This window comes from Orbicella faveolata, unplaced genomic scaffold (assembly GCF_042242905.1).
Source record: "Orbicella faveolata isolate gen_17 unplaced genomic scaffold, um_ofav_v1 contig_46, whole genome shotgun sequence".
Taxonomy (NCBI): Eukaryota; Metazoa; Cnidaria; class Anthozoa; order Scleractinia; family Merulinidae; genus Orbicella; species Orbicella faveolata.
Genome location: NW_028301576.1, coordinates 14,735,143 through 14,855,214, shown reverse-complemented (window position 1 = coordinate 14,855,214; position 120,072 = coordinate 14,735,143). Strand labels below are relative to the sequence as shown.

The 120,072-nt window shown below is 41.3% G+C and overlaps 8 protein-coding genes, 1 long non-coding RNA gene, 2 other non-coding genes and 6 pseudogenes across 11 annotated transcripts; 12 read left to right on the top strand and 5 right to left on the bottom strand.

Moving 5' to 3' along the window:
- Positions 1-2,317: 2,317 nt before the first annotated feature.
- Positions 2,318-16,372, bottom strand: LOC149098569 (uncharacterized; annotated as a pseudogene).
- A 1,229-nt stretch (positions 16,373-17,601) lies between these two features.
- Positions 17,602-102,434, bottom strand: LOC149098555 (uncharacterized). The gene is made up of 3 exons (XR_016203558.1): positions 102,360-102,434; positions 101,912-102,060; positions 17,602-30,082 (listed from the first exon to the last, which is right to left on the bottom strand). It is a non-coding gene; the product is annotated as an uncharacterized LOC149098555 (long non-coding RNA).
- On the top strand, positions 38,194-38,916 carry LOC149098568 (uncharacterized; annotated as a pseudogene).
- LOC149098567 (uncharacterized) lies at positions 41,961-47,250 on the top strand (annotated as a pseudogene).
- LOC149098566 (uncharacterized) lies at positions 48,275-50,490 on the top strand (annotated as a pseudogene).
- On the top strand, positions 63,396-63,857 carry LOC149098565 (uncharacterized; annotated as a pseudogene).
- Trnah-gug (transfer RNA histidin (anticodon GUG)) lies at positions 64,146-64,217 on the bottom strand. Its single transcript has one exon. It is a non-coding gene; the product is annotated as a tRNA-His (tRNA).
- On the top strand, positions 67,365-68,469 carry LOC149098563 (uncharacterized). Its single transcript, XM_089277202.1, has one exon. It carries the CDS (start codon positions 67,648-67,650, stop codon positions 68,467-68,469), a length of 822 nt encoding a protein of 273 aa, XP_089133328.1. The 5' UTR covers positions 67,365-67,647.
- On the top strand, positions 72,512-73,909 carry LOC149098562 (uncharacterized protein F54H12.2-like). The gene has a single exon (XM_089277201.1). It carries the CDS (start codon positions 72,512-72,514, stop codon positions 73,889-73,891), a length of 1,380 nt encoding a protein of 459 aa, XP_089133327.1. The 3' UTR covers positions 73,892-73,909.
- On the top strand, positions 74,853-75,941 carry LOC149098561 (uncharacterized). Its single transcript, XM_089277207.1, has one exon. The coding sequence runs from the start codon at positions 75,191-75,193 to the stop codon at positions 75,848-75,850; it is 660 nt and encodes a 219-aa protein (XP_089133333.1). The 5' UTR covers positions 74,853-75,190; the 3' UTR covers positions 75,851-75,941.
- Positions 76,080-76,901, top strand: LOC149098560 (uncharacterized). Its single transcript, XM_089277204.1, has one exon. It carries the CDS (start codon positions 76,088-76,090, stop codon positions 76,835-76,837), a length of 750 nt encoding a protein of 249 aa, XP_089133330.1. The 5' UTR covers positions 76,080-76,087; the 3' UTR covers positions 76,838-76,901.
- LOC149098559 (uncharacterized) lies at positions 76,898-77,613 on the top strand. Its single transcript, XM_089277208.1, has one exon. It carries the CDS (start codon positions 77,116-77,118, stop codon positions 77,611-77,613), a length of 498 nt encoding a protein of 165 aa, XP_089133334.1. The 5' UTR covers positions 76,898-77,115.
- Positions 79,573-82,274, bottom strand: LOC149098558 (uncharacterized). Its single transcript, XM_089277205.1, has 2 exons — positions 80,547-82,274; positions 79,573-80,094 (listed from the first exon to the last, which is right to left on the bottom strand). The coding sequence occupies exons 1-2, from the start codon at positions 80,845-80,847 to the stop codon at positions 79,658-79,660; spliced, it is 738 nt and encodes a 245-aa protein (XP_089133331.1). The 5' UTR covers positions 80,848-82,274; the 3' UTR covers positions 79,573-79,657.
- Positions 82,826-90,804, top strand: LOC149098557 (uncharacterized). Its single transcript, XM_089277899.1, has 5 exons — positions 82,826-85,801; positions 86,522-86,644; positions 87,462-87,755; positions 89,894-90,018; positions 90,673-90,804. The coding sequence occupies exons 1-5, from the start codon at positions 82,852-82,854 to the stop codon at positions 90,802-90,804; spliced, it is 3,624 nt and encodes a 1,207-aa protein (XP_089134025.1). The 5' UTR covers positions 82,826-82,851.
- On the top strand, positions 93,728-97,143 carry LOC149098556 (uncharacterized; annotated as a pseudogene).
- Positions 102,435-106,815: 4,381 nt separating the features above from the next.
- LOC149098554 (U6 spliceosomal RNA) lies at positions 106,816-106,919 on the top strand. The gene has a single exon (XR_016204013.1). It is a non-coding gene; the product is annotated as a U6 spliceosomal RNA (small nuclear RNA).
- Positions 106,920-110,784: 3,865 nt separating this feature from the next.
- On the bottom strand, positions 110,785-113,963 carry LOC149098553 (cystatin-A1-like). Its single transcript, XM_089277723.1, has 3 exons — positions 113,801-113,963; positions 113,255-113,356; positions 110,785-111,046 (listed from the first exon to the last, which is right to left on the bottom strand). Exons 1-3 carry the CDS (start codon positions 113,864-113,866, stop codon positions 110,909-110,911), a joined length of 306 nt encoding a protein of 101 aa, XP_089133849.1. The 5' UTR covers positions 113,867-113,963; the 3' UTR covers positions 110,785-110,908.
- Between the last annotated feature and the right edge of the window lie 6,109 nt (positions 113,964-120,072).

Here is a 120,072-nt window from a genome sequence, read left to right as displayed (position 1 = left end):
AATAACAACAGTCCTCAAAACACTTTAAAAATATATTCTTGAGATTGCATTCCGATACCAGGCTGATCACATGGTGCAATGCACCCCATAAGGTATCATACTCAACTTTGTTGATTCAATCAAAAATTAGAGAATAAATACAATAGAGAAGTTGAAATAGAAAAGCTGGTCACTTCACAGACAACAAAAATTATGGAATTCTACTACTCCTTTTTAGCACCCTGTACTCCCGGAGTGATAAGATAGGTTTTAAAATTAATTTACCTAATTGCATGAAAATTCAAGTGCTCAGCTGGCTCCCAGCTACATGTCCACATAAGCCAACCTATTTTATCAAGTACTCAGTTCCCTGCCATTAGAAATAAGTAACCGAAACTCAGTCTGAATTTTTCTGTCTTTCAAGGACAAAACTATATGTATTTTCGTAACACAAAAAATCTCACAAAAAAAATTAACGCACCTTTTTCCCCTTCCTTTCACTGATCACTCTTTTGACTGCGTAGACCTTAGATTTCGTTTTTCTTCATAGCTGAAGTGGCTCATACAAAATATCTGAACAACACAACTTGTTCAATATTTTGTAGTTTACCACTGCTCGTGGTCTTACTCGTGAAGCAGCCATATTGAAAACTTGACAGCAATGAGCATGTCAATTAGACTTTGCAAGCAACCACATGCCCTCTAATTTGCGGGGGCAGAATGTCGCCAGTTTCTGGTAATGATGTAATGATATAAAAAGTTACCTGAAATAACACCAGAAACAATTTCCCATGGGAACTAGACCAAATAAATTGCAAAAAGTTCAGAGAAATTATGCGAACACAAGTAAAATTTCATCATCAGTTTCATTTTACCAGTACTTTCAAGTGTTTCAAATGAACTTCAAAATTCGTTTTCGATATTTGGTGTTGTTAGAAATGATTTCCTTTGGGAAGATATTTAACAATTGCACAGAAGTTTGCAATACGATGTAAATAATCTTGGTACAAAGTTATTGTCCATTGTGTCCAACCGATGTGGTGCAGAGGCAATTTTTCCAACTAGTTTCACTGCAACTCAACAACCCCAGTTAAACATTCAACAACCCCAAAGGCAGCTTTTCAGTTTCCCTCGCCCACAGCAAGTCAACAGCCTTTGCCAACCAATCAGCCTTATTAGCTTTACGTCCCATGTTTCCATTCTCCTAGTAAATGACAGTTTATTGTTTACCAACTGTAATACTATCCTACTTAAACCAGTGTATGCTTTGGTTGTGGAAATACACTGATGCCAAAGGTAACCATCCCTGCTTCACTAGAAGACCTAGTGATGTTCTCTAAAATGATAAGGGAGTGGTCATTCCAAGGCCGTCTGTACAGAAAGCCTTGCAATGTACACTTCCATTGCAACGTTCCATGCATACAACAAAAGCAACCTGACTTGGATGGAAGGGCTTGTTTCTTCTAACATACATCCACAAGCAATACATCAGAAATCACCTGGGAATTTTGACATTCCTTGACTACAAGTTATCGAAAACCCAAAAGGAAAATCAGTGTTTCATAGGTGTGACACAAAAAAGCAGTAATGTAAGGATAACAACCGGAATATTCTCCTTCTTTCCGTAAGACGCACATTTTAACTGGAAAAGAAATCAAGCCACACACACAAAATGACTGCCACACCCCCATTGGCTATATTAGAATGGTTTCTTGTCCACAATCCTGTCTTGTTTATGTTGTCAAGCTTGCATGCGTCTACATTTGTGTCACATTTGTGAAGCAGCCTTAATTAATTAACATTCACCACTGTAGAGCATCCAGAACGTTTTTCTTTCAAAATCCAGCCAAACACCTCTCATTCAGAGTCCTTACTTAGTCTGGATTCGCCTTTACTTTTGTTATCTTAACTACACTTTAAAGATTGTTTTGCGTAGCATCTTTAACCATGAAAAAGCCTTTCCATACAAATGCTAATTATCACTTTCGACATCACACCTGAGCATTCAGCATGCAAATAATGTATAAAACAGCTACCATATTTACTCATGTAGAAATCGACCTTTTATGACCAAAAAATCATCCCAAAAAATCGCCCTCAACTTATACACGAGTCATACACAAGACCTGACCAAGCAATACAGGAAATTAGCATAACAATTACCTAAAGTCCGTTAGGAAAACCGAGTTTACAAAACCAGTTCTAATTGTGCTCGAGTTTTGTCAGTTTTCAGCACATTTTTCATCAACAAAAAAGTGTGAAATTATAAATGTTAAGTGGTTTAAATGCAGACCTACTGGAGATGATTTCTATTGTCTTTTGATCTGTAGAGCAGACATTTTTCTTAAACCTTAGTTGGTGTTTACGGTGCTCAACTTTCGTTTTCATCGATTGATTACAGTAGCTTAGTGACCTGGCAAATGCTGTTGTTCATGTGGTCTTGTTAGCAACCAGAAATGGACCAATTACATTGCAACTACAGGTTAAAAGGAAAGACAAACAAAGCCTCCTTGTAAGTGTTTTAAGTTACATTGTTAACAAGACCTCGACCACGTTACTTCTCAGCTGTTTCCGAGTTTACGAAGACGTCTTCAAAACGTATGAAATATTCCGCTAAGTTTAAGTTGCAAGTCGTCAAGTTCGCACAGGAGTCAAACAACTGTGCAGCAGGCCGTGAATTCTGCATCAACAAAAAGTTGGTTCGCGACTGGCAAAAGCAAGTCGAGAAACTAAAGTGCTTGCCGAAGAACAAATGCAGCAACCGCGGGAAACCATCCCAGTGGCCTGAGTTAGAAGAGAAGCTTCTCCATTGGTTTGAAGTGCAAAGGCAGAGTGGCTATATTGTCACTCGCAACATGGTAGTCATCAAGGCGAAGGCAGTGGCCGCTGAATTGCAGATAACTGGGTTCCTGGCTTCCAACTGCTGGTGTACGAAGTTACTTCTACGGAAGAATCTTGCTCTTCAACAGAAGACAAAGATTGCCCAAAAGCATCCAGAAGATCTTGACCAGAAGATCACAAGCTTCCACAGCTTTGTAATTAAGAGCAGGAAGGAAGGAAAATTACCAACTTGTTCACATTGGGAACATGGACGAAACGCCTGTTTGGTTTGACATGCCATCAGCCAGAACCGTGAATGCAAAAGGTGCGAAAACTGTGTTGGTCAACACAACTGGTCACGAGAAATTGCAGTTCACTGTGGTACTCGCGTGCGCGGCAGACGGAACGAAGCTGAAGACCATGGTGATGTTCAAATTAAAGACTTTGCTGAAAGAGAACTTTCCACCTGGAGTCTTCGTACACTGTCTTCCAAAGGGGTGGATGGACGAAGCTGGATTGAAGCTGTGGGTAGAGAAAGTATGGGGTCATGACCCGGCGGTCTTCTGAGAAAGAAAAGTCTTCTTGTTTGGGACTCCTTCCAAGCTCATCTTGTCGACTCAGTGAAACGAGCAGTAAGCCAAACGAACACTGACATCGCTGTAATTCCAGGTGGTTTAACAAGCATTCTTCAACCACTAGACGTTTCCCTAAACAAGCCTTTTAAGGATCATCTCTGGGAGCGATGGAACAACTAGATGATTGAAGGCCAAAATAGTTTCACTCCTGCTGGAAACATGAGAGCAGCATCGCTTAAACACTGTATGTTTGAGGGTCCTGGATGCCTGGCATAGTCTTTCGGCCGAGATGGTTGCCTGATCCTTCAAGAAGTGTAGCATTTACAATTCGATGGATGGCACAGAGGACAAAATTCTCTGGGAGGAAACTGAAGATGTACCTACCACTCCAGTTGATGATGACGATGAAGATGGAGTGTATGCAGACCACCTAACATCAAGAGAGTTGCAGAACTTGTTTGGCGACAGTGATGATGAAGAATTCACTGGCTTCGAGTGAGCAGGGTCCTTGCTTACTCTACAAACGGCTCCTTTAGGAGCCACCAAGTTAACAAAAGTCAATGACCAACAACGAATTAAATGTGTCTTTATTTATTCTCTTTATTTTCTTCCCTGCCCTGCCCTGTTCTTTCTTTATTTTTTTCTCTATTGCCTTGCACACGCAAACTGCGGAAAGCATGTGCAGTTATGTTAGTTTCCAGTACTCCTCAAATTCATAGTCTTGTTATCAAGTTTTCCAAGATGGCGGTATTTTCATCAAGTGATCCTTCGAAGCTCTTCGGCATTCCTCTGGTCTTCTAAATCTCCTTTCAAACTCAACATTCAGATAAAGGTTAGTTAAATGCAATGCGATTTACCGGCACTTCCAAATATCGTAAAATACTTCTATGGTAAATCGAAGTGCTTGTGTGTTTAAATCATGATGATATAAACAAGTCCTAATAAACTTCACAGCACATGATTACATTTTGCTCTGCATTTTTTAACTTACCGTGTTTTCAGTATATTCTTAGGAAGAAAAGATTAACTCTTTTGAGAAATTTCTATTGGACTGAATTTCACTACTTTAATCAGAAATGATGAAAAATCCGATTTTTGACCTTGAGAATAGGGGGTCGACTTATCCATGAGTAAATACGGTACATCATTGCCAGAAATTTGGGACAAGATGGTGGTTGTGCATGTGCACTAAGGCCATAATGGCTGCAAAATCACATAAGAAAATGTATGGAGATAAGGAAACGTTCAAATACACCGATTGCAAATATGGCGACGATCGCTCCAAAGCGAGGCTATTCGGTAGCAACCGTTGCTAAGGGCCAATCGCGTTTGTTTTCAAATATTAGTTTCCCGTATATTAGAGTTTCTTAAGGCCAATTCCCAGTGTTTTTCTCTTCTGAGTTGAGAAATTTGAAAGAACTCTGATAAAAGTAAGGCAATTCTTAACTTTCAAAGAGTTTACAGTTTCGAAATTACACATTAAATCCTGTTTTGTTGCGCCAGTGGCAAACGCTCCATTTCGTTGAAACGGTTGCATACAGAATACATTCAGTATATAAACACAAGCGTTATTTTTCAATTCTTTGCATTCACAACTCTATTAAAGCTTTAAATTTGAAAACCGCATTCTTCAATATCTAAAATTTGGGCTGAATAAGTGTCATTAAGTTTTTTCCAGCATTAGAACATGCCTGATAACTGTTGCGTGCCACTGTGTTGTAAGAGTGGATATTGAGTAGGCTCGGACGGAGAAAAGATCACATACCACAGCCTTCCAACAACAGATCCAGAAAGGCTTAAGGTATTTTTTCGATCTCTATTGATTTGATACACTTGCTGTTACATAAATTGTGGCAATTTTGTTTCACTTGTCTTATTTCATAGACTTGGCTTGTAAAGATTAAATGAGATGTATCCACAACATTCCAGATCACGAAGCGAACTAAGATCTGTTCATTGCATTTCAAGGCAACTGATTTTTGGAAAGGCTTAGCAGGTCGCCGAGGTTTAACACATGATGCCGTTCCCTCAATTTTTCAATGGTCTGCACCATCTCCTAAGAGGAAATCGCCACATAAGCAGTCACAACCTCCATCTTCATCAGCTGAAATGCCATCCTTCAGTAGCGTGAGTGAAGCAGACAGTGATTCTTCTGGTCTAGATGAAATCGACAATTTATGCCAGCACATTGTGAAGTTAGAACAAGTCAATTCACTTGAGCTCTAAAATAAACAACTTTTGAAGAACGTCGACAAACTTCTCGAAAGCCAGTTTGGCATAGCATGATTTATACACTCAGATTCTGATATCAATTTTTACACGGGATTTCCTAATTTCCAAACCCTTCTGGCTCGCTACAATTTTTTAAACCCAGGTTAGAATGGTTCTAACATTGTCTATGTTAACAGTGCGAAGGAGGACCTAGAGTTTTCATCATCAATTAATGCAGATGGCTTTTTGGGAAATAAACCCTGCCCACGTCAAAAACTTAGTACCCTGGACGAATTTTTCCTGGTGCTTGTGAGAATGAGACTTGGGTTATTTGAACTTGATTTACCCACAGATTCAGGATACATGTTTCTACAGTAAACAGGATTTGTATTTCCTGGATCAGTTTTTTGTACTTAAAATTTGGCTTCTTTAACATCTGGCCAAACAGAGAGGCAATAGATAAAGCAATGCCCCAGTCATTCAGGGATAAGTATCCTAAAACAATGATCAGTATTGATGGAACAGAGATCAAATGTCACACCCCTTCTTCCCTAGTTTTACACAGTGAAACCTATTCTTCGTACAAGAGCCATATAACATTTAAAAGTCTGATTGGCATCGCACCCAGTGGCCACAACATTTATTTCCCAACTCTATGCAGGAAGCATTTCAGACAGGGAGCTCACAGCAAGGTCAGGGTTACTCAACTTGCCTTTTGATCAAGGTAATGTGGTGATGGCTGACAAGAGGTTTACCATTTCTGACCTGCTTAAACCTATTGGTGTTGGCCTCAATATCCCCCCATTTCTTAGTTCGTGAAGTCAACAGACCCCTTCAGAAATTATTGCCACTCAAGAAATAGCTTCACAAAGAACTCACGTGGAAAGAGCTATAAGCAAAGTGAAAAACTTTCACATTTTTAATCAAGTCATTCCATTGTCTTTAGCTGGTAGTCTAAATCAAATGTGGACTGTTTGTGCCATGCAAAAACATGTAAAAATCCCATTATTACTTCGCCATCAATTTTAACATTAGTATATACCACACAAGTGAATAGCGCTTTTCACGTGCGCTGATTGGTTCACTGAGGTGATTAACAAAGTACTATACACCTCTGAGCAACTAAAGACAAACAAACTGTCTTCGCCCGTCGCTGTGTTTACCAAAAGTGACGTTTTGGTCCAGTAGTTATTCAACTTGTGTGATATACACTAAAGCACTGATTATTCCCCTCAGTGTCAGTGAATGTGGTAGATATCCCCCACTGTTCACCTCCACTTCAGTAAATAATTGTTAATTAACAAAACTATTTTGAGTAACGACAAAAAGAAAACTGTAAAAAAAACCTTGTAAATTATGTTAATGTGTGATTTCATAAAATATAAATACCCACTCCATTGATTTTAAGGAAGTCAGCTGGCAGGGGTGGGGAGAGGGGGAAAAAGGCTCAAAAGTCAAATGTTTCAAGTGAAAGTGACAATTCCAGAGAATTTCAGGGCAAGGGGTTTTACCCCAAAAGCCTTCTATAGGGAGGTATCATGTTTTCTGGAACAACACAATAAATAATTGGTGGCTTATTACAGTGCATACTAGGTTTCATGTAAAAAGTTTAACATGATAATTTCTACTTAATTGCCACTGATACTACTTGATGATGTTGCCACAACATTAACTGTGCCAAATGTGCTTGCAGAACACGCTTCAGGTGGCACTGGCAGTGCCTTAAAGAATTTAGCAAAGTGCTTAAAAAAGAATTTTAATTTTAACAACATGGCAGCAAAAAACTCAGCATCAAAATAGATACGTTTGATGACCATCCCCTGAAAGGTGTAGGTGACAAAGTCACACCACTTTGCCCCTGTTATCCCCATCTGCCCTTGGACCTGACAGTAGTATTTGTGGTTTTCCTTTAAAACCGGGAAATCATCTTTCATTTCCAAATGAAATTGACCATCACCAGCACATGCTGTCTCGGGTGCGACATTTCTGTTTGTAGGGACATTTAATTTCAAGGATCCCATATGGGTTGTCCTCTGTCACATCAATAACTTTTGCATCTGGTGAGCAACCAAGGAATGGAAAAGCAGGGTTTACCACAAATCCCAATGGAAATGTTTTTACAGGATGCCCACTGTGCTTTAGATAGTTCTCATATTGCTCTAGGGCTTTACTTTCATACTCAATCCCATGTCTCAAGGGTTCAGGTAAATTTCTTGAGTTGCTAGAGGTATTTCCATCCCCAACAAGGCCCTTGAGAAAAGCATTACCAACAGATTTTCGACTTAAAATGTCTCCAAATGTTGAAGCTGTCAATCTGGGTCTCCTTTCACTCCACCATGGACTGTTATTTCACTGTGACTGTGTTTTAGATTCGAGTGAATTAGCATCCTGTTCACTGATTCTTAGAGAATCATAAAATTGCTGATGTTCTGAAGTGCATTGTGTGACAATAAACAGGGGAAGATATAAAGATACTGCGAATGAACGATAATTTGTGATAGGTACAGTGTTGCTGTTACATTGCTTAGACAAATCAACATTGCATGTAGCTTTGAAATTTCCTTTAGTGGGTGCTATTTGATAGCTACGATATCCTCCCAAGGGTGCAGGCCCAGCTCTAGTGGGTACACTTTTACCCCCAGTCTTCATGTACAAACTAAGCCCAAAGTTCTTGTTGATGTTTTGCAAATGGGCTATGAAACTTTTAATCTCTATGTCACTTGGGGCTGCCTTAACTCCAGTATACAATGAACAGGCAATATCAGGTGAGGACTGTACAGAAGTGCTTCCTGATGCTGTTGTCCCTAGTTTGGGTTTTTTAAAGACCATATTCCTCAATGGTTCTGATGAGATGCTCTTTCCTCTAAGCTTGTGCCACCGCTGGGGAAGGGAGGTGCACACCAAATCATCTGGGACTGATTTAGTTTTAGTCAAGTAATAGTGTGAAACAAGATACATTAGGCCTACCACGTGATTACAAAACCCAAGAGATCCAGCCACACAGGTGCACAATGATGCCAGGACATCAAAAGGTTGTTCAGTAGAAATTGCTATCTTGATTTTATGCGGGGATTAACTTTTCTGAAGGTTTCGATAGCAACGGGCCCTGAAGTAAAAGGTTTTGCTTTCTTTGTGGTGCTTGACCAAAACATTATGGAGATACCCTTCAATAAAAAAATTGACACCATGCTCAAATGGTTTCATGACCATGTAGTCAGGGGAATGCTGAATATTTTTACTAGAGTTTCTAATATACTTGACTATAGAATTGAAAGTGAAGGGGGGAAGGTTGTTCAGCATTTTGTCCATATTGTTCTCTTGGGGACAGAACCGAAATTTTTCTTCGTTCTCTCTAACAAGATCTGAATCACTCTTGCTGATTTGAAAAGGTGAAACAGCTTTCGCTTGGTCACCATTATTGTTTTCCCGATCGCCTGTTGCCACTGCAGGGGAATTTTTTAAGACTCCTTTTACTCTACAAAAGGAAGTGAATAAAGGACGCTTAACTTAAACTAGTAATCAGATGGACAGAGACAATGAAACGAACGTAAAATAAATGAGTTGAAATTTATTGATTATCAACAGTCTCAATAATGCTTACTTTGCAACTAGCTGGGCCTTTACTTTTAATCCTTTGAGGCTCACATTTCTGCTGCGAAGAAGCTCTTTAAGTTCGTTTACATGCAAGTTCTCCACTGGTCTCTCCATGCTTATTTAGAAAACAAAAAACATACAGTAAAAGCCAATGAGGCATTTCAATAAACATTGCCATTGTGTTGTCGCCGCGAACTCAAATATGCATAACAATACAAATGCAAACCCTGCTTTTATAATAGCACTAAACTTTACAACTCCTCTCAGATGTAACTTGGTAATATTTCTTCGAATATCTCTTTCAGAATGGAATTTTCTTTCTGTGTAGAAGCTGTAAAGATTTCTAACACCTTTATAAATTGACTTGCCTCTGCAAAGGAAACGCAGAGCGGAGCCGCCTTAGCAATGGTTACTACCGAAAAGCCTTGCTTTGGGGCGATTGTCGCCATATTTGCAATCGGAGTATATATCAATTATGAGCTTACGGTTCTTCCCTGCCCAACTCAAGACACGTTAAGTACTGTGTAACCTTTGCATCTGAGTTAAAAATGGCTAATTAGAAGTAGGTTTACTTACTTCCCAAAGTGGCCACTTTCATCCCTCGTTGTACACTCCATTTCTCCATGCATTGACTTAAAATCTTGCCAAAGTCGTGCAAAATACTCATCCATTAGAGGATAAACCCTTCAATGAAGTAAATTTGCCTGACTCGATATTACTTTTGCGACGTAAGATGTTTCCCAAACAATCGTAAAAAGGATGATTTTTGCACTACAAAATAGTTCCAAAGGTGCAGTATTTCCCTTGGTGTTCCATCTGTAGTCCAGTAATCGATGCCATATGACTCATTTCGGTCGGACGCAGACAAGGAAAAGCTTCACAACTCCAAACTTCACCCAGTTGCCATTTTGCTTATTGCTATAAATCCACAGATGTTTCACGGGATATAAACTAGGTTCCAGGCTTGTAAAACTCCTCGATTAGCATACCAGGCTTGGTTTTAATAGAAGTAAATATGCAGGAAAATTAAAAACAAACCCACAAAGTATAACTTTGCTTACACCAAATAAAAATTAAAAAATTTCTGAAATTCTTACGAGTTACAAACAAAAAAAGATAGAATGGGCACCAAAGATAGGAACAGAATTTTCTCTTCATTATCTCAAACAGCAGGCTTCTCAGCAGTATGAATTCCTGTTTTGTGTGGAGATCCCTTGGCCACTATTACGTTTGTAGAGTGAGCTCTTAGAGGGTACCTCCGTCAGAACAAGCTACATAGATCTTCTTAATGCTACTGTTGTGGATGGTTGGTTGACTATAAGGAGAGGGTGCTTACCTTTAGATGACCTTCTACACAAAAAAGCAAGCATGGCTAAGCAAGCCTTCAAGCAAACCACAGGGAAGAAGCGTCAGGAACTTGACAACAAAGTGTACAAGCTGACTGTCAGAAGAATGGAGACAGAATCAGTGGATGCACTTATGGCAGAAGATGAGAGATGTCAAAATGAGGTTCAAGAATGGAAAAGAAAGTATGCTGATTTGGAAAATGAGAAAGAAAAATTACATGATGAGATGAAAAATGAAATAAATAAGCTGGGAGAAGAAATTAGACTTGGAATGGGTAAATAAAGATTTGGCTGCATATGTTGAAGCCCTTGAACAGAAGGAGACACTGAAGTGCCAAGGAAAAAAATTGAACCAGTTAGGTGCAAAACAAGTGGGAAGGAAACTTCATCTCCAAAACAAGGCCCAGTGTGCTTTATAGTTTTGTAAAAGCTATGGTCTCGAACTAAAAAGCATTGAATTTCAAAATCAAGATGGGAGCAGCCACACTATAGATTACTGTAAATCGATTACCAGGGGATCATATGACAAATTATCACAAGTTGACAAAAATAACATTGAACAAGTTTTATCTTTCATGTACAAATTTTGTGTGGGGGATGAAGTTCACCATGAACTCTCAAAGATCATAGAAGGATTACCAAAATCCTATCTTGTCAAACAGTCAAGAACTAATCAAAACAAAACATATCATATTGAGAAAACAGCTGGAGAGTATCCTGGTGCAAGCATCAGCTTCACTTCTACCCCAGAGAGCACATAAAGGAACTCTGCGAGAATTCAGCAGAACTTAAAGATAGCACAATTCCAGTAAAACTGAGTAGAGACAGGGCCCGCATGTCAAGAACTACAAACTTCATGAAGATGTCCTTTACATTCCTACAACTGAATGAAAGTGTTACGTCGCCCAAACACAACAGAACAGTTGCAATCATAAATGGGCCCGAAAAGTATGCAACACTAAGAGCATCACTCTCCCAATTTTTTCATGAGGTGAATGAACGCATCAGCAAAGGTACAATATCTGTTAATGGCAGGATGTGCAGCTAGAATTTTTTTTAGGGGGTGACATGAAATTTCTTCTGATGATTATGGGTACAAACTCTGCCACTGCTGATTATGCTTGCTTATGGTGTAAAGTTCACAAAGATAATTGTTGGGATACCAGCAAGCCATTCAGCCAGTGCAATGAAGCTCCCCAATGGAGGACTCTGGAGGAGTTTAAAAAAAATGTGCCACTCTAAAGACAACTTTGGAGGTGTAAATGAACCCCTAATTAACATTCCACTCACCAATGTTATCCCAGATGAGCTACATTTACTTTTACAAATCACAGACAAATTGCTGCAAAATGTTATTGACAAAGTGTTAGAGAGGGATGCAGTGGAAGATTTCTCAAAAACCAGGGGACAAACAAAAGGAATGAATCTTTCAAAACTTGTTAAGGCAATTAATTCTTTGGGCATTTTATTTTCAATATGGAGCACAAAAAATGCAGATGGCTCCGAAAGCCAAGTGAAAGAATTTACTAGTCTTCTTGGTTCTCAAAAGAAGAAACTACTGAATGGACTTCCCTCAAAATTAAATGAAGTTCTCTGTGCTGATACTTGTGAAACAGTGAAGCAAATCTCAACTGATTCTGAGCATTCGTATAATCAGATTTCTGATTTTAATTTGTCCAAAACTGCTGCAAATGTCATTTCTGTACAAGCCAAAGCATAGGTTGAGCTGTCTTGCTCATAAAGGGGATAAGGCCTGGGTATACCAGACCCAGGGTAGCCCCTTACATGCACACTCTGCTGTACCACATCCCCTTCTTTGTTAAAATGCAAGGCTGCTTTAAAAAATTCACCAATCAAGGTGTGGAAAAAAGTAACGATGAAGCAAAAAGGGTACTCTTCAACATGTCCAACAAATGGGATGCAGCGAAGGACATACTCTCTACAGAAAGCAGGGAATGGGATTTCAAACACCATGAGAGAATGAAAGGTCAGCATACAAAAAAAAGCTGGAGTATTGGAATACTGAAATCAGTGAAATTAGGACACAGAAAATGGCCTGCTGTGAGGATTTCCCTGATACAATCCACGATGATGAAATTCCCACTTCTGAGGTGAATTCAAAAAACCTCTCAGTCAAGCAGTCAAGAGAACTCATCAAAGAAAAAGGTCTTAGGTCAAAAGGTGTGTCAAAACTTAAAAAAGGAACTTATCGAAGTCACTAAAAAAATCTAAACTTGATTTAATCTTAACTTAACATTGGCTATGAGATTTATAACTAACATGAGGATAGTACTTTAATTTGATACTTTTTCTATGTATACCCTTAGTTTCTCCACCACTTTGTCCCCCAATTTTATATGACTTTTGGGAGAAAGACCAAGTAGTGCCCTCATCCTAACAGGAAACTGCATCCTGTACCCATCACTGTGTTTCTCAAACACACAATTCCACTGCTTGGAAAGTTGGCATTTACTGAAATCTCCATCCTCATATAGGGTCTAGTTTTTTTCAGGCGATTTCCTTCCTTTACTATGAAATAGATATTTGAAAACACCATGTCTGAACTCCATGGTAATTCTTTGCTCTGGAGATTAGTGCATGAGACACTCTAGTATGCTGTGTCTAGGCCAGTCCACATTCTCCTGAATAATTGCAAGTTTAGGTTTGGGGGCTGCAAAGGACTTAGAAAAAGTGTGATATGGATTAATTTTTAACCACTGTGAACCAAAATAAAAAAACACGTCTTCCTCATTTAAGACTAAGACTACTGGTTTTTCTTTTACTGAGACTTTCATCTATGTGACTAACAACCAAATTAAAATTAAACACTGAAAGCTCTGGAAGACAATCTGGCAAGCTTAAAGAAGGACCCGTGCTAATAAAAGGCATAGCTCCTCCCCCTCTTTGTCACACAATCTTTGTTTCCTAGTCCTAATCAAAGATGGCGGACTCAGTGAGGAAGATGCGGTAGACCCATACTGCAATGAAACAAATAAAAACCTATAAATTAAGAACTTAATGCGAGTAAAACAACCCAAATTAAGAACTTAACTTACAAATGTACTAAAATTGTGTTCCTTCTAATGCTAATTGAAGAATTTAGCAAAGGAAATTTGAATTTCCCGCCTGTAACTGTCTCTGTCAATCGCTGAATATACGCACCCGCTCAGACTCCTCACAGACAATTTGTTACTTTGTTGAGCCTTTAATACATCTATGTCATTGCCTATGCAATATTTGACATGCTCAAAAGAAGGGCATGATGAAATTTATTCGTTTTTGGGAATAACAGTTGAGGTTGAAGCGGGTATGGAGGAGCGTTTGGAGAGATTGAAATCTAAAATTCAAGGGGTTAAAAGTGCCTTAAGTATACCCAGTTGCACACCAATGGGCAACCTTTTGATGATGGAATGATTGGTGAGCTCATTCGAAGAGTTCAAATGAAGTCAGATGAAAATCACAGCCAGTGAATCTTTGTTTTTGTCAACGATGCAACAACATTTTCCTTCGTGTTCAAAAAAGATAGATGCCTAAATGCAAATGGATATCTCTGATCCGTATATTTTGGCTCATGGTAAAAATACAACTGGAAAGTTCGATATTCACACTCAAGTACGGAAAATGAAGATTATTTTATTTCGTCAAACGACGTGGTACAAAGCCTCATATCTACAATCGCACAATATGGCGGCATGTGTCCTTTATGTGGGTATCCTCTAGAGTTGCCATCATTTGATACGGTAAAGCATGGACATGTGGCACTTGTCAGCGTGGACTACATGGCTGGTCATTCCCTTCAATGGAATTCCAGTAGCATCATCAGCAGAAAGTACACAGCCAATTTGGGGTAAAAGTATAAGTAATTTTTTAAATTTTTGATATTCCGAAATTTCTGAAGCTCACTTTTGTGTAAGCTAACACTGCTGTCATTCTTGTTTAGGGTTTTACATGGATTTATCAGTTCGGGTCTTACTGAGACCCAGTATGTCAATGCTTGTAAGGCAGCTGACATTGGAAATGTGGACGAGAGATGCATTACTACCAGTATGAAAATATCTGTGATATAATTCCTCTCAGACAATAACAGTGTTGTAATATTGTACTTGGTGTACTACACCAAATTTCAATAATACTCTTCAGTGATCATGGAATATATAGAAAGCGTGTCTTAGAGGTTATTTATTTTCATTGCCTTTTTCCTTGCCATGCAGCATACCGTTTATGCAGCATACTTTTCTCTTGTAAACATTCAACTTTCAGTTCCTCTTTTCCCCCTTTCCAGAAAACACTTCTTTAGGATACAAGAATGCTGTGAAAGCCTGGTATGAAATAAAGTTACAGGAAGCTAGGTTGGACGCACAGCAGGATGCTCAATATCTTCTCCAAGGGGATGTATGTTTCCATTGCATGAAGCAGTTTTTCAGGGAAATTCTACATGTCTTTTGCTTTGTTTGCAAACTATTGATTCTTCAAATTAAATTTCCTGCATTTTTTTTCCTTCTTCATAAATTTAGATTATCATAAAAGACGCTAGACATGATTCCAGCCGAGCTGCACAGGAACTTTGAACTATGGCCATCTCTACTTGAATGCAACCCAACATGTGGCATTGTTAATAATTCTCTGACATTTCTTTTTCAGAAACAAGAAAGTATTGCCTGAATTGGGATAAAGAAGATCTGCCTTGTGCAGCATCTCAAGAAGTACCCATGACTCAAGCAGTGGTAGACGCTCTCACAGCTCTTGCTTAGTTGTAATGTAGTTTTGACGGTGCACCCTACCCAGAAATTGTAAGCACTTCATAGTTTGAAGTAGCATATTTTTGGCTTCCCTAAAAGAACACAATACCGACATTTCTTCCCAGGATTTATCCCAAAAATATTGTTGGAGGACTACATCTTTTTGAACATGCCTTTGTCACACACAGAAAGGAGAATTTCTCGTGCTGATTTCTTATAATGTAATGTTTCAAGAGTATTATGCAAATGCAACTTGTTCCACACAATTATGGTCTAGGTGTTCTGTGAAGCCCAAAACCCTATGTTTCTTGGCACAACTTATGTTTTGATCTTCGAACACCTGCAGGTCATCACTTTGGTGGAGTTGCACATGACTATGTACCAGCACTGAGGCAGTGGCTAGCAACCAAAGGGATCAGAAACTCGTATGAAAGTTGGCATGGTAGGCCACCTACCAAATTACTAGATTTACCTGATATTGATTAACTTGTAATCTACATCAAGCTAGTAGCCACGGTCTGCTTTAGTCTGTGATAATGAATGGTAGTTCTTTTTTTCCTTCCCTCAACAAAGGTGAGAAGGGTGTCAAGAAGGCCATCAAAAAGGTTGCCAGTGGACTTGTTAGGGACGCAGAGAGGTCTTGGTTTGCAGAGTTGTCAGACAAAGGTAATTTTCCATTTTAGGATACAAACTGAAATTGACATAAGCTCTGCAAAGGCCTTCCTTATATGTGATGTGGCTTGTTAATATTTAATTATCATCTATGAGTAACTATTGTAGTGCAAGTCTTATGAATTACAGTATTATTACTTGAAGTTAAAAAAACCATCTAAAAATTTCATTGTTTCAACAGTGAAGTGCACCAAGACACATTTTCAAAATTGTTGATTTTCATGTTGTTCAAGTTACTGAAGTAAACAGCACCAATGCCATGGAAAGGAAGGGATTTAAGCGCTGCATGAACCACATACAAGATCATGGGGGGCAAATTACAGTTGTTGCCACTGATCGCCATGTTGGTATCAGGCAGACATGAAGCAAAATTTCCCTGAAATTGATCATCAGTTTGATGTTTGGCATCTGGCCAAAAGTTTTACTAAAAAACTGACAGAAAATTCAAAGAAGAAAGACTGTGGCAACCTATCACCTTGGATCAAATCCATTTCAAATCATCTTTGGTGGTGTGCAGAAACATGTGAGGGGAACAAGGAGCTCCTGAGGGAGAAGTGGATATCCATTGTGCACCATACTGCTGACATCCACTCCTGGGACTTCGCAGACATCTATCATGATAGTCCTCATCCACCCATCCCTCAAGATGAAGCAAGAAAAAAGAGGTGGTTGCGACCAGGCTCCGCAGCTCACGATGCACTAGGGGAGGTTGTTCTTCATAAAAACCTCTTGAAGGATATTCAGCTATTGTCATTGTGCTGTCACACTGGAAATTTGGAGGTGTACCACTGTGTCTAAACTAGGTACGTCCCCAAACTTCAACATCTCTCATACAAGGGTATGGTTGCACGCACCCAGCTGGCAGCCCTGGATCACAATGCAAACACTGGAAGACAGCAGGCCACTGTGCCAAGGGGTGCCAACCAAGGTGAGCTTCAGTACAACCTTGTCTTTCCAAAACACACAAAAGAGCAGGTGGCAAAACCAATTATGGACAAGCAGAGATTATCTGAACCCTATTCTGGATACCATTGTTGACAAAAAAAGGCAAAAGGACAGTGTCTAAGAGTGCACCTACCACTACATGCTCTTTTCCAAACTGAACTGCAACAAGACAGTTTGCCTCTCCTCATACCAGAAAAAATGCAAGAGGTCGCAATCACTTTCATTGAAGTCTACATACAATTTGTTGGAATTACGGCAGGACAGGAAACCAGAATGGTCAAGTAGCTGACTGTCACTAAGCAGTTAACCAACCAAAACTCCATCACCTAGACAATGACAATGAAAGGCTACAACAGTTTGCAGCAGCCCAACCCGGACGAATCACAAGTACCACAAGTTCAACTATATCACAGTAAATGTCAGGGAGTTATTTAATTTAACTCCAAAATTGGAGTTAAAATTCTAGGCACAGGATAACTCCTTTTTGAAAGTTATTTTAACTCCAAATGTGGGGTTAAAATAACTATGAGGCTGGGGTTATTTTTACTCTTCATGGAATTATTTTTACCCAATAACTGGAGTTAAAATACTTCCTGACAGCGTTTGAGTATTTTAATCTTTGGTCAGAAATGCAAAACAATTTTATACAATGTTGTGGGTTTCCAATTCACAAATTGGCCTGATTACTGATATTTTTGTAATTTCTTCTCTTGCACGATGTTTTTTGTGACATCCTGATTCCTTCTTTATTTGCTATTTTCAGGAAGGTGGTCATGAATTCTTGCCTTTACATGGCAATCATTTTACCATTTTTGTACGTGGAAATACACAACATGGTGCAGTTGGCCACCAGGGTCACTTACATTACCTGTGATCACCCTGCAGTTTCACACCTGTGAGCATGTCACAAAAGTTACTGAATCTGAGGAAGGAATGGAATATGAAATGCCTGATTTCCTAGCGGATTTTTTGCTGCAAGAAATTTTCGAGAATGCACATACTTGCAGCAAACACCTTTGCAAGCAATGGAAACTAAGACCAGTATCTTGGAACAAAATTCCATTTCCACTATCAACAACCCAGAATGAAATATTCTTCACTTTGGAAAATGTCTTAAGTAGTGTGCTATGCTAAAAATTAAGCCTCATTTCTCCTTCCCCTTGCCTTCCCCTTGCCTTCCTGCATACTAATTTGGATTTCCTGCATATTAATAAGTGTCTAGGTTTACTAATAAGCATCACTCCTGTACAATGAAAACAAAAGGCTTGCCCAGACATGCCCGCCAATAGTTAACACAAATTGGTGTATTCCAAACTCTATTACGTTTTCAAAATAAAAACGCACTTTCCGTTGGTAGCATCACTCTTGCAATTTGTTTGCTGGGAAAAAAAATTTTTTGCTATCTGCCATATTCTTTAAAACACTGCTTAAATCATGCAAGTTGAATCAAACACCACGCCTTTCTTGACAGTACAAAGTGGAACAAGTGCATCAACAACGGGCAGTCTGTCTTATCGGCCATGTTTTTCAGCTAACGCATGCCACCATACCAGATGCACTGATCCAAGAAAAAGTACCTCACTGCAATGGCTGCACCATTCAACATCCCAGTCAAAGACAGTACTCATGCCTATTGATGGATAGTGAAGATGCTTGGTTTTATTTCCAAGATATTGCGGTGGAGAAAATGAACCTCAATGATGACCTGAAGATCGCTGGTAGTGTGTGTAATACTCTTGGATTTAAGTTAGGCAAATCCTTGGAAGCATATGCGAGTGATCTCGCAAAGATGCCTTGGACCAGTCTATATCTTACCTCCCCTGAAATGAATAGCTTTGGTGAGATTGCTGAAGCGAAGCAACTGCAAGATCTAATTTTGCATTTTGGCAAGAGCAAAACATTGATATGTTTGAGGATGGTATCTCGGTTCCTGGCCTCACCCTCAACTACCTGTTCTTGTTCTTGGATGAGCAAACTTATTTCAGTCTCTTTGATCAGGCTAGCAGTGACCAGTATCACTCAATCAAAGACAACAACACTGGAGGAACTTCAATTATCCTCCATCGCCATCACGAAGCCAGCAAAACAAGAAAAAGGGAGGCTCAGAGGGCAGACTGTCAAGTTGTGTGAGAAAATCGTGGGATATGATGCCAATACCTTGTACCTTTGGGCCATCATGCAAGATATTCCCACCGGTAGTTATACAAGATGCCAGGCAGGGAACGAGTTCAAACCGAAAAGTTCCATACAGATGGTGATCGAGTGATTGGAATGGCTCTCTTACAAAGAGAGAATCCATATTCGTCACCAACTCAACAACACTGAAAAACGTATTGGTGATCAAAAACTCCCTGTGGACAGGTTCAACACCCAGATGCAAATGGTCTATCAGTTTCACACTTGTTACTGGCACGGTCATGACTGCGAACTTACCCATGGAAAAGAATTAAACGAAAAACAAAAGAAACCCAAGGCAGAGTTGTTAGAGGAAACCAGAGCCACCACCAGTAGTATAGGAGTTGGTGGTACCAGCTCAGTCTGAGACTGACCCATTACCAGCCCAACTCTATACTACTCTCATCATGTGTAACCCATGCAGTGTTGATTATTTTTGTAAAACTGTTTTTATTTCGATTCTACACTACTCTAATAGTGTAAATTATTTTTTGTGAACTTTTACCCGTCTGTGTTTGCATTTGTCTTTGTCATTTCTCGGAAAGACGGGAAGTCTATGATCTCATACCGCCGGGACTTTCCCTCGGAAATGAGTCATGAGACAGTTATATGATTTTTTTTCTAATAATCAGAATTATACCCATAAAATTTCCCAACTGATAATTTTTCTGATAAAAAAGTGGTTTTTGATAAAACCCCATCTTATTATCACAATGCCCTCAAACAGAATTGATTGATTGATTGATCAATCGATAAGTTGACAATGCATTTTCAAAATGTTTGTGACAAGATACAAGATTCTATTGTTACATCGAAAGCAGATGGATCAACTCAGGAATTCAGTTTTGACATCAACAGAGAAATTTATGGTTTGAATTCCATGAAGCTACATTCTACTTCTCAAGCTGTTGATCGCTATTCACTTGTCCTACAAGAATACGAGAAGATGCTTGGTTATGACAAATCAAGATGTAATCTTGTTGAAAAGATTAAGAAAACCAATGAGATGAAAAAGATGAAAGACAGCTTGAAGAATATACGACATGCAAGCAACTCAAAGAGTAATCCTTACCAAAAGGACCCTGATGGTGATGAACATTGAACTTTTGTGAGTAAGACTTTGAACTCTTCATATTTTATAATGCCCGTAAGCATATGATTCTGTACCATTGTTCAATATGTATCGTTTATCATCGAAGCATGATAGACACTTTGTTGAGCTCATAACTACCAAGTTGATGATTGTCACTCCTAATGGTTTTCACTGTGTGATGCATTTGCTTATTATTGAACAGTGTTTTTTTTATAGTCTTCATGTTTGATATCTTTTTTGATTACAATCTTTTTTATACCTTTTGCAGTTTTACAATTTTCATTATTATCTTTGATCTACGAGTACATTTTACTTCTCAAACCAATAAATTCTTTTATCACTGAACCAGCTGCTTCATCTTTGAATTTATTTGTTTTGTAGTGGAATTTATTATTTTCAGGGTAATCGCTGTTATCGAATTTGTCTGTCATTCCAAAAGTCTTCATGCACATCTTTTGTTTCGATTTCATATGTCAGGCTGTCTGTGTTGGTGAATAGTAGCTTAACTTTGTCATTATATTTATCTACCATGTAATTATAATGGAAAATGTACATCAATGTCTTACTGAGATCTAAAATGCACATACCAACATATGCTGGCTTATTCAAAGTTAGTGTTTAATCTTGTGTACGGCTACCAGATTTGCGTTGAAAATTTTTGATGAGACATAAGTTGGTGTCAATGTCATTTTTAACAATTTCTCCTTGCTTGTCACCAGTCTGACATCAACTCTTTTACGGATATTTTCCCTTGTCTTTCCGAATACCAAATTATTCACTAGTTTGAAGAAGTCTTTTCAAAGTGAATTTTTCACCTGTTTTCTTTTCTGCTTATTGAAATCGATGTATTTTTTTCAAACAAGGAGATTGATTGAATTCTAATGCTCTGTGTACTTTTTCAGTTTCAGTCCGAGATCTATATACAACTGTAGATTCTAGTAGTGCAGAACATATTCGTGTTTATCATTCAAAGTTGGAATTAATTTATACTCAACCTCGATTGATATATTGTATTTATTCTTGATTTTTTTGACAATACTCTGGAGCATATTCATCAGTCACTGTTACTTTTTCAGGTCCAAGAGGGTAATCATTGTGGAGATCGTGTAGTTCTTTTGGATATTCTAAATCGACTTCTAAAATTAATCCTTTTTTACTATCGTCTTTGCACTCAGCTAAGTTGATGTTGTTGATTTCTATTTTCAGTTAACCATCTGAAACCGCCAGTTGGTAAGTACTGACTCACTGCCCAACCGTATAAATTATTAGTGTCAAGATACCTGATAAACTTTGACGGCTTCTTTTTAACATATGTCTTCATATATTTATTATATGCTTGCCCATATTGGTTTGCAATATACGAAGTACCACCATGCTTACTTTTCTCGATGAATTGGTACATATCAACATCAATCATACCCTCTAATATGATGTTCATCATTTTCAGCATTGCATCTCAAGATAATCCAGGGCTTGTGAAGTAGTGAATGGGATCTAATTTAAAGTATTGTAGACAAAACTGTCTAAAATTTTCAAACACATCAGCTAATATGTCTGTTATCAGATACCATTGCATTGTATTGTGGGTGGCCAGAAACACATTTGCAAGTGTTGTTGTTGTTTATTTGGGCCCAGTTGTTTAAAACTGCGATTAGCGCTAATCCACACATAAAAAAATTACAACAAAATGCCTGACTTGTTGTTTGACAGTGTTGGTGTTGATGGGCAAAGAAAAAGGAAGCAAAGACAGTTTGGGAGCATTGGGTTCATGATAGATGGATATACAGACGAGGAATTAAGAGCAAGGTATCGCTTTGGAAAGGAGTCTATACAGTATACTACCGACCTTTTAGCAGATAATTTTCATCGTAAAACCAACCGAAATTACCCTCTCTCCGCTCTCCAACAAGTCCTTATTGCTTTGAGCTTCTACATAAGTGGTAGCTTCCTTCAAGTGGTGGGAGACACTGTTGGTGTTAAAGTGCCTATGAACCCAAAAATTATTTTTGGCTTAAACAAATTTTTGTATAATTCTGAGCAAAATGGCGCAAAAATTTTTGCTTTTGGTTAAAACCGGAATTTTCTATGAATTTTTAAAGTGGCGGAAAATCTAAATTTTATAACTCATTGCCAAGCCACAGAACTTGTAGAAAGGGAATGGGTCGAGTGTAATTTGTGACGTAAAACCTGGACTATGATTTTCGCATGTTGCAGCATGTTGTGATTTTGATCGTAGCTGACCAGTACCGAAGCAATATGCCTGAGAGATGTGTTGTTTTTGGTTGTAGCAATGTTCGAAACAAAGAGAAAGGGATACTGCTTCATCCCATACCTTTTTACGGTAAAGCCGACTCCGAAAAGCAGGGGCGAAGGAGAAAGTGGATTGATTTTGTAAAATCAAAACGCGCGCATTGGGAACTCAGCGAACATTTGGCGGTGTGCTCTGAGCACTTCTCAGAGGAAGCATACACAAACTGATTTGCCAATGATCTGGTTGGGAGGCTCAAGAGGGACGAAATCAGCGTTTGCGTTTTTCCAACAAAGCATGCTCGTTGTGTTTCAAGCAACAAAGCTGCAGATGAATCCGAAAGCGAAAGAAGCAAACGAAAGGTGACATAGTTTTCAGTATCAGTCAGTCTACCTGTCAAAACGACCTGAGGTTTTTTATCATTGATTGAGATTGTTTCTTTCATTTTCCTTTTCATTAACGTTTGCGCAGAGTACTGTATGTTCAAGTACAAATACTAACTGCGACCTGTCTACATCATTTCAGAGACGGAAAGATGCAATGGAAAGTGCCAGTACAAGTGCTTATCAGCCTAAGTCTAAGCGTCAGAGAAAGAGCAAGAAATTAACCCCTTCTCCACTGCTGTCCACTCAGGAAGAACCAGAGCACGTTGTTGAGGCAATGGACGTTTCTGGTCCTGTAGACAGGCAGACAGGGTTAAAGCCTGGATGCTGAGTAATGCACGTAAGCTTGGCGTCTTCAGGAAGGTCTTAAAGCACCAGGTCGCTAGTCAGAGTTTTCACGCATCCCTCCAGCTCACAACAGCAGTAACACTCGCTGATATTTTGCAAAAACTGAAGGTCACAATTTCCACACTGACACCTGCAAATGAAATTCACATGGAAACAATATTTAGGGCATGAAAATGTAGATGTAACAATTTGGATGTTGACAACAACAAACCCACACTTGTTGACTGCAACAACGGGAGTGCGATTATCGTAGCAACTTATCAATTTCGCACTTTTCCTGTACCATTAAGGCACTTTTGGAGCATCTTCTCTAGCGCCTCTTCCTCCTTTCTGTCCTTTCGAACAACGCTAACCATTCTTCGTCCGCTAGCGGATCGTCGGCATATGCCTCTCACATGCCTTCCTCGTCACTAGTCATGTAGCTCGAGTTTGGCGAACCTTTGACTTCCAACTCGTAATCTTCCATTTCTGTGACTTCAGAATCCGAACTAGAGGACAAACTGAAGTCATTCGAAGCCATTTCTTGATCAACGTGAATGCTAATTACAAATGTTGGCCGAATAAAAATTGTTTTCCCCCACATACAACGAAAACTACGTCTCCGCTTTTGTTGTTTTGTCTCTGTTATTGCTTTCTTTTCCCTGTTGCTAATGTCCGGGTTTTACGTCACTTGTCCCAGTCTCCCTTTTACCCGGTCGTGGGGCAGACAAACCCGGAATTCAAAAATTCATAAAAAAATTCCGGTTTTGACCAAAAACAAAATTTTTTTGCCATTTTACTCAGAAATATACAAAGATTTATATGAGCCAAAAATAATTTTTGGGTTTATTGGCACTTTAACAAGTTGACAGTGTCAAGAGTGGTGGAACTTGTCGCTAGACAACAAGCACATATCGAGTGGCCAAGACAACAGCAAGAGCTAGGCAATTTAAAAATGGCCTTCTACCAGCGAGGAGGATTTCCTTGCGTGATCAGATGCATCAATGGCATGCATATCTGAATCCAAGCGCCTAACAAAGACGAGAAAAGCTATGTGAACAGTGAAGGTTTCCACTCCATCAATGTCCAAGGCATTTGTAACCACGAAGGTAATCAATGTTTTTAAAATAATTTCTTACAACTTGGTTGACTGTTGTATTTGCAGATAAAAACGACTTTTGTAACATTCATGTAACACAATCTACTATACCTACCTGTTCAAGTAAGATTACCCAGTAGCAACAGGATGTAGACAAAGTGATCTATTACTGGATAGACTTCAAAATTTTGTCTCATTCACACTGATTGGCTGCAGTGAGTGCTTCACCAAAATAAAATGCCTTAGCAGCTTACCTTACATGATACTATTGCTTGCCTTCATTTCAGGTTTGTTTACTAACATTGTAGCTCAAGTGAGTTGACATTTTGAGCATTAAGACTTGACTTTTGCAATTAAGTTTTCATGGTCAGGTTAAATTATTGTTGTAATCTACATGGCTTCAAAATACAATAAGATTACATTTATGTTTTATGTTCAACACAACCAAGGGACAGGGGGTTATTCCAGCTTCAAAGTGACAGTGGAGGACAAAAAAGCTCTTCAATTTGAGTTCAAGACAAGTGCTATGACTTAGGTTATAGAAATCATTTTTGTTCACTATATAGCCAAAGCAAGAGTTATTATCATACACAAATACTGCTCACTGCTGTTTGTGAAAAGTTTGCATTTTATTATTCTGTAAAGACGTAGAATATTAATAAATAACTTAACCACTCTTATGTTGTTTTATTTATATAATTCACTGACTAATAAAGGCATCTTAAGTATTTCAATACATTTTATCTAGATCTGGGGGTACTCCGAGGAAAATTGGGAGAGGGTGTGCAGTTTACTTCCCAAAACCCTTATCCTATTTATGACCAAAATCTGTGATTTTCAATACCCTATTTATGACCTGACCCTAAATCAATACCCTGTTTCAGACCTCCCTTATACTTAGTTCCTAGTTCAGACCGATGTTAAAGGCATCGTGAAGGGTTTTCATTGATTGGTCTTATCCATAATGATGAAAAAGTAGTTTCTTCTAAAAAAAACATGTCAAATTCAAGACTAGAGTCTCATCAGGTTCATCACATCCAAAGAATAATAGGGTTCAAGGAGACCAAGTGCTCATCCATATCCACCTTCACCTCCTCCATGAGCTATATCCACTTCCACCCAAGGTTTTCCTCCTCAGAGCCACTTTCCCCCTATCCAGAGTTCCCTTGTTCTCCACAAATGGCTACATACAGCAGAAAGGAAGATGAGGACAGCCAAAGTGGTAGTGAATGTCAAATTTTAAACAGTCCAATTAAATGTCATATAAACAAACATGTTTGGCCACCTATGGACTAAGTTACACTATTTTAGGGTTCTTCCCTGTTTATCAAATAGGAATTCCAATTTGAAATCTGAACTGGTGTGCTACATGTATCTTGTTTCTTGATAGTCTTGATAACTTACTAGATTAATTCCCTACAATTTCTCAGCCAAATGCTTGACCTTGTAACTGGGAAGCTGCATAAACATGGGCACAAAGCAAAATTAATGGTGTTTCCCCATTACACCTGGGATAAATTTGAAGATCTCCTGGCACAAATTATGGTTGAGGAAGATGCCTAGACCTATTTGATGAAACGATGCCATTTTTTGCCACCAAGAATATGTACTCGTCAACAAAACTGCAAATATTTGAAAACGACTATCAGCATTTCCTTCAAATGGTCTCTGGCAAAGCAAAATCGCGTGAAACAGGTATTAGCCGTTTTTGTGCTAGGGACGTTAATGTCGTCTTGGACATTAAAGGGCATGTAAACCCAAAAAATGCTATTTTGGAGACCACATAGTCTTTTAGTACATAAATGACATCTGCCAAATCTGAAGATCTTTTGTTCACTTTAACCCATTTTTATGTTGAAAATCCCTAAACATCCGCCATCTTGAATTGCACAATTTTGCAAATGACGTCATGGGTGGACTAAGTTTACAGGAAGTCAAAGGTCTCTCTTGAACATGTTGTGAAATATACAAATGTTTACATAGTTTCTTTTGGAAAATACCACATCTCCATATGGTAAAACACTGTGTCGTTCAGTTTTGCAGTAATTTGAACAAAACAGGCCATACTATTCATAAGTTTCCAAGGGGCAGCAGTGTTCAAGTGAAAAGGGCCGATTTCGTAGAGCCAACAGAGCATTTAGTTATTTGCAACATTCATTTTTCTCTGGATTGTCACGAAAAAAGTTTCAAGGTGGAAATGGGGCTGACAAAGCAAAGTCTGTTACTTTCTGGTGCTGTATGAACAACACAGTCTCCAGCAGCAACAAATTCTTGTGACACAAGATCCTTGTGTCATTCTTTGAACAACAGTTTATACACCACTGTGGTAGAAATAATTTAACCAGAGATATTGCTAGCAAAGTGCAGTTGGTAAATATAGCATACACTTTAATCATTGTCAAGTATGCAAGAAATATAAAGACTTAAAGCGAAATTATGAGGCAATAAAACACTTAAAAGTAGAACTGCTGTAGTAAGCAGTTAGAGCGGGACTATGATATAATAAACAGAGGTTGAAACTTAGATCTGGAGACCCATTTCATTCATTTCAAAAAGAATGTTCAAACCTCTTGCCGATCTTCTCAAAAAACTTTAGACCCCATTGTGGAGAACTTTAGACGCCATTGTCTCCAAAAATGTGCGATACATTAGTCGAGGGGTTGTTGAAGCTGAAGCAGCAAAAGACAGACTCAGCTGTGTAGAACAGTTGCTCAGTGCCATCATGCAGCATGCTTCATGCTTGGGCAAACAACCTCGAATTTGCATATCCACACTTGTGTTGTGAACTGTGGCTAAAAGCCGAGATTCCAACCCACACAAGTGTTCTTCAGCAAATTATTTACCTGACTCTTAGATCTGATATTCGAGAAAAATAGTTTCTGCAAGAACTTGGCACAATTTTTTTTCTAGAATCTCTACTGTTAGAGTCAAGTAAATAATTTTCTCCAGAACCCTCATTATAAATTTTGGCCCAATATTGTTACTGCCCTTTCTCCACTGAGCCAAGTCATACGAGAGGGTCAGGTATTTGTTTGTAGCAACATTCCTCAAATTTGCCAAATACCTAAAAATTATGTTTGGTGAAGGAAGTCTTCATTGCTATATTCTCAATTCATCATTTTGCAGTTGAGGTATTTTAAATGAATTGTTAATTTCTGCTACAATCACCAAGTATCCAGATAACTTTAAAGGATTGTCTCAGTTTTATATTACAGTGAAAGTAAAGACAACAGAGGAGGTGATGAACAACAGGCCTCCACCTGGATTACTTGATCCTTCCTTGGCTGCAGAATACAAGGCAATAATCTTGGCTCTTGTCATTTTGGACCTTTGTGGTTCCTTTAATTTGACTATTTGTAACAATTTGAACTGTTGTAATGTAATATTTAATGATGATCACTGGGATCTTAGGAGTGGCATTTTATGTGACTGTTCATGGCCCATTACCTCCTGGGGACATTGGATAAAGTCAAATTCAGGTTCATAGGTCAAGTTCCCATGACCAAATAAAAATAAACCAATCACAAATCCAGATAATACCTTCCTGTAATTTCCTATCATGAGTCTAGACAATTTTGATGTTCAAAAAGGAAATAGTGTAGTTAATAATGTATGGAGTATTCTACTAGTTCTCCGATCACTAGACGTGAAAGAGGTTAATATCTAAAAGCTGCAGGAGGATTGTGTTTAAACACGAAGGTGTGCTTTATAAGGAAGTCTTCCCTGGGAAGACTGAGGCTCATTTGTCAGTCACCGTTGACCTGTGTGGGTCAAATTCAAAATGGCGGGTGATTTGAATACACAAAAGGTAAGCTGTAAGAGAATTAATGTGTCTTTGCTGTCTTTACTTGCCATAAAATGAAATATCTTTATCTATAACAAAGTAGTACTTCACAGATTCCTATTTTATTGGATGAATCTCTAATCGAGGAGCTTACCGATTGGCCTACCAAGAACAACAGGGAGATTGTCCATGTAGAGAAACCACGAAAGAAAAAATCAACGCCAGGTTAGTTTGCTCTTCAAGGATTCATATTAACAACAGGATTGCAAAGTGATATTGTTCCACTCCGGCCCTATCCCCCACTCGGGGGCAAGGAACTAAGCGTTGTTCCACTACTCGCAATGCTATGCGAATAATTGTTCTATTGGTAATGTCAAGTCCGATCTGAGTGGGTATTGTAGAATACTGTCAAAGCGTGTAGCATGTATATTCTTTGTCCCCGTTAGCAATAATCCGGAACTTCCAAAGCAGCAGATAAATATTTCTGGACCATCTTTTGGGTCAGACTTTCTAATCTAACTTGTATGCCATTTTCTTCTAGCTACAAAATCTTTTCTTGGCCTGTTTAGTTTGCTTAAACATACTTTCACCCACCTTTTTTAACGTTCTCTGACAATGTCCTCTAGTAGCGCTTTACCAGTTCAAAATGGGTTATGTTCTCACTCATCAACATACTCTTGCTTTCTTTGACAGTTTCCGAAGAAAACGAAGCCAAGAAAAATACAGCAGCAACATGTGTCAAGCTGAAGCGCGAGCTCATTAGACAAGAGATTGAGACTAGTCAAACACAAAATCCTCCTCACATCAATGAAGCTCACCCAACTGTCACGCATGAGATGTGCATCAACTGTCGTTCTTCCCCATGTGTTTTCTTTAGTGAAACCCTGCCAGCATGTTTGAGAACATTTGGCCAGCCTTGAATGACAAACCACATGAAGCAGAAGGGTGACTATATGTCCTTTTATACCATTCTAAACCACTGCGGTTTACGGCGTGATCCTATTTCATAGCCCACAAGGAAGCAATGGGATGTTACATGGAAGATGTTCGGGAGGTCATGCCAGTTTGTGTTGTGGAAGATGTCAGGAGACAGTGGCCAAATCCTAACAGAGTGCCCTACTGTGATCACCGTCGTTCATAAGACCAGCATTACACTGCTTCATCAGCATTTCGCTCCTTACCAATAACACTCATGAAGAGAAAACTCAAAAGATGAATAAAAATAGTCTACATTTATTTCCATAATGGCAATCCACAAGGTACAACTAAGCTACATTTTAACACAATACACTGCAAGCCCTAATTCTGTACTCCACTCTGCAACATCTTGAGGGATTGATCAGCATTTTTCATGTTATTCTTCCACTGCTTTAACTTATACTGTAATCCTACTAGTAGAAAAAGGAATTGGGGTGCAGTTTATTTCCTCTCAATATAGATAATCAGGTGCTATTTACGATAACAAATTGTCAGTCACTTGGGAATATTTCTGGGCAAAGGAAAGTTGAGGTCATCAGTCAAGAGAATTGAATGAACATCAACTGAAATAATACTCTTTTCAAAAGAAAATAAAAAAGCAACTGAAATAATACTTAGCCTCAAAATCTCTTTGATCATCAATGAACTCATTCCAAGACCTAAGCTACATCATGTCTGAAAAGGAATGTCAACAAATAGTAGCCTTATTTCCTGACACTTCAATAGGTTCTGCAAACAACGTAGAAGCTGCCAAATACATACTAGGCGAGCGAGGCACATGGCAACACCTAAAAGCATAGAAAACTGCAAAGAGTGGAGTTGGAAACAAAAATATGTATCATCACCTCCATTATTGTTAGCACAACTTTTATCATTACTATTATTCTTTTCTGCCCTCGCCGAGAGTCTGTTCGCAGGCTTGTCAAACACCTACTAGTGATTGCATGCACACTCTACTTTTTTTCCTTTTTTATTCTTTCTTCATCATATAGGATAGAGAGAGCTTTTTTAACTGAAGAAAATGTCAGCAGCAGCACTGACATATCCAGACCAATTTTTTTGTACCATGTTGAGAGTACCAGTATACATCTGATCCTTCCACTAGTTCCACCATCTGTTGTTTCATAAAGAGAAAAAAAAACATTCTCACATAAAACCTGTTGCTGCATTAAAATGGTAATATTTTTCCCTAACTGTTTTACCTTAGACCTATGGTCACTAACTGAGACTTTGAGTAATACATCCCTCTATTGTAAGCTGCCTATCTGGGACATACATAATTATACTTTTAAACACAAAGGACGATGAGGACAATAGCAAACACTTCGTATTTGTTATACTCATCAAAAGCAACAAAACTTAACAAGAAACCGTCAGAAAATATCATTGATTACTTTTCTGTAAGTTGTTTTGTTTTGAGTATACTATGTCCTCATTTGTTGTGAAAAACTTGCATTCTTGCGGTCAAATTCAAATCGCCCGTCATTTTGACCTAATCCAAACCCCAACAGGCCATCTGTGGGGCTTCCTTTGTCTATTGTGAGTCTTCAGTTCATCAGTAAAGTGGCAAGCAGTTTTCTAGTGGATTCATGCGTTAATATGCAAGGTATTTGAGCCCGAATCAACACATAGGGACGCGAATAAAATAACCGTCATTTTACTTTGACGTTCTTGGAGAGAATTTCACTTAGTCTGAGACCTTTTGTTGAGATTTTTTGACGATTCGACTTGGAAAATGGAAAGCTTCCCCCCTCCAGATAAAAAGAAATGTACAAAAACCAACAAATATAGAAATGCACAGTGAGATCCAGCAGTAAAGGTAAAGAATCCGATCCCACCGGATGCGTTGGTCAACACATCACCGACACACTACCGATGCGTCGGTCGACACACTATCAATGCATCAGCCGACACACTACCGACACATCAGCCAACACTCGGTTAAAACTCTACCAACGCATTGGTCGAAATATTTTCCCTTTCAAACTATTATTTTGTTATTTCTTTCAGTTGGAAGCAAGAACAACTTCATAAGAAAGGACGAAAACATGATAGCTAAATAGCCGCCATTTTTAAAATGAAACACTAGTACCAACTCAGCGCACGGATCACAAGAGGCTTTGAAAGGCTGGTAAGTCATGCGATTTTGCTTCCCAAAATCTGCATAGCCCAGAGGAACATCAGATGCAGCCAGATACTTAATGGAATATTAGATCCCTCGAGTAGTAAAGGAGATGGGGGTACGAGGCCCATTGTTGAAAATGGCTTATTACCACCCATCTCAAACTATATGCTTTTATTTTTTGGTGAAACTATAGGTACAAGACCATTGCGTGACATTTCTCAAAAATACTGGACATCACATTTCTTGGAATCAAGCCATGAGACAGTTGTATGATTTTTTCCACCAATCAAAAACTTCCCCATAAATTTACCATCTGATATTTTTTCTGATAAAACGGCTGTGTTTGATAAAATATCGTTGCAATGCCTTTATCAATCGAGGAGTTAACAAGCCGTTATCAAAACACTTGTGATAAAATAAAAGACTCCATACCAATAATTGTAAGTCTGATGGGTTCTTCTCAAGAGTTTTCTTTCAATATTAACCGTGAAATCTATGGCCTGAATACAATGGATTTACATTCGACCAGAACTGCCATGGATCGATACATAAGAGTTATGCAAGAGTACAAGATGCTAAATTATGAAAAATCTAGATGGCATCTGGAGGAGCAAATACAGACAACACAAATTAAAAAAATGAAAGAAGAATTGAAGAATAAGCGTTATAATACCAAGTCAAAGTATCATCCATATAAAAGAGATGCAGATGTAGATAAACATTGAACCTTATTATTTACTGATGATTGATACTTTTCAAGCAAGAGATTTAAACACATATCTTCTATAAATATTGTATACAAATATAATGTTCTATAATTGAATAATTTTATGATGTCCACATGCATAACTGGTTATTCCATTATTATGGATGAATCTCTTGTATCGAAGCAAGACAATAATACTTTTACTCAGCTCATAGCTCCCAAGTTCATGATTGCTGCTTCTGATCGTTTTCATAGTGTGATACATTTGCTTGTTATTGAATAGTATTTCTTTATAGTCTTCATGTTTGATGTCTTTTTTGATAACAATCTATTTGATCCCTTTTGCTGTTTTACTGTTGTCGTCATTGTCTTTCATAGATGAATACATTTTACTTCTTAGACCAATAAACTCTTTTATAAGTGCACCAGCTGCTTTGTCTTTGAACGTACCAATAACCTTCTTGTTTGTTTCATCATAGAATTTACTATTTTGGGGGTAATTACTGTTGTCGAATTTATCTTTGTTCTTTTGAAAGTCTTCGTACACATCTTCTGTTTCGATTTCATATGTCAAACTGTCAGTATCTGTGAATAGCAGCTTGGCCGTGTCTCTGTATAAGGTTAAAAAGTGGCCAAAGCGTCGGCTGACTGTTGGCCGACTGTTGGCTGCTGTCGGCCAACTGTTGACCGACGCGTCAGCCAACACGTTGGCCGATGCATTGGTGGGATTGGATTCTCTACCTTTACCGGTCCAGCAGAACAAAACCTACATTTCAGTCTGACAATTGAGGTCAAAAAGGATCAGCAAAGTCGTTTGGAAGTTATCAAACAGTGAATAAACAACGCTAAATCGGCTGTTGGTATAGACAGAAAGACCTGTAGTTCATATAGAGTGATTGTCCGGGTGAGTGTAGTTCTGAAAAGAACTGCTGTTGGTGATCAACACCAACAACAGTTCTTTTCAGAACTACACTCATCCGGACAATCACTCTATACGAACTACTGATACTCCTGGGTTCAAACCATTTACTACAGAAAGACCTGTACCACACAGAATGCTGATTTAATGGAAAGACTTCTTTTGTATTTTGAAATGATTCGTCTATCAGCTGTCGAAAGTAGCTCTTCATCCAGGGCCAAGACTGATGTGCTCGAAGGGCCAATAACAGCTCCCTCTCAACCTGTTCAACCATCATAGAGTTCTGTTAAAGTGCCTGTCTGACAACAAACTCAAAAAAAAACATATATGTGGAGTCTACATTGTATGATGGATGCTATGTGTGCATGAAGTCATCTTTGCAAGCATTGTGTAAGTACTTTACCACAAATCCTTTGTGTGAATTTTGTGGCAAAGATTACAAATGGAGTTCAGCTACTTTTTCAAGTCAAGGCCACGTTTGTAAGATTGAAGTTCCCTGTGTGTGTGCAACGACCCAATTACTTGGCTCAGTTCTGGAGTTCTGGGACACCCTGCAAAGTACTATGCCAATGTTAGGTGAGTACAATATGTACATGACCTATTTTGTAAGTAAGCATATTTGATTAAATATATTCCAAGAAAGTATTTGGTACATATTCTAAGCTTACAAGTATATTCCCTTCCATCATTTTTATGGCTTTGCATTTTTTACCACATGTCATTGCAGACTAACTAATGTAAACCATTCTGTCCTCCCATGTTTTATCTCTTGTAATAAATCTGTATGCTCAGGTGAGTGATACATTTGAAAAAACCCTTTGCAGAATGGTTTATGCTTTCACATGTACTCGACTTACTGAATCTCATTATCATGGTTCTGCTGAAGCTGCTGGCGTTGGTTGTGTGATGGACAAAACAATAGACACAAGTATGTGACTTGTAACTTATACATTGTAGTGTGTTATCTTTACTTTTTCTATGGTGTGATGTTTCCTGTAATTTCACAGCAGTGGTGTAGTCTGTAGTAAAACTAGCATATACCCCTATCTTCAGTGAGTGTATCATTTGAATCTAGCCTTTACCGTTTGGCTTATCGGGCTGTATCATTTTGTTTGGCGGGATGTAAAGACCAGGGATTTGGATATATGTCTGTAGTTCAGGAACTCTGCAACAAGACCATGGCTGATGCAAGGACAGAGGTTCAAGCTACACAAGACTATATCACAAGTGGGGATGTAAGTTGACATACAACCGGCAAGTCGTTAGCTGTGTATGTTCACTGTTGTTGAGATTATTTGCACTGGGCAAAATTGAAAATAACACTTTGCACAATGCTAAGTCATTTTGTACCTTCATTTGTTACCTTCAATTTCTTCAATGCTTTTCTTTTCCTCTATTCATTTTTAATTCCAATGCATCTTTCAGTGTATAACAGATGCCAGACATGCCTCAACTAGATCAGCCATGCATTCTCCAGTGACAGCTATTTCTATGAGGTATGTCGAACGCTAAGACCCATGAAATTGATAACTCTTGTCGCACTTTTCTCAAAGGCTGTTTCCATTTTTATCATCTTATCAGTCATCTATGTGATTTTTGCCTCTCAGCAACAAAAAATTATTTCTGTCTGCAATTGGAGCTGTGCAGATGAAAGAAGTGCTCCTAGTTGAGATGTACCAATGACAAAACAGCTGCTAACACACCTTACAGAAACTGAAAGTGCCTAATTGTGTTGTAGTTTTTGTGTGTTTTAAAGACATCAGTGCTTTTATTGTTGCCTATTGACTATATTCACTAAATAGAGATATCCTGCTTTGGCACCTACAGGTTCTAGTAACTGTCACTCTGTTTCTCCATTTTCACTGTTATGTTTTGGGATTCCTGTCTTGGTAGCCAAGGACTAGTGTATCGTAAAAATGCACCCTTGCTCATAGGATACAACATAAGAGGTGGCCCATGACTGTCTCAGATTATTGAAGAATTGGTTTGAGCAAAGAGGCATCAACAATTCATTTGACACCTGGCATGGTAAGAATGTGTAATAGTTAATATGTCAGTGACTGTGTGATGCTCTTCAGTTTGCCTGAGCAGCACTCAAAATATGTTCATCAGCCTTTCCACTTTAAAAACTCTTTCCTGATACAAGTACTAAAGGAGTGGCACACAACATGAAAAAAGTGTACAGTGGTGCTCAAAGTGATGAGGGGAAGACATGGTTTCCTGAATTATCTGATAAAGGACAGGGATGTGTTAGTTTGAAATTTCTGGGGTTTTTTTTGTTTTGTTTTTTTTTTGTTGGGTTTTTTAATTTACAGTTGAAATTTTTATTGTGATGTTGTTTAAACAGCCAAAGCCACCAAAACACATTTCTACTGGGCAATGAGGAACAATGATGGGACTGATGCTGGGTTCCTGAAGTACCTACTCAACATTGTGGACCATTACCAGGTTTGTAGATGTGCTTCCTAATGTAAACCAATGTATGATACAACAAACCAATAAGATATTTTGTATGAACCTTACTGATTTGTATATATCACTGGCCATGTTTAAAGGGCATGGTAGCCCAGAGTTTTTTTTGACATATCAGAAATTGGGATTTTTAGTAGTAGTAGAGTTACTTAGTAGTTTGATGCTGCTCCACAGTGTCTCACTTTGCCCAGGGGTTCTTATATATGTAATGTGTTATTAGGAATCAATCCACACGAATGCTGGGTGTAAATTACTACTTTGTAGCATTATAGCAGGATAGATGTTGAGGAAATTTAACTTTGGCTTAAAATGTTACCTTAGGGCAAGCATGACCTGTGCAATAAAGATTCAAGATGTCAACACCCAGGCTATGTGTGCAGCAAAAAGCCCTTGACCTTCCTAGATGAAAGCTATAACAAAGACCACCATTTACAAGAACCCTTCTGATTATCTTCTGGTTAGTGGGCATGGACAAAAGCTAATGACTTTTTAAAGTTAACCAAGTGTAGCCTTGTGTATATTGTTGTGTAGAACAAATTTATAAGACAAGGAATACTTACTCGCCAATTGCATAGTGAAAAGTATATGTTGACTCTACTTTCTACAGTGCCGTGACACCTTTTACATTGAGACCTTTCATGTGGTGGTCCTTATATATGCCCCAAAGAGAATTAATCTTGGTGACAATTCATATGTGATGAGGATCCATCTGGCCATTTTGGATTGAGTGAGTTGCTATCAATATTTGTTAGACAAAATTTTTATTTCTTTTAAGAAAACATTTTATGTAGGCTCTATGCTCTTTGGGTTTACCCAATGATTGATGGGTCGGCATATCGTACTATGGATTAGATGGACTATACTGCATAATTAGAACATGTCATTTCCATTATAGAATGAAAATGTTGACCAAGAAGTTTCCTCGATTCAATTCTACTGACATTACTGGCATCCAGACAGGATGGCCCCTACTAGAGTGCTGAGACCAAAGACATTCATGATCAGACAGGCCGTATGGAATGAGGTGTTCAAGAGGAATAAATTAGATGTGAACCCATTGCCAGTTTGATTTTTTTCCTATAGTGAAGATAATAGTAGAGGTGTAGGAAATCCAAAGGCTGTTTCTGGAATAAATTAAGCTTGGGTATCCAACCCCTTAGGAGTGCCAGACTTCAGTCTATTCCTTACCTCGGCTCAAGGAATAGCGTACCTACACATTAATATACATGTAAGAAAAAAATTAAACAAAAGAAGAAAGAAACAATGCAACACTTGAATTCAAAATGAATGTTAACTGGCTGCCTGGCTCTGCTAGCCCCTATGGTTATTCCAGGCAGCTAGTACCCTAATTTTTACTGTTAATATTTTCATTAAAATTGTAATTTTTTCTTTAGCAAGAATGACTACAAATAAAGATTGATTATATCAGAAAAATCATGTAGCACTAAATACTCCCTTTGGTGGGTATTACATCCTTGTTGCAGGCAGTGTTTGCTGACTACGGGATGAAGATGAAATGGGGAATTTGTGTAGGTAACCAAGATTGCTGTGTGCTGCTCTTGTAATCATTTATTTAATCTGTAACCTGTATGTTATCTAATAATCTGAAAACATCAAAAATAAACAAGACTTTTGGTGTTTGTTGATCAAAAAACTGAATTATGTTTGTTAAATCTGTCATGTCATGCACTGAGTGCAGTTGGGGAAGCTAATGTACATGTAGACCACAAAGCAACTGCTGGGCAGTGGACGACCAGTTCCCTTGCCAAAGCACAAAAAATTTACAAGATGTTGTGGTGGTTGTTGCTTTCCTCATTGCTAAAATTGTTATTGTTGTAATCTATCAATATTCAATTGACACTATTTTATATTTTTGGTCAACAGAAATAATCAGCTCTATTCTGGAAACAAGCACACAACCAGAAGGAAAGTTTACACTGGATATTTTTTATTTTATTTAATGTTCAATGAAAACTTAGTATCAAGATTGAAGTTGTAACGAGTAATGCAAACTCCAAAAAAGCCGGAAACCAACAATAAATAAAACAGAAATCTGAAAATATAAAAACTATATAAAAAATAGTCACAGAGATATTAGTTGTGAGGTACAACTGTAGTAATCGGAAATGCATGTCTCTTTTTAACATTCTGCAGTTAAATATGTATCTATTGTATTCAGCACAATACTTAAATTTACATGAATATAATGATGATAATACTGATAATAATAATAATAATAATAATAAACTCAGTGAGCGTGAAAAAAAAAAAGAATTTGGCTTGCAACGCAAGCAGGGCAGGACCGAGTCCTGTAGACTTTGCTTTTCAAGCATCAATCCGCCTTTGGTGATTAGCCCATTACAAATCAGTCAAAGTCATTACACCTGTCAAAATTGATGTTTTTCTCGTCAAGAGAGTGTGGTTTTGACTGCTGAAGTAGAAAAGTTGTGACATACAAAGGATGAAATTAGTGACAATGCAGGTTCATCCCCTGACAACTCAGATGTTGAGTTAGGGCCTCTTCATATGAGCCCGGTCAGCCAGGCTGGCTCGGTTTCCGAGATCTCACCTCGCCACTCTTTCCTTTGTAAAAATTTCGATGTGTTCATATAAGAAGCCAGGCTGGCCCGGTTACCGAGATCTTGGGTTTTGCGACCAAGATCTCCGTAACTGGGATAAAAATTTTCCCATATAAACACTCCAGCCCGGGTAACCGAGACAAAACATTTTACACAAAATAGCTTTGCTTTCGCAACATAGCGGCCAAAATGGCATGATTTTTGCCCTGCATGTATTTCCACTTTAGGAGTAGGTGAATTAGCTTTATTAGTAAAGTTACAAGAGTCCACAAAGCTGCGACAGCCGCGAACAATACACGTTTATGTTCCACCATTTGGGTTGTGTTTCTTTCATTTTATCCCAGTAGACCGGGCTGAAAATCCCCATATGAACAGACAACAAAATTTGTCCCGGTAACTGAGCCAGCCCAGTTACCCGGCTCATATGAAGAGGCCCTTAAAATCAGAAAAACATAACAAACGCAAATTCCTTGTCTTCGAGCCTTAAGGTACTTCTTACATTTTGTTCAACATGTGGTCCTGTCATTTGTGAATCAAAGGAAACAACCAGTGGTAGTAGGCTTTCAGTAAAAATGATGTGGGCAAATAACCATCAAACCTTCTGGAGTCCACAGGCACTAATTAAAAACATCGCAGCAGGTAATTTGCTTTCATCAGCTGCCATTTTGTTTAGTGGGAATACATTTTCCCACATTGCTCATGCAGTTTGCAGCTTTTCTGAATTTGAAGTTCTTCAGTCCTCCACATATTACAATATACAGAAAAAATATTTGTTTCCAGTGGTAAACAAGGCCTGGAAAGATGAAAGAACTTCAGTATTAGAGCAGTTAAAAGGGATAAGCTACTCAATTTGATTGGAGATGGAAGGTGTGACAGTCCAGGTCATAGTGCCAATACCATGATGACAGATGAGGGAAAGGTGGCAGCATTCAATGTTGTACAGGTGACTGAGGCATCTTCATCCAATGCAATGGAAAAAGAAGGGTTTGAGAGGTACAGTCAAGACTTTGTAAGAGAAGAAGTCACCATCAAGAGAACTGCAATGTATCGCCATACAAAAATCTCATGTTCCATGAAAAAAGGCAATGGGGAAATCAATCACCAGTATGATGTTTGGATTGTAAAATGTGGAGGCAGGCCTGAGTGAGTAACGAAAAGTTTCTTAACATTGAACTGTTTCATTTTGGAAATATCAAAACACTCTCCTGAATGAAAAAGGGGGTTTGTTCAAAAGTTATAGACTGCCTTCACATCACAAGTAGTTCCTTAATGAGCAATGTCTAATAAAAGTTTTGAAGTTTTCTTCGCTGTCCCTCCTCTTATTTTAGTATCATTAAAGAATTAATTGTTTATCCCCACAATACAATTTCCACTCCCATTTCATTAAATCAAGAACTTGGTCAACTTAATATCCCTACAAATTTCGATCAGTCCATAGAAAATGGCATCTCACCAGAAAAACCTTGAAACCCTCTGCTGTATGTGCTGTGAAAACCTGGAAAAATCAAAAGGGGCAGTAACTTCAAAGTCTCAATATCTGAAATGGAAAGAATTCTTTGCTGAAAAGGTTTCAATCTTTGTTGAAAAGGACCTTGGGGAAATTCACCTGCAATATTTTTGCCACGCATGCTATGCGCATCCCAACAGAAGATGTGTTTCCAGTTACATGGGTGATGTACTATGATGATGAATGCAGAGTCTGTTGACATGTAGCAAAAATTAAGAAAGGTGGAAGGCCCAAGAAGATACGGATGGGGAGAAAACCCCAATTCTTCACTCCAAGATCTTGATCCTCTTACCAAAGACATACCCTCTATTTGCTTTGATGAATTTTCGGAGAAGTTTATCCTTCCTGAAAACCTTAGAAAATAATTACCATGCCCAGTATGCCTTCAGATTTTACACACACCTGAGAAAATTATTAATTTGTGGACCAAGTCCAATCCTGTTTGTGTCAGCCTTTGATGTTTTATTTTAGTCGTTGCGGCTTATCTGCGCACAGAACTGGCTGCATGTCAGCCTCTGATTTTACTGTTTAGTCGTTGCGGCTTATTTGCGCGCGGCACTGGCTGTGTGTCAGCCTTTGATTTTACTGTTTAGTTGTTGCCACTTATCTGCGCACAGCGCTGGCTGTGTCAGCCTTTCATTTTACTGTTTAGTTGTTGCAGCTTATTTGTGCACAGCACTAGCTGTGTGTCAACCTTCGATTTTATTGTTTAGCGTTGCAGCTTATCTGCGCATGACACTGCCTGTACACTGTTTTAGTTGTTTGGTTCTGGTGGGAACTGGAATATGATTTCATTTTTATGTGGCTTGAGAACTATGTTTCATTTTTCCACCATCAGACGCCATGCAAGTGTACAACCCTTATCCAGCTGCTCTATTTTCTTAATTAGGGTGTGCCCTATTCACTCAGTTTCCTGGGCTGGCACTATATTTATACTCTTCCCTGGAACTTGGCTTTTCACACTATTTATCTTGTCTAGATAGTTTTGCTAACATTGCCATCACATTTTTCTGGTACCGCCCCTCGAAGCAATCTTAATTTAGTCATTGATAGTCTCAGGAAGTTAACTGACATGTTCTTATCGATAAGTTATGCCGGCCAAGAAGCATTCCGCACCCACCACCCTTTTGAAATCTAAAAGGCTGAGGGCTTCAGAGCTCACGGAAGAAACAGCAGAATCAGTTACAACGCCTCCACAGAACCTAATTACGGTGGACGTGCGAGCTCTGCCCACAAAGTTATCTCTCGCTGTCACCCAAGCTATCACAGGCACTCAGGCAGGTCAACAAAGCACACACTCCGGTCGCTACAGAGAAAGAGCTGATAGAGGCATCGGTACAGGATGAAGTTTACATGCTCACCGAAGGTATGGCCACCACCTTCATGGCAAAGCCGCTTTCATTGCCATCTAATAGGGAACCGTTTGCCAGTATCACGGTGACTCCAGGTAGTGGGGTGAGCTCCAAGCTTAGGGCTAAAATTAGGGCTGACGAATTCATCGAGTTTGGGTCCCTTCTCATATCATCCCCTAATCAGGATAGATTTTGTCTGTTTAATGCCTTCGTCTAACTTGCCAACTCAACCTTGTCTGACCCTTGAACCATGCCAACCCTCCAAAAAAATTCACACCTTTCTGTAATGGCTCTCAGACTTTAATATCTTTGCTGTGATTTTTTCTGAGAAATTCCCAAACGAGACCCCTAGGCTAATAAAATATAGTGAGATTGTTTGCGAGATTTCTACTTAACTTGGCGACTGGTATTTCTACGACGAACAGTTTCATTACATACAACAGTCAGTCCCTCACCAGTACCCTTGGGATACCATTCATCGGGAACTATGGATCAAGTCGGTTATAAAATTTCGTGCCAAACCCGCGCAACATAAGCCAGATATGGCATCTCCACACACCAGGCCTTCACAGTCCTTTCCCAAAGGGACCTGCTGGTCATTTCACGCAGGCACATATTGTGGTGGTTGCAAATTCAAGCATGTTTGTTTCAAATGTGGTGCAAAGCAACTAGGCAGCCAGTGCTCTGCCGTTAATCAACAACGTACCGCTCTCCCCAAGAATGGATCAAGTCTTGCACAGCCGGCCAGCCGGTCATGCCCGTAAAGGTGGACAGACTTGAATATCTTCTACAAGGCTACCCTGCTTCCCTTAACGAGTGTTTGTTTCTGGTTTTTTTTGTGGTTTTTGTATCGATTTTGTGGGTGGGCGGCACTTTTTTGAATCCCCCAATCTGAAAAGTGCTCTCAAGCAGCCACAAATCGTTGTTTCCAAATTAAATAAGGAACCCAAGGCCGGTCGCATCGTGAGCCCTTTATCCGAACCATCCTTTCAAAATGTTTGTTGTCCCCGCTAGGCATAGTTCCCAAGAAGGATCCCTCAGAATTTCATCTGATACATCATTTATCCTATCCCCCCGGCTCATTCGTTAATGATTTCATTCCTGAGGTTTGTTCATTAGTTCACTATGCGTCAATCAACGATGTCATATCTGTCATCAAATGGAAGGGGGCTAGTTGTTTTATGGCCAAAACAGATGTCACGTCCGCTTTTTGAATCATACCAATTCATCCCAAGGACTGCTTTGTTGGGCATGAAGTGGCAAAACCTGTACCACTTCAATCCCAAGCGCCTGTACCACTGCATTCGTCTAAGCAAAGAAGCCAAGTCCGACATGGCCACTTGGCTTACATTTTTGGATAGGTTTAATGGCAAAACGTTTTTCTTGGATGATAAATGGGAAACGTCGTCTTCCCTCAAGCTGTTTACTGATGCAGCCAGTTCTAAGGGCTATGGTGTCATCTTTGGTAAGCATTGGTTTTGCGGCGCATGGCCTGCTTCATGGACCTCCTTAAATATTGCCTTTTAAGAACTGATTCCAATATTCCTTTTGTTGCTATTTGGGGGTCACTTATGGCCAACAAATGCATGGCCTTTTATACGGATAATTCTCCTATTGTCGATATCATTAACCACCAGACCTCTAAACATCCATTAGTCACGATTTTAGTTTGCGATCTGGTTTTAGCATCAGTTACATATATATTTTGTTTCAAGCAGGCCACATTCCAGGCGTGCATAATACTGGTCAGATTACATTTCACGTTTTCAGGTCGAGCAGTTCAAGCAACTCTCGCCCAGGGAGGACAAACTGCCAACTCCAGTTCCCACCCACCTTCCGCCAGAGAGTTGGTCCCTACCCTGAAGGGTTTGTTAAATTCCGCACTGTCGTTGGGCACACACAAACTTTACCAGAGAGCTTGGGCTACTTTTACTGCATTTACTCAACAGTTTTTTCATCTGGAAAATCCCAGTCTACCCATATCAATACCTTCATTGGCCCTCTTTATCTCTTATCTCCACGCTGGAAATTAGCCTCCTCGACCATTAAATCTTATCTGTGCGCTACCAGTTACGTGCACAAATTGAAAGGTTTACATGATCCTACGCAAACATTTTTAATCAACAAGTTATTGACAGCCTTAAGTCAACAGGGTTCTTGTGATATCCGTTTACCAATTTCGCAGCCTGTGTGCACAAGCTGGTTGGTTCACTAGGTCATACTGCATCATCAGCCTTTCACCATACTCATTATTTTGCTACATTCTTACTTGCCTTTTACAGCTTCTTTAGGATCGGTGAGCTAGCGGCCAAGAGCACAAATTCTGGCAGTGCAGTAGTTTGATATAATCAACTCCGCTTTCTCACTCAGAAAGGTAACATTCACATGATAAAAATAACTATCACAAAGTTTAAACACAATACCACAAACCATCCATTCGATATCTTGATCAAACGGGAGCATTTTGCCCCATTCAGGCTATGCTCAATTTTTGCAAAAACAGAGGCCACCAGCCTGGGCCACTTTTTTGCCATACTGACATTAGCCCAATCACAGTTTGTCAGTTCAATGCAGAATTACATCGCTGCTTGATATTTTGTGGTCTAGATACGAGCAGATATAAGGGTCGTAGCTTTCAAATTGGCACCGCTTGTCACGCAGTCAACAAAGGTCTTTCTGACACCCAAATTCGGGCACTTGGCCGTTGGAAATCCGATGTTTTTAAAGTTTATATCAGGTCCAACACCTTGCATGCAAATTGACTACCTTTGTACGTAGACTTGTCCCTGCTTGGTAGCCTTCAGGCCCCGGTTTTACTGTTAGTTTTTGTTTAACAGCAGTCTGGTCAATGTGGAGGGTCAGGTATAGGACTGCTTCTTCACTGACTGACCTCCTTCTACTGTATCTGTTCGGCACAGTGCTTGCTTGCTTCTTTGGGTAATATTAAGTTACTCTTTAGCATATCACGAGTCTATGCCCAATTGTTTTAGCCCATTCAGTTAGTTAATCACATGATTGTTACAATGTTAGTCAGGTCAGTGCAGAAGGACAGGTATTGAACTGCTTCTTCATTGCCATTCATTTACTCTCTAACTTTAAAATACTTTATTAGGGCATTGCCAGGGTTTCTATTTACCACATCTCCTTAGTATAAGATCTGCGTCATCATGTCTTTGTTGTAAGACTTATGGTTGGCTTTATTCCATATGTTGCTCGGTTGTGGGGCTGTTTCCAGGCTATTAATCATACCCAAGTTTTCATAATTTTGAATTTGCGACCTCATATGCACGTCGCCCTGTAATCTTCATTCAGTGACGATGGTCAGTGTGGGGCTGTGGTACCACTGTTTGGTGTGCCTTTTCTTTCGAGAGTTCTGCCAGCATCTTGGTGGGGTTGCCACATTGTTGTGGCTTGTGGCGAAAGTTTTAACCCCACCTTTCCTGAAGAGATTTTAATCTTTGTTTGTAACCTTAGTTTCAATTAAACTTGTCACATTTGTGGCCATTTATCCCAAACGATTCGTTTCTATTGTCATCTACCTATCTCTCCAGCAAACTAGTGTGGTGCCTTGCGGAGCTCTCGATGTCTTAATGTTTGCGAATGACTCACGATAAAAGAATATTTGCTACATGGAATTGTTTAAAGTCTGCATGACACGTACAGCAGCTGGAACTTGCAGCTGACATTTGTCACCTCACAAAGCAAAGTCAACAATTCTGAGGGCATGGGGAGTACTGCATTCTGCAATTTCCGAAGGCAACGGGGGTTAAAATATCGAAGCTGTCCATGGTTGGGTATGGATATTTTTTGAAATTCCCCAATACAGTAGTTCCAAGCCAAATGTCAACTGAAGCAAACATCTTATATCAGTTTTTACTAGTAAATTATACTTTAGCCCATCAAAAGCACCCAATCCTTCTGATTTTTCTAATGCTTCTGTTCAGCTACATAATCAAAATGAAATCAAACACTCGCAATGCATTCCAGTTGACATAGTCTTTTGCTCATTCCTGTCACGCTCTATAAATTTCAATGCTTCAGGATTGATGACTAAAAAAATTCTAAAAAAATTGGACTATTTTTGCTTCCCCTGAAATTTGGGGACATAAAACCAGAGATAATAACCTAAGCACATGGCTAGTTTCACGTGGAATGCTTCAACATGGCCTACAAGATGACATTGCATAATCACACAATTTCAGTTCAAAATGGCCGCCTTTTGTTGAGCGAGCGATGTCCATGATTTCAACGTCCTGAAGATGTTTTCCGAAGCAGACAACATTCCTTAAGGTATTTGAAGAAAATACGAATGTAATTTTACTGTAAGCAAGAAATTGGAAGCGAAAATTTTAGGTAAGTGAGCTTGCATGACCTTCGCTATGTGCTACACAAATCTACGCATGTTCTCCAAATGTGACTGAATTCCCTTTCGACCGCCATTTTACTGTTGCAATCTCAAATAATTCTTGAATTATGTGTCGTGAATCGTTTTTGGGATTCTAAAGTTCAGGACCTTTGGAAAAAACTTTGTTTCGTTGAGTAAACACTTTTCAAAAGGATGCGTAACACGATCTGAGTTAGTATTCCACTGGCTGTTGCCATGGCAACGGAAATGTGAGATTTCTAATTAGGTAAAAAAATAATCTAAAATTTCGGGTTTGATGGTTTTTGGCTCTGTCCTCAGGATGCATTTGCCGATAAATCAAGGAAAATTATTTACTTCTACATCAAATTTTAACAGTAGAGTGGAAATACATTCTTTAAATATTTTTTTACATTTTTTCCTTTTGTTTGTGAAGTTTAATTTATTTAAATTGTTCAAAAATTACTACTAGCTTCCATGAAGGAAAGTTTTTTTCTCTAGAGGGTATTTTTAATGCTCTTTTAAATGAGATATAGTAGATTATTCTCCTGTGAATATTTGCTGAGATATTAATGATTAACCTTATGACCTTTTGCCACGCCCATTTTTGATGTGATGGAGATGAGTTCACAGATGCATAAATACTACAATCCGATGTGACGGGAGATCCTTCTGTAGTGAGTTTTTATATGTTTCCCAATGTACTAGTTTTGCCTTTTTAACTTTTTATCTTTTTTAAATTTTTAAATTTTTAAATCTTACAGGACCCCTTTGATAACAGTACTTTATAGTACTGATGGGTTAATCCTGTCTAAAGATTCGTTTATTATTATTATTAGTAGTAGTAGTAGTAAAGTCTATGAAAGCGTGACGAAGCGTGACATATAATTTTAGAACAACGTTGATTACACAATAACCAGTAATATGATCTTTGTATGATCCTTTGTTTAAGTAAGCATGAAACTATTTGAGTACATGTCGCAGAATATAGTTCGTGTTTTCCATCTTTAAACATGTAGGAAGACTAGTTCCTTCTAGCAACAAGTTTAGACTAGGATTCTACTCGCTTAAACACCTAGTTCCACAGAATTTACGTAAGTAATCACTCATATCTGTGAAATTGTGGTTATGTCGTAATTAAGTTGTTTATCCCAAATTATCCCAAAGGAAACTCCTCGTTTCTTCTGTATTTTCTATCACATATTAGTTAGCTACCATCATGTATATAAGAACATTGATTCAAGCAATAAAGTAGATTCAGTCGATTGTACAGCAGTTGAGTGTGTTCCACTCCGTGAGTGTGCTCCGATTAGCCAAGAGCGAGCCCAAGCATCGCAACAGTTTGACTGTAATCAACCCTCGGATGTCTTTTCTACTACACTGATGGCAGCGGTGGGATAAGATCCAAGTCTTCGTGGAACCTGAAGTCTGGAAAGAAGCCTCAAGGATCAGCGTGTTCAGCAATCCTTGGAGATAAGTAGTTCCCTTTGTTAATTAGCTGTTGGGTTAGCTGTTGTCGAAATTGAGTTTGCAGGAAATTTGCTAGGTAAACTTGCGGTTTATCGTGTTCAGTGTGTTTCCGGGTGCTGTAGGTTTCTCATAAAGTGTAAATTATGGTGACCGAAGGTGAAAATACCACCCCTTCCAGTTCAGGCGCAGCAGCTGCTTTGTCACAGAATAGACCTATAGTTATGCCTGAATTGTTCTCAGCACTTGATAGCGAATTGCAGGACTCGTGGCTCGCACTTCGAAGATTGTGCAGAAATTAACGGATAGAATCCAGCATGCAGAGCTCAGTTTCTTGCAGTCCATATGCGGGGAGCAGCTCTGCTCCAGTTGCAGAGTATTCCGGCAACTGTGCATGCGGATTACGATGATCTCAAAGCAGCTCTTTGGTTGAAATTTGTCCCACAAGAATGAATCAAACTTCACAAGGCCAAGTTTGGAGCACAGCAACAAGAAAAACACGAGAAGCTCTCGGATCTGTTGAGTTCTTTACGGAGGTTGGCCAGAAAAGCGTACCCCGAGGCAGCCGAAGAACTACAGGGTAGCCTTGCGAAGGACCAATTCATCGATGCATTGGAGGACAGGGAGATATGGCTAAAGCTCCGAGAATCTGGTGCTAACACGCTCAATGAAGCGGTTAGTCGCACGTTGCAAATAGAGGCGATGTGCGAGGCCGAATTGAGACGTGGCAAAGGTTGGTCGGTCAGACTTGTACAAGAACCACGACCAGAGGAAAAGAACGAGCTTCTCTAGCTTATCAAGCAGAACACGGCTGCTATGAACCAGATGGTTGCGGTGGTTTAACAACAGCAACAGCCATTGACCTCAAAGGATCGAAACAACACAAAATGGTCGGAGACTGTGACCGAACGCGGGTCACATGAGGGACCTTCGGTTGCGGCTTTGTTTGTAGTGTCATAAAAAGGGTCATTTTATGGCAGATTGTAAAAAAACCTTCTACCGGGTCAGGAAACCGGTCGTGATCAAGGCTGCGGGTCAAGCAATCAGTCAGGAAATTCAGTGAGACCCCAAAAGTTAAAGAAAATAAAAAAAAGGCTTTCGGTTTTCGTAGTGTTTCTTGTGACACTGCAGTTTATGTGCCTGGGCGGGTTGGGTGGCAACCTGTCGATATGTCGGTGGATACTGGTTCAGCAGTAACGCTTGTTCATTATGGTGTATTACAAAAAGCAAAATTGATTTTAAATTGGGACTGATTACTGAACCAGTGGTGTCTGCTAATGGCCAACCATTAGACATTAAGGGAAAATGTGTGTTGGAAATTTTTCTTGGTGGGGTGACTGTCTTTCACCCGGTGTTGGTGGCCGCAGACGTAATGCAACATTGCTTCCTTGGGATTGACTTCTGGGCAAGCATAATTGCAAAATTGATTTTAACACCAAAACGATTCAAATTGGCAGAGAGGTTGTGGCAGGACTTTGACTAAAATGTCTATATTTTTGTTTTTCCAAAATCTTACACTTCTGGCATAGAAGAATGCTATGCTGAGTGTTTTAGAGTTAATATTGCGCTGTTTCATTGCTAGCAAAACGTTTTATTTAGTACAGTGAAAAAAAACAGTTTCGGTTACCATGGCAACGCAAAGTAGCATTTTTTGGTTTTACATCGATTTCTTTCCCTGCAGTCCATCCAATTCCCATAAATCCTCCTCCACTGTTGTGAGGAAACTATGACCTATTACATGACGTTTAAGACTTTCGAAGACCTCACGGGATCGAAATTCGTCAAACCGAAGGTGTTATCACAACAGTGAAGATTGAGAGAACAAGAGGTAGCTTTCTTATAGCGAGTTTTGGGTCCAAAATGCGCGGAAGAAAGAAGAAAAATGTTTACAGAAAGAAACGGAAAGGAAAACCTTTCACTGACATTCAGAGGCATGCGAAAAAAGCGAAGAAAACGCCACCAGATGATAGTGGAGTTCCTGAACTAGTGGCTGGTGTATCATGTCAACAACCTTCATCGGATTCTGAAAACGGTCGATCTCTGAGTGCTTCGCGACTGAAAATGACGCCAGAAGATTATTCTGATAGTTTTCCACAATGTTTTGACGATGAAACGGCTTGCCTGGGAGAGGGATATAGGCTCGTAGACTTGACGAAGTTGTCTATGACACTGTCAGAAACTCATGTTTGCAAGGAAGGTGAGAAATTATAACATACATGAAAAGAGTACTACCTCTGGCAAGTGATTCCGCGCTTATTACTGTTAAAAAAAACTTAGAATATATTGCAGTCAAAACTGTTTTCAGTTATTTTAGCTAGATTGGGTTGATCTTCTTGAACAGATTTGTCACTGATAATTAAATATTTCAGTACTACCTAAGATCACTTTAAAAAGGTCAATCATCTTTTTGCATTATGTGCTTAGTAAACAAATTCAAATGTTCATGAACAAGTGATTTTGTTTTAACTGTAGTCAATGCCCATGTCATCTTGTAGGCTCTTTAACTGTAAAAGAAAACCCGTCTGGGAGAAATGGATTAATGGCTGATCTCTCGGTGGAGTGCAGCGTACTCCTTGATGCTACACCACTTAAAACGTCATCCACTATAACCAAGAGAGGGCAGTCCTTCGATGTAAATTGGCGTGCCGTTTATCATTCCCTCGAAACAGGAGGTGGCTACGAAGGACTTGTGTCCTTTTGCAGTATTATGAACATGCCATGTTCATCTGAGCCTGCCTACTACAAACACGTCGACAGCATTCTGGAAGCTTTGGAGGCTGAAGCTGATGATGAAGTGAGGTCCGCGGGGCAAAGGGTGCGTGCCCACATTTTAAAAGAAAATGGAGAGTTGAACAGTGATGATGTTTTGGATGCAGCAGTGTCCTTTGATGGCACATGGGCCAAAAGAGGATTTACACCCTTAACCGGTGTAGTCTTTGCTATACCAGTGGACACTGGAGAGGTACTTGACTACCATGTCCTTTCCAAGGAATGCCGAAAATGTTCCCTGAAGAGTCAGTGTCAGAGTGAGCTGAGCACCTCGCTTTAAATCAATGTGATGTTAATTTTAATGGTAGCTCACCTGCAATGGAAGCCGAAGGTGCGACAGTTTTGTGGAGCAGATCCATACAGCGACACAACCTAAGGTACAGGTGGATGGTTTCTGATGGCGACAATAAGGCCTTCAATGCTGTTGAAAACATGTATGATGGATGCAAAGTTGAAAAACTTGACTGTGTTGGACATGTACAAAAGCGTATGGGGAAGCATCTGATGAACTTAAAAGCTACCACCAAAGGTAAACTGGCTGATGGAAAACCTATTGGTGGGAAGGGCTGCCTAACAGAAGGTCGTATTAAACGCCTTCAAAAGTATTATGGACTGGCCATCAGGCAAAATACTTTGTCAAAGGCAAACCCAACTGAGAGAGGTTAATGTTGCTGTTTACACCATGAAGAAAAACATCATTGCTATCCTTCACCAGTGTTCATTCTCCAGACCCTGCCAAACAACACCGCTTCTGTCCTGTTGGTGAGTCTTCATGGTGTAGATGGCAACAAGACTCTGCAACAGGAACCTCAACCTATGATGCAGAGGGCTGTTTGCCAGAGGTATTCTTTGATTTGTTGCACCCTACCTTCATGACATTGAGTGAAACAAAGCTCCTTGAAAGATGTGTGTGTGGTGCTACACAAAACCGCAATGAGTGTATCAACTCAATGGTTTGGGTTCGTTGCCCAAAACATAAACACCATGGTGTTAAGCTGATCCGTTGTGCAGTAGCTTCTGCTGTTTGCCACTTTCACAGTGGAGCTGCAAGCAGAGTGAGTGTAATGAACAGACTCCAGTCCAGCTGGAATGTTTACAAAAAAGGCATCAGAGAAAAAGGACAAGAGGCGGCTCAAAAAATCAGACCTGCAGGCTTCTGCAAAAGAGAAGAAATGCCACCAAGGGATGCAGCTGCTGCATACACGCAGAGAAGAGGCCCTCAGGGAGGCTGAGGGCATCACATATGAAGCAGGCGGCTTCTAATTGATTGAAATGGACAATTTCATTCAAATTCATGACTTAAATGCATCATAAGTGCTATGAACAACCTTAAATTGAGTGTTCCAACTTTCTATCAGTTTTTCTCAGAATATCCTTTTTCCAACTTTGAGAAAAAATATTTCTTGAAGGATTTGACCAATAAACTTGAAATTTTCAGTGTTTATTGCTTTAAAACTCTTTTCTTGGATGAGCATAGAACTTTTCTGTATGTTTGATTTGGAAAAAGTTACAAGGAAAAATGGCTCCAAAATTGACCCCGAAAAATTGGGCCCACTTTAAGTTGGCACTGTAGCCAAAGTATTTATTTGATAACAAAGTTCTATGCTCATCCCACAAAATAGCTTCTAAACTGTCTATTAAGTTAAAAAACTCAAAATTTTAGATAATCTGTGGCAAGATATCTTTTCTCAAGTACACTCAGGTCATACACAGTATGGGGTCACAATATTTGACCCATATCAGGTTACACATAACCGCAATGCAAAAATGTTGCTTATTTCTAAAATCTGTGGTTCATAAGCTTTCCATTGATATATGGTTTTGTATGATTTGAGTGAAACCCTTAGAAGTTACAAATCATTGCAAAAAGGTGCAAATTTTAGGTTAAGTCCCGCCTTAAAGAGAAAAGTGAGTTGTCAAAAGTTTTCAGGATAAAATTGGCAGAAACTGTTGTGGTTCCCGGTCATCATGAGATGGTATTGCTGGCTAAGCTTAAGGAGGCTGAGTGTGGTGATGGTGTACTAGGGTTAGTTGAACCATCTCCTGGTTTTGCCAAGCAACATGATCTCTTGTTGGCCCGAGTGGTGGCGCAGCCTAAGGAAACCATGGTGCCAGTCCATGTCGTCAACCCATCACCTACTCCTGTGACCCTCTACCAGAACACTTCTGTTGGTATCTTCAACCAGTTGGAAGATAGTGCATTGGAACCAGTCAGCTGCAACCGGCTTGCAACTAAGAAAACCCAGAGGCAGACAAGACCGTTAGCATCCAAGCAGTTTGACCTGGACACCATGAACCTGACCAGCATGCAGAAGAACAACCTCGCGAACCTCCTGGACGAGTTCTCAGATATCTTCTCGTCTGGCCCAGAAGACCTTGGACGTACTGGTATCGTTAAGCACCACATAGACACTGGAAGCCACCCTCCAATTAAGCAACCACTGAGACGAGTACCAATGCACCAGCAGGAAACCATGCACAAACACGTTGAAGAAATGTTGCAGCACAGTGTAGTGAAACCATCCACCAGTCCGTGGGCCTCACCAATTGTCTTGGTGAAGAAGAAAGATAGTACCACCCGTTCCTGCATGGACTATCGGAAGCTGAACGACATGACCAGGAAGGATGCTTACCCCCTACCACGCATAGACGAGACTCTTCATGCCCTATCCAGTGCAAAAGTTTTCACTACCCTGGACTTGGCAAGTGGTTATTGGCAGGTCAAGATGAGCGCCGCTGACCGTAAGAAGACAGCATAATGCCAGGTAATGCCTTTCGGTCTCTGCAATGCGCCAGGAACATTCCAGAGACTTATGGAGTTTGTCCTCACTGGACTACAATGGCAGACATGTCTGGTGTACCTGGACGACGTCATTGTGTATGGTCGAGACTTCGATGAACACTTGGAATGGTTGGCAGAAGTGTTCAGGCAGTTCTGCCAGGCAGGTCTTAAGCTGAAACCATCAGTGTTGCCTGTTACGACCCAGGGTGCCGTACATTGGTCATGTGATCTCAGCCAAAGGTGTCAGCACTGACCCAGCGAAAATTGAAGCAGTCAAGCAGTGGCCAGTACCATCGAGAGTGACCGATGTGAGAAGTTTCCTGGGCCTAGCATCCTATTACCGGAGATTTATCCAGGACTTTGCTGAGATAGCTGCACCATTGCACCGCTTACTGCCAAGACAACAGAGAAGTTCAATTGGACCCCAGAGTGCGACCAAGCCTTCAGAGTTCTGAAAAAAAAGTTGGTGTCAGCTCCTGTGTTGGCCTTCCATTGCTTTGGAGAGAAGTTCGTATTGGATTGTGATGCCAGTGACTATGCACTGGGAGCAATCATTTCACAGCGGCAAGACGGAGATGAAAGGGTGATCGCTTATGCCAGTCGAGTGCTGGAGGACCACGGGCGTCGGTACAGCACCACCAAGGAGATGCTGGCCACCGTAAGGACTGACCATAACACACTGAAATGGCTTCAGACCTTTAAGGAGCCCGAAGGCTAGGTTGCCAGGTGGTTGGAGATGCTTGGACAGTACGATTATCGAATCGAGCATTGCTCAAGAAAGAAGCACCAGAATGCCGATGCATTGTCCAGAAATCCCCTGCCAGTTCCAGTAACTAACCAAGTAATCAAGACCAATGCAGTTGACAGCAGCAAAGAGAGAATAGCCATCGACATCATAGGACCACTGCCAGTAACTGAATCCAGAAGCAAGTACATCCTGGTTGTAGGTGACTATTTCACGAAGTGGAAAGAGGCGTTCTTGATCTCGAACCAGGAAGCGAGAACTATCGCAGAGAAACTCGTTAAAGAAGTCATTGCCAGGTACGGAACACCAGAGCAAATACATTCTGACCAGGGTCACAATTTTGAAGCCCAGCTGTTCCAGGAAATGTGCCTCCTGTTCAACATGGATAAGACTCATACAACCCCGTACCACCTGGAAAGCAACGGAATGATTGAAAGAATGAACCGTACCATCCAGGATATGCTGGCCAAGCACATGTCACACCACCAGCGTGACTGGGATGAGCACCTGCCATTGGTAATAATGACCTACTGGGCAAGTGTCCATACATCCACCCAGTACACACCGTTTTACCTATTGTTTGGCCATGAAGTACGATTACCAGTAGAAGTCATGTTTGGACGACAACCAAACCACCAGCCAGAAGTATCGGAGTACATAAGGGAGTTGCGTGACACCTTGGAAGAAGTCCATGAGCATGCCAGGAAGCACCTGCAAACTGCCCAGAAGCGTCAAAAGGACCACTATGATCAGCGAATTGCTGGAGAACAAATCGAGATTGGCGATCGAGTGTTCCTCCATGACCCTGCACTCAAAAAAGGGCAGACTAAGAAGCTCCACTCACCATGGCAGGGCCCTTACATTGTGATAACGAAGATTGGTGATGTGACCTACCGTATCCAGGCAGAAGACAACCCCAGGAAAAGAAAGGTGGTACACTTCAACCGCCTGAAGGCCTGTGGTGTACTTAAACCAGTAGAGCAGCAGCACAGACCTACCCAGACTGCTAGTTCTGAACCTCAAACTGAAGTGCGAAGACCGCATGTTCCACCACGGTATGTCCCTGATGAAACGGACCTCATGTACATGGACGAGACAGCAGCCGATGTGGAAGTTGCAATTCCTGAACGCCTTGACCGAGACTGGGAATTGCCTGCTGCAGTAAACGACCGACCAGTACATGCAGACAGGCCTAGACGAAAAGTCAGACCTTCAATCTGGATGAGACACTTTCTATCTTGATCAGTAGTTTACTAATTAGTTAATAAATTGTGCTTTGGACCGAAAATGCTAGTTTTATTTAGACCGAGGTATTAGTTTCACATCCCTATAGCTCCAGCATGGGGACATGCCTTTTTCAAAGGGGGAGATAGTGTAGTGAAGTCTATGAAAGCATGACGAAGCGTGACATATTATTTTAGAACAACATTGATTACACAATAATAACCGGTAATATGATCTTTGTATGATCCTTTGTTTAAGTAAGCATGAGACTATTTGAGTATGTGTTGCAATATATAGTTCGTGTTTTCCGTCTTTAAACATATAGGAAGGCTAGTTCCTTCTAGCAACAAGTTTTAGAGTAGGATTCTGCTCACTTAAATGCCTAGTTCCGCAGGATTTACGTAAGTAATCACTCGTATCTGTGAAATTGTGGTTATGTCGTAATTAAGTTGTTTATCCCAAATTATCCCAAAAGAAACTCCTTGTATCTTCTGTATTTTCTATCACGTATTGGTTAGCTACCATCATGTATATAAGAACGTTGATTCAAGCAATAAAGTAGATTCAGTTGATTGTACAGCAGTTGAGTGTGTTCCACTCCATGAGTGTGCTCTGATAAGCCAAGAGCGTGCCCAAGCATCACAACAGTTCAACTCTAATCAACCCTCGGCCAAGTTTTTCACTACACTTCATTTGAATTTTTTCTCTTAATTAGACTGGACTTTGCCCTTTTATCGACAATGCGATGTGGCTCAGACTTTTGACGTAACTTTGGACTTTTGCGAAGCTTGAACATCAGTGAGGTAAGATATCAGGTAATGACCTAACTCTGGAATTTGCCCAGGTCATAATATCATGACGTCAAGAAACACATCACAATCCATCCCAACACTGTGATAAAAACGGTTGCCCTTTTTCTTTGGTCATTCAGGAAACAAACAATGGCAAGAAATTATTGCAGCCAATGCTAAAAGCCACTATTTCCAGTCTATCTACTGCAAAGGGTATTTTCACCAAAGCTGTATTCAAAGTCATCACCTCAAATGCTGTCCATGTTGCCGACTGAATTCCCTACACAATGCCTTAGGATTTTAATTATTATTACTCTTGGACGACAAAACAAACAGACAACCTTCGTTACTGCAGCTACACACTTTTGACATGCACCTCCAGCATAAAAAAGTGTTCTCCCTCTTCTGTAGACCAAATAAGAAAACAGGTAAATTTCATATGGTTTTGTTATGCTCTATTGTTCATGACAAGTTATAAGGCACTTGGAACCACATACAAGCCAAATTGGCGATGTTGATTCAGTGTAATTTTTTGGTCACAGGTGAAAAGCTTGCGATGGAATACTTGTACTCTCAAAGTGGAGTGGTATTAGTAGAGAATGAACAGGACCTCAGTGACATGAGAGATGACAGTATTAAGGCAGACAGCAACAGTGTTACCGATCCCGAAGAGGGTGGACACTATGAAGACCCACTCAACCAAATAATAACTGTGGGGTGATGAAACCTGACAGGACAAATCAACTGTTCACATGTTTGAAACAATAAATGATCCCCTAACCAGATGCAGTCTATTTTCGCTGTAAGAATAGACAATGTTTTTATTCATTTTATTTGTACAGTGAGAGACAGAAGAACAACACAAGGAGGCAGTCCATTCTCAAGGCCTACCTGGACTTGACAAAGTACTCAAAGTGGCCGAGGCTCTCATCAATATGGAGGGACTATTTGCCCAAGATGAAGTACTGAAGCGATTATATGACAACCACTTAGACTACAACAAAGTGCCCCTAAAGTGTCCTGCAATATATCAGAAAGATTCCACTCGTGATCAGTTTGCCCGAAAGTATCATTCAGCACATGTTCGAGTTGAAACAATGAAGAGGTAAAACCCTATAGCCTCCTAAGAGTGTCTCCCCAAGAAGACCAGGCAGAACCAGGCAGGTGAGAAATAATTTTCTCACCAAACCAAACATTTGTGCCAACTTTGAGCGAAATTGGTGATTTGAGCTTTATCACCTCCTGCCTGGTTTTCCTGTGGACACTCTTGAACATTGTGTATTGATTAAAATATTCACTAAGTTGCTAACTTTCCATTACAGATGTTTCTTTTCTGCTGGCTCACCATCTCAACCACCCTTATGTAGCCAAAGCTACAAGGATACAGTTTGTTCATTTTGTGGCAATAAATACAACCTTGCTAAGTATTGGTCTTTTGAGTTACTAAATTTCTCCAGCTTTGCTGCCATCTTGGCATTTTCACGTCCACAGTTCAATATAATCCCACTGTGAAAACCGCCTGGCCAGTAGATTTTGTGTTGGTTCTCTTGGTTGAAAATCACACATTCACCATCCCGGATTTGAGCAGTAAATATGTAGCCAATTTCTTGCAAATTTGTTCACTTCCTGTGATGTCCAAGCTTCCTGGGAATTGATATTACCCATATAACTGCATAAAGTGCTGCTCTAGCGACACCGCTAAAGAATGACTGGAAAAATTTGTGGATAACTATTTCAACATTCCCGACAAATTCCAAGATCATTCTGACTTTACTGACGTTTGCCTGCTTAACATAAGACTTTTGTGTTTGGTGTTGAATGTAAACAGAATGCACCTGGGCTGACGACGCCTTAATATGTGTGTTGTATGCCTGTCTGCCTATCTGGCTATTTTGCTCAAGAAATCCATATAAGGAGTCATGCAGCAATGAGAATTCTATGTTTTGGACAACTACAGTTAGCAGAACAGGATATGGATGCCTAGCTATGCAAAAGTAACTGACTTTGTGAGAAGGAAAGAAACAATAGCAACAAGTTGATTTTTATTTTTCTGCACAGTGTGACGTTTGAATTAACATGTTGGTTCTGGACTAATCAATACTTAAGATGTCACCCACAGTACATGTAACTTTCCCTTTAAAATCAAGGATTTCACACAGTAGCCTGAAAAACTTTCCAAGATTTGACTTTATGGACTGGCTTCCTAAGTACACTCCACTAAAGATAATGCATTATCATAAAACATCTGTCATTGCACCTCTTATTCCTTCCATTAAACTGTTCCCACCATCCTTATTTAGAGATAAAGCATTTTATTTGAATGGAGTGTTGGTATTAGTATGAAATAATGTGTTTTTACATTTAGTGTACATCTGTCGGTTGAACCTCATTTCCACTTTTCCCACGATTTGAGCAAAATTTCGTAAAATTTGCCGTTCTGTTGAGGGACGTCCTGTATCTTCTAGTCCTGTTCTCTCATTTTTTGTTGTGCTATTTTGCTTCTCTTAGAAATGTCCAGTCTGCTGCCAGTCAGGATGGGTCAAAAGTTCTGAGGTTTGGGTATACTGAAGAGGCAAGAAGACTTCTACAGCAGTGTAGAGAAAATCTACCACCTAAGACTACTAGCCTTCTCTCATCTTTAGTATGTCAAAAGGCCATTGAAGCATTACTAGACCAGGACACTGAACCAATGAATTGCAGGGTCCTTAGACAACATGAGGTGCAGTTTGGGGTTTTTCTCTGAAAAATGTTTCATGGGTCTTAAGTAATGCCCTGGGAATATACACGCTACCTTGTATATTAAGTGGTAAGTGTCAACAAAGAAAGGGAGACAGAGGCAGCTTTGAGTAAAAGTAAATTTCTCTTTAAGAGTTATACAGAACAATTTAAACAGGGCATTGAGGCTGCAAAAATGAAAAAGAAAGGAGAGAAAAGTGGCTCTACAAAAACTGTAGCAGCTGTGTCACAGCACTAAACAAAAATAGGTCCGTAATGTGTACTTGGGGTCTTTTGCTTAGTTTTGTTCCTTTCAGTCGGAATGTAATTTTTTTCATACATTTCATCTTTGTCAGTTTGATAAAGCCAGGTATTCATATCATCTTATACACTTTATGTGAACAGTGCTACTGCTACTATCAACAGCTAAGATGGAGAAAATTCTTTGTCATCAACCCTCAACAAACATTGCCCCCAGGCCAATATTTTAAACACGCACCTTAGTAAACTGCACGCCAGCCTTAAGTGAGTATGATTACAGGCTATTTATACTCCAACAGGGGTTTACAGACCATTACAGAGAAATAACTAATTTATCTGGGCAAAACTAATTCTCTCTGAAAGTTGCATTGGGTGATTGGAAGTATATCTAAAATCGGTAACACTTGGCAGGAGAGCTCGAATTTTCCTGGCAAGGCGGGAAGGGATCAAAAAAATAAAAATATATATTTTTAAATTTATGACTGTTAATTTCCTTTATTAGTAATATTTCTTGACATTTTACTATCTTTTACTATTTTGTTGACATTGTATGTTAAAATACTGTAAGTTATATGCTAGATTACTATTTCTTGAGAGAGGAACATAATTCAGTCATTTTGACTGTAAAGGGTGTTTTTCAATAGACAATTTGTCTGACTGTTTACTCCTTTTTAAGGTCAGCAAGCTATGATGGGACCCCCCTCAGCAACCTCTTATCACCACACAACTGCCTCACCTGGACACATACTTTGCTCAATGGTTGTTACTTTGGATGCCACAGAAGCTTTGCAAAGTCACACTATACTGCCCACATGAAGGATGTGACAAGCAACCAGCAGCACTGTGAGGTAAGTCCTAGACATTGACAGCTACAACAACCTAGCTGCAGAGTACCTTGAGTGTAGGTGTTGCCAAAGAAAGGTTATCAACTGGAGTCCTGAGATTGTAAAACAACTTGACGCTGGCCATCAAGTTCAGTTTCCAGTTTTGCTAACCTATCAATATGCTTGTGATGTCAGAATTATCAGACTGTCGAGAAACAGGGCCTTTGCAACAGCTCAACACAATTACAGAAGCTTACTGAAGAACTTAGTGAAGAGGGGTTCCAAAAATCAGCCCAGTCTGACTGACTGCAAATAGTTTGCAAATGCATCCACATGTGACCTTAGTGGTCTCCTTAAGTTCCAACAGCCTCCAGGATTTGCACCAGTGCCAAAGTATAAGTGGCTCCTCACAGTGTACGCTCCAGACATCATGGCCAGAATGAACCATATTAAAGCATCTATCACTTCTCTCTTTAGAAGAGTATTGAAAATGGACTCTACCAAGATGATTGTGAGAACTTGTGGGAGATAGTGCTTGTAATGTTCCCAGGGCCACCAATATTGGAGATGAAAGAGGACAAGTGCTCATGTCAGTGATGACTGTCAATGAAGGAACTGGATTGGAAAACAAGGCAAATGGACTAATGAGAAGATTTTCTTTGTATGGTTTTTAACCTCCTGAGGTCCTGTACGTTGACAGAGATTGTTGTGGTGGAATCAATGGTGGCAAAACTAAGAATCTATTCTCACTCTGGGACAATTAAGTGACACACCTTGATATTTGGCACTTTATGAGACAAATTACTGCAGGAAGTAATACAGAGGCCTATCCGCTCTATAGTGTATTTGTCAGTCGTTTATCAAAGTGCATCTTCCAATAGAGCGAAGAAGACCTGAAAGTTGTTTTCCGTAAACAGTGTGCAATAATAAAAAATGAACTGAACTGAGCTGAACTGAATTTATTAAAGTCTGCCAAAAGAGGTCAACTGCAGGTCAAGGCATTGCTGACCCTACTGAAGCAGGCACCATTGACAAGATTACCTCAAGAGAATTGGCTCTACATTGCCGTAGAAAAACTCAGGGAAATAGTCAACACCACTGCAATGATTTTGATCTAATGTTGGCATTAACTGGTCACCAGGGTCATTACATTACTGGAGTTCCTTTGCTCGACAAAACCCACAAATGGGAAATCTGGGACAACCAAAAGCACCACATTCCATACATTCAGAATCCTGGGGTTGTGTAACTGTATACAAAAACTGGGGTCCTGACTAAAGGTGGTGTCCAACTTCCAACTTATAGATGTGCAAGAGGTTAAACGTCATTGGAGTCATTCCAACTGCATATTGATGAATTCATACCAGGTAATGACATGAGTGTAAACTCAACACATCCTAAATACTTCCGTTTACAAAACTGTTCTTGTTTATTTCAGGTACTTCTGCAAGTGCTGCTCATTTTCAAGCTTACTTGTTAGATGGTCTGATGAGGTGGAATGCTGATCGTGCTTCTGCTGCAGTGTCAAGTACTGAATCAGGAACAGAGAGCTATAGTGGATTATTAATACAAGCTGTGAATGAGCTAAGTGAGGATGCACTTGGTAAAAGGAAGTCCAATGTCCAGAATATTGAAATCCATACAGGCGAAATAATAGGAGTTGAGTATCTCTTAAATCAAACTGGTGAGATTCTCAAGGACAACACCCTAGAAGATGAAATCTGAAACCAGACAGGGAAGAACCTCTTTCAGATATTAACCCAGACCAAATAGACAGCAATAGTCAATGCTTGAAAGAGAACTGAAGCCAAAAATTGTCATTTTCTGTAACGCTTTTCTTACAATGCCTAACAGAAGTAAAGTCAAGTTTAGATAGTTATTCCTGTCTGTTTCTTGGTTAAATGGAAAGAATTAGGTTTAAAACTGTGTTTTTCCTGCTTTTCGGGCGTTTTCATTGCAGACTTGTAATGCTCGTCATCACTATTCTGTGATGTTTGATGTATGATGTATGATGAGCACGAGACTCAACTTGAACAACGTCAACGTGGCCCTCGGCGACCACGTGGCCATCTTCCGTCACATGATGATGGGCGAGATCAACAGTGCGCTAGACTGGCCATTCATGGGCTGTGTGACGCTGTTGATCTTAGACCAAGTGAACAGTTCACCCAATCATGAACACATCTCGGAAACGTTGATTACAAGCCGAGTCTGTTGGCCATTTAAAGACCCACTGAGAACAGTAACTACAACGGGTACGACTACATCGAGTTTGCCCCGGTCAAAGAGGTGTTCACCTCAAGCAAGACTTACATGAAGGAAGACTCCTTGATAGTGAGGGTGGAAGCACGGTCTACAAGAAAGTCTCTTTGATGACAAGTGTCAAGGCGCAAAAGCCAGAAGGGCCGCGCCAAAAAGAAAGCAAGGTAAAAAAGGAAACACTTCTGTGATACCCATGGGTAGAGGGTGATGGGCAAGGCAGGGAGCAAAACAGAAAAAACAAGAAAGAAAGACTAGTAAAATTAAACATTTTGTAAGCGCAACGACAAGCCATAGACAAGACCATGTTTCCCTTGCACAACGAAGGATTGTACACGTTAGCGTACGGCTACACGTTAACGTGAGACTTAAGTTAAATGACATCGACGCAGGCCTCTGCAAACACACGGTCATCTTCACCCACATGATGATGGGCAAGTTGCACAGTACACTAGACTGGTCGTTCAGGGGCTGCGTGACGCTGTCAATCTTGGACCAAGCAAAAGGTTCGCCTGATCGCAACCACATCTCGGAAACATTAATGGCCAAGCTGAGCCTGTTGGCCTTTATAAGACCCACCAAGAACCGCAACTACAAAGGGTACCGCTATGTCGAGTTTGGCCTGATCAAAGACGTGTTTGCTGCTAGCAAGATTTAGGTTAAGACTCCTTGATAGTGAGGGTTGAAGCATGGGCTACAAGGAAGTCTCCTTGATAGTGAAGGTGGAACCACAAAAGCCAGAGGGGTTGCGCCACAAAGGAAGGGAAAAAAGGAAGCTCTTACGGGATACGCACAGGCAGAGGAAGACGGAAGGAGGCAGAAGGAGCAAAACAGAGAGAGAAAGAAACACAAGTAAAATTAAACATTTTGTGGGCTCGAGGACATGCCATAGACAAGACCATGTTTGCCCTCCACAGCAAAGGATTCTATGCATTGCCGTACGGCTTCAAGATGAGCATGAGCCTCGACTTGAATTGCACCAATGCGGGCCTCAGCACACATGTGGCCATCTTTGTCAACATGATGATGCGCGAGTTCGACAGCGCGCTAGACTGGACATTAACGAGCTGTGTGATGCTCTCTATCGAACAGTTTCCTCAATTGCGACCACATCTCGGAAACATTGATTCCCAGTCGGGCCTGTTGGCTTTTCAAAGACCCACCGAGAACCGTAACTACAAAGAGTACAGCTAGGTCAAGTTTGCCCCGATCGAAGATGTGTTCAGTGCGAGCAAGACTTATGTGAAGGAAGACTCTTTGATGGCGAGGGTCAAAATGCAAAAGCCAGACGGGCAGTGCCGAAAAGAAAGCAAGGAAAAAAAGGAAACACTTTCCTGATGCACGTGGGCAGAAGGAGAGGGGGAAGGCAAAGGGGGTGGAACAGAAAAAACTACAAACAAAGACTATTAAAATGAAACGTTTTGTGGGCTCGACGACAAGCCATAGACAATACCATGTTTGCCTTCCACAGCAAAGGATTCTACACATTACCATACGGTTACGGGTTAACCTGAGACTCAACTTGAACGGCATGGACACTGGCCTCAGCAAACACATGGCCATCTTCGTCCACATAATGGTGCATGGGTTCGACAGTGCGCTAGACTGCCCATTCACAGGCTATGTGGCGCTGTCTATCTTGGACCAAGCAAACAGTTTGCCGGATCGTGACCACATTTTGGAAATGTTAATTGCAAAGCACGGCCTGTTGGCCTTTCAGAGACCCACCAAGAAAGGTAACTACAAGGGGTATGGTCATGTTGAGTTTACCCCAATCGAAGACGTGTTCGCCGTGACCAAGACTTACGTGAAGAAAGACTTCTTGATAGTGAGGATCAAAGCACGACCTATGAGGAAGTTTCTGATGGGAATGGTCGAAGCGCAAAATGCAAACGGGCAGCACCAAAAAGGAAAAAAGAAATAAGGGAAACACTTGTGGGGACCAACTGGTGTAGGCAAGACCAGTATGGTATTTCGTGTTTTGAAAGCACTGCAGAAAGCAGATGTAGTTGATTATTACAGTAAGGGGGGGGGGTTGAAGAAGTTTTGGGATGGTTACAATAACCAGCCTATTGCATGGATAGATGATCCTGTAAGCCCAGATGAGTGTAAATAGTAACAAGGACCTTTAAGCATCTCACAATAAGCTTGATATCCAGCTAGCAAGTTTCCAAATATGTCATGTCAAAACAAAATCAAGAAAATGAAAGAGCAGAGGAGAGGAAGAAACTGCTTAGTGTAGAGAGGAGTAGTCATATACGCTCCGTTGGGCCGTAACCAATCAGGAGCCAGGGATTGTACCACGTGACCAGTTTTTTCCCATACATTCTCTTAAATTTTCAAATCCAAGATGGCCCCTTTGGTAGCAAAACATGGCGCCCATGCCCAAATAAGGGCAACATGTCCAAATAAGGAGAACATGAGATCGAGGTTGTCACGTGCATGCCCAAATAAGTAGAACATGAGATCGAGGTTGTTACGTGCATGAAATCGAGGTTCGTATGGGAATAAAAGGGTTTGCGTGAGTGTGGAGTGAGTATTGTTGTTTTGAGATCGGCGACAAGAAGATGTCTTCAGAGGAGAGCAAGACGAAGGTGGAGGTGATTAGTATTCCTGCGGGGACTTGCCAAAGGACATTCCTAGAGAGGAGTTTGCATCGAGAGTGTTGGATGCCGTGCGGGATAGTATTCTTGGAAAGATTATGAAAAGCTCCATTAGGGACAGTACGGATATCCTCCTGAAGAAAGAGATGACGAAGCTGGCGGATGGGTGATCCAGTTCAGACAAGCCATGTCAAGGAAGATGTTGGAGGACGAGTCTCTGGATGAAAAGGATCCTGTGCGTTTGGAGAGGTTGCCGGAGAGTTTTGAGGCCGGATGGAAAGAGTGGAAGGGTGGTTGGGGTAACAGAGAAGAGTTGGCGTACACAGCCTTTATCGAAACGATGACGTCACCAGAGGAGTGAAAAAAACATTTTTTATTTTATGCTTGTAACAAAAACTAATAAAGATCCTTTAAAGAGAGAATGTACATGGTTTGTTGCGTGATTTTTTTCGTCTCTAGGGCTTGCAGGTCATTGGTTCCTAGATGTACGAGGGATAGCATCATGGTTTGTGGGGTGAGAAATTCTCCGTGAAGGCCTGAGGAGGATTCGAACACGCGTCCGAAGGGCCAGACTTTGGAGAGGTCTCTTCGCATGTACCAGGGGTAGGGAAAGTGTTGGGCTAGGAAGAGGAGCATAACGTCTTCGTCGGGGTGTGGTTCGTCCAAACGGATTTTACAGGCCAGGGGTCTCCAAAAGAAAAAAAGAATTTTTAATGCCCCGACCAGGAATCGAACCTGGGTCTTTGAGGCCACAACTCAACGTCTTAACCATTAGACCATCGAAGCGCTTACCTCTTTAGGACTTGGTTTTGGGAGTGTCATCGGGAGGCAGTCCGAAATTCACGGTATTGCAATGAGGGCAGTGTCTTTCGGAGGGTTTCAACCACCAGGTGTGTAGGGCTTTACAGGATCCGTGAAAGAATTGGTTGCAACAGGGTGTCAGGAAGTAGTCTTGGATACTGTGATTGGGAGTGAATCCTTCCTTACACCATAGACATTCGTATTTAGGAAATCGAGACATGGAGTCTGAAAAAATAGAGCAAAAAACAACTTTTTATTTGACATTCCACTTGTTATTACAGAGTGGGACGTGTGCACAGTCCTATTGACCGGCACCCTCTTTTTCCTGGGGATAACAATCAATGAATGATTTCACGTGATTGACACGTGACAGGGCCTGGTCGTAAGTGTTTCCCAGGAAGACGGGTTCGTAACATTCGGTTTCCAGATTGTGGTACATCCCGTAGATGACCCCACAACAGGTGGCGTATACGCACCCTAGTCCCCATTCTTTTCTCAGCGGCCCTGTGAGTGCGCGTACGAATCGGGTGTGGTTCCCTTTTCTGCTTAATTCTATGATCGGTTGGCGGCAGCAGGGTCTCAGCTGTTTCCACACGTGGCAGTGGAGGGGTGGTTCCATGGCTAAAAATGAAGCAATTGTCGGTAAGTGCTGCGTACCCAGTCTACATGAATCACCAAATCATTGGTATCATCCTCGTCAAGGACGCCCAACCTCTCTTCCAGCCCCAGGAGATCTAGTTGGTCCAGGGCCACCCGGATAAAATCTGAAAGTTGTTCTAAGTCCCTGTACAAAGGGGTCTCTTCATCTTCGTCGTGCATCCACTCTCTCACCCGCTTTTCCCAGGTAGTCAACTCTGCTTTACACCGCTCTAATATTTCCATACTTACTCGGTACTTTGAGAAGCCACAGCAACGAGAGTATCCAGAGTCTTCTGCAATGGGCACTCATACAAGTTGAAATAACTCAGAGTGCCTTTGACGGTCCGACTCGCTTATTTTATACACACGGTATAATGGTGTCCAGTCTCCTACCGTGAGGGTGTGGTAGGGGATACCCCCGTATCCCCTGGGTCTGGGGTAACACGTGACTTGGTCTCGATCTGTGATTGGCTGGACGGATCTTCATAAGGCGAATCCGCGCTGCCCCCGATCTTCACTCTGAGTTTTGAACTTGTATTGAGCGTCAATATGGCCTTGAGGGAGATATACCTGCAGAACAATTTCAGACCTAGAAAGCCTGATACTACGTATGAGGAAGCCATTGATCAAATGCAGGCACCCTGGACCCGATTTTATGAAGACATGAACTTTCCCATCCGGGATTTGTTGGTGGGCCGACGATGGCTGACACAGCTTAAAGATTCCAGTCAGCTCGAGGTGATGCTTCACCAGATTTTATTTTTCATGGACAAGCAGAGGGAAAACTGGACCCGAAGTATGTACCAGTACCGTAGAATCGAGAAGTGTTTCGGGAGAACTTTGTTCAACTCGATCCGTACTATTTATAAGAACATTGTATGGGACATTAAGGTGAAGCCGCCTGTGGACAGGATTACATTTCATAGACTGATGCTGTGTTACGGGTTTGAGCCCTTTCAGTCCACGTGGACTAAGAGACAGAAGACAGCGAGACGGTATGTCCTCACAATTGACTTTTATTACAGTACGTTTAACCATTGTAATCAAGTGACAATGAGAGCCATGATCGATGCAGAGGATAGATTACCAAACGTGTAAATATTTGTGAAATAAAAATCGGAGTGCGTTTTTACAAAAAAAAAAAAACTGTGTGTGTTTTTGGAAAAAACGGGCGGGGCGAGGTTTCGATCCTCGGACCTCTGGGTTATGAGCCCAACGCGCTTCCACTGCGCTACCCTGCCTTTCTTAGTCTGGGTCCTGTCCGTTAATCAGTATGGCTTCGGCGACTCCTCGTGGGTATTCGTCGATCCATTGAAAGAACTTGCAGGTACGCTTGGGACACTTGAGATAGAGCCTGTCTGGGTTGGACTGGGAGTGGGAGGTGGCTAAGACCAGGGACTTGTTGCATAGACATCGGAAACGGGCGGGGTCGATGTTCCTGTAGCAGGGGTGGGTCTGTTCTTCGACGCGTCTCAGGTAAGTGCCCACCTCTTTGACGCCACAGGTCACATAACACTTGGTGTAGAATCTGGAAGAGGGGCATCGGTAATACTCCCAGGTACCACCGTCTGGGGTTCGCACGCTTCCGTATGTCAGGGGTACCATGCAACGTGGGCAGAGGGAATCTTGGGGTTTCAGTTGGTTCAGGAACTGATCGGGGTCGAATTCCTCCAACACTTGGACTTCGGTGAATTCTCCTCGGTCATCCACTTCAGGTGGTACTTCTACGAGGTCGTCTTTCTTGAATCTGTTGAGTCCCACGGCTTCCAGGACTTGAATGGTTCTAGGAGGTGAGTCTCTGATCACGGTCATGCATCCGCCTTGAATGGCAGGTAGCTTTTCAGAGTCTATATGAGGAAGATAGAGTTAGTATCCCAACAAGGTGTTTTCTCGTAGCATGGTTTCTAGGATGTGGGTGGTTTTTCTAATGTTTTTGGGAGTCAGTCTTTGCCTTCGCCTGGCGTGGTTACTTTTCATTTGGCTTTTACATTCTTGGCGTTTGATCGAAAAGGCGCTCCATGGTTGCGAGAAGCCTTTGAGAGGGACGGTGGTCCAACTGACCGTGTCCTGGGTGATTTCTTTGAAGAGGACGCGTTCTTTGAAACGTAGTCTGGAACTAGGTTTTTTGAATAACCAGCTATCTAAGGTGGATTGTAGTTTACCTTCTCCTTCCACTCTCTTGGGCATGTGCAGTTTCAGTTTCTTATGCGCCTCCTTCTTTTTCTTTTTTCTTTTTTTACTGTCGGGTTCGACGTGTGAATCCATGACGATTGCTGAGAAAAGTGACTCGTTATGGAATGTGTGGTTCGACTTTATGGACGTTTTTGACGACCAATCAGTGCCGTGTGGTGTGATGGGATCATGTGACGGTCTTCGTTCCGATTGGTGGATCTGAAGTGAGCACGTGAGCACGTGATCCGGGAAAGTACGTGTACGGAGTGAAAGTGGATCCACAGCGCAGGTATAAAAGGAGCTAGTTGGACGCAGCGAATCATTCTCGACTTGCTCTCGACGCGGTGATGACTCATAGGATTTTGAATGACAAGGACGTTGAAGAGATCATTGAAGATCTGAGACGCTATTTGAATCGAGCTTCTGACAATTTGGACGCAATCGAAAAAGGCGAAATATCGTGCTATACGAGGATACTTAACTTGGAATTACACGTGGTTGATCTTTTGTTCATTAGGCTTCGAAGACACCTGACTGACTGGGGAGACCCGGAGTACCATCCTGAATTGTCGTATCTAGGAAGAAAGAGGTTTGACGAGGCAAGATGACTTACTATAGCAACTCGAACCAGATTAGGGACCTCGTGGAGCAGATCGTGGATCAGAAGGTACACACTTTAAGAGATCTCGATGCCATTCCGGATGTCAGAGTGGACATGTACATTTTTGACAATCTCTTCGAACCGTTAGGTCAAATACCCGATAGTCTGTGGTCTTTTGAGCTCTTGATGAGACGTCGTCCTGACTGGGGTGGTACGATTTTGGAGATGATGAAGAAGAACGAACATGTGTTTTTGTTCTGCGGTGAGTGGTGTCGTGTGATGTACAGAAGTGGTAGCGGTCAATTCAAATTCATTCATTGTCGGGATCCCACCCTGGACGCCGAGCGTGCCTGTTTTATCGCCACAGATCACCTCACGTATATGATGAGTGATGTCATCCGTGATCTGTTTGAACCCTTGCGGTTCGCTCGCGACTTGTCACGACGGGTAAGGGAGTCAGACCAGAGTCCCAAGGTGGAGGAGATACTGACGTTCAACAGGTGCGCTCACAAGGAAACGTGTCTGAAGTTGGAAGAGTTGATCTACGATGTCATGCGCCAGCGTGATCTGTGGAAGGATCGGTTTTTCTTTCGTGCCCTTGAAGCGGCGGAGGATGACCTGTGTGGTGAGTGTAGAGAGAGTATGCGCCAAGCATTCTATGTGAAGGGGGACGAGGAGGAAGCCCTGAGGTGGAGACCCGGTAAATGTGATTGGAGAAATTGTAAATATTATGCCATGGATACCTATGAGGAAGACTGTGATAATGAGTACGGTCAGGAATGTAAGGACACGAACTATGCTCATTACTTTTCAGATTCCGACTAAGTCTTTTTCGCCTTCTTTTTCGTGTTATCCAATCAGAGTCGATTTTTACGTAAGAACCAATCAGGCACGACGTTTTTGTACATATAAGAAAGTGTGAATAAAGAATTGGGTTCAAATCATTATGTCTCATGTCTTGAGTTGGTTGATCTCGAGAATGTGTACGACCCTGAACGATCGATGGTGTTGGACGACCTTGTGCTCCAAGTGCACTAGTGTCTACGAGCGATACGGTAAGGGTGAACCCATCCCCTACAATTTCAGCGATTCGCCCTTGGAGGTGTTTGACTATACCGACGTCGAACCCAACGTGATGCGTTTTGTGGTTTATATCTTGTGGTTGAAACGGCAACCCGATTCATTTAAGAAGTATCTCGAGGTACGGGAGCAACGTTTCGAGTTGTGGAGACGGTGCGTGTACAAACTTTATCTACTATGAAGAAGGGTCAAAAGAAGAAGCAGAAGCCGCTTTCGACCGGAACGTTATTGGGACGGTATCGGGATCCTTCCAGACCCGGTAGTCTAGGCGGTCTGACGCGATTCGCCCGGGCCAATAAGATCTCGGTACGACGTGCTCGCGAGGTCTTGCAATGGGATTTGGGGTACACATTGCACAAACCCAGACGTCGCCATTTTCCCACGGTCCCGGTGGTGGTGTTCGGCATCGACGAGCAGTGGACGGCCGACCTGATCGAGGTGATCAATATTTCGAGGTACAATCGAGGGTATCGTTACCTCTTGACGGTGGTGGACGTGTTTTCCAAGCACGCCTGGGTCCAGCCCTTGAAGAGCAAGACGGGTAAAGCGGTGACGGAAGCCATGGCTAAGATCTTGAAAGGAGGTAGAAAACCCATCAATCTCCAGACGGACGACGGGAAGGAATTCTACAACAAGACGTTTCAGGATTTGATGAAGCAGAAAGGCATTCATCATTTTTTGACGCGTGGGGATACGAAATCCAGTGTGGTGGAACGGTTCAATCGGACCCTGAAGGAACGTATGTACCGGTACTTCACCGTGAAGAATACGATGACGTATGTGCCCGTGTTACAAGAGTTGGTCCGAGGGTACAATCGATCGTATCATCGCAGTATCAAGATGGCTCCCGATCAAGTGACTTTGGGCAATAGCGAGGACGTGTGGGAGACTCTTTACAGTAAAAAGAAAAAAGGGAAATTGAAGAAACCGCAACTCAAAGTCGGGGATCGTGTGAGACTGAACAAGAAGTTCCGTCAATTCAAGAAAGGGTATTTACCCAGATGGACCGAAGAGGTGTTTGTGATACGGAGGGTGCGTCCTGGGAGGGTCACCACGTACAAGGTGGAAGAATGGGACGGTACGGCGGTCGAGGGTACGTTTTACGTGCAGGATTTGCAAAAGGTGGACGTGAAAGACGACGATCTGTTCCGCATCGACAAGATCGTCAAACGAAAAGGGGATAAAGTCTTGGTGCATTGGAAAGGTTGGCCAGTCAAGTACGACAGTTGGGTGGATAAAAGGGGCTTGTACGTGACCCAAAAGCCCAAGACGAAAAAATGAAAGACTTTTACGTGCAGTTGATGAGCAATGCCAGCACGAGCGAGTTCGCGGACAACAGGGCCAACAGTTTCAAGAACCGTCTGCCGAACCCGTTGCATTTGAGAGAACCTGACTGGAAAGTGGGTATCAGCGACCTCTCGTTTCCGTCCGCGACACGTAAGATGGGTTTGAAGAGATCTATTCTGTTTGAATTCTGGTGGATCGATATGGTGAACGCGTCCATAAACCTATACACGCGGGTCCCTGGAGTGACGCGAGAAGGCGATTTGGAATTCACGCCGAGGAGTGGTACCGAGTTAATGAACATGATACGTGATCGATACCTGCATAGGTTGGGAGATCGAACGGATGTCGACGTGACCCTGTACAAGAAAGACAGTCCCAACGAATTGCTGTACACGGTCATGCATCGGGCCGAGCATGGAGAATGCGTCCTGGACAATTCGAGAACGTGGCGCAGTCTCCTGATCAATGGTAAACGCGTCTACCCTCAGATGAACATCGGCCTCGAATTGGCCAAGAAGATGAAATGGGTCAAGATGGGAAAATTACAGAACGGACAACCGGGTTACGTCTTGGGACCCCACCTGAGGAAAGAATTTCCCAATGGAGTCGTCCCCACGGCCACGGACTTGATCATAGGACAGAACGACGGAGACGAACTATTTTACAAGATCGACCCGGACACCTTACGTTTGAGTTGTTTCATCAATTGGGTCTTCACGGACCTGGATCGCAGTTACGCAGAAGCGTTTGGTGACAATCGTCGTTCCTTGTTCGTGTATTCGAATGTGGGACAGAGTATGGTGACGGGAAATCAAGTCACGGACATGTTGAAACAAGTGCGTTACAATCCGGACGTGGTCGACCTTCAACCGAGACACATCCTATATCTACCGGTGCGTACAGCCGTTTTGGACATTATCGAGACTGAAGTGTCCGACGAAGACGGACGACTGGTGGACTTTGCGTCGGGTGTGACCACGATCACGTTGCATTTCAAGAGAGAGGATGAGTGATTTTTACATCAGCTTACCCAGTAACAGCAGTAAGAACGAGTTTCCGGAGAACAAGTCGAACAGTTTCAAGATCAGGTTACCCAATCCCATACACCTAGAGGGACATGGATGGAAAGTGGGGTTGTTTAGCATCTCCATGCCAGATGCGCGCGTGACGCTGCCTACCTTCTTCGGTCCTGAGGGTCCCACCACTACCACCTTGACCCATACGAGCTGGAGGCGATATGATCCGAATGCTCGCATCATTTATGCGGAAGCTTACTTCAGCGAGGATGAACTCAAAAAGGTTTTCCACGACGTGAACGGTGTTGGACTCATGAAATCCATGATCGCCTATTTCGAGCGACAACGCATCTTCGCGTTCGGCGGTCCCAGATTTGGAGCCAAATATGTCGGAACCGACGGGAAGAGATCCTACGTCAAGTTCAAGTGGGATGGTGAAGACCTAGTCATGGACAACAAAGACATCGTATGTCCTACCAGTATGATCCCCGAATTGAACATCGTTGCCAAACTGGCTTTGAAAATGGGGTGGCTCGAAAAGAAAGACGGCGGTGGTTACGATCTGGGACCTAACTTGCACGTAGAATTTGACGACGATGTCATTCCGGACCTCAGCGCCCAAGGGGACATAAAAGACAAAGACGGAAAATGTCTTTTGGAATGTTCACTCGGATAGAGGAGATGACGATTTTTTAACACTCAGCATCTATTGCAATTGGCGTTTTATGAACCTGAACGAAGCCTTCGAGATGGTGATGGGAGACAGGTCGCGATCCGTGCTCGTCTACACTAACGCGGGAGGTAGAAGTGTGGTGGGAAATCAAGTCACGGATTTACTGAGACAGGTCAACTTGATTCGAAGAGGCGAAGGTACTCAGTACTTCGAACCCGTTCACGTTCAATATATTCTCGTGCGCAATGAGGTACTGGACATTATAGAGGTGCAAGTGGCTGAGGCAACTGGAGAACTGACGACCTTTGGAGACGGCAATACGATCGTGACGTTACACTTTATGAAATCATGATCGGGGGATCTTTGGTACGGTTTCATCCCGACGGATACCAATCGGGATCTGGCATATTCGGTCAGGTTTGGAAAGGCATCAAGAAACGCGGTCCCGGCATTCTCAAGGACGTTCTGAAAGAATCGGCCATGGAGGGTCTGAAAGGTTTAAAATCGGGTGGCAAAGGAGGAAAGCCCAATTGGAAAGGTGCACTCGCCGGGTTAAAGCGGGGAGCCATACGCTCCGGGAAACGTAAAGCGACGGAAGAGTTCCAACGCGTGTTTGGTGGTAAGAGAAGAAGAAAAGACCTGTTTGGATCATGATTCCCATCTACTCGAGACGCGTGAGACGTCTCCCCGGAGGGATACATACGTATAAAGGGGGTTCGCTCTTCCGGAGACGTTCAAAACTCCCAGACTACCGTTGGGTAAAGTCGGCACTGAGAAGCTTTCAACGACGAAAAAGACGCCGTAGACGACGATGACGGACCTCGTGGCTCACGCTAGATCGGCGGGGGTTCGTAACCCTCGCCTGGACCTGTTCACCACGCCTCCCACGGATCTCAGCATGTCGTCGCGACGTGAGGTGAGAATCAATCCGTTCAATACGGGGATCAACCCGGTGACCTTCCAAATCGATCCTCAAGAAGACTTCATCGACTTGAACGAGAGTTTCTTCGAAGTGGAGTTGGCTGTCAAGCTGGCTGGCGGAGGTAATATGGCACAAGCGACTCTTCTAGGACTCGCCAACAATCTGGTCCACACCCTCTTCAAACAGATCAATGTGAGATTGAATGGGACTCTCATCAGCCCCCAGACCGATACTTACCACTACAAAGCCTACATCAAAGCGTTGTTGAACCACGACCGAGACGGTGACACGATCCTAGCACCCGAGGGTTGGTACAATTGTCTCGGTGTACCCAGTCGCGGAGAAGCCGATGTGATGACAGCCAATAAGTTGGATCCTGCTCACGCCGATTATGCTGCTTTACCCCAAGATCTCAAGAACATGGTTCAAAGTCGAATTCAGTTTTTTGGTGGAAAGAGAGTGACTTTGAGGTTCAAACCTTACCTGGAAGTGTTTTATCTCAGCAAGTTACTGGTACCCGGTGTACAGATCCAGATCGACATGTACTTCAATGCCCCGGCTCTGTGGACAGTCCGATGGGCTGGTGCCGATAGTCTCAGACTGACTGAAGCCGACGTGAAAGTGAGATTGTTCCTATCTCAAGTGAGAGTGACTCCCTCAGTGTACCGAGAACTCATGACCAGCATGAAAGGCGGAAGAGTGGCTACTTACCCCACGGTGAGAGGTGAAATTCGCACTTACTCGCATCCCAACGACAATCGTCATTTCGAGTGCAGCAATCCTTTCCACAGTAAATTGCCTAATCGGTTAGTGGTGGTGTTGATGAAACAAACAGCCTTCAATGGAACTATTACCATCAATCCGTTCAGTTTTGAACAATTCAATCTCTCTTCCATCAAACAACTGGTGAGAGGTGAAGAGTACCCCTACGAGACCTTGGAGCTCAAACACGACGATACCAGTACAGATCTGAGAGGTTACCAAAGATTCCTCAAAGCCTCAGGGGCTTTGTGCAGAGGAAAAGGAAACATGGTCCAGAAAGAGGACTGGGGACACGGCAAGAGATGCAACCTGTTTGTATTTGATAACACGGCCAATGGATGTTTGGACAGTCCAGTGTTGAACCCCCAGCAGGAAGGTGAACTGCGTCTGGTGATCGATTTTGCAGACAATCCAGGCTCAAACCTGACCATCTTGTTGTACGGCGAATTCGAGAACATGCTGGAGATCAACGAGAACCGAGTCGTCCTCTACGACGTGTACCAGTGAGAAGAAAGAAGAAAAAAATGGAGACAGTAGCCTTGAATAATTTACAGTTGGATTATTTGGCACGGACGAATCCGTCACTCTGCTGTGTTTTTCACGGCACGGTCCCTTGCGATCGGCTTCCGAGGACAGTACCTCAAGAGGGACCGACCGCTTACATCGTGAACACGGACCCTCACGACAAACCGGGATTTCATTGGATCGCTTTGTGGGCAGACAAGAACAAGTGCGAGATCCTGGACAGTTACGGTCTATCGTTGGACACGTACGGAACCGCCGGACCGATCCAAGCCTGGTTGGACCGTCATTTCAAGTACCAGATTCACAACGGCAAGAGTCTACAGTCTCTGTTCAGTCAGAGTTGCGGTAGTTACGCCCTAATGTTCCTGATCGACCGAGCCGAAGGTCGTGACATGAACGAGTTCTTGAATCGTTTTAAGAAAAACGAGTTTGTGGAGAACGATCGTAAAGTAGGACAGATGTTAGAACGTCTGATCGTGGACGAATTGGATTGGCGCAAGATTTGTAAAACCACGTGTCACCAGGACACGTGCGGTTCCTCCAGAGGAGTGCGTCATTTGTTATAAAGTAAGCTGTGTGAATAAAAGGTGTTCATTTTGAAAAAAGAGGTTGTGTGGTAGTCATGGCTCTTCAGTTTCAAGGGCATAGACATTTGGACGACGTGATAGCCAGGTTAGAGAAACGCTATGGAAAAGCGGGTGGAAAGACGCCTCAACCCAGTGAGGCTCATTTCAAGAAAAACCAACCGCCAAAACGGAAGCTCAATCTGAAAATACTTCAACCCGCCAAAAGACAAGTGTCTTTTCAACCGCCGTCCGTCCTGGACACCGGCGAATTACCCGCGACGGTGACCACGCGCAGGAAACCCAAGAGAGCCGCACCCGCCAAGCCAAAGCTTTCCGTGAAAGAAGATAGGAAAAGAAGAATGAAAAAGAGACATTGGTACGAAGACAAGTTTGGAGACTTGAGTAAATTCGTCAAGAAAAAACCTCAAAAAAGGAGATCGGCTCCTCCCAAGCGTCCCAAGAGAGCCGCTGCCAAGAGAGCCATGACCAAGATCAAGAGGGGAAAAGCGTGGTACGCCAGGAAATTCCAAGTGGGAAAATTCGCGAAAACACAGAGAGCCCCTGCCAAGAGTCGTGCCAAGAAAAAACCCATCTGTTTCAATCGTAAGGTCACCCTATTGGGTCTATTGAAACGCATCCCTGCCGTCAAGACCCCATTGGCCAAGTTGTTCGGATAAAAACGGAACGTCTCTAGACCCTGGACCATTTCAAGATCATGGAACGACGCAAAGCGTTTCGATTTCACACACCGTCGAGTTTGTTGATAGCTGGTCCGTCGGGGTGCGGCAAGACGGTGTTCACGACCAAACTGCTCTTGGAGAACGGCGACTTGTTCCAACAAACACCGAAGAGTATTCATTACTGCTACGGATCGTGGCAAGACGGTTTCCAAAAGCTCAAGAAAGGTGGGGTCAAGTTTTACGAAGGCATCCCCGACAGCGACCAGTTACCCCGATGGTTTCCTGGAGGGGGTGTGTTGGTCTTGGACGACCTGATGGACGAGGGCAGTAACGACAAGCGCGTGTTGGATCTCTTCACCAAACACTCGCATCATCGGAACATCACGGTGATTTACTTGTGTCAGGATCTATTCCCCAATGGAAAATTCGCCAAGACCATTTCCCGTAACGCTCATTACATCGCGGCTTTCAAGAACCCTCGGGATCAGTTGGGGATACGAAATTTACTTCTGCAATCGTTTCCCACGCAATGGCAGGAGGTGTTGGACACGTTTCGCAAGGTCACCGATAGACCTTACGGATACATGCTATTGGATCTTCATCCAGCCAGTCAGGACGATCAACGCGTTCTCAGCCACGTATTAAAAGACGAAGGATTCGTACGATGCCATCAGTTTGCAACCCCGTCATGTTGAGGAGCGAAGTCGAGTGGTTTCCGCTATTCATCATCCTATGCAAGACCAGACTCAAATACTGCATGAATCCCCATGAGCTGGACTACGAACCGATGAGACAGGTCACGGAATGCGAGAGTTACCGTCATGTACGGTCCATCATAAACGCATATAACGGTGAAGGTTTCGACTATTTGGTTCATAAACAACGAGAACTCGCCGAGAAGAAGATAGAAAGAGAGAGGTACATGGATAAAAATGAGCTCTTATGGTAGTGACGATTTCAACTTCTCGGCTCTGGAAGATTACTCACCTTGGACTCCATTGGCTCGAACGAGTACACCCGTTCCGTCTGCAGCAGGTGTGGGTACGAGTCAGAACACGCCTCCTTCACCGCGATCGTCACTGGCAACACCGCCCCTACCCAATGTCTCGCCCGTCGGAGTAGGCACCGCAGGCTCGGTTGCGCCACAGACCAACGTCACGGTGGGTGTCGGTAGTGCTGGATCGGTGTCGCGCACCAATGTCACGTCGGGTGTCGGGGCACCCAGGATAACAATGTCCACCCCTTTGGCACGAGCCGTTCGAGGAGGGAAACGACCCAGACGCGTCCCACGTCAAAATACACCGACGTCCTCCAGTGATTCCGGAAGCCGCAGAAGAAGTAGCGCTAGTGGTAGCAGTGGAAGAGGCAGAGGCAGAGGCAGAGGCAGAGGCGGAGGCGGAGGCGGAGGCGGAGGAGGCGGAAGTGGTGGAGGTGGAAGTGGTGGTGACTCCACACCGCCTTCGTCGATTCGATCGGGTCGTGGAGGAAGAAGAAGGCAAGGCACCCGTGTTCTAGACCAAGCCCAGATGCAGCAACAATTGGAGGAGATTTTGCGCCAACAACAACAGACGGCAGCCGGTCGACGAATCGCAGGCATCACCACTACGAATACGATCACGACTACCTATAAGAACGGACAACGTCCTACGGTGACTCGCAATTCGACCAGTGTACGAAACTGAGAACGTCAACATGATGAGAAGCGAAGTCAAGTGGTTCCCGTACTTCCTGCATCTATGTCGATGCTCCCGCTCTTACTGGGATGCGACCAGCATGGATCACGAAGACATGAAACGTATCGCGGACGAGTGCGATAGTTACAGACAAGTCCAGGATATCCTGAACCAATCCGTAGAAACCGCCTTCAAGGACGACATCTGGGAATACAAGCAACAAGCTAAAAGGATCGAACGTCCCGACAGAAAGTCAGACTACGTTTGGCAGTGGTTGGAAAAGAGTCATGAGTACTTCGGTCTGTTTATTGGATGAACCTTTTACCTCTGTGGTGGATTTGGACATGTTGAGACGTTTGGATGGACTGTACGCTTTCTACCACAAGTATTGGTGGTGTCGAAGGCAGATGTTCGGTTACTACAAATTGTGCAACGCCATTCTCAACGGACTGGCCTTACTGACTGCGGCAGCGAGCATTGTCGTGGGATCCGTGTGGAAAGACGGGTACGTGGCGGTAGGATTGACGGCTTTGGCCACTGTGCTGAAAGGATGGAACGAATTAAAGAAGTATTCGCTCAAGATGGACATGACCCAATTCGCTTACACGACGTACGAAAAGACGTTGACTGAACTGCGGAACTACGCTCTGGGCAGAGTGGAGGAATTGGATGGGTTTTTGATCAAGATGCAAACGTTGGACGACGTGGTGACGGATTTCACACCTCCCACGTACGACCGGTACCATCGAGACTACGAAACACGATTCGTTCACGCGCCTGTATAAAAACGGACATGCGATCCCTTCGTGAATCATTTCAAGGTGGAAACCCGACATGGCGAGGAGAAGTCGAAGGAGACGACGGCGAGTGGGAGTACGTAGAAGAAGGAGGGCCCAAACGGGAAAAGGGTTTCTCGACAGTTTAACTAGCGGTTTGAATAGAGAAAAATTGAAACAAGGATGGAAGCATTATACAGACATTCGAAGAAGAGTGACTCCGCGATGGAAAAGTGGTTGGTTCTGAAACGTTCAGACGTGCCTCTATAAAAAGGACACGTGATCACTTGCCTACGTCATTCAATGGGAAAAGCGCGTGCGTGTCAGAACACGTCATGGTGAGACGAAGGCGAAGGAGACGTCGAGTGGGAGTAGGAAGAAGGAGGAGGGTCCAAAGGGGAAAGGGTCTTGGTAAACTTATCACCACCGTGGCCGGTACGGTGTTGAACCTTCTCGAAGACTTTTGAGATAAAAGAGCGTGACGGACCCACCGGACGTTAGACGCGAACGATGAAGCGGTTGCGACGACAACGTCGTTTCTTGACGGGCGTCCTGAAAGAAGCCAATCGGAACAAACGTCAACGGATGTTGCATTACGCCGACAGAGATCAGATCAACGCCATCAGCGAGATGGTTCTCAATTTGCTGAAAAAGAGGATCCCCATCGACGCAACGACTTATGGGAAACTGAAAAGACATAAAAAGGTTCTGCGCGAAGTGGGTAGACGCAAAAACTCTCTCAAGCGTCGAAGAGAGCATCTCCTGAGTCAGAACGGAGCGGGGTTCTGGAGCGGATTACACGGTTGTTTCAAAGCATGTTGTGTACGGTGAAAGGACGCGGCGAAGACGGTTACCCTTTGGAGGGGATCGACGTCATACCCAATTTCCCACCGAGAGAAGACGAGTCCAACAATACCATTCCTAAACTCGTGCAGTTGTTGCAAGATGCCAATCGTCGCGAAGCCCGATGGAAAGACTCGTACGATTACTTGAACAAGAAGTACCACGACCTGTATCAAGAGTACATGGCTTTAAAGTTCAGTGACTTCTGCCAAACCTGTCAAACGAAACGAGATACCACACCGCCCGGTGGGTGCATCGAGTTGTGCAGGGAGTGCGGTAAAGGCAAGCGAACAGTTCAAAGTCTTGAACTTGAGTTGGAAAAGAAAGACGAATCCATACGGTACTGGCAAGACTGTTACGAGACGGCCTTGAGAGAATTGTCCGAGTTTCCCGACACGACCCTGAGTCAGCCTAAGGTATGAACGAAGTCATGATGGTACCCGTTCACGAATTCAATCGTTTGCAAGATTATTACAAGGGGAAGATCACCCAGAGCGCCTTGTTGAACAAAGCGGGACGTTTGGCCGCCGAAGAAGATCTCATCCTGAAAGACAAACGTATCCCCGCCAGCATGGCCGTCAAGATGACCAAACCCATGGCAAACGATGAAGTCAAACTGGTGAAACGTATACGGACGGGCGTACGCGGCACTCCCACGTACCAAGGAACGATAGAACCCGAAGGCATGGCCGACGCACCCGTCGAACGTCTGTTGAAACAGATCATGAAGGGAGTCAACCAACCCCCCGCAGCCCCCGTGGTCATCAAACAAGAACCCGCCACACCTTCCACGTCAGGTTTCAAAAAGGAGTTCAAATATACAAAACCATCTGCTGCCAAATCAGCCCCAGGCAAGAAGCCACCCGTACCACCCAAACCAACTGCTGCCAAATCAGCCCCAGGTAAACTCATGACCGAAGCGCAAAAAGAGTTCTTAAGATCCATCGGTGTCGCCGAGAAATACATAGACGACGACAGTGGTTACAGTCCCAAAGGCAAAGCCAAGGGCAAGACGTACAAGAAGTCCAAGAAGACAGAAGCAGAAAAGTTACAAGAAGGATGGGAAGATTTCGAACCCTGGAGAAAGGGACTGAAATATGACTCTGCCTAAGGCAAGAAAAAACGTTGGAAATTTGTAAACTTTATTGTTGTAATTAAAGTTACACGCTTTGTTGTTTTTTCAAAAAAAGAGTCTCTTTTGTTTTCTTCTTCAAGTCTCGCACACCATGCCATTGTGGTACAGAGTATCCGAGGCATTCGATGTCACAAACAAACGTTCGATCCTTATTTGATCCCCGAACGTCGTCGAAGAGATGAATAACAACCGAAACCTAATTCTGGAGGTGAATTCGAACACCGAGAAAGGGGTATTGAAATAAAACATGCGATACACCTCGATGCGTATATGATCGTACGAAATGACACTAAAGGGAAAGAATACGGTGCCGTGAATGTACATGGGACTTCGAAACTCCGAGGATCGCACAAAGTTCTCCATCTCGCGGTAGTACTGGAACCACACCGTGACAGGAAGGTGATAAGGCAAATGATTCCACGAACGCGTCAAGGAATTGTGCGTCTCGAAGGGTTTTCCAAGGTCCCTCATATTAGCAAGGTGGTCATGAATCATTCTGCGATGAGTGTCCACTGCGAAAAAACGAAAAAAGAGTGTCAGGTCCATAGTCCGTCCTCGTGGTAAAACGAGGGGCCACCGGGAAAGGGTAAGAGACACAGCTCTCGAATCTCAATATCCCTTTGTCTCTCCACGCGCCTGAAGTAGAGCCTGAACCTTTGAATTCGGATCAAGTTATACGTATAGTACGGAGTGTTGTAAATGAACAGACGGTACAGATAACTTCTAATCTCTCGGGTCGGTTCCACGGGGAGACGCACACATCCGTGAATGTACAGGTCTCGATCCCGATACAGAGTCACGAAATTTCCGATGAAGGTATAATAACGTATCCAAATGCTGGGGTCGATGGCATACGGTAAATCATTCCACAGGTACGAGCCCTCGTGATGAAAGTGATAAGGTCTACCCTCACTGCGATATCGCTCCAACTCTCGAGCCATTCTAACTAAATGACCATTCGTACCTGCCGTTGACGGGGGCTCCTCATCGTTATCCTCTTCCTCCATTTCCTCGTCGGTTTCCAACACGACCTCAGCCTGACCATCGACGATCACGCGTCGGCAGTTGCCGCAGGTCATAGACCGTCTATCCATCTCCCAGTAGCATCGCCGATGCATGAACACGCCACAGCAAGGAGTACGTCGGCATGATGCCAGAGAATCAATGTGAATGTCTCTCTGACAAATAAAACACACTTGTTGAATCGGTTTCTTCGGGTATCTGACCCCGAAGGCGACGACTGCGTCTCGGTGGTGCGTCGTCATCGTGTGAACGGGCACGACGCCGACGACGTCCTCGTCTCGGTGATCCCTCGGGAGACTGACTTCGAGTTCGGCGGCGACTGACGTGCCCGGATTCGGTCTCCATCACCAAAAAACCGAAAAATGCCAAAATGCGCATCTCGCTTTATGCCCATCATGCACCAATCAAACGAAAAAGGGCGACATCACGTGATCTAGGCAGACCAGGGGGATAGGGGGTATCCCCCCTCTCGGTCGGAGACTGGGTCCGGGTCGAGTGTCACCTGGGATCCAATTTTACCGTAGGTATAAAAAAGATCGGTTCGAACCGTTCAGGTCACTCTGAGTTTTTGACTTGTATCGAGCGCTGGAAAAAAATCATGGCAGAAGAGCTGACCGACGAGATGAACCAACAGATGGATCAACATGAAGCAGTGAGTATAACATGCAGCCTATGTAAGAAGGTCATCCTTAGAACCGAAACCTGCGCTCGTACCAAGTGCTGTCGTCACTACATGCATTTCGATTGCTTCGTCAGGGAACTCGATGATCAGTTGATGAACAAGGGAGTGACCGCTGAGAAGTTGTACTGCATGATCTGTCACACCCCGTGTTACGTAACCTCGTTCGTAGCATCCCTGGACAACTGACCCCATGGAACTGAGACTCGTCGTCGCCTCCTTTACCCTAGAGTTCTACCTCCGTTTGGACTTGAGATTTTGTTTCGTTGTGTTTTGCGGTTACAAATTATCACGGCATCTTTGTCACGCCTTGTTCATCGCCTTCTTTTCATAGAGTTACTGGGATTGGTTACCGCCGGAGATCCAAGCGTACATCATCTCACTAGCCAAGTCCCAACTCGCTTACGACAGGGAACTTGGAAAAGCACTCAGAATGGCTGCATGGTTAGGCAGGCCGAAACCCGTACCATTCAAGCCGAGACCCATCATGATCGACACCCCACCTATCATTCTCCGTGATTACGTTCCATTTAATTACAGAGCCACTGGGATTGTCTTCCCCATGAGATACAGACCTATATCCTTTACCTCAGAGAGTCCCAATCTCTCGTCGAGAGACGCGAACGTGAAATTAGGAGAGACCTTTGTAACGAGATACAAGCCCTCGCTCAGCTCAAAGCAGAATGGGGACTAGGAGCAATCCAAGTAGTTCTAGAGACATGTCTGTTAGATTATTGTCACGAAGAAAGAATTCCAGGAATGAACAACAAGCACATGCTCGTGAATGGAATCTACACGGACGAACGCAACTTTAAGCGAGTCATATTTTTAGGGTACGGGTTAGACAATGCTTATCTCAGAATACCAGACGTTAAGAGATTGATATCCTCACCCCCCACAGAATGACTGGGATCGATTACCTCATGAACTACAGGACTACATCATGCACTTAGCCAGGAAAGGAGAGAATAGACAGATTCGCATTTAAAAGAATATATGGATGTTACATTGACATTGACGATAAACCTCAAAAAACGTATTTAGCCGAATATTACGAAGATGCTATGGAACGCGCCCCCCAAGAAAAGACTTTCATCTACCCCGTAGCTTACCGCTCCACTAAATACGCTCAGAATAGGTGGTTAAGAAAGCGTTCCCACTCTCTTACAGAGTCACTGGGATAGGCTACCGGAAGAACTAAAGTGTTACGTGATTGACTTAGCAACCTGGCAACACATATTCGACCGCAGGAACAATGAACTATTGAACAAACTTCACGAGGAAATTGTATGTTACGATATACTGAAAATACGCTGGGGTTACGGTCACATAGAATTAAGAACCAAAAAATGCGATTTCGACGCTTGTAATGAGATGTACGGGCGATTCAAGCCTGATCACATGACCATCCACGGTCATTATGTAGACATTCATAACAGCGAAAAGAAAGTCTTTTTAGGATATAATTTCAAAGACGCACTCCGTGATGTAAATGACAAAATAGCGTATGCATTCTCAGATGATGTTGAATAAAAAAAGCGATGTTCGTAACATTTTGTCTCATTTCATGTCTTCACAGAACAGACGGACCCACGACGAAGCCTTCCCCTTCGACGACGATGACGACTGGATGTTCGATCCGGCTCTCGATCGAGTGATGATCCAAACCGGAGGTGGTAGCAATACAAGACCCCTCCTAGAATTTGAATTAAGACCCGTAGGCGCTCGACGTAACTGGAGAAACGTCCTCAACAAACAACGGTACGAAGCCACACTCAGACAACACAGAGACGTGACTCCCAGGGACAATCTAGGTCAAGAATTGACTCAGGCCCTTCAACGATCCATCGAGCAACAAATCACTCACGATCCTACCCTGACACCCAACTCCACGGTCCATTTCACCATGCAGTCCAGTGCCTTCACGCACGCCTTTCAATCCACCACTTTCACCGTGCGCGAATTTGAAGAAGGGAGTGAAAGACTAGACACTTATCTCCAGTCTCTCGCGGCCAAACTCAATTCCAACGAAGAATTCACCCCCGACGACACGTTTACCATGGAAACCACCTTCATACGCACCCCAGGTCGTGGGCGCGGGCACGGAAAACGATACAAACCGAGTTGTGCGGCCGTACGCGGAATCGTCAAAAAGTTGCGCGTGACCATTCAAAACAAAGACAATCTATGCTGCGCTCGCGCTATCGTCACCATGAAAGCCCTGGTAGACGCTGACATGAATACTCGAGACCAAGATTACCACAATCTCAAACAGGGACGACCCGTCCAAGAACGATTGGCCAAAGAACTCCACCGTCTAGCCCACGTCCCCGAAGGACCTTGCGGCATTCCCGAACTGCAGCAGTTTCAGGCCGCGTTACCCAGCTACCAACTCAAGGTCCTTTCCATCGATCCGCCCCACATGCTCATCTACGCGGGACCCGAACCCTCGGACAAGATCATTCGTCTCATCAAAGAAGACAGTCACTACGACGGATGTAACTCGTTTAAGGGATTCCTTAACAAATCCTACTTCTGCGACGAATGCAATCGAGGATTCGATCACGACGACTTTAAAAATCATCCCTGCTACGGTAAATGGTGTCCCGCCTGCAAACGAAAGGACTGCCCCGATTTCCTCGAAGCCAAACGACCCCTAGCACGAGGCAAGTTTCCCGAACCCACCTCCATCTGCCGATTATGCCACAGAAAATTCTTCGGAGCCCAATGCTACAACTACCACCTGCAACGGCGGAGCTTGAACATCCCCTCCATCTGCGACACTTACAAAAAGAGTCCTGACTGTTGCCACGTCTACGAACCAAAAGATAGGAACAGGCGAGGAGGTGACCGTTTCACCCCCGATCACCAGTGCGGATGGGGCGAATGCCACATCTGCGAAAAGAAAGTCTTTCTGCCGACGCACCGATGTTACATCCAACGCATCCCCGAAGACGAAGACGAACCCAAAAAGAAACGCGTGCCACGCGACGAAGTCAAAGGTCGACCCTTCGAAGAACCCGAACCCAATGATCCAGACACACGCGTCTGGGTAGCCAGAGATCCGCCCCTTCAAGTGTACTGCGACTACGAAGCCATCACCGACGCCGAAGGGAATCAGACACCCATTCTACTCTGCCTAGAAGACGATGAAGAGGATCAATTCTGCTCCTTCTACGGTCCCACCTGCACCGCCGACATGTTTGACCACCTCGAATCACTCGCCGTCAACGTGGACGGAGACGATCGGGACGTCATCGTACTCTTTCACAATCTCAAAGGCTACGACGGGATGTTCATCTTGCAACACTGTTACGCCACGCATCGAGAAGTCACAGACCAAAACACCGTTGGCACCAAGATACTGTCCCTGAGATCCGACAGACTGACTTTCAAAGATTCCCTCTGCTTTCTCCCATTCCCGCTGGCCAACTTTCCCGCCACCTTCGGAATCCACGAACTGTGCAAGGGATTCTTCCCGCACAAATTCAACACCCTAGAAAATCAAGAGTACGAAGGACCCATGCCACCGAGAGACATGTACGATCCCGACGGCATGTCCGCCAAAAAGAAAGCCGAATTCGAACAGTGGTACCAAGAGAAAGTCAACGATAACTACCATTTCGTCTTACGACAAGAAATGGAAGCCTACTGCGAGTCGGACGTCAAACTCCTCAAAGCAGGCTGTCAAAAGTTCCGGCAAGAGTTCAAACAAAAATCGGACTTTGACCCCGTGGAGAAATGCGTCACCATCGCCTCCGCCTGCAACCGATTCTGGCGAAAGAAACTCGTCCCGCTCAACACCATCGCCTCCAGACCCCCTCGAGGATGGCACGGCGCCCGATCCAATCAGTCCGTCAAAGCCCTGAAATGGCTAGCCTGGCAAGAACACTCGTTACAACACACAGACCAAGGCGATCGTATACGCACCGTGCGAAACGGAGGTGAAATCCGACTAGCCAATCAACTCGTGGACGGATACGATCCAGACACTCGAACCGTCTACGAATTCCATGGATGTCTATGGCACGGATGTCCACGCTGTTTCCCTATCAAACGCGACAGATATCCCATCTGTCACACCGATCGCACGCTACATGAAGTCTACGAGTCCACACTCCGTAAACACGACCTTCTCAGTCGCCAAGGCTACCAGCTCTGCATCAAATGGGAATGCGACTGGGACCTAGAAGTCAAAACCGACCCTGATCTCCGTCGGTTCCTAGACACGTTCGAAATCGTCGAACCGCTCGAACCCAGAGAAGCCTTCGGAGGGCGCACGAACGCTGTCAAACTGCATCACGTGACCGACATGACCCAAGGAGAAAAAACCAAGTACGTCGACGTGACCTCGCTCTACCCCTGGGCCAACAAGGAAGGCGAATACCCCGTAGGACACCCGCAAGTCATTGTCAACCCCGAAAATCAAGACATCCACCAGTACTTCGGTATGGCCAAAGTGGACATACTACCGCCTCACGAACTATACCACCCCGTTCTACCTTTTCGACACGGAGGTAAACTCACCTTCCCACTCTGCCGATCGTGCGTGGAACACGAAATGACCAAACCCCTCCTAGAGAAATCGCATTGCTGCCCTCACACGGCCGAGCAACGTATGCTACGAGGGACCTGGTGCATACCCGAAATCCAGAAAGCCGTTGCCACGGGATACACGCTCAACAAGATACACGAAGTCCACCATTTCCCGCCAGAACAACGCCGTAAAGGACTCTTCGCCGATTACGTGAACACCTGGCTAAAAATTAAACAGGAATCCGCTGGCTACCCGAACTGGTGTCACACCCCCGAAGACAAGGCACGGTACGTGCAACAATACCAACAGAAAGAAGGCATCGCTCTCGATCCGACCATGATCCAGAAAAATCCAGGACGCAAAGCCACCGCCAAACTCATGCTCAACTCCTTCTGGGGCAAGTTCGGCGAAAACCTACACAAACCCACTACCCAAGTCGTCTACAATGCCACGCAACTCTTCGACCTCGTTTCCAATCCCTTCAACGACATACGACAAGTCAGAATCGCCAACGACGAAGCCCTAGAGGTCGTCCACAGCGAACTCAAAGACAATCAACCCGATAACGGACGAATCAACATCTTCGTCGCCGCTTTCACCACCTGCTGGGCGCGTCTCAAATTATACAGCTACCTGGAACAATTAAAACAACAAGTTCTCTACTTTGACACCAACTCCGTCATCTACTCGCACAAACCAGGTCAAGCCGATGTCCCCCTAGGCGATTACCTGGGCGAGATGACCAACGAACTCGACGACGGCGATTTCATCACAGATTTCACTGCCGCTGGACCCAAAAATTACGGATACAGAACCCACCAAGGTAAAGTCTGCTGCAAAGTCCGAGGCTTCTCACTCAATGTACGAGGATCACGCCAACTCAATTATGACGTCATGCGACAAAATCTACTCGACGAACTCACACAACCTCTCGAGGATGAACAACGCAACATCCACGTCGTCAACCCCAACTTCTTCTGGAGAAACCCAGCCACCAAACATCTCAGAGTCATCACACGGACTAAACGCTACGGACTCGTCTTCGACAAACGCGTCGTAGACACGAACACTTTCATGTCGTTTCCATACGGATACACACCATTGTAATTTTTTACTTCCTGTCATCAATAAAAATCAATTTTGAAACTCACTTCCGGTCTATCTCCTTATTTGGACATGTTGCCCTTATTTGGGCATGGGCGCCATGTTTTGCTACCAAAGGGGCCATCTTGGATTTGAAAATTTAAGAGAATGTACGGGAAAAAACTGGTCACGTGGTACAATCCCTGGCTCCTGATTGGTTACGGCCCAACGGAGCGTATATGACTACTGAGAGGAGTAGTATTTAACATTTTGCTTTACTTATTTGTAAAAAAAATGGCAAATTTGATTAAGTTAAAGGAGAACTGAGGCCAAAATTCAATACTTTTTTATATTGTAGTTTTAAGAAGTCTAAGACATGTAAAATCAAGTTTTGGTGGTTATTTGTCTGTTGGGTTTCTTTTCTTTGATAATTTGGTTTAAAGTTGAGTTTTTCCCGCTTTTTGAGCTTAAACACTGTGGGCTCGTAATTATTGTCAGCGGCTTGTAGCAGTAAGTTGTGACGTATGATATGGGGAAGCTTGTTTATTTTGCAACAGACGGCAACACAAATCTTTGTATTTTCTGGGCATTTATTCACCTATTTATTGCCCACTTGATCGCAACCATGAGCGTACAACCGTTTCTTTTCGAGGTTACATATCCTCCCGGTGAAGGACCGAGTGACTTACGAGGGGAAGACGAGCAAGAAGGCGGTGAACTCGACGAAAATGGTTCGCGAATCAGCTCGACACGATGGTCTATTTGTGGGGTTTGTGAAGCAATGCCTACTGACGATGAATGTTTCTGTTGTCAAGAACTAGAAGAGCTAAATCAAAAGTTTGATGAATTAGGTTTGATTTTCTTGCCACAGGATAGTTTGTTTGGATACTGATGTTCTAAAACAAAGACTACACATCTCATGGATTACGTTTCTAATTCATAGTAATTCAAATATTTTGACTTTTTCAGGAGTGTACCTGTGTAGTCATTTGTAAATGTTAGAAACAAATATTTGTATATTTCTAAATTTAACAATGAGGAAATGAAAACTAAATGTTCAAAGTTCTTGCACAGCTGTCTGACTAGATTAAATTACAAAGATTAACGATCCTTTTAAATATTTTATGAATTTTTGCAGAATGATTGGCTGCTATTATTTCTCATGAACAGGCCAAGTATCCCCAGAATGGTGCTGAGCATAGAATTGCCCACCCTGACATGTTTCGTTTGCTCTAACTTTTTGCACCGTTCCACTTAGTCATCAAGAATGAATACAGATTGTTTGTGAATCTTATTTTATTAAAGGACCTACAAAATCCAAAACTACATGACACATACACATGTGTGTGTTTGTTTCCGTTTTCTTTTTAGCTTTCTTTTCCTGAATGTGTTTTCCTTTTTTGTACACTACTTTTCCTTGACTTTTCTTATTGATGATTGATAACAGTCATAAAATAACTTATAAATTAGATTAGAATCCCAGGAAGAAAAAGAGATATCTTGTAAATTACAAAGCTAATTAAATAAAAAAAGTTCTTCAAACATTGAAATTAGAGTTAGTATTGTAATTAAATAATGAAATAAGTATTGAAAGTACAATGCGTTATTATGATTACTTAATTTTAATGTAACTTTTTACTAGTTTTAATTATTTATTTTTTACACAGGACCTGCATTGATAGCATTTTTCCCTTCAAACTGATGCAGCAATCCTTTATAGATATATTTTAATTCTCTAGAACACCATTGTATTGAATTTTAAGTGATGTTTTGTACTGTCATTATTGATGTTTTGTACTGTCATTATTACCAAGAAATGTAAGTATGATAATTAAGGTGTGGTATTCAAATATAAAAGGAGAGAATGTACAGCCGCCATGAAGAAGTCAAACATAGTAGTAGAGAGAGCCGGTAGGGCAAAGATTTCAAATCATACCCTCCCTAACTATTTTGAGAAAAAAACTCAAATGATGCTTTATAATGTCAGCAGATTTGCATCATGTTGCTGATATTGTAGTTAAAATAGTGTTTAAATGTACCCTTCTTGTAACCACTGTATATATGAATTTGAACTCTATCATTACACAGTTATTAGAAAAATGACAAACTTTTAGTAACAAGACGAACCTTTAGTATCTCACAATAACTTGATAAGATTTAATTGGAACCAAATCACACTATGTTGACAAGAGTGGTGCCTCAGTTAAAATTCTTAAAAAAGGGAAAAAATGATTGCAGTCATTTTATACTGCAACCTTGTAAATGTTAGCTCATTTCCCCCAAATCGGAAGCACAAAGCAGCATACTGTTTTTAGTAATCTTTCGTTGGATGAAATGCATCACGCTGGTTGAACGTGCCTTGAAGGCTTCAGTACAAGTGAATGAGGAAAATGGGACCAAGTGTGGGTATTGAGTATCAGATGTACGATTGGACAAGCCTGATAGAATTGAAATAGGAGTTAGCCAGCTGCACTTAACTAGCAAGCAAAAGATGAAAGCAACGTCTACCTTTAACCAATTGTTGGGTTCATTTCCCGTCATTGTACCAAAGCATCAGTTATAAGCCACAACTAGATCGCCAACATCCAGATTTTCCTGTCTCGGAGGAGCCGAGTTGCACCGCACTATGATTGTTTGCAAAATTTTTCAAACATACACAATGCATATCAATCACAGGGAAACAACAAAGGAGATGATGGCCGCTCCTGTATTACATCTTCTAAAAGCGTAAGACCCATCGATGATAAAAGGCTGCAATAAAAAAATCACTAAGTGCACATTACAAAAAAGCAGTGGTAGAGATTAGGCGGAGATAAGCCAGAGAAAGCTGAGCATGATACTGCTGTTTGCCACATTAGACTAAGGCACCCAAGAAGGGAGACATGTGATGCGAAAGAAATGTAGCAGAATTTTGTGACCATGAAGACACCGACTCAGATCCAAACAATGAAGACATATGTTGATGATTTCAAGATTTTTAATTTGATAGAGGGTTGTCCCATCCAGATCAAGTTGGCCAAAGAACTCCATCAACTGGCCAGTATCCCCCAGGGGCCTTATGGACTTCCGGAACTTCAAAAATTCCACAATGCTTTACCAGAGTACCAGATCAAGGTATTCTTGCTGGACTCACCACTGCATCATCTTCTCTGGTAAAAACCTGCCCCACAAATAGATCCTCTTAATGAAGGTAGCCAATCACTACCACAGGTGTAACTCCTACAGTGGATTTCTATCCAAATCGTATTTCTGCCAAAATTGCAACCGGGGGTACAATCAAGATGATCTACAAAACCACCCATGCAAGGGAAGACAATGCCACTCCTGTGAGCAAATAGACTCTCCTGACTTTGTAACAGCTAAATGTCAGCTGCAGCTCCAGGCAAGTTTGCTGCTCCCCTATCACTGTCACCTTTGCAAGCGGTGGTTTCACAGTGAGGACTGTTATGCACACCATCTGCTGTGTTCACAAAAGAATAGTGACAAAGAATAGTGACAAACTTTTAGTACCAAGAGGACCTTTAAGCATCTCACAATAACTCGATGATATTCAGCTAGCAAGTTTCCAAATATCAAATGTCAAAATGGAATCAAGAAAATGAGAGATCCAAAGAAAAAGTACCTACAATGTTGCAACGTCTATGAAGTGTGCGTCCAAAAAGTAAAAAAAAGTGTGCCATCACCCACACCCAAACATCAATTTGGTTCAATGAATGTAACAATTGTGCCAAGATGGTCGACATCGCCTCTCACAAGTGCTTCATATAGCCTGTTGATCCTGGAGATGATGAACCGAAATTTAAAAAGTTACGCATGGGGTCACCTCACACACGTCCTGTGGTTCTTGTGGATGAGGATGGTGGCAAATGGGTCATGAGATCACCACCCCTCTTCGTCTAATGTCACTGTGTTTTAATGTGACCTCCTTGGAATCATATCACACAGATGAAGAATAGTGACAAACTTTTAGTACCAAGAGGACCTTTAAGCATCTCACAATAACTCGATGATATTCAGCTAGCAAGTTTCCAAATATCAAATGTCAAAATGGAATCAAGAAAATGAGAGAGAAGAAGAAAGGAAGAAATGACTTAGTGAAGAAAGAGGAAGTATTAAATGTTTTACTTTGAGGCAAATTTGTGCAAGTTAATACAAAAAAAACGTAAGCAAACGTTAGATTTCTGGACATGGCATTTGGAAGTATACGGACTTCTCCCAAAAATCTGATTTTTTTATCAGTAAGGTTACATAAATTTCTAAATTTGACAACAGTTTTGGGAGAAATTTGTTAAGGTTCATTTATTTGAAGAGCATGTCAGTGTTATTAATGACCACTGACTGATAATGACGTCTCATTGTTTTGTTTATTTCAAGACAATACAAACCCTTTTAAGTGGGTTTTTATTTCAATTGTTTATATCATGAATTATCCTCAACACAAACTTTCAAAGTAATGGCAGTGAAATACCAGTTAAGCTATTGTAGTTAAGGACATTACTATGTTAATTCTAGTGTTTACATCACTGTAAACAATGTCACCATTAAGATGTGTCTCTCATTGAACCTTAAGTGGCAAATCTTCTTTACCATGGATTAAGTTTCTAATTCATGGTAATTTAAAGACTTTGACTTTTTCAAGAGTGTGCCTGTGTAGCCATCTGTAAATGTTAGAAACATGTATTTGTGTATTTCTAAATTTAATTTTAAGTAACATTTTGTACTGTCAATTAATAAGTAACGCAAGTATGGTAAATAAGGTGTGGTATTCAAATATAAAAGGGGAAAATGTACAGTCCTCGTAAAGAAGTCAAACACAGTAGAAGAAAGAGCCGGTAGGCGAAAGATGTCAAATCATACCCTCTCTAACTATTTTGAGAAAAATTTAAATGATGCTTTTTAATGTCAGCAGATTTGCATCATGCTGCTGATATTGTAGTTAAAATAGTTTAAGTCACTGTGTTCAAAAACGACCTCCTTTCATCATAAATATGAATTTTAATGTAACTTTTAGCTAGTTTTTGCTACTTGTACTTTTTTATTACACAGGACCTGCATTGATAGCATTTTTTCCCTTCAAACTGATGCAGCAATCCTTTATAAATATAGTTTAATTCTCTATAACACCATTGTATTGAATTTAAAGTAATGTTTTGTACTGTCAATTAATAAGTGATGTAAGTATGGTAAATAAGGTGTGGTATTCAAATATAAAAGGAGAAAACATACAGCCGCCATAAAGAAGTCAAACACAGTAGAAGAGAGAGCCAGTACGCCAAAGATGTCGAATCATACCCTCTCTAACTATTTTGAGAAAAAAACTTAAATGATGCTTTATAATGTCAGCTGGTTTGCATCATGCTGCTAATATTGTAGTTAAAATAGTTTAGGTCACTGTGTTTAAAAGTGACCTCCTTGTAATCATATACATGAATTTGAAATGTATCATTACACAGTTATTAGAAAAATGACAAACTTTTAGTAACAATAGGAACTTTTAGCAACTCAAAATAACTTGATAAGATTTAATTGGAACCAAATGTTACTATGTTGACAAGGGTGGTGCCTGGGTTTAAAATTCTCCAAAAGAAATAGACAAAATTATTGCAGTCATTTTATACTGTAGCCTTGTAAATGTTAGCTCATTTCCCCCCAATCTGGAGCACAAAGCAGCATACTGTTTTTAGTAATCTTTTGTTGGATGAAACGCACCACCCTGGTTGAATGTGCCTTGAAGGCTTCAATACAAGTGAATGAGGAAAATGTGACCAAGTATGGGTATCGAGTATCAGATGTACAATTGGACAAGCCTGATAGAATTGAAATAGGAGTTAGCCAGCTGCACTTAACTACCAAGCAAAAGACGAAAGTAATCTCCACCTTTAACCAATTGTTGGGTTCATTTCTCGTCATTGTACTTAAGTGTCAGTTATGAGCCACTACTAGATAGTCAACATCCAGATTTTCCTTTCTTGGAGGAGCTGAGTTGCACCGCACTATGATCATTTGCAACATTTTTGAAACATACATGATGCATATCAGTCACAGGGAAACACCACAGGAGATGATGGCCACGACTGCATTATATGTTCTAAAAGCAGAAGACCCATCGAAAAAGTAATGGCAGAGATTATGCCACCCCTGTGAGAGACTCTCCTGACTTTGTAACAGCTAAACATCAGCTGGCCCCAGGTAAGTCTCCCGCTCCCCTCCTGCTATCGCCTTTGCAACCAGTGGTTCCACAGTGAGGACAGTTATGTGCACCATCTGATGCATTCACAAAAAACAACCAAAAAAAAGTGAAAAACTATGTGCAGTCAACCAATATCGATGTGGTTCAATGAATGCAACAATAGTGCAAAGATAGTCAACATTGCCTCACACAAGTGCTTCATATAGCCTGTCAATCCTGATGATGATAAACCCCAATAGAAAAAGTTACACGCAGGAACAGCTCACACACGTCTTGTGGTTCATGTGGATGAGGATGGTGGCAAATGGGTGGAGAGACCACCACCAATCTTCATCTACAGCGACTATGAAGCAGTCACCATTAAAGAAAAAAGTTTTACAGAAAACTTATTTTTTATTTTTGAGCACTGTCATGGCTTGGTTCATATCACATTTTAATCACATTTATCACATTTTGATACCATTCTGGATTGTTTGAACAGGTAAATATTATTTCCTTTCGGTTTGAATGAAATAATTTGGAAAACTTTTTTTCAGGGAAGATTGTATTGGCAGCGTAAGTAACCCGTATTGTAAGTAACGTAAGTGAGTATTGTAGAACTGTGTTTTGTAAATTACAATTATTGAAAAAAAAATGTTCGACCACCATCCGAACACCCTCGCCGTGGATGAAAATGGGGTTGACCATAGCATCGTTGTTGTCTTCCACAATTTTAAAGGGTCCAACAGCATGTTCGTCCTTCAATACCTCTACCAAACCCATCAAGAGGTGAAGTACCAGATCACCGTGGGTACAAGGACAGTCACTCACATTGGGCCTGCTCAAGTTCATCGATTCCTTGTGTTTTCTTCCCTTTTCTCTGGCCAGCTTTCTTGCACCTTCAGACTCACAGAATTCCATGAAGGTTTTTTCCCTCACCTCATTAACACTCTTGACAGTCAGGACTACAAGGGGTCAATGCTACCTGCTGACATGTACGATCTGGAGGAAAAGAGTCCCAAAAAGAAGAGCAAGTTTGAACTGTGGTACCCTGAACAAGTGGCCAACAACTATATCTTCAACCTGAGAGAGGAGATGGAAGCCTACTACATGTCAGATGTAAAATTGTTGAAGGCCAGTTGTCAGAACTTCCAGTAAGAATTAAAAAAACAAACATGCTGACTTCAATGTCACCTCCGAGTCCAATAATTTTGGGTCCTTATTAGCAAACTGAAACAAATTTTCATGTTTTAAAAGGAGTTCTTTTGGTCAAATGCTAAGGCTATTTTACATAGGCAATAAAATGATCTGGATGCCGTTTTTATCAATGATTGATAAATATTCAGCATGATTTGGCATTAATCAGACCTTAGCTAGGTGTGAACGTATTTCCTGTACATGCATCATTTCCTAAACATTTCCACATTAGTTGTAATATATAATTACCGTAGCAATTTGTCAATAAACACTTTAAAGCTCTCTTGTAAACAAGCTACCCAAACTTATGTGGGGAGCTGTAGAGTTTTTTTCTGTTCAGCAGAGCTTGTAAGAACCATCTGTACCTTTACAAAAACCTTTGGAAGTTGTTAGAAACAAATCCCACTATGTTGACAAAGGTGGTACCTGGGTTTAAAATTCTCCAAAGGAAATGAAAAAAATGATTGCTATCATTTTATACTGTGGCCTTGTAAATGTTAGCTCACTTTCCCCCAAACTGGAGCACAAAGACTTTGTACCGTGGGTTGAGGTCACAAAGTATAATGACTCGAGACCCATTCAAGCCACCTATCGCAATGCTTCATGTTGTCAATCCAATTCAATCCAATCCAATCCAGGACAAATTGACAAAGGTGAGAAGCTTTTAGGAGTTTTCCCAGGATAAAAAAGACTCTCTACCAACCTTTTCAACATGTGGCTGTTGATGAGAGAATGGTAAAGTCAAAACATTGGACTGGAATATCCCAGTACATAAAAGTCAAACCATCAAAGTGGGGAATAAAGCCATGGGTTTTGGCAGATAGTCTTAATGGATAAACCTGTGACTTTGATGTATACATAGGGAGAAATACAGGATGGAAGGTAAGTCCAACTGTTTTAGGGTATGATTTTGTAACGAGACTTGTTCCTCTGATGAAGCAAGGATATCATTTATAAATTGATAACTTGAATACCTTGAATGGAAATTTTGTAAATGGAAATTTGCCGACTGGTCCAATGTGGTATTGGATCAGTTGGGGGGTACCAGAGATACTTTCCAGCTCTACTTACATACAGGTATTTTTTTGCTTATTTAAGTTTAATGCATTCTTTTGCTGAATGATATTCTATGTAATATACAAAATAAAATGGTTGCTGTTGCTGTTATTATTGTTGTTGTTGTTAAATATGATAGCTTCATTTCTAGCTTTATTTCTTTAAGTTCTTTCTTGATAGCTTCTTTTAGCTTTATCTGATAGCTTTCACTGTCATTGCCTTTTACTATGAATATCTGTTTCCCTCTTTATGATGTTAAATTTACTTGCTTGCTTGTTCATTTAAGTTAAGGAACTTGAATTTTTCCCATGGCTTTTCTATGTATTCATGTGATTTGAGGGTTGTGTGACTTTTTCGAGAGAACATAAGCAAATTCTTTAACAAAGGTTTATTTTTGCAGTATACAACGTAAAAAACAGTTAACTGTCCAAAACCAGTCATTTGGTTTATGGATAATGGACAATTTTTTTGAAATTTTTGTTCATGTATTCTGTTGTTTTTGATACACAGGTGTCAAAGAAATTAGGTGGAAAAGCAACTGTTACTGTGCTATCACAGGTGACTGGTGACTAATGTTGGTAATTAGCATGGGCAGGCGCTCATGTCTGTGTTGACTGACTCAGAAGGGGATGGACTTCAAGACATGACTGAAGGGTTAAACAATGCAGAGAGGCAAATGTTTCGCATCCTGAAGTACTCTATGTTGACTGTGATTGCCGCTCATCAAGGATGAAGTCAAAATTCCACCAGTGGGACAACACTGACATCAGACTCAACCCTGGCATTTTCTGTTCTTTTGCTGTATCAGAATTCCATGCCTTATATTCCACTGTCATGTCCCAGTTGTCTGCCTGTGTGTTTGAATGGGATCCTGACAATGTTGATAGGTTTCACAATTCACAATATGTTATTTTTTGTCATTAGTTTTTCCTGCTAGTTATTAATTGTAGACAAGCTGCGTGATGAAAAAAGACCGTATGTACTAGACGTTTTGGCGAACTTGCCCCCAATGGCAGTTTTGTTGCATATTTACTAGACTCACAATTTTTAAAGGAAACAAACAACAGAACTGGGTCTCAGGCAGTTGTGAAACTGTGCATGAATACTGCATAGATTATGATGTCCCTGTTTTCATTTCAGACAATGTAGCATACATGAAGAAGGCATTTTGTGACAGCCTATCCTGCTTATTCCCTTTTTGCATCTGCATCACTTACCACAGCCACATTGTAAATCTTGTGGCTTCAGACTTCAAAAAGGGTTTCAAAGAAAAGACCAAGTTTGGTAAGTGTTTCCCAAACCTCTTCTTTGTTTATGGTGGAAGGAAAAACGGATTTCTGAATTTCCTTCAAAGGGCCTTAAGTCCAGGAGACCACGTCACAATGCCACCAAATGCAACAATTAAAAGCTGGAGCACCAGGTTTGATGCAGTCCTCTACCATGCAGAGCTCTATTTCTTATTTGAAGAATTTGTGCGAAGGGAACTGAACTGGGTCCGAAATGCTGTAAACAATTCTCTGTTATGGTAAGAGGAAATGTATCAGGATGAAAGCTTCATGAGGAAGCTTCACACTCAATTTATCTTTCTGAAAGTTAAGGCACCAACTCTTATGGTTTGCCTCAATTATTTTCAGGAGTGAATGCCACATGCTACCCAGGCACATAACAAAATGGAAAACTTGTTGGAGTATCTTCAGGCTAATACTAAGGTGGAGAAAGAGGATTTTGAGTATTGTTTTGAAGGTGACTTCACCTGCCAAGAGAAGAAGGACCTGATGTGCCTCTTCAGTTCAAACTTCAGGGATGCTCATGCTTAACTTTGCAAATATTTTGTACATGGGGGACAGCCTGTTATTCCATAAATAGTATTCAAGGATTCAAAGCAGTCCCAAGAGATAAATGGGAGCTTTATATCAACCACCTAGGTTCTTTGGCTGTGAAACATAACAAGGATGCTAACTTTTGACTTGACTTTGCTTTGGAAGTCAATGGCAAGCAATCTCCCTGAGCTGTACAAGTTGGTATCCTTGTACTGTACAACCACCATTGGTTCTTATGATGTTGAAAGCTCATTTTCTGCATACAATGACATTCTGGATAAAACCCTTGATGAAAGCACCATCAAGGCTTTCCATTTCTCAAATTAGAAACCTGCCCACACCAGCAGCCATGAAATCACAAGAGCCTCATCCTCCTTCCTCCAAAAGGAAAACATTTGCTGAAAAAGTTGTAAACTTGTAAAAGAATTTTAAATATTGAGTAACAGATTTATTTAATGCTTTAGAATTTGGAGTTGACTGTTTCTGTTCAGCCACTGAAGGCAAACAATTTGAAAATAAAGAGGCATGGTTGGAAGCATGCAGAAAAGATAATCCCACAAAGTAAAAACATATGCACGCAGGGCATGCAAAAGTTATTTTTTTGTGAATTAAAAGCCCCCGAAGGTAGCAGCACTCACTCTTAACAGTTATAATAAGGTTAATCCAACAAGTTTGTTTAGTTACGATGTACAGTGCAGAAAGAAAAAAAAAATAGAATTTGTTTCACTGTAGGTTTAGCTTACACTAAACATTCTTTAGTTCAAATTGTGTAATCATCAATCGTCCAGGTGAGGGTAGTTCTGAAAAGAACTGTTGTTGGTGACTGACGTTTTGACAAATCGAGCAGAAGACATCTTCAGCATCAAGTGAATAGTTTGCCAGTAGATGGTGTTATAAATCTGCTCCATTGAAAGTGATTGGTCAGTTTAGCAGTGATGTTATTGGCTATAAGACTCGTGTAAAATTGTCATCAGTCATTGGTCGGTTTTGATCCGTCGATTGTTAGTCAAATCAGTCCTACTGTTAGTCAAATTAAGTTGGTCTGTTAGAGGTCTGTTTGTCCATTTCGTTTACATCACGGATAAAGACATTTGTAAGGTGATGGTAGTTGTTGACATCTGATAAGAGGTGTTTGTTCCAAGTTAGTGTACCAGCTTTCCAGAGTCAGTGGTTGAAAATAGGTTGTACTGTAGATTCTCTTTGAAACACTTCTCAGTTGTATTAATCAATATCATTGTGTATTAATTTGAAGTGGTTTATTGTTAATGGCATATGTGGCAACAGAATAAGAACGCGCTATTCCGTTACTCAACAGGTCAGACTTGACCATCTAATAATTAGATTAGTTTTTGTTTATCCGTTAAATGATAATTAGCAATGTGAAAAAAAATCATTCTTGTTCCATTTTCCACCACATATTTAACTTTATACTAGTTTTCTCCAGCAATGAAGAAAAAGTACATCGCCCCTAAGTTTTTGAGAAAACAAGAGTTTCGTGATGTATACCGCTATGAGGAAAACAAAAGTATCAAGTTACAACAGTTGGTGTAAAATAGTAAAATTGCCATGTTTACTGGTCAACGGATCATTGAATTTAACTCAATTTATAACAAGACATGTTCGTAGAAACCACTTCAAATTATTATCAATATCAAAACCCACTTAAAGGAGAAGACATTAGCCTTACCTAACTTGAGACTTGAAACAACCAGACACATGAAAAGCTGTATTGATTTTGTAAGATGCTATAAAATCTGCAGAGTTTGGGACGTTTCCTTGTCACATTACCCTTCCCAACGCCCGAGACTTTTTTGGTTACAAAAAGTCAGTTACAGAAAAAGTCTTGTCACTTTATGAGACGTAAGTTAACCTTTTTGAACCATGCAAGTAATCTGTTTCAAAATGAAAGAACATGTTGCCTCAAAGTTTAATCTAATTAATTTGCGGTTTAACTTGCCGCCATGGAGTCTTCAGGAATATTTGAAGATGTTCTATACCACAAACCGTTAAGAAAATCTCTATTAAGAATTACCGTTTTTAAGAATTTCTATAAATACAAGAAATTAAAATGCCCCTGAAGACACTAAGAGAAGAGACGTCAAAACATTTATATCAAGTTAAAGTTCCTGGACGAGCCGCTAGATTGGCTTGTTGCTTGTTTATTCTGACCGTGTAAACAAGAGCCACTGTTTCGTCAGTTTTAATTGCAACTACTCGTGCGTGTGAAAAACAAAAGCGTCAAGTTACCACTTGAAACTAACAAATAAAAATATCATGTTATGTTAATCTCCAACAAAACAAATTTCAAAACTCAGCAGTGTTCTCGTTCATAACTAGCCGTCCATAATTTCTTTGGTTTTGACAGAGAAAACCATTTCAAATGAGTATCTCAGTATCAATTCCAAGGAACATTTCAAGCAGAAGACCGTATTACTCTGTGAATAGCCAGCTAAATAGCGCTACTTAATTGAAACTTGCTTTCACAGAAGCATGTTGTGCAAACGTTAACGGTTTGGACTGAATTCTTTTTTCGTGAACTGTATGTATTATGATATTGATGGGACCTTGGCAAATACCATCACGGACAAAAGCCCCCTCACCATCCCAACAGTGCATTTTGCACCACTAACAATTGTTCCTGTCCTAGAATTCACCAAGTTACCAAGCAGCTAAGACTCATATTTCATTCGAAATAGACCCTTTGCACGATCCGGTCACATGGTACGGAATTAATTACGCTGGGACGCAAGTTACACAGTGGGACTTCCAAAACAAAGGAACTCGTACCAGTCCAGCCCAACTTTCCTTTGTTTTGCAAGTCCCACTGTGTAACTTGCGTCCCAGCATAATTAATTCCATACCATATGACCGGGTCCTGCAAAGGGCCTATTTCCCGGGGCAAAGCCTCGATGACATGTTAGTGTATTCCAAAGACTATGATTCTTCGGCTGATTATCGAATTCTGAACTCTTTTGAAACCCATCCACAAAGTCCTGGGCTCAACCATAGTAAACAGAAGCGTCACAAATGTCAGAAGAATACGTGTTTCTGTTTGTAGAAAAACAAAGATGGCCATTCTAAAATCAGGATGAAAATCTCCACATACATGATTCACCTTAACAAGTGGCAATTTGATTGGCTGCTTATTGTAGCTCCAATCTGATTGGTGTGGCATACATACATCTCTCACTCAGTCACTCATTCACTCATCCATTGACCCATCCATAACATACCCCAGACGTGCCGACTAAGAGGTATTTTTTTGTTACAAAAAAATAACCCAAAAAGAAGTGATAATGTTATTGCTGAGTCAAAATAAGACATAAATATTACTATTAATACTGTACAATGCTGTCCATAAAGCTAGAGTTAACTGCAGATTTCATTTACAGGAAGTAATTTTCTTCTAAAGTTTCTCTTCAAAAGCAGTTTTGAGATAACTATGTGTAGGACATCTTTACAATAACAAGTTCAGCAATTAAATTACTTATGTTCATTTAGTAATTTATATAAGTGTACACAAGTGAACAGAAAGTCTGACAGAGCTACAAAGCCAATATGGTGTGTGGTATAGTCCTGTGAATGGCTATCAATGACAGAGAGTTCACTAGAAAACAAACCAGTTGATCGACTGAGTCAATGTACTCTGAACCTTTGCCGTCACAAACGCAACCTGAATAAATCGAGTCCTTGTACTCAGTGACCAGTGTGCCAAACGACCCATTGTGGTTATCTTAAACCAACTGAATTGAGTCATTGTACTCTGACTCTTGGTGGTCACAAACCACGTGAAAGGAGTCGATGTAACTAGTGGCCACCATTGGAACAAATGAAAAGTTTAATTGGCTTTGCCATAAATAACACAGTTAAGAAAAATACCTGGCTATCTCTCTTTGTAGTACACAAGATCACGATCAAGCTTTAGCAAATGGTTGTCTAAGGAATGTGCATACTAATAAGATATCAACACCACACAGTATTTCTTACAATAAGGGATACGACATTCAGACTCTTAACACTGAAAAATAATTGCAAAGGAAAACGTGACAGGGTACCATCTTGAATTCCTACCGAGAAAATTCTAAAAGCATTGAAAAAAACTGTTGAGAAAGAGGACACAATCTTCCGTAAAACAGTCTCTTCCAGACTCCTCATTTATCAACTTGTATAAGAATTGCCAATCCTGGCGCTTGTGGTACACGCTCCTAATTTTCATAGTAAATACGTTTTCTTCATGAAGATACAGAAATGCAAAAACACCATGGAAGCATTGTAGTTGTAAACAAACATGTAATGATCGGCTAGATATACATGTAAGCTGCTTCAATTCTATGGTGAAATTCTTTTCACCAATTTCTAATGACAGTTCAACTTTGAAGGGAGGTAAATCTCTCAAAGACATGTTGGTAAGAGCCAAATTTTGAGAGACACATACAATCACATCACATCTATCATGTGGGAGTCCGTGTAAATTTAAGACCTTAAGAACGTTTTCAGCCTCAAATCGCAAAAAATTATAAGAACATTCAGCCTCAGCTCCAAAATTAGAGGTTCTTATATATCTATAAAAAAGAGTATAGTACGCGAACTGTTGCAAGTACCGCATGCTTCTTTGGCAATTTGCCCGCAACCTGCTCAACGCTAATTAGCCACATTCGCACGCACTTACTAATCTATGATTTCCTACTACTAGTAGTAGAAATAAGACAGATCAAACGCACTTTACAAGTCATTGATTATTACTAGTATCGTGCATAATTCATACCTTTAACTCTTGGGATTAACCATCTTAAAAAGCTCTTGAAAAGACCGAAATCACGGGCTTGAAGACCAAACACGATATCGATTTCCTTGAATTCCAAAGATCCCACCAGCAAGCATGTTTCCCAAGTTCAATGTTTCAATTCAAAATACCTGCCATGAAAAGTTTGATATCAGCTGACCTTTTCTATAATTGAAATAAGAATCGTGAATACAACGTATGAAAACCCACGAGCGAAGACAGAATTTACGACAAATCGCTCGAGCGGGATAACACAAAGGGCGGTTTATTTATGGGCGCGTAAAACTACATGTACATGCTCACGCAATGTCATATTCCACTCATTCTAGTCTATCTTTATAACAAAGGAACCCACCTTATGTAACAAATGAATCATAGATCATGTAAAGTGGAATAAAAATTCGCTTGAAACGTAGCAAAGTACACATACCTCTTTCCTAGTGGAAACGAATGCAACCTCGCGCACTCCTCCGATCTCTCTCGATACAATGAAGCGGCGAATCCCGTGGGAGTTGAACTCTTTCCAATTTGCATGAATTTGCATTTAATTTGACAACTGAGTAAGTAAGTTAACGCCCACGCCGCTGACCATAAAGTTCAAGTACATTATAAAGGCAGTCACGCCATTATCACCGAGAGAACACTGACGAGAAGAGCTCCAGAAAACCGTGTAGATCCGTGTAGCATATTCTGTTTTCATTAGTATTCAGCTGAGGATAATTTCAAAATTGTTGGTCAAAAACACAGAAAGTCAGAAAGACAGTTTGGGGGAAGCCATACAATTTCTCAAAATAACAAACCCAGAGAATAGTGAATAGTTGAACAAGTAAATAAGTAGGCTCAATGGCAAGTTTCTCATGTTAAGATATTGCATGTATACATACATACAAATACATACAAACTTTAATAATTTGTTAGTTTACGATCACGCCGCTGACCATAAAGATCGAGTACATTATAAAGGCAGTCACGCCATTATCACCGAGAGAACACTAATGAGAAGAGCTCCAGAAAACCGTGTAGATCCGTGTAGTATATTCTGTTTTCATTAATATCCAGCTGAGGATAATTTCAAAATTGCAGGTCAAAAACACAGAAAGTCAGAGGGAAAGTTGAGGGAGCCGTACAATTTCTCAAAATAACAAGCCCCGAGAATAGTGAATAGTTGAACAAGAAAATTAGTAGGCTCAATGGCAAGTCTCTCATGTTAAGATATCGCATGTATACATCAAACATACATATACATACAGACTTAAATAACTTTAATAATTTTGTTCTACATGTATTTGTATCGAGCACTCCTGCGATAATTTTGTGTGAAACCACTTCTATTTTTCTTTGTTTTTTCTTTGTTTACATACAAACTTTATAAATTTTGAAGCTCCCTAAGTGGGTTTTTCAGCTACAATGTAAACGAAAAAAACAAATTGAAAAGCTATAAAAATACAAATTGAAATACTATAATAGCAATAAATACATTGAGAAATGATACAAAGATTCAAAGATTCATTTGCTCACCATGTATGCATAATGAGCAAATGCAACTGACTTTCTGAAAGTTCTTCAGGGTTGTAGGTAGCTCCCTGAGGGGGCCAGGGGGAACTCCCATATAAAAAGGATGGGGGTGCTCGTCGGAAATTTTGAAAAGAATCCCTAAGAGGTACCAAGATCCTGTTTTTTGGGTGTGGCTTGAAATGTTTTTCACCTCTGAGAGGTATCAATTCTAAAACTACCTCTTGTTATATATTTTTCAGTAACCCTCCCATATAGTGTCAAATTCTACACCCCAAAATCAAGCACTGATGTCAAATTCTCCCACTCCCCCCCCCCCCCTCCCCAAAGGATGCATTGACTAGTATAAGGTCATCAAATGGCCAGAGGTATTCCTGGGGAGTGTCTACAGTGTAGGTCTCTATTTCATCACATATACAATATTTCTAACATCACTCTTGTATCTGGAATGACCAGCTACCTTACATTACTGCTCACATCAAAGAGACTGTTAGTTAACTGCATTAAATTTAGTTCTGGGCACAATGGGAAAGCCATTCACCAAGTTATGTATGCATCATTAGATGCTACATCAAGTCTAAACCAGAGTAGTTCACCCGAGGTTGTCTTCTTTTTTGACTTTCAAGTTCTCAGCCAAAATTTTGATTGTTTTCAGCTTGTACAGGTAAAGAAAAAATTTTTTAAAGCAATCCAACAAAAAGATTATTTTTATGTACATTTTATATCTTGAAAATTCTCAAGAGTAGCCGGCACACTCAGCACAAGATGGTGCTTACGTAAGAACACCACCCAAATGTGCCTTTTCACAGATGACAGTGTCATGTGTAGAGAGGTCAATGATCAGCAAGACACTTCAACGAGACTTAAACAATCTATGTGAATGGACTGGCCTTTTGCAATTACACTTTAATATCACTACATGCTATCACTTGGGAATCACTAACAAGTACAGACCACTTTTTCATGATTATTTAATGAATGGCCAGGCCATCTCCAGAGCAACCTCAACAAAATATCTAGGCATTACTACCAACCAGAACCTTAACTGGAATCAACCTTGTGACTTCAATGGAAGACTGGGCCTTCTGAGAAGAGTCCTGGCTGATTGCACAAAAGATATGAAATCAGAAGTTTATACTAGGTTTCTACATCCTCAATTAAAATATTCTAGTTCTGCATGGAATCCATATACTAAGTAAAATATCAACCATCTGATATTGAAATTGTCCAACAATAAAGGGCAGGGCTGCTTTGTTTAACACAATTACTCTACATGTATATTACTCCATGTTACTCCTATGATTAAACAACTTAGATGGGACATGATAATGGAATCAGCTAACCATATATGTAATTTACCTTTACAGCGAAATTTTATTTTATAATCAACAATCATGTCAACTATAAGATACCTGGTATAACTTCACTTACATACTTATTTATCTATTTACATTATTCATTCCTTCATTTATTCATTTATTTGTGTAATCTTCCATATTTTACTATCTACAGTGTAGGGTTTTGTTAAAATAATGTAGTTAGGTTAGATTTCATTACCGTAAAAATTAGATTTTTTTAAATTTTAGTCCTCCTAGTCTAGTTTAGAAGCTGTATCTTAAAGCATTAAAGCATAAAGGAAAAGAACACCTCAAATTTGCATCAGTGGAATAAATGTGAAGGTTTTGTGCCTGCCCATTTTCACGTGTAGTCTTAGTTTTATCTTGAGCTTTCCCTGGCAGTTTATTACTTGAGCATGGTGAAATGACAAAAAGTCACTATGGTTAGCCTTAAGCTTACCATTTTTTCCAAAGAATATCACATATTTGGAATCTTCCTCCAGTAGAGACTTGTAGTACTATGAAAGTAAACAAGTTTAAGGTTAGAGCTAAGAGGTTTTCATGGAGTTCATTATGCATGAGTACTCTAACTCCAGTTTGCTATAGTTTTACTTTTTACAGTTTTATTATTTATTGTAAAATAGATATGACCCCACACACACTCTGATTGGTCAAAACCCATGTTTTTTCAGAGTATAAAACATAGAAAAAGCGTGTTTTGTTGTTCTTCGCCACATTACCCCTATATCATGAAGTAAATGAAGAAGCCTAAGCCATCTATTACACTGTGATAAAATGCTACAGACATTTGAGAACACTTGAGAAATGTAGAAAACACTCTCCTGCAACTTGTGTTTTCTACATTTCCTTTGTGTTCTCAAATGCCCGTTGTTTTTTATCACAGTGAAATACACGGCTTAGGCTTCTTTATTTGCTAGTTAGACATAACTATGTACTTCCAACCAATTCTCTGATCTGTTTTTATATGGAATCCCGGACTTTTTTACAGATCATCCCTTGGCCTTTTTTAGGTATATATTATTTTGTATTTCCTTGTGGTAGCTGGAGGTTTCACACTTATTTTGTATTTCCTTGTGCTAGCTGGAGGTTTTTCACTCACTTGAAGTGAGTTCACACCCACATTGACTCAACAAGCGATCAAGTGCTTAAAATTTATCTTTCTCTTAGTAAACAAGAACTGAAGTCAACATTGTGGGCATAATGGACCAAAATCACACAAAACATGCTTATTTCTTGTTCTCTAATCCATAGAAGGTGAAGGAGAACTCGAAACAGAAAGTTTATAATGAGTTCAGGGGCCTGTTTCTCGAAAGTCCCAAAAAGTTTTCGCACCCGAAAAGCCGTAACAAAATCTCCAACCTTATGACTACAGGGCTGTTTTATGCACGTATTCTTAATGTGAACAGAGGTTACCTTCACATAAGAAGTTTCAGGCGTATACACCTCTCTGTCTTAAAATACCAATTAACTAAAAATGGCTTTCCGGGCCCGAAACGTTTCCAGGTCTTTCGAGAAACAGGCCCCAGGGGTGCGAACTGGTTGAATGCGAGACAGGCAGCATTCTTCCATGTAAGCTTAATTATCGCTCGTACAGTAGTGCCATGAATTGTAATAACCTACCGGGGCTGAATAACGCTCCGGTTTAATCCCCGAGGGTTGTTTGCCTAAATATCGTTTCAGTTAGCCTAAATAGTGCTCAGGCTAGTCTAATTATCATTGTCTGGACAGTGGTTAGCGTTTAATAATTGTAAGAGTTGACCGTTACAGACACCCATATCCCACACTGACTTTTACCCGCAGTGCCATTTAAACACGCCTGTCGTCCACCAAAGTTATCTAAAACCCTCATCCCCCGCATTCGTGATTTTAGAGCCTCTAAAATTTATTACTCAACTAATTTTCTTGAAGAAAAGAGGAAAACCAATACACCAAAGTTTTTACCAAGCTGAACCTCCGGGTCAAAATGCAAGCTAACTAACCGATGATAGTCGGCCTTACCTATACCATGCTGTAGACGTACTCGCTTAACGGCGGCACATATACTAAAATTGGAACGATACAGAGAAGACTAACATGGCCCTGCGCAAGGATGACACGAAAATTCGTGAAGCGTTTGTTCTGCGGCATTTTGTAATACCTTACGCATTTTGTAATAAAAGTTGCAGCATTTTGTAATTACCTGCAGTATTTTGTATTAAATGGAAACGACGCATTTTGTAATAAGAGCTGCAGCATTTTGTGATAAACGTCAGCCTACGCAATATGTAATAACGTGGTGACGCAAATTGTAATAAGTCTCTTCACACGATAATTTCACCAAGCATACAGATTGGCTGGATTCCCTTCAACACTGGCTTAATATAGTTTGTCAAGTGCTCTTTTTTAGCAGATATTGGGAGCTAAACAACCCACATACTTCTATGCAAATCTATATTTTCAATAAGCATGTGGCATAATTTTAGTCTGAGAGGTGTATAAATTTTGGAAAATAAAATTCCCAATTCCTTAAAAATTTCCTAAATCTTCATAATGGAGAATGGAATACCACCAGGTGAAATAGTTCCACCCATTGTCACGCAAATGTTGACGTTTTATTACTTTCTTTTTCGTGAACCTAACTTGATTCCAAGACTCGGACAAAAGTGAGAAAAAAGAACTTATCTAAAAAATCGCGTGCATCTACTGTACAAATACCCATGCAGATACTGTACTCATATTCAGTTTAAAAAATCCTGCAATAATATAATAACTGATTTTCCATCAGGTTGGTGTTGAAGGGAATCCAGCCAATCTGTATGCTTGGTGAAATTATCGTGTGAAGAGACTTATTACAATTTGCGTCACCACGTTATTACATATTGCTAGACTGACGTTTATTACAAAATGCTGCAGCTCTTATTACAAAATGCGTCGTTTGCATTCAATACAAAATACTGCAGGTAATTACAAAATGCTGCAACTTTTATTACAAAATGCGTAAGGTATTACAAAATGCGTAGTTATTACAAAATGCCGCAGAACAGCGTTCCAATTTTTTTTTTTTTTTTAAATGACTACGTTGGACTTATTTCGAGTCAAACTGTTAATCTTTGCGCTATTTTTTAATGACACTATATATGGTGATAACTCGTGTGTTTAAAACTTTTCATCCAAATCAATTCTATATTTCTAGTGGAAATGTTATTTCCAACAATTTTCCAGGCAATCCTACACTGAAATTGCTCACAACCCTTAAATAATGGAAACGTGGACGTCTCGCGTGATCGTCCTCGTTAGAAACGTACGTCGAGGAGATCATGCGCGGAGCACTAAGTTGCAGTGACTGAGACATTTTAAACCTGTAATTTCGCCAATTTCATGTTATAGATGAAACCCTCATTGAAACAAAGGAACGTGAAAAATGTCAGAAGAGATACCTTATACTGAACAGCGAACACGAAATGCGTGAATGTCGCGCAAGGACTTAAGCTTTACTCGCCTCGTTCCACCGGTACAAAAATATCGCCTAGCTGCCTTGAAATAGTGACATATTCTACCCTAGGTATTGTTATTAAAGACATGGTAATAAGGCATGGGGAGTCTATGGGGGGTTACTCTTGTCTGGGACAATCCAAAGACCGCGCGAAAATAGAAGTGGACAGCTAGATTATGCCCGGCGTAATCGTTAGGTGGGAGGGTGGGTCGCTAACCTCTTCGCTTTCACAGCCTCGAGTAGAGTGATCGGGTGGGATACGTGCAAATTATTTTATACTTTCATTTGCATAATCCCCAGGGTATCAGATCACCAATGCAAATTGAGTCCCTTGAACCTGAGTTACACTGAATTCTTCGAAATGTCTTCAAATGAGGCGAAGGCAAATAGTTTGGTGTTTAACATACTTTTCCGCCGTTAGCGGTTTAATTGTCGGTATGGTAGAGTTTCTAGCCTTTTGGTAGAATGGTTTTAAACTTTTGTTCACATTGATCTGGCGAAATGAACTCTACACCTTATGTTGTGTTTTTGCGAGGAAATAAGTTTGTCAAGTGTATGCTTTCCTCTTGGTAGCGGTCAATATATGGCTGAAGCCGCTGAACTGGTCCGCGTTGAAAAGGATGATTCTGATTTGTCCCCTTGACGGTCGGAATGTTGCTATACAGACCGCTAAGATACATTAGAATTCGATTTCACTGAGTTTAACAATCGTACACGTTCTTAAAGTTAAAACCTTCTCAAAATAAACAGTATCTGCCTAAAGGGTCAGATAAATGGCGATGAAAACAAATAAAAACTTACCTTTGGCCAAAGCGTTACTTGCAAAGACAGGCTTAGTAACTGCGTCTGAAATATGACACGTCACCAGGCTTCTTGTTTTGGTCAAAGTCAAATTTCCCGATCCCGTGGCCAGATCGCTCGATCAAACGCTTGACTGAGGGACCGTCCCAAGCATCAAAACCCCGCCTCTTGTCCGCACTCCCCTAACCTCAGGACTTTTCACTTGGAGATTTGGAAGGGCGCCCCTCCAAATTTCCGAGGGAAGCACCCTAGGAACCCTCCCCCCTAGGGAACTTACATTCTAGAACTGTGTAAAGTATTTTTTTCTCAGTTTCTTCAAGGTCCATTTTTGAAGTATACAACGGTAGAGTTTCCGAAGTTGTGCAGAGGCAGATAAAGACGATAGAATGGGGACTTGAAGAAAGGCAACGGGGAGGTACTTTTACGGCTACTTGGCTGCGAGGGACAAGCAACTCAAAAAGTAAGATTTCAGAGGACGTCAACAGCGTATGCAGCTTCTCTGTGTCTTTACATAAACGCTAAAAGAAACCAGGGACTTGATTCTTCTTACACATTATATGGATAGAGGAATTTTTCACTCGTTTGTCTCACGATGGAGTCACTTTGAGATGTAGATGATCGCGACGTTTCGACTGCTATACTGCTAGTCTTCATCAGGCGATGAAGTCAATTGTTGCGTGTCGCCATTTGTAGCACCTTGGTTCGCTGCTATTGGTGCATTTCGATCCTCATTATTATTTCGAAATGCACCAATAGCAGCGAACCAAGGTGCTACAAATAGCGACACGCAACAATTGACCTCATCGCCTGATGAAGACTAGCAGTATAGTACTCGAAACGTCGCAATCTACATCTTAAAGTGACTCCTCGTTAGACAAACGAGTGAAAAATTCATCTATCCTATCTTACACCACGATGAATAATGTACAAATCTTTAATGACATTATATGGACTTCAGTAACAAGAATGAATTCTTCCTCCTGTATCCGTCTTACATCTCCCAGAACTAAGATATGCCTTTCAGAACCCTCTGTAATTTCAACAACAAAGCACTAACAGATAATTTATAAACTCCGGATTTCGGCACGGACGGGTGTTCGTACAACGAGATAAGCCTGAACATACAGAAACTCTGATTCTCAGATGAAGTACATATTATTTTTAACAGCAATAAACAATTATAGGTCAGCTTAGTACATACGAAGCTTTCTTATCTGCGGCTGTTCGCTCGTGTAAGTGTTTAAATCGTTCAAGTTTTCTAAACAAAACAAAAATTTTGGTACGGACTTTAATGATTGAGCACGTCATCTTCGAACTTGGCTGTTCAAACAGTGAAAAAGCGTTAAAATGGGAAGGAAACAGCAGACGTATTCCCATGTAGTTAAGAATACATGAAACAAGTTACTTTCCCATATAAGGCTACGGCGGCAAAGCCGTTATGGAACCCGCATCATGACGTCACTAGAATTAAAGAAATCTTCACTTCTGCGGCCATACTACATCATTTAGCCGTGCCATATCCCTAAGTGCTAAACAACAGTGGTACCAACAGATGTTGATGGAGGCAACCAGCAGCCCTCTCAAAGGAACAACTTTTTAGGGTTAAGGGTTACCGAGAATGGATCGCTGAGGCGCATCAATTTATCAGCAAATTATTAAGTGCTCATTTCACTATGAAGTCATACAGCGAAGTAAAACTCTTTCAAACAAGGTCAGTGAAAAGAAACTCAAAACCGGCATACATTTAATTTGTCTACTCTATTACACTTGAGAACATTACATCACTGAAACAGCTTATTTAGAACTGAGACGTTCTTGACTTGGCAAGAGCATCAATTAGGGAAAAGGCTCCAAAGGATCGCTTTTCTTCATTCCAGTCTCGATAGCAGTTACTTCCAGGGTTGATCCTTGGTATGGCAAACTCTGATACACGAGCATGTGGACATAAGAAGTACTAGTACTGCCAACACAAACCTAGGAATGACATGATCCAGAAGTAAGAAAAGGAAGGAGCAAGTGATTTCTATAACGGGTATATTCAATCTCTATTTCTAGATCACAGATTCCTTGACGGAGCTCTTGCAGTCACAGTATTTTGAGTCATTTTGAACACGTACAAAATGACCTTTAAATTGAAGGAAACCTGAAAATAATAGTTCCCTAAGATAGAAAAACACCAAACAGATAATCATAGACCATAGAAGAATAAGGATAGTTAGGGATGGAGACGATTAACACGGATTACAAACGAAGAACTTGAAAAATTTAAGCTGAACCTTTCAAGACGCGAAGCCGTGACGTATGAACTGTAAATGACGAGAACAGTACTCTGGCAAGTCCTTTGGCTGTCAGCCCCTTGATTGGTGATTTCTTTTCTTTGGAAACACCTCGCTATTACTGTGCCTGTCCTTGCCCGGCTATGTAGTATTGCCCGCACCGTAAATTGTTGGGTAGTTTCAACCCAGGAAGGATGAGAACATGATTGAACTAACGTTTATGAAAGTCGGAACATTTTTAACAGAGTGCGTGTGAGTCAATAAATGGATGTGCGTGATAGAAATAATCGAATACCACTCCGGTTTCTATTCTCAATGCCAGTCTTTTTGTTTCCTGATTGCGAAATTCTTCCAACGAACAGAAACTAACTCGAAAGATTTTTGGTTGTTACTGTGAAACGGAAGCCGGTCGTTTCGCCTGCATCCAAGTCGATTCGGTTACACCATCGAAGTCGTTTCGCCTACATTGAAGTCGATTCGCCTACACTTAATACTTATAGCTAGTAAGATCACCAACAGGACAAGTTCATGTACCAAAAGAACAGAGAAATAAACTTCACTTTTAACTTGAAATGATGCGTCGTTTCGCCTACACCCAAGTCGATTCGGTTACACCATCGAAGTCGTTTCGCCTACATTGAAGTCGATTCGCCTACACTTAATACTTATAGCTTGTAAGATCACCAACAGGACGAGTTCATGTACCAAAAGAGCAGAGAAATAAACTTCACTTTTAACTTGAAATGATACGTGTTCGCCGATCTATCTGCGACGTAGTCGCCGGTTGCAACTGACAACGTTCGGCGATCTGTCCCAGTGGGTCCCCGACGCATCTGCGATGGATCGCCGGCTTGCCTGCGAAGTTGAACTCAGCTCAACTTCGCAGGCAAGCCGGCGGTTAATGCCTGGGATAGATTATGATCCGGCGATAAATGTTCATAAATGTCCCAGGTATGTCGGCGGCATATGAGTACCAGACTTTAACCGCGCGTATTTTGCTTTGTTTATTATGCACGCGAATCGAGTACGAGAATTTTTCTGCGCGTGATATTTTTTACAATTGTCCCACATTCGTCATACACCACCGATTTGAAAATTTCAGAGGTCATCTTTATTAGTTTATACAGAAGCATATCACCTATGCTTCTGGTTTAAAATGTTTACTTTCTTTACGATAGAAGTGTCCCGCGTAAGGTGAGTGTTTTTTAATAATAAATAAAAAGATTCAAAGAGCAAAATAAAGCTCCCTGCAGGCTAAAATTTTCGAACGGTGGGATGATTTTTCCAATCAATCAGTATTCGCTCACCGCTCAAATTTATGGGTCGCTCCAGCATGTAATTCGATTTTTTTGTTGACTGAGCTCCGTAACCTTTAAAATCTGTAAATAGTTCCCTCACATACACATCCTCGGAGACCCAGGGGCAGCTAGTCGCGGGACGACGCGATATTTTCGGCCGACGTAATACTTTTTGGGCGAAAGTTAACTTCCCGCTCTTGATGTAAACTTCCGCCTGAAAATATGGCGTAGGATGTCACAATACAACAATTACGGCGCGTGACAACAATAGTCACGCACACGTCCCCATTGTGGCGCTAGAGAGTCATCATCATTTCTCGTCGCGCCAGTAGGCGCATAAGGCCGGTCGCTAGAGAGTAAGAGATTTTAATTAATGCAAAACTATTGTTGCGTGATTTTCCATTCGACCTTCCTTTCACCAAAAGAAGTCTGACAGTAATGTTCATCTATCTTCGCAAAGTGTTTTCGACTTAAGTGTATGCGAAACAACGTTATTGGACTCAGTTCGTGTAGCCGAATGGACTCGGATCGTGTAGGCAAATCGACTTGTAGGCGGAACGACTTGTAGGCGAAACCACCGACATTCTGCGAAACATAATTGAGCTAACCTTAATTAAGTAATTCATTCCCGCCACAACTTGTTGTCTGTAACTTATGGCTTGGAACTGGTCGAAAGTTTGCTTGGCTTTGGCCTCAGCCTGGCTCTTCACCTGTGGCAGAAGAAACAGAAATAGTCACCATAAAATTTCTGTTTCCTTGCTGATACAGTACTGACCAATCGAACGTATCAGTAACCACGAACATAACTAGTTTCAAAATTGAACACCGAGCAGTATAAGAAACAAACGGAGTAGAAACTGAGGATTGATATAAATGCGGAAATTATAACTCGGGCTATTTTGTTACCGGAGACAGCCGGATTTTGTTGCTTTGTACCCACAGAGTGAGCTTCATCCAAGTTTAAAACTGAGTTGTACTGTATCATTGGAGGGTTATGTCACTAAGAGTATTATCAGAGAGCAAACTGGTTGGAAGTTTGCAAATTGCAAGGGCATTGCCACAAACATCAACTGTCTAATGGCAAATGAAATGTGTATGCAGTGTTCAAAGCGCCCTTATGCTAAAGAAATAATGTTAAAGGAAGCTGAAGATACCTGATCGCAAATTTGCTGCACTTCTTCAGTGGCCTCTTTCACCTCACTAAAACCACCGGGAACCATTTTGAGATAAACCTATCTTCGTACTTAGTTGCAGAAAGTGCCGTGTAACAGCAAATAAACGTATACTTTTATGTGACGCGAAGGCGACCTGGTTACCTTTCAAAGTGGTGACGTAAAGATTTCAAACACTGGAAAGTGATCAAAGGTTAACAGACAGGCAGTGATGGAGTGCTGATATCTGATATCAAATTGAATGAGTCTCTGAAATAGCCCGTAAAATGTAAACCAGGACCCGGGGGGGGGGGGGAACTAGGGGTGTAAATTTTGGATTTTGGTCTCGCTTAGGGTGTTCTGAGCAAAATGTCATTATTTTTAGCCTTCAAGGTCTCGACAAGGGTTGCACGCGAAGAAATAACAAAAGAGAAAGAATTTTGATTCTGTATATTTACTCAATTCATATAAACAAATTCGCCATCATTAAAAGTCACTGTACTTTTTATTTGTCTGTTTTATAAACTGGTCTCTTTTAGGGGTCTGCATAAGCTTCGGCCACCCCCACATTGGTCTCTTTTGGGGGTTAAATTCAAAATTTCCGACGAGCATCCCCGTCCACTCCATATGGGAGTCCCCCCCCCCCCCCGGGGACCAGGATTACAATGCTATTAGGAGCTCTTAACGCTACGCTGCATTCTGCATGCCATGTTTTGTTTTTATAAATTGTCACGAAGGCATGAAAACATGAGAGTTTATTTACGCAGCAGGTGTAGAGATATATGTGCAGAAATCTTAGCCTGCGTAGCTTGGCGGTTTTTTAGGAATTTGAGCGGGTAAGGAAAGCGGCGAAGCCACGGTAACGAGCGCCAAAGCCGCGTTGACGAGCGGCGATGCCGCGAGGAGCCTGAGAGACAGACAACTGACAAACGCCGCTTTTAGCGCTCACGCTCAAATTAGTTAAAAAGTTGCTTAAACCGCCAAGCTACGCAAGCTACAGAAATCTTTAATACGCAATTAAAATGCTGTTCAGTTCTTGCTCTGGCAGTTACGAACAATTAAATATTTCCTGAACGTGGGAGTGACAAAAAAGGAAGCACAATAACGGGGAATATCTCGTTAACAGACATCCCTTGCATGTAGTTTGTCCAATGGCAATATATTTTGTTGAAATGTTTAAATTGCTCCTGCTGAACTACGTTTTACTAAGCAACTCATTAGGATAGCGAAGTAAACCGGTCTCTTATTGACCGCCTGTTTCTAATCCTCTAGTCCTGTTCCGCATCACCACCAACAACAATTTATTTCAGTATTCCCATATTAGTACATGGTATTACCTAAAATATAATACAGCTAAAATAATGTAACTAAACTACCATAATTGAATTGATTAAGTACTAGTATTCTATCTGTAATTCATGCATGAATGGATATAGGCAGCTACAGTCTACAGTCTACAGATATAGGGGTCATCATTATTAAAAATAAACAGAATTTTCGATCTATCATCTAAAACATCAAAATGATCGTATTTCCTATTTTTTCTTCAAAAAATTTCCAGCGTAAATTACCGTAAAGGTGACAGAAAAGTATAAAATGCAATTCATTTTCAACTTCATTCAAATGACAGAAAGGACAAATTCTAAGATTTTCTGGGGTTTTGGGAATCGTTCGTCTGCCAGTTTCAATTCGTAATCGATGATTTCCGAGGGGAAATTTATTTACCGGGATTCTTTATTGTATTCAAAAAATGAGCTTCATGACAATCAGTTTTGAACATTGAGTAAAAAAATCAACTTCTTGTTATGTTTTATTTCATTTCTTTGTTGAGAGTTAACCGAACTTGAGAAATGAATGACAGGGAGTTATTTTTAGTTAAGTTTAATATAGTTAGATTTGTTTTCTTACCGAGGTCGGTTACTTTTAGAATTATGGTCTTGTTGTCTTTGTCGGCCTGGGGCCCATTTCTCGAAAGCCCCGGAAACTTTTCGGGCCCGTAAAGCCATTTTTAGTTCATCTGTATCTTAAAACGGAGAAGTGTAAACGCCTGAAACTTTTTGTATGAAGGGAACCTCTGTTTATGTTAAGAATATGTGAATAAAACAGCTCTGTAATCGTAAGGTTCGAGATTTTGCTATGGCTTTCAGGGCCCGAAAGGTTTCCAGGACTTTCGAGAAACGAGCCCCAGGTCCTTTGATATTTGTAAACATTGTTTTGCAATACTGTCTTCTGGTTGATTTTCTAGATGTATCCAAAATTTAATAATAGTTATGTCGGTTATTTCTTCTGGAGGCAACTGCCCAAGTTCATTTCTACAGGATGCTTTTGAACATTGCTTATTAACACCTCGAACTTGTTTACAGGAATATGGATGTGTTTTTTCAATTATGTATCTCTCCCACGAGTTGTTATTATCTTTGTCGTAAATGCTCCAAACCTCAGAGCCATACACAAGGATTGGAAGATATAAAGAATTAAATATTTTTTTAATAATATGGAGCGGCAATATAAGAAAATCAAGGTAACGAAGAGTTGCAAAAATTGATCTCCTGGATTTCTCCTTTAAGATTACTTTGTTCTCTTTAAAACTACTTTTTGTTGAAAACCGGAGTCGGAGATGAGTGTAACTATCGGTAATTTTAATTTTATCATGATCTTCATTAATGTAAAAAAAAAATGTTTAGCGAGAATCGATTTTCTATGTTTCTTTTGGAAAATAACAGATTTTGTTGTTTTTCATGTTAATTTTTATCCAGTCGTGACAAGATTTAGAGAGTGTGGACAATGTAGACTACGAGTAGTCCCTCTTTCGCTTAGTCCGTCGTGCGTGACGCGAAAGAAAATTGGGAGAGAAAAAAATAGCCGAGCGAAATCCTGGGAGCGAGGAGCGCGCGAAAGGAGCGCGCGCGCGCTCCTCACCCCTAGGATTTCGCGTGGCTATTTTTTTCTCCCAGTTTTCTTTCGCGTCACGCACGACGGACTAAGCGAAAGAGGGACTACTCGTAGTCCAGGACAATGCATTTTGTACCCCAGTAGCTAAGTGAAATATAAGTATTAAATCACATATCTGCATATAATAAACAATTTAAAGAAGAACCATTTGGTAATACTATAGGATCATTGTCTTGTTTATCAAGAAGAAAAGGCATTTCATTCAAATAAAGAATGAAAAGCGTGGGAGACAGGATGCAGCCTTGTCTGACACCATTTCCATAGTCCATAGTTGCTCCTTCGGTCACCATGTTGAATAGAGCATTTTGTTTTTGAATAAAGAGTTTTAATCAGGTCATAAAATTTTCCTGCGATTTGGTATTTGTGCAATTTGTAGAGTAGACGGACGTGCCATATTGAAACAAATGCCTTTCTAAGGTCCACGAAACATGTATGAAGCTTGCCATTGGTTGTATGAGTGACGTATTTGTCAATCAAAGTTCTGACGGTGGAGATATGATCAGTTGCGCGATGATTAAAAATGAAGCCAATTTGCCCAGGGTGTAAAACATGTTGATCGCGTACATAATTTTTCAGTCTGTTGTCGAGTACTGCGGAGAAGAGTTTTCCGAGGCAACTGTTTATGCAGATTCCCCTATAATCTGAGAGATCTTGTTTGTCTCCTGATTTGAATATGAGAGTTATAATACCCTTGCACCAGCCACTGGGGAAGAAACCGCCAGCAAGAATAAGGTTAAGAGTGCCTGCCTGTAAAAATCAGACAAATTCTTAATTTCGCGGCAAGGGTCGAAAATTCGATTTCGCTCATATTCCTATGGTAGATAGGCTAGGATATGACAAAAACTACTGGATAGTGTTTTTGGCAAAATATCCTTTTATTTCAAAGAAATATGCAAATTACCAAATTCCGTTAAAATCGTCATTTGACGCACCATTTTATTAAACAAGTTTGAGAGCCTCGCATGCAAAAACCACATCATTCTTCCGTCTTTAAAACACTCAAATATTTTTGTGCAATGTTTAATTGTGTACTGGGTTGATTTTAGGGAATGTTGCGGTTGTTTTTGGGTGCAAAATAATTAAATTTCGAAGAAATGTATTTCATTCACTTGAAAGTACGTCGTAAAAATAATTGATTTTCACCATGTGCGAAACCTTCAAATGGATTAAGCTTCTGGTGGTTGAATCGCAGAAGGATGGTCTACAGATTCCTGTAAAAATGTCTTTGGGCAAATGATTGTGAGCGACGCGAGAGCTTTTCAAAGTACGTTAAAAATGCAGATATTTGACCGTCCGTCGTCAAATTTCAATTTACGGGTTAGACTTATATTTTAGCACGCGCCACATGTCTTGAGCTATATGAAGTTGAAATAGACACAGAGCTGATAATTTCGAAATGTTCTAACCTTATTTGCGGTAAAAAGCAGGTCCAAACGCCGATTTGACGTGTTTCCGTCACCATTCGTCGCACATAAAGCAGAAGTTTGCTTTTGTTTACACAACGTCCGATGTACATCGCCAACTGTCAACTTATTTAATGGTCGAATACCATGAATCTATGACCCTCTTTCGACACATATGATCACCACTGCATCTAAGTCAAAAACGGCTAAGTGATTTGTAGATAGTTGCTTGCTTTGCACTCCACCAAAACATTACGTTCGATCATCGTTTGATCTATTGCTGCTTGAATCCTTGCTTGCAGCGGTTCGTTGTTTGTTCGTCACGCAATGCTGTCATCCCATTTTAGGGGTTAGGGGTAGGACAATTTCTATCCTAATACGTAAGGGTCCGAAAGGCTTGGAACCACAGGGGGGCACACAATCTCGTTGAGTAGGAAGAGATTAAATTAAGCAATGAAAAGAATGAATAGTTAACCATTGCCCGTGTTGTCATCTGTTACTAGACAACCGCTACCTACACGCCCTGCGTAAATACTGTAACGCTAAACTCGTACCTAGGTCTTTTCGCGCTGTGCAATTATTTTTGGTTTACATGTAATACAGTGGGCTACCCTCGGGGAAATTGGAGGTGGCCGCTTAATAGGGGCTGGCCGCTTAATAGGGGCTGGCCACTTAATAGAGGTTGGTGTACCTTGAATATTTTTTCACCATCTGGTTATAAATTTCTTAGTGAACATGGACTCAATTCAAGACAATCATCATAGACGTCATTCTCGGAGACCCGGGGGCAGTTATTGGGAGCGGGGAAAAGTCTAAACGGGTGAGAAAAAAGTTCGGGCGAAGACCCTTTTAGACTTTTTCCCCGCCCCCACTAACTGCCCCAGAGTCTCCCAGAATGACGTCTATCATGATTGTCTTGAATTGACTCCATGTTCACTAAGAAATTTAGTTAAATTTATAACCCGATAGGGAAAAAGTATTCAAGGTACACAAACCTCTATTAAGCTGCCAACCCCTATTAAGCGGCCACCTCCCATTTCCCCGAGGATAGCCCACTGTCCATATTTATGGACAGGGACTCTTAAAGAGTTTGCAAATTGCAGTTTTTAAGTGAGGCGACTGACCCGTTTTAAGCTTTTCGTTTCGTATTCTATCGGGGCCGAGGGCCTTCTCAGACTTAAGTAGTTTTAGAGTGGTTTCAATTTCATGTAAAGAAAAAGGTTTGTCCGAAAAGTTGTGAGTGTCTTTCTGTTGGTCTAGGGCTAATTTGTTTTTTATAACAGATATATGGAATGAAGACAAGGAAGAGGGTTTTGGCTTCCAGTGTAAGTTCTTGAAATGATCGTAAAGTTTATCGATGGGCTCTTCAAGCTCATTGGAGTTATAACTCTGACCATCTCCGTTTATTGATTTCAGGTAACTCCAAAATTTTTTATTTCTTTTGTGTTTTACTAGGTTATCGATATCTGAGTTAAGTAGTTTAGTTTTCTTAAATTTGTTGAGCTTTTTCAAATTTTTACGGGCTTTATGGTATTCTTGTCTTAGGTTTTCATCGTAAGGGTTTTTATGCTTTTTGTTAGATAGCTCAGTTAGAGTCCTTCTCAAAACGAAACATTCTTTATCAAACCATATTTTAGAATGTTTTTTGTGACTCTTTTTCGGGCAGTTCAGTGGTTTGAGCGAACAGAGAGATATTTGATTTCGTAATTCGGTAAATTGTTCAGTTGTAAGATCAATTCCCTTACTGGTAGAGTCAAAAAAAAATTAAAAAATTGAGCAGCTACTTCCTTCAAACTTGGTTAATACAATTTTCTACCTAGCATTTTAACGTTGCGATTCCCAAATTGTGTAAAATTCAATTTTGGAAAAAGTTATTTGCCGTCGGATTCCCATACAAACATTGTAATTTCTGGCCGCTTT

Bases quoted from the DNA above. Each gene is read 5' to 3' on its own strand.
- LOC149098557 (XM_089277899.1), top strand. From the start codon at position 82,852: ATGTCTTCACAGAACAGACGGACCCACGACGAAGCCTTCCCCTTCGAC. The intron at 86,645-87,461 runs GTAAAGTCTGCT...ATTTTGCAACAG, and splicing joins CGGATACAGAACCCACCAAG to ACGGCAACACAAATCTTTGT. The intron at 90,019-90,672 runs GTATTCTTGCTG...TGCTTCATATAG, and splicing joins TACCAGAGTACCAGATCAAG to CCTGTTGATCCTGGAGATGA.
- LOC149098553 (XM_089277723.1), bottom strand. From the start codon at position 113,866: ATGGTTCCCGGTGGTTTTAGTGAGGTGAAAGAGGCCACTGAAGAAGTG. The intron at 113,357-113,800 runs GTATCTTCAGCT...CTTCTGCCACAG, and splicing joins TGCAGCAAATTTGCGATCAG to GTGAAGAGCCAGGCTGAGGC. The intron at 111,047-113,254 runs GTTAGCTCAATT...TGTCATTCCTAG, and splicing joins GAATGAATTACTTAATTAAG to GTTTGTGTTGGCAGTACTAG.
- LOC149098560 (XM_089277204.1), top strand. From the start codon at position 76,088: ATGAGCTCTTATGGTAGTGACGATTTCAACTTCTCGGCTCTGGAAGAT.
- LOC149098563 (XM_089277202.1), top strand. From the start codon at position 67,648: ATGACTTACTATAGCAACTCGAACCAGATTAGGGACCTCGTGGAGCAG.
- LOC149098562 (XM_089277201.1), top strand. From the start codon at position 72,512: ATGACGGACCTCGTGGCTCACGCTAGATCGGCGGGGGTTCGTAACCCT.
- LOC149098558 (XM_089277205.1), bottom strand. From the start codon at position 80,847: ATGACGACGCACCACCGAGACGCAGTCGTCGCCTTCGGGGTCAGATAC. The intron at 80,095-80,546 runs GTACGAATGGTC...GTTTTTTCGCAG, and splicing joins GGAGCCCCCGTCAACGGCAG to TGGACACTCATCGCAGAATG.
- LOC149098561 (XM_089277207.1), top strand. From the start codon at position 75,191: ATGGAACGACGCAAAGCGTTTCGATTTCACACACCGTCGAGTTTGTTG.
- LOC149098559 (XM_089277208.1), top strand. From the start codon at position 77,116: ATGAGTACTTCGGTCTGTTTATTGGATGAACCTTTTACCTCTGTGGTG.